Source organism: Condylostylus longicornis, unplaced genomic scaffold, assembly GCF_029603195.1.
Source record: "Condylostylus longicornis isolate FDR11 unplaced genomic scaffold, ASM2960319v2 ptg000001l, whole genome shotgun sequence".
NCBI classification, from domain to species: Eukaryota; Metazoa; Arthropoda; class Insecta; order Diptera; family Dolichopodidae; genus Condylostylus; species Condylostylus longicornis.
This window is the reverse complement of record NW_026577970.1, coordinates 913,129-1,052,494: the sequence shown is the minus strand read 5'-3', so window position 1 is coordinate 1,052,494 and position 139,366 is coordinate 913,129. Positions and strand designations below refer to the sequence as shown.

The following is a 139,366-nucleotide window of genomic DNA, read 5'->3' as shown; positions in this document are numbered from 1 at the left end:
GCATTATATAGTAGGATCTAAACTATGTAATATTTAGTAGCATCATGGAGATGGTTTTAAATGACGCAACGCAACAGCTATATGTTCTTAAATATTGGGCGTATCTAAAAATTAGCAATTATTATAATTATTTTATCTTACTTAAACAAAGTTTCTTTGTAGCTCTTCTCTTTGCCGAGTTACATCTTAAAAAATTTGCAAAAGATATAATTTTTAGCTGGTTAGTTCGTTAGAAGTAAGAATTTTTTTCCACCTCCAACCCCTCTCAAGTTATCGCCTCATGAAATTGGAAAATTTGGATTTTTGCCATCTTTTACTACAAGTTTTTCCAAATTTGCATAAATGCAGAGCTAACGGTACCGGTAACTACCATGCTCTTAAACAAAGTATAACTGTTTTCCTGAACTCGCGCAATTAACCTTTAGATTCGAGCATTATGTTAATACCTCTTTCAATTTTTTTTCATTTTACTTCAATTATTGCATACAGTACTCATCCTGAACGTATGCAATTTTTGCACAATATTCGTATATGAATGAAAATAATTTTAATAATGCATGATATAGCTTGATTATTTTCACTTGTTGAAGGGAAAAGTGCTACATTACAAATCAATGACCCAACTTTATCCTGTATGATATTCTTTAAAAGTTTATATTTCTATTATATAATTAACGGAATAAGATTTTTTGTTTCAGGACAAACACATAAATGTTTGTCATCATTGATCATTTTGAATTCCGGTACAAAAGAAAATTTTGCCTAAATGTATGTGCAAATTATTTGGTTTTAAATTCTCATAAATTTTTCTTTCGATTCTCTAAATTTCATTTCTTTTTTCCAAAAAATAAAAAATAAGTGGCAATGATCTAATTACATTTTTATGTGATAGATTCATTAAGTATTTTGTTGATATACATATAATAGAACAAGTAAAAACGCCTCAGGCGGTATAAACCAATCGAATTATACCCTGCACCTTGAAAACCTGATTTTAAAAATTTGTTTATGAAACATCTAGATTTAGCTCTCATTAGAGGGATTTATCAGACCTGTTACTAGACAGCCGAGTTTCATGAACCTAATTTAATTATTTTTTCAAATATTTGAAATTAGTTTTTGTAGTTGAATGGGAGTTATCCAAACCTTTCAAACCATTCCGTCAAAACTTCAGGGAATTATGTAACCTATAATTAGACGCACGACTGTCAATGCTCATGAACCTAACTTTATTACTTTTTCGACTATTTTATATTTGCTTTTGGAGTTGTGTGGCAGCTACCTAAATCTGTTGAGCCTTTCCGTCAAAACTTTAGGAATATATGTGACCAACAATTGGACACATCACTGCCAAGTTTCATGAATCTAGTTTTATTATTTTTTCGGATATATAGAATTAGCATTTGGCGTTATATGGCAGCTATCATTGAAATTGAGCTAGATTGTTGTAACAGTGCAGGCACTTCATTTAAATTTTTAAAACGTATGAAAAATATAATTCGACACACTTATGCAAAATTTAATATTAATATCTTTATTAGTTTTGAAAAATTTAAGATGTATGGCAGCTCGAACCCGTTGTCCGAATTGGTTCAGTTACATCCTTAAAGTGGCCCATCCTTGACACATAAGAAACATTTTGTGAAAGTTTGATGTCGATTACATTATTAATTTTTAAATTATCGCGCGATCGGGTAGACGGACGGGCGAATAGATATGCCTAAATCAACACAAAATATATACATACGTATACATGCATGTATATATTTTGCGCTGAGCAAGTATATACATAAATGTGCATACCGGAGTGGTTATAAACTCCATGCCAAAGTGAATATACCTTTCACGAAAGTGCGGGATGTGTTGTAGGGTGTTGCAGGATAATATTTTGAGTAAGAAAATCACATTTGCGTTGTTTTTTTATAAGTTCTTTGATTCGCCATGTAAAAAATAGGTTGTTAGTTTACTTTCCTCACAAACACGACATATTTTCTAAACTCTATTTCGTTATTTCCTGTCTCTAATGGCTTTACTTTTTCAATAATATTTTCATTAATGGACTGGTTAAATTACTACCGTTTGATTTACATTTATGTATGTGAGGAATGTATTTAATTATTATTATTATTAAGGAATGTATTATTATTCAAAAACTGCAAACATGAAATAGTTTTATATTACTCAAGCTACATTTTATTTGCAAAAATTTAAATTGAACATTTTATTTTGGTGAAATACTTTTCTATTTAAATGCGATTTTTTTACTTCAAATTCGCCATTTTTCAGTTCAATTGAGCTTTCTAAATATGAATTTTCGAATAGAGTTCAATTTTCCTTTTTTATATTATTTATAGTAATTTGTAAGTTTCATCAACTATTAATTTAATTTATAATGACGTATTATATTAGAGATTTTCATAAACACAATACTGCAAAACAATAATGTGATACATGCGCAATATGTTTTTGACAGTTGTATAAAAACTTGAATTTGCAGTATTGTGTTCATGAACAAAAATTATCTTTAACAAAAAAAAAATTTACTTTTTTTGGGCCAAGTAGTGGAAAATTCTTTTTTAGGAAAGATAAAAATTAAGAAAAATAAAACAAGACAGCTGAAACAAAAAAAAAAATGTTATTTTCAAGTACAATAATTAACAATTAAAAATGTAAAACCAAACTGTAAAAACTAGTAAAAAAAAGTATAGCTGATTTAACTGCGCTAGCCATGAAAATTTAGATATTTTTGTGACAGATTAGTAATGTTTATAAACAAAATTGATTAGCAACATTTGTTTATAAACGCAAATATATAAATAAAATATTTTAATTAGTTTTTATAAGATTCAAATGGTGCATGTTTAAATATTATAAAAAGAGTAACTCCTAAACAAGAATTGCGAAATGTCCATGTCGACCTTGAATAACGACCGAAATCGGATGAGAAAATTCGAATATTAATAGAGAAATTTAACAAGCTTTATTTGACCACTTTATTTGACAAGACCAATATGAAATTGATATTTTTGTATTCCGAAATTTATTTTAAATTGTTGTCTTATTTTGTATGTACCATTTTGTATTATACAGAAATTAATATCATATAGCTTAAAATCTCCTTTTCAAAAAATTTTTAATTGATTTTATTATGTTATCACATTTACTATATTTTTTTTCTCAGAAAATTTCAGAAATGATGAATGTAAAAATATTTAATTTTATACTATTAAAAAATATACTTTAAGATTAAAACAAAAAAAAACGTAAGGCATTTTTAAAATTCAGAAATTAGAACTATTCTACGATTTTTATGTAAATGCATTTTTATGATTTTTCATATATAACTGATAATTTGTATGAGCCATTGAAGCTCACTAATTAATATAGTAATTAGGAAAATTTTATATTGGGAAAAGAAAAGAATTTGTTTGAGCTTTTGTCTATAGGGAATTTGTTGCCAATTTATTTTCCATTTCGAAACGCATTACTGGAAAATATATGTAAAAATACGGACAGTGTATACGTGTACCAGGGTCCTCACTCCAATTTATCCCTTATTCGGAACTGAAATATTTTACCGTATTTTGTCTTATGTTATATTCCTTTAAAGAAATAAGTTCCAAGTTGAATTAGAAATCATCTATTCGCTATAAGAAGCTATCGAATGGGTTAAAAGTGTAAGTAAAATCTTTTGGCTTTCCATTTTCTCCCAAACATAAAGTGAATACATTTTCTATTTAATATTATGGCAATGACTTTAAATTCGCATAACTATGAGGTATATTATCACAAAAACAGCCCTTTTTTTTTAGTTTGCTCCTAAGCCATAGAATATATGGATTATTATTTTCCTTTTTCACTCCTAGGAGGAGCATATAGCGCTAGGCCGTGATATCATAGATAGTCATGCCCCCGTTTCATTGCGTGATAGAGTTTTAACTAGGTAGGTGACTAGTCTGTCATAGTTTTTTTCTTTATATTAAATATTTAAGTTTCTTAATATTTATTATTTATTTTCTTTAGTTTAATATCGAATATTATGAATATATATGAAAATTACTTGTATACCGATTTTTTATTTTATAAATAATGTATATTAAGTTATAATATGACCAAAAAAGTCGTTTACCAATCACCGTCGTGAAGGGTATGTTCACTTTGTAATGGAGTTTTTAAAATTCGGCGTTGACTTCCATCCGTCCGAATGCACAATAACTGAAAAAAAAACGATGATGCAATCAACTCCAAACTTTCACAAGTTTTTTTCTTGTACCAACGACGGCTGCTGTTGCAATTGGACCGATTCGAATACTCCAAGAGGGTTTTTCCAAATATTTCAAAATAAAAGCTAAAAGAGATATTAAATCAAATTTGGTAAAGGTGTTTCCCATTACTTTTTACATGTAATTTGAAAATTTTAATGAAATGGCTGCAATACATGGGCCATTTATGAATTTATATTAAATAGAATATCAATTTAATAGAATATACATTTAACGAAATTCATGAAACTTGAAAGTCTAATTACAAGTCCGATATATCCCTGAAGTTCTGATGGAATGGCTTGACAAGTTCGAGTAGCTGCCACAGAACTCCAAAAACTAATTTAAAATATTCAAAAAATAATAGAAGTAAATTCATGAAGCTTGGCAGTTGTGTAGAGGTCAGGCATAATATTTGTGAAGTTTCTATTGAGTGGTTTGACAGGTTCGAGTAATTGCCATATTTAACAATGAAAGCTAAATCTAGATATTCCGAAAACAAATTTTTAAACTCAGATTGTCAAAGTGCAGGGTGTTATTCCGTCGGTTTGTGCATTTTAAAAATTTAAATTCAGTATTTTATCTTTTATCTATGATATTGATGTAAAGCATTGAATTGTTAAAATTTGTCGAAATATTATCACAGAAAACCACCTGTTGTGGTTTAAGAAACTGACACTGTAAGTCAGTTTATTAAATCGCTGTACTTAAGGATGTAGTTCATATTCAATATAGGTTTAAGTCTCAGATGAATTTGGTTATTATTTAATCTCATAATAAAGTTTACTGTATCCAATAAATTTTTTGCATATATGTTTGATTATATTGCATTATAATATAATAACCATGTGTGCAGAATGTACATATTTATATATGTATATTTATACGGATTATGGTTATAATATACACATTTTATTATCACCTACATCGATTTTCTTAAATGTTAAATGACTATTGATAATTTCTTCTTTAAACTTCTTTTATTTGGATGCATTACTATGCATGCAACCTCAAATTGATTATGGAAATCATAATTTTGGCAGAACTTCCTAAAAATGATCATGTGCTCATGATTAACATTTTTATGATATTAAACTGAAATTTACATACTTCTTCTCTCTCCCTTTTTTAAGTTTCTGTTAAAAGTTTTTAAATATCGCAGATTATTTGAAAACTTTATTCTTGCACCATTTAAAAAATTAAGAAATGTAGGAGTTTGTGTAGATTGATCTATTCGAGAAATAATTTTCGATGGTGAATTATATACTACAAAAATGGACATGTTGATTAACTATAGAAAAAAAAACTTTTTTTTTGACTATATTTTGTCCGATCTTGTAAGTAGTTGACATACCTTTTTTCTTTAAACTCGAACACATTTTTTGTAGACAAACGAAAGAATGCTGACGTCCAAATAAAATCAAATAGTTTGTTTTTTAAATTTTTATTTGTTTAATTTCTTTGTTACAGTTTATATTTAATTTTGTTTAATTATGAAATTATTTTAATAATTTTATTTTAATTATGAAGTAACACAAATATTATATTACGTTATTAAAAGATTTTTAAAAACAATCACAAATACAAATATCATATGTATTGCAAATAAACTAAAACAAGTAAATTTTGTGCCTTTAAATATAGAGTAATACATTAATTATTCATTCAGTTTCTTCTAAGATGTTTCTTGTATCAATTAGCGTTTTTACCCTTTTCTTGTCATTAATTACTGATGCTCAAACACAATCTTCTAATTTGACATCCATCCCAATCGGAGATGATCGAATAGTTGGTGGCGCAGCGATAAAAGTTATTAATCGTAATTTTCAAGTAGCTGTTTTACTAGGACCATATTTATGTGGTGGTTCATTACTTACGATGGTATATTAAAAAATATTATTTATTTTATATTATGCAAGTAGTATACTTTTCTTCAATACTTTAACTTATTTTAATTTTAGGAATGGGTTTTAAGCGCCGGTCATTGTGTTAATGGACAGACGGCGGCCAAAACATACGTACGTGCTGGATCAAATAATTATAATTATGGTGGTGTTGTAAGATATGCAAAACAACTTTTCCTTCACCCCAATTTTGATATAAATACGTTAAATAATGATATTTCTATGATCCTTTTACAAAGTCCATTCGTTGAATCTCCTTATATAGGTACAGTTTCAATAGCATCTGCTTTGCCACCAGTCGGTGCACAATTACAGGTATCAGGTTTTGGTACGACTTCATCTGGTGGTAATTTAGCCCCATATTTGGAAACTGTTTATGTAAACATGATTGCATTATCGCAATGTCAATCAGATTATAATAATGAATTAACTAGCACAATGTTTTGTGCTGGAGTTCCCAATGGTGGAAAAGATTCATGTCAAGGTGATTCCGGTGGTCCACTCACATATAATGGCAAATTAGTTGGAGTTGTTTCATGGGGTGATGGATGTGGTAAGTATTAACATAAATATGCATATAGATTCCAAATGCCGGTAATATATTTTTTTTTTACATATAGCCACAGCGGCACATCCTGGTATTTATACTAATGCACCATTATTCATTTCTTGGATTAACAGCACGATGAGTAGTAATTGAAAAAATTCAATTGAAAATACAAAAAAGTACTAATTTGTGCATAAAATATAGCAAAAAATTTTGAAGATTTACTTTTACGGGTGCATAATTGACTTTTTTAAGGGATACGTTTAAATTGTTTTTGAATTTAATAAAAAATTACAAGATTTTTTTAATTAAGTACAATGTCATGAATAATTTTAAAAATTAAATAAAGTAAATTCACTACTTAATCTTTGTTGAAATATAATTTACGAAGAATAAGGGCAAGAGATATTCAAGAATATGTGGCGCTAATAATAAGAATAGTATTACGAGTACTGCGTATTATTAATGAAACCACACAACAGGCTTAAAGTAAGCACATATAAAGTTAATAAAAAAATCAAACGTCTATTTAGTTGATATGCTAAGGATCATTTTATTTCCTGGAGTAAAAGCTTATAAAAAATTATGTAACTTAAAAATTATGAACAGCTTGACATTTTACTTAAACTTGAAATTTTCGTAACTCATATATTAAATTTAAGAAAATTACAAGATATTTTTTATTAAAACTTATTGTGATTTTTTAACTTCCATTTGACTGTGATTAACTTCCATTTAATTGAGTCAAAAAATTACTTTACTTACCATTTTTACTTACTACAAACGGTTTCAGAAATACAAAAAACTATAAAAAAATTAAGTAACAGCATTGCATATGCAGTTTTTAGTGCTAAACGGAAGACAATTTTTGTATTCACACAATAAGTTACTTTTTTGACTAAATACTAGTAAGTATACGCATTGACTGAATAATGTTAAAAATTAAGGTAAGAAAAACATGTGTATATGTTCTGTACTTATTGAACTATGCGATTAAAAACGATTTACCATGAAAACGGACAAATTTTAAAAAAATATGTACAGGAAGTTAATAAAGTATCTTTTTTACTTTCTTCTAAAAAATTTGGAAATGCCAGCAAATAACATTTATTTCATGATTTAGCAACTTCGCGATTTAGTATTAGCAGCATTTTAACTGTTTTGTAATATTTATTTAGTGTTTGAAGAAAAAATGTATCCATATTTCAGAAAAATTTTAATATGTAGCCAATTTTGGCATTTTAGCAGACATTTGAGTATCTTTGTATCCAAGATCAAATTTAAAGCAAAAATGTATCCAAATGGATAGAATTGTATCCTGGCAGTGTGTATTAAGTTTTTTCAATTTGAAACAACGCTACTCAAAAAAAGTAATTCTATTGTGTAATTACAAAAATTGTCTTCCGTATATCACAATAAATTATTTACACGTAATTGTAATAGCAACATGTAGAATAATGAATATAACAACTCCACCCTTTGTGAGTATTCCACCCTTCGGAATTGAAAACACTGTATACATAATTTTTGTATATGTAAGTCTATAGGTAGAGCGTTAAATTATGTTTTTCTTACCTTTTGATGTTTACTCAAATTCAAACAAAGTTCAAACAATGTTCAACAACCGTTCAAATAATGAAATTTTTTTTCCATATTTACAAAAAATTATTCAAATTGAAATGATTTAGTTATCACTTACATAGTGTAATAAACATAAACGATCAGCCAATTCAAATATACCTAATAAGTTATAAGTCTTTCACTCAAAAATGATTTAACATAAAAATAAGGCAGCTCTTAATAAAAGTTTTGCACATTTTTCTTGCGAAGTCTGTATTAAAACTGTATTTAATTTTTCTAATATTTTATTTTTCAAAAAAAAAATTTTTTTACTAATTTTCAAAATTTTTATGCTGTTTAAATATATTAATTATATAGAAACCTAGCCACAATTTGTTTTATATAATGAAAACTAGATTTTTTTTATTTTATTAACAGGTTTATTGCAAAAAAAAATCTCAAAAAGAGCTGCGATATGTGCTAGCTCTTACGAAGTTTACTTTTGGTTTACATAAGTAAACAATATTTATTGTTTACGTAAGTAAGTCACATTTATTGTTTACATATTATGTAAACCAGGGATGGCAAATAGGGTTTGATCAAAGTGCCAAAATTTGGGGAAATTTATTGTCACACTTTTTCCCGTGCCAGCACAGTACCAAGTACAGGTATGGTTAGGTAAATACAATATTATGACAAGTTGTAATAATATTTATTTATACATATTATAGTTCAAGGTATAAAAATTAATAAATACAGATAGAAAAAATATTAATTTAATTTTTTATCAGAAACTTTTTGTTTCATATTACTTGCAAGAGTTTTTATGTCGGGCTGGTACATTGTTGACTGCAGAGTAATACATGCTGCCGAATCTTCCTCTGTTAATCTGTTTCTAGTCTTTGAATGTACATGATTCAAAACGGAAAAAAGACTTTCGCAAGAGTAAGTGGAAGAGAAAATCGTTAACAACGAGATTGCTAATTTTTTGACAGAATAAAAGGTATCTGGCATACTATTCCAAGCTTCTAAAATTTTACTTTCCATGAAACATTCTGATTCCACATTTTGGGATCGATGGCTTTCTAAATCTTCAACAAGCTTCCGCATATTCACAAAATTATTTACCCAAATTGGATTGGATTGCAGATCAATAATTTGCATTTCTAAATTATCTAATCGCATCCAATTAAGGAGGTTATTGTCACAATCTTGCATATCAAATAAATCTGGGTAATTAATAATTTTTAAAATATTTTCGATCCTTTTAAAATCGAGAAATCTTTGTGCAAACTGTTGCTTAATAGAAACAAGAATATTTGTAAATTCATAGGTGAAATTCCAATTAGTTTTTTCAAAAATGTGTATTTCATCAAAAAAAACTTTTAGTTTTCGGAAATATTCAAATTTTCCAGATTCGATATCTCTAATGAAAATATCTAGTTTAACTTCAAACCCCTTTATAAGTCCAAACATAACTTCAATCGTCTTCCCACGCCCTTGCAATTTTTTATTTAGAGAGTTTAAATGTAATGTTAAATCAGTGAAAAACATTAATTTTGTTAGCCATTCTATGTCATCAAGTTCTTTAAAATCGACCCTATTGTTTTCACGCAAAAACAGACGTATTTCATCCAAGCAGCTCACAAATCTTTCTAACGATATGGCCCGGCTCAGCCAACGCACGTTATTGCACATTAAAAGAGTGTCATATCCACAATCGACATCATTTAAAAGTTTTTTAAATTGTCTTTTGTGCATATCACGTGCAACAATAAAGTTTATAATTTTATTAACTTTTTCTGAAACTTCTTTTAAATCGCTAGTACCTACTTTTGCACAAAGCATTTGCTGGTGAATGATGCAATGAAATCTTATAATCGGATGTCCGACATGTTCTTGAAATAAATTAACAAACCCTGTTGCCGGACCAGTCATATTAGGTGCTCCATCCGTTGTAATAGAAACAATTTTTTTTAAATTGAGATTAAGGCTTTTTAATTCATTAACAACAACTTCACAAATATCTGCACCTCTTGTTCTTTCCGGTATATTTGCTAATTTCAACAGCTCCTCGCGTATTTCATTCCCTTTTGAATAACGTGCAAAAATTGCTAATCGGGCAGACGAGTTTATGTCAGTTGTTTCATCCAAACAAATTGAGAAGAAATCGCAACTATTAATATCGGTTTGAAGTTGTTCGGAAATATTAATGCTCATTTTTAAAATTCTTTGTTTAATAGTATTTCTACTCATCTGTAATTCTTGTATTCTTTGGAGAATTTTTTCCTTATTATTGAAATCTTGGAACAAACTGGAAGCAGCTTTTAACATAAGTGTTTTTATAAACGTTCCGTCAGAAAATGGTTTCGAGTGTTTAGCAATCAAATAAGAAATTTCAAAACTCGCTTCTGTTATATTATTAGGAGTTTTTACAAATCTTGAAAACAAATTTGATTGTTTTTCAACATCTTTTAATCGTTGTGATATTAATTCTCTTCTTTCGGCAATATTTTTTTCAGAAATTTCCCTGTGATTAGTTTCAAAATGTCGTTTAATAGAAGATGTTCGACATACAATAACTTCGGAACACAGACCACAACGACTCTTATCTCCATGTTTAAAAAAGCCGTAATCAATTGTCCAAGATGGTAAAAAACTGCGAACATCCTGTAGTTTTTGTTTTTTTATTGGTGACATGTTAATGGGGTAAATAATTAAATCTAAAATTACACGATAAAAATTATATATATTTAAATAATGTTTATTTGTTAAATTAGTTCATTACCGAAATCAAGTTTAGAGCTGTAAAAATATTTAGCATTAGAAATTGGTCGATGTTTTTCATTCACTTTCTATTAGAAGTATTTTCAATTAAAAATAACGGTAAAAAACTAAACACGACACGTGTTGTGTAAACTCAGAAAAACAATTATGACATTCACTCTTGCTAACTTCGCTCCAAATGAAATATGGATAATTTTTCATACCCTAAAAACCACAACTTTTTTGTTTTAAAAAGAAAACTTCAAAGTTTACTATGTTTTTTCTTTTTTGAAATTTTTGAATACTCAATGCATTTTCAAAGCGGTTTGAATTGTTTTTTCGTTTTCAATTTTTTTTCAATACTTTACTTAGTGAAGTGAAAAAAAAAAACAAAAATAAAAAGAATATAACATTTGAATACATATGTTTGGTTTTGAATATTTGTCATTTCGCTATTAGGAAATTATCATTTTTAGGAAATTTTTCATTCAATCAATTTTTCAACGAGTTTTTAGATTTTTTATTAGAAAAAAAATCTATATAAAAATTTGTCGAGGCACAACTATAACGTGCCATCAAATTTTTTTTCCGTGCCAAGTTTGGCACGCGTGCCCTTTAATTGCCATCCATGATGTAAACTTTATTTGTGCTACCATATGTGCTATATGGACTGCAAGCTGAATTCTTATAAGAAGCTATTTTATAATTTTTTTGTAGCGTTGTTTTGTAATGTCTGCTCTATATATTTTACTTTTATTCTGTTCCGTAAATTAAAAGATCTTATGTTGTGTTAGAACGGAAAAGTCTATAGATGCTTTTCTAAAAATTTCAACTATTCTACAGTATTTTTTGGAAATTTGGTTAAAATGTGGATTCCAAGTTAAGTTGTGATCAATTGCCCAAAATAGTTGTAATAGGCTACTTTTATAAAATTTTCATTAAATTTAATATTTAGTTTGTAATTTAAATTCTAAATATGTAATTTAGTAAATGTACTGTTGCTAATAAGATTATAGTTAGATATTTAATCTGTCACTTGCTTATTCATTATAGTTTTGCTATGGCATACCGTACTTGAACTTTAAAAAAACATAATGGCTGTTAAAATTTACCTTTATCTATAACCCGTTTTTTCCAAATTTTTGATATCCTTTTTCTTCTGGACCGAAAGGTTTAGAAGTTTGAAATTTTAGCAGCTTTTAGACACTAATAACTAGTTAATTTCGTTAGATGAAGATTTTTTTCCACCTCAAACCCCTGTTAGAAATTTGTAAAATTCGAATTTTTGGAACCTTATATTTTTGAAACTGTAAGGTTTTCCAAATTTCTATAAATGCAGAATAGTGCTAAATTACAAACAAGTGGTTTGACCCAACTTTATTTTATCGTGATTGTCGAACTTTGTAGACTATCGTATACAGCATTAATATAGAAATTTTTCTTTTCTTCCGTAGTCGTTACATCATTTATGTCAAATATTTCTCCCTCAACTAAATTCTCTCTGAGTTTACTATAGATTATTAATCTTGTATTCAAAACCCGAGTGTTATCCTTCATACTCGATTCCATAAATAATACCAGATTGCCAAAATATAATAATTTAAAGGAGTTATACTTATCTTTTGTTCAATATTGCAAGTGTTGGATATCATTCTCATCGGTTTATCATTAGATATATAAAATCTATTTGAATTAACTATATTTTTGTACTATTTTACTAGTCTATTTCTTTTGTTTATATTATATGTATAGTTAAAGAAAGATAATTTAGCACTATTGTACAAGAACTACTCAATAACCAGTAAAAACGTTTCAATCGGTAGAAACCGACCACAGTATACCCTGCACTTTGAAAATTTGAGTTTAAAAATTTGTTTTTGAATTATCTAGATTTAGCTTTCATTGTTGTGAGTACTCGAAACTGTTGACCCACTCTATAGAAACTGCATATGTATGTCTGACCTATAATTTTATATACAACTGCCAAGTTTCATGAATCTAAGTTTATTACTTTGCTGAATAATTAAAATTTGTTTTTGGAGCTTTATGGTAGCTACCCAAACCTGTCCACCCATACAATTCAAGCTTCAGGGATATATGTGACCCGAAAATGCACACACGACTGCCATATTTCATGAGTATGATTATATTATTTTCCAAATAATAAAAATTCGCAAAATTTAGCCGAATCCGTTGTCAGCTAGCCGAACCCGTTGTCCCAATTGGTCCAATTACAATAGCAGCCGTCCTTCGCAAAAAGAAACAACTTGTGAAGGTTTGGTATCGATTGCCTTATTCGTTTTTGAGTTATCGTGCGATCGGATGGACGGGCGGACATTTTTAAATCAATGCAGAATTTTACGTTGAGCAAGAACATATATATACATGTCCACACCGTAGACGATCCTTTCAAGTGGTTACAAACTCCATAGTAAAGTGATAATACCCTTCACGAAGGTGCAGGGTATAAAAACAATTTAAATATAACAATCATAAACACTATTTAGTAAATATAAAAATAAAAAGAAAAAATAAATGTTTATTTGCCAAATATAAATATGTATTTAAACAAAGTTTATTTAATTTTAAAAATAGAAAATATTTTAATTAAGTAAAAGCTTTGCAATTTATTTAACATTTATTGATTTAATACATATGTTATTAATATACAAGATAAATAAGCAGATATGCTTTATCCAAAAAATCGGATGTGTTCAGGTTCTAATCGCATTGTGTATTTATGAATTATGTACAAATTGTAATAAATTCGTTGTTATTGGACTAGCGAAATTTTGCCATAACATTATAAAAATGTTTCTTGAAGAAGTATTAAAAATTTTAAAAATCTAGAAATTTTAGAAACCTTTTAGTTGAAAAGTGTGAAAAATTATGAAAATTCAGTTTCCGGAAATCGATATTCCCAAAAAATTTATTAATACATTTATTTAACAACCATAATTGAATAAATTCATTAAAAATTTCTTTAGTTATGGTGGAAAATTAAATTTGGCATACATCTAAATACACTGAAAACTAGTGTGCCTGTCTTATGGCCATTTATGTATAAAATTTTAACAAAATAATAATAATATGCTTCTTAACAATTATAAAAAGATGTTTGTAAAATTGGTCTATTATACAAATATAATCGCTAAGACACTAACATACTCCAAAAATTAATCAATTCGTCACATTTAAAAAAGTTCTTTTAAAAATTGAATTGAGATATAGAAAATATTCTGAAAATAGTTTGTTTACGTTTCCCTAGCACGGAAAAATGCATTTACATTTATATTGAAACTTCGACATAAGAAATTTGATGCCATCGCAATACCTCCTTTTTAAATAATTCAAAAAATTGAAAATCATAAATGATGAAAGTCGTCATTAATTTACGCGATCACTAAATTATTACGTCTTTATTCGAACCAAATGTTCTTCGTTAAATTTTTGTTCAGGAAGGTAAATAAATTTTCGGAAAATAATTTCACAAATAATTGTTAAATTATTCACGATAACAAATTGTGCGGAACCTGTATTCTGTAATAACAAGATAAAGTTGGGTCAAACTAATGGTTAGTATTGTAGCACTTTTCCCTTGTGCACAACAAGTGAAAATTCTGCTTTTAAATACAGTCTATGTATACCTATCACACTATTAAAATTATTTTCATTCATATACAAAGCTATTTCTAGGATTGCATATATTTAGAATGATGCATACATGCAGTCTTTGAAATAAAGCAAAAATTAATATAAAAAGGGGTTAACATAATGCTCGATTTTAAGGGTTAATTGTGTGAGTCAAAAAAAATAATTATATTTTTTAATGTCATGGAATTTACCGTTAGCTTTTTTTGTTTATAGAAATTTGAAAAAGCTTTCGGTTTCGGAAATATAAGGTGTCAAAAATTCAAATTTTACAAATTCCAAGAGGCGATAACTTGAGAAGGGGTAGAGATGGAAAAAAATTTTCTTCTAACGAAATGAACTATTTGTTAATGTGTAAGAGTCCCTAAAATTTCAAGCTTCTACAGGCTGGGGTGTAGAAGAAAAACGATTTCAAAAATATGGAAAAAAAAGACTTTACATAACGGCAAATTTGAACGGTCATTTTGTTTTTCTAAAGTTTAACTATAGTATACCGCGCTAGGGGAAGCAAGCCGATGTCTTCATGCGTTTGCAAAATTTCAAAAATGCTTATGGTAAACAAATAGTTAAAAAAGGCCATTTTTAGGGTTTTGGGGGGATATAACTTCTAGAAGGAAGGAGATTTGTTCTACGGAAATAAGTTTCTAGTAAAGATCTATGTACATACAAAATTTCAGCTTTCTATCTTTAAAGGTGTAGAAGTTTTGTAAACAGACACACGGACAGATGGACGGACGGGCGGACGGACGGACGGACGGACAGAGTGAAACTAATAAGCACTTTTTTTCAAAAATATTTTTTCAAAAAAACCTTGTTCAAATATTAACTCAAGAGAAATTTTGATAAATTGTAAGCTAAGATATAGAGCTCAGTTTAAAAATGTTAAAATGTCTCTATAATTTTTGTAAGCTTTATTTTAATCATAGAATTATTTGATTACACAAAATCCCTATGAGCTTTTTTAAAATCTGCTTCCTATCTGAAATGTTGTTTAATAAAATAAATCATCAAACTAAATACGTACATAAAAACAAAATTTGATATACGAGAAAAGAACATTTTGAAAACACATTAGACACCTTTGAAAATTTTTTGCACCTATCGTTTTTTTGTTTTATAAGTCATCTACAGTTTAACGCATGACAAAATTTCAATTATTGGTACTCAAGTTTTGCCGTACAATAAAAAAAACTTTAATTTTTATATAAAAGATATCAGTTTGGCGACTGCATAGCATACAATAAAAACGTTTACGTTATGGTACTAAACTTCTTGTGTCCAGTTTTTGGTGGAAAATGCACTTCTCCACGGTGAAGAAACGTAAATAAAGTATTTTAGCGCGATGTTGGTGGTTCTATGCATGTATTCCCCTATCTCAATTTCGACTTAATCGATTTTGATGGAAATATATATCTTCAGTTTACTTAGGCTTATTAATTTTTAAAATATTTCAGGCCTGGGGACCACATCTTTGCTGTGAGCCATTGTTACATTTATATAACTTCCTCTTGATAATATTTTTGATTCTAGTTTTTGGAGGATTAGGTGACAGCAGCTGAACTTTTGTTATACATGCCAAATATATATCTTTGTGCTATATAGAAAAATAGCGAATTTCAATTTTCATGAAATTTAATATTTTCACTCATGGTGTTAAAAGTAAATTTTTGGAAAAATCCGGGCTCGGAAATCAAACTTCCGTTAGGGGCCGATTTAACATGTTTTATCATACCTATAAGAAACCAATTGACAGAATTTCTACAGATTTAATATTTGAGCTCTGGTTATTAGGGATGTGGAATTTAGCTATACTTGTGGTATTCATGAATATTGGCTTCTTCGCTGATCAATATCCGTTAGTTTTTACACGTAACTGGGTTCTCTTAACATTTTTTTAAGGCTATATAGTGACGCTTTTGTATCCAGAAGAATAACGGGAACCTGAAGTTGGACAAACATGATTTAAAAAACGTATTCCTGGATTTTGATAAAGAACATCAATTTGCGCAAAAAAACCTTAAAAAGTAAAGCTCAAAAAATAGGGTCCAAAAAAATGTGCCACTTTTTGAGCCTTTTTTAATTTTTACAGGTTTTTTAAGTTCTATTACAGGATTTTTAGGACATTAGTAAGCTTATAGTTAACATACCTAGAAAAATGTAAATTTGGCTCTTAGTAGAGTTACGCTTTGTGCTACCCAAATTCCCAGAAATGCTGAAGAATCGGTTAAATACATTCTTCAAAATGGTCAAAAATGTAAAACAGGTCAGTTAAAAAGTTCTGTTACCGAGGTCGGATACATCCCATTGATCATACCATGCTATAGTCGAAATAAACTTACATATAAACCGACCGTGATAAAGGGATAAAGAAAACGGATTTAACTTTTTTTGTTTTAATAATAAACTCTAGCTAAATAAAAAATGTTTTGATGAACACAAGTCTATCAGTATTCAAATAAAAACATTAGCAAATGAGAAAGAATTTATTTGCAATATGCCATGAAACTGATGTTAAACTTGTGCAATATACCAATACGTACATATATGTAAATATTAGCAATAAAATAGGTCTCACAGATTACTCTAAATAGTAATTATGTATATGTATATGTACGTATATGTCATAAATTTATAATATATAAAAATGTACCAAGTAAATTTTAGTAATAAGTAATATTAATTTTATTTTGTACAATGTTATATACAAGCTACCAAGTAAATATTAATTACCTAGAAAATTGCAAAGAGCTACTCATATATTATACCTTTTATACTAAAATATAATATATCACATTAATATTATAAAGTAATATTGAAATATGAAATAAAATGTACACTTTTGAGACACACTTTTATGTTTAAAAACGACATTATTGTAGCCCATTCAGAAATATTTTTTATTCAAACTAGATAACTTATTTTCATAAACGGCTAAAGATATAACTAATTTGTAAACATTATATTTCTAAAACTGCATTGAATTATACTCAAAATCAAAATAAAGTGGTAGGAAATACACTTATTTCAAAATTAGCTATAAAGTGTGGTATAGTCGTGATTTCGGATATTGTTTGTGTCTGTTCTGATAATAAAATATATCTAATAAATTAGATAAGATAAAATTTTTCTCATTATAATGAATAATTTTTTTAATCAGAACAATTTTTTTCCGCCTTCAAACCCACTTACGTTATCACTTGTCGAAATTCATAAAATTTGAATTTTCGGCGTCTTGCATTTCCGAAATTGTAAACGTTATTCCAAATTTCTATAAAAGCGAAAAGATAACGAAAATCATAACGGTTAAGTCATGAAAAAGTATGTTTATTTACCTTAACTCTTTTACTTTAAATATATGCAGTTAATCGATATATTTTGGTTTATGAATTAAAATAATTTTTATAATGTCATAGATTTTGATTAAAAGCAGAATTTTCACTTGGCTAAGAAAAAAAGTGTTTCTTTGCAAACCGTTGGATTGATCCAACTTTATTTTATTTTTATTTTATGTCCGCTATAAATGGAGTAACTTAATTAGTAGAGTTATACATAGGACTTTTGAAGATAAAAATTTAATAACATATGCAAGGATTCAAAAAATTTTACTCATTTCTTTGAATCATCATTAAAATTAAGACAAGTCATATTAAGTTTTTAATTAATGCTTCTACAAAGAAACAATTTTAATATTAAAACTCTATAGATAAAAACAAACTTCAGTACCTTCAACTTCAGTACCTTCGATTTTAATCCGAGATGGAAGTCTGAATTAAAACACTGATTACTAGGTAGATTACTAGGTATCTAACACATGAATCTAAAAATTAAATTTTTCTTTAACATGTGTTTGATGAATATTAATTCAAAATATAATGTTCACAAATCGATATTAATTTTATACTAAATATTCACACAAAATACTTAAAGAAAGTTTTAAAACTAAATTGACGTTTAAAAAAATAAAAATCAAAAAATAATGTTAGTTTTCATAATTTTAATAAAATTCATCGAAATTGAACGGCATAAATTTTTTATTTTGATAAAACAAAATTTTATATCAAAAATTATTAACACAATGTCTATGACATCAAATTATTAACTTTGCGGGAGGTTTGTGGATAAAATGTATGAAGAATATTTAACATAATATACAAATGTACAAACTCCATCTTACTAATTTTCTTATTTCCGATTTCAAATTTCACTATAAAATATTATCAGAATTACTTTTAACAAAGTCAAATTTAAACTTTGAATAATAGCATTCGGAATTTTGAACTAAAATTCGTTGCATTTTTCCATTTTTTGGCTCAAAATTAGTGTATTTCAAATTTCTTCCACAGTGAATTTGTACGAACCTTTATAAATGTATGCAAATAATGACCCAACTTGAAAAGCTCCGTACATTCATATATGTATGTAGGTAACATTTCCATTTTTCTACTTTCATTATCATTCCGCTACTTCTGGTTTTATACAAAAATAAAACGTTCAATGATATTATTTTTTTTTGTTCTTGGGCAGAAAATATATTTTTGTGTGGTATTGTATATATAAGCACATAAGAAATACAGTAATGTCAATTTGAAAAAATAATAAAGTGTGGTTGAACTAGCACTTTTCCCTTCAACAAGTGCAAATACTGCTTTGAAAAACAATCTAGTGATGTACTACATTACTAAAATATCTTTCATTCATATGGGAATATATTTCAAAAATTGCATACATTTGGGTTGAACAATTTATGCAGTCTTCGAAATAAAGCAAAAAAAAAAACTTAAGAGGTGCTAACATAATGCTCGATTTTAAGGGTTAATTGCGAGAGTTAAGAAAAATAATTATATTTTTTAATGTCATGCAATTTACCGTTAGTTTTCTGCGTTTATAGAAATTTAAAAAAGCTTGCGGTTTCGGAAATATAAAATTATAATATATGTAAAATTCAAATATTACAAATTTTGAGAGGTGATAACTTGAGAGTTGGTGGAGATGAATGACGGATAACGACAATAACGATTTAGGTAACGACAAATTTTAACGGCCATTTTGTTTTTTTTAAGTTCAAATATTGTATGCCGCGGCACAAGAAGCCAGCCAATATATTTCTGCATTCACAAAATTTGAAAAATGCTTATGGTTTCACTGCAATGAATAGTTGAAAAATGGTATTTTTAGAGTTCCAGGAGGGAATAACTTTTGAAGGGGGAAGATAGGTAAAAATTTTCTTCTACGGAAGTTTTTAGTAAAGTAAAATTATGTACACATAATTTCAGCTTTCTATCTTCAAGGGTGTAGAAGTTTTGTAAACATGTTCATGGACGGACAGGCTGACAGAATGAAACTAATAAAAACTTTTTTCAAAAGAGTAATAAGTTTTTTTGAAAAAGAGTAAGAAATTCAGAAAATATCAGAAGTTTTTTACCAAATCAAAAGTTTATTATCACAAAAAGACAAAAATATTATGAAGTATAGAATAGAAAAAAAATAACATAATAACAATCAGACAAAATGGCTCACTTACTTTTTTTTTGTACTCGTTGCAATTTTTAAAAGGACTTATTATATAAATAAGTAAAATTTGCTTTTTGTATTCAAAAGAATAATTCACTAAAGTAAGCTTTGGTGAAGAAAGTTAATTTATATATCCTTTGCTGTATATGAAGTATCTTAAGTAAGAAAAAAAATAACGGACGCATTTAAGCAAAATAAGAAAAAAGAAAAAAAAAGCAACACACATCAGTTTACATTGAAAAATATATGAGAGTGAACAGACTCATAAAGTATGACTGCTTTCTGTTTTTTTGGAATGACAGGTATATGTGATAATTTTAATTGTCTCAATGATTATGATTAAAAAAATAAAAGTAAACAAAATGGAATTATCTAATTTTTTCAAAACAAGCAGGCAACAAATTCTAAAAGAACAATTTTTTTTAAAAATACAAATTAAGAAATTAATTAACTTTAGAAATTATTTAATGGCAAATATTATAATTAATATTTAATAAATTAAAAGAAAGCTCGTATCCAAAAAAACAAAATTTTTTGTACAACCTCGTTTAAGCTTTAACGAGCTATCACTTTCTTAACACAAAATTTTAATTTTTATATTCTGAATCTTTATTGTTCAGTGAAACCTGGTAAGCCACATAAATTAAAACCATACGGAACAGAATTTTTATATTTAAAATTCTATACTGCGAATATTATATTAATGTAAAGGTGATAGAATAAAGTCCGAGTGGCATTAAAGTTAAAATGGCTTTTACTAGATCGAGCTACCACTAAGACACTCAAACATTAAAATGATGAAGTCAGAAAATTTAAAAAATTTCACCACCCTACATAGTGAACCGTTGAAAATATTACACAGTGGCTTCAGTTACAAGAATTGAAAGTAGTAGTTCCAAAGGACTATTACTCCTTTTACGATAACCTTCGTTACAAATAATTAAATAAAATCTTTCATAAACAAAGAGAATAATTTGTTAATAATAAATTTTATATTAAAATATTGCAAATAATCACACATTTTCCAGTAGGAAATCAACAGTTTATGCTTTCTGCTGCGGAACCACCTATAAACAGTTCATATAACAGAACAGTAGATAGTGATACCTCGTAAGAACATTTTCTCCCCTGACAATAATTTTTGGAAGTTTAATGTATTACTATTTTATTTCTTTAAACTTTAAAAAAAATGTTTTTCACACCCCAGACCTATTATTTGAAACAGAAAAGCTATTCGGTGCTTTTATCGCTCTGTAAAATTTAGTTTTTGTGGGTTACGAGGCACAATTGTTGCAACAGTAATATATTTCACTATGGTTTTTGAAATTTGTTGTTTTTTGTCTCAATAAATAAATTAATATTTGATAGCATAATTAGACATAAAATTTTATTACAATAGTAAAATCAAACAAATGGATAATTAATATCGATTATTAAAGGCATTTATAACTTAAAAATAAAATTATTTTGTCTGAAAGGTAATTTTATGCCATTCAAGTTTGGAAAATAATATCATATGAGGTATGACCATCATAAGTTAGAAGGCCAAAGTTAAAACTTAGATTTTAAAATTTTTTTCATTTATTTCACACCCAATTTGAACAATATTGTTTTTCAAAACCGCAATACAATCTGATTTTTTTATCTAAAAATAAAATATCATATATTTTTAAAAAAAAGATATGTTAAAGTGTTAAATTACGCGATTTGGACATAGTTTCAGTATAATAATTCTCTTTTCTAAAATAAGTTAATATCTTTGAAGTTTTTCGGGAAGTACGTACCTACATATTTAAATTTTATCACACTTTAACTTTAATCATTAAAAAAAATTTACCAATATAATCAGTCTCATAGTTTTAATATGTATGATTATAAAATTTTCTAATCATAATATTGTGTAAGTTCTTTCAATGTTTTTAAATTATGCTTTTTAGCACTTTTCCAAAAAATTTTTTGAAAAAAGTGCTTATTAGTTTCACTCTGTCCGTCCGTCCGTCCGTCCGTCCGTCCGTCCGTGGACACTTTTTTTGTTTACAAAACTTCTACACCCTTGAAGATAGAAAGCTGAAATTTTATATGTACATAGATCTTTACTAGAAACTTACTTCCGTAGAACAAAATTGTTACCTATCTCCCCCCCTCTAGAAGTTATACCCCCCCAAAACCTTAAAAATGGCCTTTTTTAACTATTTGTTGCAATGAAACCATAAGCATTTTTGAAATTTTGCAAACGCAGAAAGGCAGCGACTTGCTTTCCCTAGCGCGGTATACTACAGTTAAACTTTATAAAGACAAAATGGCCGTTCAAATTTACCGTTATCTAAAGTCCTTTTTTTCCAAATTTTTGATGTCGTTTTTCTTCTAGACCCCAGCTTGTAGAAGCTTGAAATTTTGGGGACTTTTAGACATTAACAAATAGTTCATTTCGTTAGAAAAAAATTTTTTTCCATCTCCACCCCCTCTCAAGTTATCGCCCCTTGAAATTTGTAAAATTTGAATTTTTGACACCTTATATTTCCGAAATCGCACGTTTTTTCAAATTTCTATAAACGCAAAAAGCTAACGGTAAATTCCATGAAATTAAAAAATATAATTATTTTCCTTAACTCATACAATTAACCCTTAAAATCGAGCATTATGTTAACCCCTTTTTATATTAATTTTTGCTTTATTTCAAAGACTGCATATATGCATCATTCTAAATATATGCAATCCTTGGAATAGTTTTGTATATGAATGAAAATAATTTTAATAGTGTGACAGGTATACATAGACTGTATTAAAAAGCAGAATTTTCACTTGTTGAAGGGAAAATTGCTACAATACAAACCATTGGTTTGACCCAACTTTATTTATAATTTTGTTAACACTTCTTTATTTCTTTTTCATATAATTATTCTAGTCTTACTGACACATCCCTGTCAATTTTAAACTTTACGCGACACAGAAACAAATCCGAGATATAAAACGGCCGGAGACTATTGGACTTTTAAAATGCTATCAACTTTAACAAATTTTTAAGGAGAAAATAAATATCACTAAAGCATGGAAAAAATTTTCGAGATTAAAACCCAAATACCCAAAATAATAACACCAAACAAAAAAAATTTGATGTGATCAGCACATAACCGACCGCAATGTATATTGTCTAGATTAGTAAAAGTATTCCAGAAGATTATGAAAAAGAGTTTTAAACACTTCTTTACAATTTGAAGAATGCTAATAAGCTTTTAATTAACATACCTAGAAAAATTTGAATTTGGTTCTTAGTAGAGTTTCTTAGCAGAGTGCCGTCCGAATTATACGAAAAGCTTGGCAGTAACTTTTGGTAACAACCAGAGCTCAAATATTAAATTTCAAGAAATTCTATCAATCCGTTCCGTGGGTATAGTAAAAAATGTAATGTCGGCCCCCAGATCAGTTTCCGAGTCCTGATCTTACCAAAAAATTTATAGATTCATTGCTTTAACACCTCTAATTTAAATATTAAATTTCAATAAAACCTGTTGATTATTTCCCTTTATACACGCAAAAATGTATATTTGGCCCGTGGTAAATGTCCTATTGCTTACGGCTGATTTCTCCCAAAAGTTTATAGGTTTTACGTTCGGTCGAATGAAACTTATGTGTAAAATTTCAAGTAAATCTGTGGAATACTTTCTTCAAAATCATCAAAAATGTAGAACAGGCTCGAAAAAAATTCCAGTTCCCAAGACTTGATATAATCCAAAAGTTGACCACTCGGTGTCACAGTCGAAGTGAACTCACATATAAAATTTCATCAAAATCGGTTCAACCGAACTTGAGATACATGCTTTGATTTTTTTTGTTGTTTTAAAAAAAAATAACATATTACACTAAAAAAAAGGCATATCTAAAGTGGTCATAAATCATTTCGAAGGTCATATTTCTGCTTTGAAAATAAAATATTTTATAACTTGTAATTTTTTTATTCAAAGTACAAATAATTTTTGTCTTTATACATACATATAGCATAAGCATATTTTAATAATTCTCATAGTCAAACGCGCTGTAATTTCGAACGCTTGTATGGATAAAATAGACTTAAAAGGGATCTAATGCATAGCAATTTCGAAAATACATAATTCAATTTTGATAATATATGAATGTTGTAATAAAGATAACATATATAAATAGTAAATATATGATACGTACATACATACATATGTCATAAACATATAATAATGTAATAATATATAATAATAATGTCATAATATAAAATAATAATGTGATAATATATAATATATTAAATTTTAAAATGAAGTACGGCTATCCAGTAAATAATAATTATCTCAAAAAGGTAATTATAAATATTGCAAAGAGCTACTCAAATATTACTTTTTATACTTTTTATACTAAAATATATATGTATATAGGAAATATAAATATAGAGTAAAAAAATGTATAGTATTAAAATGTGAAATAAAGTGTACATTTTTGAGATGCACTTTTACATTATTGTGAGGCATTCAGAAATATTTTTTTTTCTAAATAGATAATTTATTTTCATAAACGGCTCAAAATTATAACTAATTTGAAAACATTACATTTCTCAAACAGTTTTAAATTTTATTCAAAATAAAAATAAAGGGGCAGGATTTCAGTTTGTGCCTGTTTTGACCATAAAAAATATCTAATTTAGATAAAATTTTTCTCAGTGTAGTAATATATAAGCTTAAATATATTTTTTCATATATTCTATCAAAAATTATATTATATATACCCAAAATAAGAAAAATTTTAGAATACATTTTGAATGAACCCGCATTATACAGTCAAGCATTCGTATATAAATAACTTAACAACTATGGAAAATAATTTTTGAGGTATATTTGTAGGCAAAATTTTGAATTAAATTAAATGTACTAATTTTGATTTGAAAATCCACAGCAATGATAATTGTACGAATCACGTTTAAAAATTCCAGAGAATCTTTAGTTATAGGTTCCAGGTTTAGCGAAAGCTTGCATTATATTTTGGGAATATTTTTTGTATACACTTTTTTTCAAATTCCAAGAATTTGAGTAGATATGGGCAAAAGAACTTCTCCCTTCCGGCCACCGCAGCCAGCCATGACTTATTATGACGGTAGCTTTTATATACCGCTTATAATACCCCGACTCCCATCAAATATCCGGAGATCTCCCTCAGGGAGTCCATAATAACAGTTAAATTTTTTAGAATAGAGTTCCTTTTAATAACATTTTTTTATTCTTTTCTTTACTTAATTTCTAGTGTATGAATTGAAATTAATATTGAAGGGAAATGAAAACGTACCATTTTTAGCTGCGCTATACAAAAATTTCGCTATATTATTTATAATTTAGCACTTTCGGTATATATCGCTATATACTGTAGTTGAATTTGTGGAAATATACATTAAAATTTTTTTAATGAAAATGTTGCATACGTATAAACGGGTGAATATGTAAGCACTTAAAAATCCAATAAAAAAGGAAATATTGTAATTTTTTTTATATTTTATTTTTTAGGTGCAAGTTATGTGTTATCTGGGAGTGTTAATATCAATTTTCTTAAAATTTTATTAATTAACAACCATAAATAAATATCTATGCAGATCTTTATGTTTTGGCTTTTTATACCCATATGAACGTATGTTCGAAGGGTATACTAAATTTGCCTTACCGTTTGTTACGGTAAGAAATAATGGTCTGAGATATAGACTCAAGTGCATATTTTTGATCAGTGTCGAATTCTGAGTCGATTTAGCTTTGTTTGTCCGTCCGCCCGTCCCAACCATAACTCAAAAACTAATTGAGCTTTAAGTTCACCAAGTTTTTACAAATGATTTATTGTAGTAAGTGCCAGAACCCTATTTAAATTGGGCATAATCGGGGTACTGATTCGGGTAGCTTACAACTTCAAAATTTATTTGGCTATATCTCAGAAATTATAAAAGCTGTGGTATTGAAATTTCACACAGAAAAATATATTAATAGGGCCGAAGTGTCTGATAAAAGTTGTTGAAATTACTTGGCTCTTTCTGGTAGCAGCCATACAACTCCTGAAGTTAATTTGCATTATCTCAGGAACTTTAAAAGTTGTAATATTGAAATTACTCACAAGCGAATATATTAGTTTGGCCAAAGTGTTTAACAAAATTCGTTGTAATTGCGTGGCTCTTTCAGTACACAGTACTGAAATTTTGCATAAATTAATATGGTAATACGACAACTTAAAGCCATAGTCTGTCCTATAGTCAGCTATGACATATTTACTTGGACATAGGATAATAAATTCGTACGGGTTTCACAGAGTTGACACGGTCAACTCTATTTTTTCTAGTTTTGTTTAAAAATTTATAATTCGAAATTCGATATATGTATGTGTTGCGGTTAGCGATCTTTTACTTAGTAGTACTTCTTCTAGATGATTCTGTTCCTTTTGCAATTTCTGGTATAAGCTGTTGTGCAACGGTGAAGTTGTTCTTGGTCAGTTCCTTTTACGGTTGTTAACGTTTTTCATCTGTTCCATTAAAATTCTGTTCATTGTAAAATTCTACGTTTCTTCTTTTCTATTTTATGCTATTTTCCCTTTCCATTCCCCAATTCATTCCCCTTCGATCTTTTTTCTTACTCTATTACATTTTGTTCAATGACTATCACTCTACATAAACTTGTCTATGACTATAAGTGACATTTGGCAGCATTTATATACAGGGCTGTCGTTTGGACTCGATTTGAAAATTTTTTTCCTCGGTTCATCCTTTTGCATTTTGGCTCCGATTTTGTTTTTTCCTCAGTCAGACTCAAAAGCAATTTGATAATTATTCTTAAAAGAATTTTTTAATTGAAAAATATAATTTGTAAATAAAAAAAAAAACTTTTTTGCATTATTTAAAAATTCATTGACATTACCTTGACTTACGAAATTATGTACATATACGTTTTTCTGCTTATTATAAAGCCGCCACTTATCTTTTTGTAATGAAGTTGATCAATTAGTCATTTATAGTGTTAAATAACCAAACTTAGAAAATTCGTCGACTTCAGCCGGTGAAATATGTTTGTACAGAATTTTTTCAATAAACGATAATTTTGTAAATTTGATATTTTAATTGAAGCTGATCGACCATATTGTTGAAAACCTGAAAAATTTATTCAAAGCTATCTCAGGTTAGCGCACTGTAGTGCGTTAGCTCAAAAGGTATTTTCTTCTGTTAATTTGATTAAAACTAAATTGAGAAACTCCTTTTATGTTAAAATGGGAAGCAACATTTTAAACTCAAAAGAATTATTTAAAAATATTTATGATCAGCTAGGAACCAAGTTGTAATCTTATTAACTTATAGTAAGAAAATTTGAAGGACATATATTTTCATACCCTACACCACACAATCGACACCACACTTTTACAAGTTGTTTCTTTTGTGCCAGAGAGGAACCCTATTGTAATTGGACCGAATCGGGCAAAAGGTTCGGGTAGCTATCGTACAAATCCAAAAGGTAATTTTAAATATTTGGAAAAATAATAAAGTCAGATTCCTGAAATTTGGCAGTTATGTGTCCAATTATAGGTTATATGCGTGAAGTTTCTATAGAATAGGTTTTCTATAGGTTTCACAGTTTCGATTAATTGCTATATAATAATGAAAGGTGCAAGGCATAATTCGGTTTATGCCAATTAAAACGTTTTTACTGGGTTTTATTAAAAGTACGCTTTCTCAACAGCATTTTAATATACGTGTAAGGAACTAACATATGATCAGAAAAAAATGTCACAATCATTTTTATGAGTTTCTTTTATATTTTAAGGTATTTTTTGATCATCATAACCTAGAGCCTAAACTTTAAAAAGAGTATAAACTTATATGAAGTTGATATACAGGGTGTCCGAGACTCAGTGGCCTTTCCGAAGCAAGGTGATAGAATGCATGAAAATTTAGAAACGTGGAATTATGAGTAAATTACGGTTAAAGGAAAATTTAGAAAACAAAATTTTAACAAATTTTGATTTTGCATTTGCTAAAAACTAAAAAAGAATATCTCTGCTAAAAACTAAAAACATATTTGCAACCGCTGATAAACCGTTAGAATGAGGATTTCTCGAGTACAAGGGCCCAAAAAGAAAAATGTCACTAGAAGAAAATCCGCTTTGATAAAGTGCGTATGTAGCGCACGAAATATATTAGCAAAAAATAAAAAAGTATTTTATTCCGAATAAAAGGAAGTTTTCTTGTCATCCAATAAAAAAAAAAAAAAGAATTATATTTCGGAAAAATTATCAATCATTGAAAAAAATTTTTGAATGTAACTAGGTGTTTTTTGTTCGTTTTCATGCATTCTATCACCCTGCTTCGAAAATACCATTGAGTCGCGGACACCCTGTATATGGTAATATAATGGTGACTTTTTTTAATTGGAATTTATTAATAATTTTTGTTTTAAATTTTTGATTTGTTTTTCTGATTTTTTTTTTATTCGTACGATAAAAAATTCTTTTGTTTTTTATGAAATATAGGAATTGGCTCCACTTTTTTCGAAAATGGCTCCCTTTTTTGAATATTTCTGCTCCTCATCCAAAAAATCAAACGACAGCCCTGTTGATATATAATGTTTGTGCAGAAATGATCGCTGCAAACTGTCAGCCACCAGTTTTATTTACATTGTGAAAGTGAACATAATAATCAGATCAGTGCTTAATAAACTAAAAAAAAACAATTTTTACAAAAATTAGAAATTTATTGGACCTGAAGTCCAAAAAAAATGCAGAAATGGAAGGAGAAAATGGTTGAGAATGAAGTGCAACCAAAAAGTGCTGGATCGGCACTAGAAGACCCTTTATGGGACTGGTGGATGCATGACTGGAAGATATTGCAAATTCTTGTATGTAAGTTTTTTTATTGTAACTAAAATTATAAGATTCAATTTTTAGGTGAATATCTAAGTAATAGATTCAATTTTTAGGTGAAGAAACAAAACCGGTTGTGGATTACTCTGGATTGCAAAATTAGATAAGTAGCAAAAAATGTGTTTTTATATCAAGTTATGTTTCTTTGTGGTTTTTTGTTGTTTCTTTTTAGGAAAAAATGCATTGTGACGTCATGAAGGAATATTAAATTTATATATATGTAAATACATAAATTTATAATAATACATATATAAAAATGTACCAAGTAAATTTTAGTTATAAGTAATATTAATTTTATTTTGTACAATGTTATATACAAGCTACCAAGTATTTATTAATTATCTCAAAAAGGCAATTATAAATATTGCAAAGATCTACTCGTAATATTACTTTTCATACTGAAATATATATCACATTAATATTATAAAGTGATATTAATGTGAAAATATATATAAAGTAATATTGAAATATGAAATAAAGTGTCCACTTTTGAGATACACTTTTATATTTAAAAACGACATTATTATAGCTCATTCAGAAATAATTTTTATTCTAACTAGATAATTTAAAAGTATATAAGTGTACTTTTGAGTATAAGTGTACTCAAAAGTATAACTAGTGTGGAAACGTTCTATTTCCAAAACTGCTTTGAATTATATTCAAAATAAAAATAAAAGGGTTAGAAGTGCATTTATTTCAAAATTTGCTATAAAGTGTGATTGTCGTAATTTCGGATATAGCTCTGATTTTAGAAAATATCTAATTTAGATATTATTTTCTCAGCATTCGTTGTTTAAATAACAGAATTTTAAGAATAAAATTTCAAAGAAGTTGGTTGATTATTTTCAGATATTTGTTAGATGAATTGTTCTATTGTCAGACAGAACTTATATATATATAAATCTCTATAAATAATCTGTCGATTATTTTCTTAAAATTTGTCAGAAACAATATTGACCTCTAGTAAAGTTGTTGAGTAAAATTTGTTTCTTTTCAAATAGATATGTAATTTATTTTTATAAACAGCTCAAAAGTATAACTAATTTTAATACATTTTTGTGGCAGGAAATACATTTATTTCAAAATTAGCTATAAAGTGTGGTTGTGATTTCGGACACAGTTTGTGTCTGTTCTGAATATAAAAAATATCTAATTAAAGATAAAATTTTTCTCAGTGTATGGATGCGGAGAAAGTTTGGTTCTGCTCGATGCAAATCTCTTACTATGTTGAAGCTTCTGCCTGTAAGTTCGAACATAGTAAAAGGAAATTGATGTGTGCCACTTTGGAAGTTTTTACATCTAGGCAAACAAAAATAATGGGTACGTCAATTGATACGGAACCAATTAATAACAAATTAGAAAAGATAACTAAATTCCTAAAACCACAGTCAGGGGATTAGGTGATCCTGGTAAGATTCTCGTAACATTTCATTATTTGGATACAAAAATGTAAATATATAAGGGCTTGTAAAAATAAGAAGATTACAATGCAGCTGTTTAAAACGAATGAATCTGCTAAAAACAATTTGATTTTTGTCAATTAGAAAATGTCTTCGTATATCAGTATGGCCAACAAAAAAGCAAGAGATCAAAAAAAAAAAAAAAAGATTGTAGAGATTACCTGGGTAAAAAATGAAAGGATATTTATTAGGAAGGACTCACAGTAAAATTATAAGATCGTTGAAGAATCTATTTTGACAGCCTGATTGTGTATCTCTCTTTTTTACTCACTTTTTATTCACTTTGAAATCAAAATTATAAGTATTTTCTAATGGATGTTTTTCTTTTCCAATAAGATTACTAGCTTTTTGAATTGGATTTTTTTATTTTTTCTGAAATTATCGACTGAACGTCTTACTTTCAAAAACAAAGTAAATAAATTTTGTACGCACTTTAGAAAAAAACGAGATACGCAATACCAAATAATTCGATGTTAGTACACATAGGTTCACGGCTACCTTATAACGTGAAAGATCAACTATATTCATAGCTCTGTAACATACGTTGTTCAAATATGGGCCAATGCTTACGGTCAGCATTTAGATCTGTTGCGAGTAGTGCCAAACAAGGCTTTAAAAACTCCTACTAGAGAAAGAAATACATGTAAAACATGGAATTTTGCCTTTAAATTTACTAGTTAAGAATAAACATGCCTGCAAACCTACTTGCTGGTTAATGACGGCATTAGAACAAACGGTAAAATGAGAATTAATAAAGAAATAGACAGGTATGATACCAGGTCTGCTCATGACATTAGTGTTACCTCATCAAACATTGAATTTAATCGTCGTTATGCAGTTTAGGATACAAGTGTTATAAATTACCAAACGAGTTCAAACTAATAACTAACACAATCACCTTTAAATAAAAATCAAAAATTTTTTCTGTCTCAGATTTAATTCATTCTTAATATCATTAACTTTTGAATGTAAATATTCAAAATTTCAATAAATTTAAATTGTTAAATCAAATTAATTTTTTAATGTTTTATTTGATAATATTAATTTTACATTTCAATTACTTATTTTGTTGTTTCTTTATTTGATATTAGTTTAATTGCACTTCTTTTGTTATTACATACATATTATAAATAACGTATTGTTAGTTTTATACATATATATGTAGTTTACAAGAGCCAAATCGCTCGAAATCTTATCTGAGATGAAATAAATGTAACAAAAATAAGATAAAAAATTAAAAATTTGTCTTTTGGCAAATTTCATATCTACATAATATGTCACTAAGGCCCTAATTTTTTACTTTTAACGTTGAGTTTAGTGTAGAAATCTAGCTTTATTTAAAAAAAAATTGCTACTGAAAATTTACAATTGAAATATCCCCGACGGGTCGGGGAGTAGAAATAGCAAGCATGCTTGTGGTATGAGTCGTCTAAAATCCGAACAAAATTCAGGCACTTTTGATCCAGAATAGACGGCTTCCTGGTCTACTTCTGATCGCAGAGGGGCGGCATTACAAAGGAAAACCTGGCTGGGTTAATATCATTGAATATAGCTTGTAACTAAATATGAAATATCTAATATTAAGAATATTGGTAAATTCTTAAACGTCAAATTTTACAAAATCTGAGTTGTCTGAGTTTACGAATACTCTATTGCGTTTTTACTTTGAGTCAAAGTTTAAATTCTTAAACGTTTAAAAAAAGTCAATTAAGCGTCAAAATTGTAGATTTTTTTTTTTACATGCAGACAGTCTGACGTAGTAATTCAGTAAATAAATTTGATGTGTTGAGTGACTATCATTACGTTAAAAATAATATAAAAAATATTTTTATTGTTAATTTTTAATATGTAAGTATAAAATTATTTTAAGTCTAAAAAAAAATTTTTTTTTGTTTTGACGTTTACGGATGATCAAAATTCAAAGCCAATTACGGGTAAAAAGTTTACTAGATTTCTGTCCGTAAAAGTTTTAGTTTCAGACAGTTTGCAGACTAAAATCAAAATTTTGACGTTAAAGAATTTGCGGTATAAATGCGGTAGGGATATCTACCAATATGCCGGCAGAGACCACGACTGTCGGCAAGGACTTGGCTGAATGTTTAAGACATTCAGAGAAGCCGACAGTAAAAAAAATCACTTAGAAAAATTAATCACTTAGAAAAATTAATGAACCTGTTTGCAAGAGCTCAAGAGTTGTAAGGTCTCCACCTATAGATGAAGCTTTTAGTTAACATACCTAGAGAAATGTGAATTTGGCTCTTAGTAGAGTTTCATTTTGCGCCGTCCGAATTGTATGAAAAGTTCCTAAGTAAGTTCTGGTCACAACCAGAACTCAAATATTGCAATTATTGGAGCTACTTAAATTATATTTATGTGACAGACAGATAAATATAATTCAAGTAATATAATTCAATAAACAGGACGTGGAGCACTCCACGCTTGGTGTGCCTCCAAATTTTCGATTCTATCTTATATGTACCTGCTTTATACCACTGATTTTCCTGATTTAGTGGGTGTTACTGTGGTTACATTTGCCGACGATACGGCGGTATTGGCAGTAAAATCTAATGAAAGGTAAAAAAAGGAAGTAAGGAACTGTGCAATGAAACATAGGGGTAGTTTAGAATAACATGTGAATGTCGAGGCCTCTCGAATTAAAGGGAGAGAGTTTGACAAAAAGTTTGAAACGAATGAGATCTCTCGAGTTAGCATAAGGTGCTGCGACAGCACTTCTGTGCATTTAAGAAATGTAAACACAAAAACACGATACTTAGAGCAAAAGTAATGATTAATCAGTTTGATTAATTTTGAAATTTATGACAGTTTGGTGTCGCCTACATTTGTTTTTCAATGATTTTTAATACTTGTACATATTTGTATTACAAAAGAAAAACGTCAAAAAATCAAATTTTAGTGTATGAAAAAACTTTGTTTTTCTTGACAATGCATTATTTAGTTTTAGATTTAAACATAGTTTTGAGGCGGTTTCAAAACTTTTAACAATACAGAATACAGCTTATGCAGCTATTTAAGTTCATTAAGAAATTTCATTTATTACTCATTTTGAATAAATAAATTAATATACTAACAATGCATTTTCGGTTTTACAGTTTCTAATGTCCAAACATTAGAAACTGTAAAACCGAAATAAATTAGCAAAAAAGAGAAACGGAAATATAAGATATATAGCATAAGATGTAAATAATTAAAAGCGATGGTGGAGATATTGGTGGCAAAAGTATGTATGTATATTGATATAGACAGCTAAAGTCAAATAACAATTTATATCTAATTCTTATAATTAAATATAACAATTAAAATTAATTATAATTAATTATTATTAATTATGTTATTCTTATTAATTATTTCTATCTAATTATTTTTATATTTATACAGATATGTACATATAAATACAAAAAGAATTACATGTGATCCGAACATAACCGACAGCAAGATATCTTGCTTAGCTTAGCGAAAAATCTGGATAAGATTATGAAAAGCAAAATACATCTATTTTATAAGTAGTTCGAGTTATTCCAAGCCGTTAGTTTACGTTATGCCACTTCAACTATTCTCAAAATCTTCTATTTGGATTAAGAAATAGATCACTGCCAGCGATACATTTTTTTTTAAATTAAGCGTGACTAATAAATCTGCTAAAATGACGAAATTGGCTACATTTGAAAATTTTGCTGAAATATGGATACATTTATTTCTTAAACACTAAGTAAATATTAACAAACTGTTAAAATGCAAAAAACGTTATTTGGTGACTTTACTGAGTAGATTTAAAAATTTGTTAGGAGAAAGTAAGAATGATAGATACTTTATTAAACAAGTACCTCCCCTTCATGTATTTAAATCTAGTACATTGAGGCAAGAACGTACCAGAAATATTTTGGTGTAAACTAAGTGTAATAGAAAATGCATTGGCTGTACATATTTTTTAAAATTTGTTCATTTTAATGATGAATCGTCTATACCGCATAGTTTAGCAGCTGCAGAATATGTATATATTTTCCGACCTTAACTTTTCGATTGAAAATGGAATAGAACTGTGTAATTTTTTAAGAATTTACTATATATAATAAAACTCACTTTATTGGAAAAGGCAAATTAAAATTAATTATGGGTTTACTTGTACAAAATAAGACGACTTAATATATGATTCTACTTTAAGAGGCTGGATATATTTTGGATACATTTAACGAGTGGTAACACTGGATGTAGTACATTTTTATTATACCATTGCATTAGTAAAAAACAAGAACAAAAAAAAAAACAAAAATGTAGAATGAGAATAAATAGAATATAGTAAAAGAGAATGAAAACAGTATTCTTAAATAATGGAATACATAGTTTCTCAACTTATTTTTGTGTTTACGAAGTGCAGGGTATATTAACTTTGGTATGAAGTTTGTAACTACTTGAAGGAGTCATTTGCGATATGGACATATATACATATTCTATAATGTAATATTCTATAATTCTTCTATATAGAATAATACATATTCTATAATTCTGCGTCGATTTAGACATGACCGTCCGTCCGTCCGTCCGATCGCACGATAACTCAAAACCGAATAATGCAATCGACACCAAACATTCACAAGTTTTTTCTTTTGTGTTTTCACAAGTTCAAGGACGAACCCAATTGGACTAATTCGGACAACGGGTTCGGGTAGCTACCATACAACTCAAAGAGTTTATTTTAAATATTTGAAAAACTAATAAAGCTATAAATATAAAATTTTGTGTACATGTGTCCAATTATATTCTACATATGCTCTAAAAATTATAATGGGATAGCTGCACCGGTTCGGTTGGCTGCCATACAACTCCAACAGCAAATTTTTTATATTCGGCAAAATAATAAAGTCAGATTGATGAATTTTGGCAGTCATGTGTCCAATTATAGGTAAAATATATTTTTGAAGTTTTAGAGGAATTGTCTGACAGGTTCGAGTACCTGCCATACAACTCCAGAAGCTAATTTTAAATATTTAAAAAAAAAAAATAAAGTCAGTTGTGTGTCGAGTTATAGGTCAGATATATTTCTGAAGTTTTGGTGGAATTGCTTGACAGGTTCGGGTACTTGCCAAACAACTACAAAAGCTTATTTTAAATATTTGTAAAAATAATAAAGTCAGATTCATGAGACTTGGCAGTCGTGTGCCCAATTATAGGTCAGACATATTTCTAAAGTTTTGGTGGGATTGCTTGACAGGTTCGAGTAGCTCCCACACAAGTGTAAAAGCTTATTCTTAATATTTGGAAAAATAATAAGTTCAGATTCATGAAACTTGGCAGTTGTGTGTCCGATTATAGATTAGATATTTTTGTGAAATTTTGATGGAATTTCCTGACGGGTTCAGGTAATTGCCATACAACTCCAAAAGCTAATTTTAAATATTTGGAAAAATTATAAAGTCAGATTCATGAAACTTGGCTGTTGGATGTCCAATTATAGGTCAGACATATCCGTGAAGTTTCTGTAGAATGATTTCACAGGTTCGAGTTACTGCTACACAATAACGAAAGGTGCAGGGTATAATTCAATCGGTTTATACCGACTGAAACGTTTTTACCTGTTCAGTAACATTTTGTCTCAAAAAAAGTGCCGAGCGTAGTAATCAGGACTGTCGTTTGAGTTTTTGGATTGGCAGCAGATATATTCAAAAATGGGAGCCATTTCCGAAAAACTGGAGCCAATTCCTATATTGCATAAAAACAAAACAATTTATTATCGTATGAATACAAAAACAAATCGGAGAAACAAAACAAAAAATTTGAACAAAAATTATAAACAAATTAATAAATACATTCGAATTAAAAAATAGCGCAATAAAAAATTAAACTTAAATTAATATTTTTTACATGAAACTTTGTATACGTTTATATATTTTTTAAAGTTTAGAGCCTTAGGCTCTAGTTATGATGATCAGAAAATACCTTAAAATATTAAAAAAATCTCTTACGGCGCTTTTTCTGATCATATGTTTACTGCCTAATCATATTCAACTCCATTTTAAAAGGCGTACTTCAAATGAAAAAATGAGTATTTCAAATTTTTTTACTGTAAGTTTAAATAAGATCACAGCTTGGTTCCTAGCTTTTCACATCAATATTTTTAAATAATTTTTTTGATTTTAAATGTTACCATTTCAAAATAAAAGTAGTTTTATTCAAATTTAGTTTTAATCAAATTATTAGAAGAAAATACCCTTTTAGATGCCGCACTACAATGTGCTAAACTGAGGGACCTTTGAATAAATTTTTCAAAATTTCAACAATTTACTCGATCAATTAAAATGTCAAAATCGCAATATTATCGTCTATGGCAAAAATTCTATGCAAGCATATTTCATCTGCTGACGTCGACGAATTTTCCTGTTTCGTTATTTGACACTTGAACTGACTAATGGATTAACTTGACTATAAAAAGATAGGTGGCGGCTTTTGAATTACCAGAAAAAGGTATATGTATGTATGTACATAATTTCTTAAGCCATGGTTTTGTCAAAAAATTTTTAAATATTGCAAAAAGTTTTTTTTTATTTAGAAATTATATTTTTCAACTAAAAAAATTTTTCAGAAATAATAATCAATATTGTTTTTCGGTCTGACTGGAGCAAAAACAAAATCGGAGCCGGGGACACAGCTAACTACAGCCCTTGTAGTAACTTGTGGTTACCTAACACTAAACAAAATGTAAGACATCTGAATAAATAGATTATTTGTTTAAAATTGATTACAAATCAAATTTCGTTTATAAAAACTATTATATTTTTCCGCAATTTATTTAATTTTAGGAACAGAATTTTGTTGAAAAAAAAAGAATTGCAAAGGGGTATATATAATGGAAAATATACAAGCTTAAATATACAAAGCTTAGTTTTTAAGCCACAAAATTTAGATCGAACTTTAATTTTTCCTAAATTTTTAAATGCAAGTAGTAACTTTTTTCAAAATTTCAAAAATGCTTATGGTTTCGCTGTAATAAATATTTGAAAAATGGCCTTTTTAGAGGTTTGGGAAATTATAAATTTTAGAGGAAGGGAGATAGGCAAAAATTTTGTTTAACAGAAATAAGTTTCCAGTAAAGATCTACAAATATCTAATTCAGCTTTCTATCTCCAAGGGTGTAAAAGTTTTGTAAATATGTCCACGGACGGACGGACGGACAGAGTGAAACTAATAAGCACTTTTTCTCAAAATTTTTTTGGAAAAGTGCTAACAAGCTGAAAGTTTAGTGCTAGGCTTTAATTCAATAATTAATGCTGTATTCAGCATGATAAGGCTACAAGTGATTTATGATGCACAATGTATCATAAATCACTTTTATCAATTATTACATTTTTAAACCGATTTTTTGCATACATTTGATTCAATGTAGAAAAATATATATAATTATTACTTCAGTTCGTTGGATAAATATATTTGTGCATCAATAATAAATACATAATGTTTTAACATTGAGAATTACTAGTTGCGACAGAGTACTCAAAATCAATAAATTAATAAAAATGTACCATTTTTGTCTGTGGTACAATGATTTTTGGATTCTCTGTTCCAGTTTTTGAAATTCAATTTATGGCAACCCTGCATGATCCAACAAATTAGAATTATTACACATATTTTAAGGTAGAGGCCAGACAAAAAAATAAAATAAATACGCTTCTCTTACGACTTTGAAAACGAAGGAAAGAAAGAGACAAATAGAAAAAATTTGGCTTCATTATTTTTTCAAGATGCTCAAATCGAAATATACTTCATAAAAACATTGAGCATTGGCACCCGTTACTTATTTTGTTAGATATAAAGACATTATACATACATAAATATTTTAGTTAGTGCTTTTTTTAAGGTAGGTACTCTACTCGGGTTAACATTTAATTATAATTCATCATAAATATTTTTACACTACCTAAATACCTCTGTGCTTACTTTTTATTGTTAACTTCTACTTTCAGGTGTCCAACACAATATTTTTAAAAAGAATTCCAAATCTTCTATATAGCCTTTCAAAATGACATTAGATGGATAAATGATTCCTGTCTTAACTTTTACAATGTCGTTTTTTTGAATGTTATGGCATAATTTGAAGACGGGAAGAAATGTGGGGAAAAATACTTTGTATAATTCATGAATTGCGTTAAAATATAAGTTTCAATTTGATGTTATAATCGAAATCCATTTTTACGGCTAATATTTCTTTTATCGTTACTTAACATTTTTCTTAACCTTTTGTAACATTGAAATCAATGTTTAATTAATATTGAATGGCAATAAATAATTTCTTTAATCATTATCTTTTTAGTTGATTATGTTTACTTAAGCTTCATTTGAAAAAGCTTTACTAATTAAATACTGAACAAATTATTTAAATATAACTTAGACATCTGTATTTGAATATAATTTTTAAATATGATTAAACAATTTTCATGTTTTTAGTATAAATTTGACTGTTTTATAACTATCTCAATTAATATAAAAAAATTAAAATGAAATTGCTTTTTATTTTATTTGGCTTGGTTCGCTTACATTTGATTTTAGTTCCAGTATTTTCAAAAATGAATTGTATGTAAACCGTAGCGAATAAATATACAATCTTAATTTGAAATTACACTGCTTATGTGAATTATGTAAAGTATAAATATTAAAAAAAGAATAAAGCAAAGTTTATGTTTTACAAGTAAATTTATTTATTACGAATAGTACACTTTAAACAATTTTCATAAATATTTATAAGGAACTATGTATGTACATATATTACAAAATTGCTTGGAATCGAATAACTAGTTATGATTTAATGAATAGCTCTAAAGTATTTAGAGAAATGTTTAAAAAAATATGAACATTTTCTTTTTACCTTTAAAATGTTTGAATAAATAATTCGAATTTTGCTGTGTTAAAAATGTTACGCTCCGTTGTAAATTAAAACGAATGCGTAGCCTCTATCTTAAGAGGCTTTTATGCACTGACAATAATTTAACGCTTTCAAATGGTAGAAATAAATTAATTTTCGATTTTTTCTTATATTTTATTCATTGTGATATTTAAATCACAACTAAAGATAATAGCAAGGATATTTTGTATTAATTATATATTTTTTTTAGAGATTCATTTTGATAAAACAATACGCGCTCGGAAATTTGTATACGTTATGTATGTACATAGTTTGCGCTTTTAATAATTTTAATATTTTCTGAATCAGTTAATGTACATAAATAATGTTCATTATTTTCTTTAACTAAAATGTTTAAGTTAAAAAATTTTTCAGATTTATTAACAACAAATGCAAGTTTATATCAAAATTGGATTGATCCAGAAAAGGATCAATATATTGGAAATTTTTGTTTTAATGTACGTGCTAACCGTGACGCATTTATAATGTTAGCTTCTGAGCCACTGCGTGATATTCCTGATGGGTCAAATATAGAAATTAATTTGGGATGTTGCTTACAATCACAAATTATTTTGCGTTTTAATGGTTTACCAGTTTTACAAACGTCAGTTATAACACCAGATGTTCTAAACGATAAAAAATTTATAAATTATTGTATAAATTGGTCAAACGGAATTTATAATTTATATCGAGATGGAAAATCCTTATTGGTCTATCAACGCAATGATTTGGTTTTTCCAGTCAAAGTAATTGGTTTTCGCAAATGGTTTGAAGGTGATGCAATTTGGAGTTATAGTTCAAATTAATTTTTTTTTATAGACATTTTTATGCAAAGCAGCCGCCATTTAAGAATTTATTTAACTGTCAATTATGAATGTCCGCTGACTTTTTTCTGTAATAGAAAAAAGTTCACTAATTTTGTATTATGAAAACTAACTACTGTGTTTTTGATTTCAGTCTTGTATTGAAGATTTTTCTGATAGAAGTAACAGGTTTCTGTAGCAAGGCAAGAACAAGAAAAATTTTAAGTAAAATATTTAATTCTGCTTTGAAAAAGCACGCTCTTACTAAGAACTTAATACATAAGTATTTTAATAAAAGTTTTAGAAATAATTCAAATACATACATAGTTTGAAAATTTATAATTTTTAAAATAAAAAAAATTATCAGTAGTATATAAATTTTTATACAAAATGAATTATGCATTTAAACAATAGCGATGCTTTTAAAAGGAGATCCAGACTTTCATAATTATATGACTTTTTTTGTAAAACGAAAAAATTCAAGTTAAGGAGACATTCATAGTTTGAATTTTAGATCTTTAATGAAAATTAATAGCAAAAATAAAGTGTGTATCATAATTATAACAATTATACGATAATTTTTTTAAAAAATATAATCTTGTGTTGGTTCCTATTAGCTGCTACATGAATTTATAAGAATATTCAAGTTATAAAATTTAATTGAATATTTTTTTAGATGTCCAAGTTCTGAAAATAAACAATTAATCATCTGTAAATTAAATTTTTTAAAATTTGTTAAACATTAATAGCTGGAAAAGTGAATTCGATTATTACTTATTTTATTTCAAATTTGAGATTTCAAGGAACGTAATCTATAATTTTGCAATACATATTTTATTTTAGTAACAATTTTTTTTTAAATTAAAACTCAATTCGTCAAAGGTAAACTAAACTAGCTTATAGAAACTTTTAAAATTCTAAATTATTGTTCTTTTACCTAAATTTAGGAAAAATTTAAATTTTAGAATTCTTGCTTTTAGTGATACTTACTGTGTTTTACTGTGTTAAAAATTTATATAAACGACTTTTCAAACACATACATACATAGATATTATATATACTTACTTTACAGCATATTTCAGAATTTCATCTTACAATCTGAGTTTTAAGTATCCACTAAAAATATAAAAATTTAATTGCTCAAACTGCCAAAAAATTGTTTTCTGTTAACAAAATTTTGTAGCTATAGGAATGACCTCAAAGTTCAACAACGTTTCTTTAATTTTTTTGAAAATTTTTAAAAAATATTCTCTAGCTTTTATATAGGTACGTGTAACATCGACAGTTCCCGGTATCATTATTATTGAATCACTTCAATATTTTAAAAGCTTAACTATTTTTTGATTAATTGAATTTGATAATGTGCTATTAATTAATCTTATAAAAAATTCTAATCTACTACTACATATACACCATGTACTTTTCACGTGCAGGTTTGATTGCATTGAATGTGGTATTTCATGAAATTGTCGTCACACTTGTATAATATGATAATGATGAATGTGGTGCAAATTTTTTAACACAGCATCCACTTTACTATATTATTAATATATAATGTCGCATGCAAATAATTATGATTTCGAATTACAAAAGAAAAAAAAAACAATCTAATTAATTCCTTTTAAAATAAAAAAATTAATAATAAAATTTCAACGAGAATTAGAAAAAAAAAGAGTTTTCCCAAAATTGTTCTATTAATTTTGTTAAAACTTAAAAATAATTTTCTTTATGAAACTCTCAAATTTTATAATATTCAAATTTCATAACATTAATTAATAATAATTGCTGTAGTTAAAAAACATAATTAATAATAAATAAATTATTTTATAAATAAATAGTTTTTATAGTTTAACAATTTATAATATTTTTAAAGTCAAATATTTAAGAATATATGTAAATATGTTAAATTTGAAAACGCAACAACGTTTTGGAAGTTTAAAAAATTTTTATATCAACTTTGAATTTTTTTTAAATATACCTTGAAGTTGTTTTTTTATATTTACTACTTATGTTATGTTCCGAACTTATGTTACTTAAAATTTCCTTAAAGAAATATTATAAAATTTGGATTTCCTATTTAACATTCAAAATAAAATGATGCTGTGATTAAAAAATTTAGCTGCAGATAGAATGATTTTACTCTTTTATTTATTATACTATATGGAAATTCTTTAAAAAAAGATTTTTTTTAACATTTGGATTTTAACAATTGAACTAGATTTTTATTATAAATATTTGGAATAATTTTTAGCGAAAATATATTTTTTTTAATTTATTCCAATTGAATTATTAAAAAGAAAGTGAGAATTAATAAAATTATTTATCTATATATTAATAAAGTTATAATTTATAGAAATTCAAAAATATTTCTGATATATGTAGTAGTAACATTAGTAGAAAAAGCTTGTTTAATTACTTAGCAAATTAAACTTGCTTTAGGAATTCATATATTTTGATATTTTTGTTACTTAAAATTTTGGAAACTAATGTAGTGTTCGCTGGAAAATAATATAGATACCATCCTATCTACAGCCTAAGAGCTATTAGAAGAAATAAAGAAATAAATTAACAAGTTTAAAATAATAAAATCAAAACACTCAAATTTTTTTGTTGTAGTTTGCGTTTCATGTTTTTAATGTTTTTATTCAGCGTCGTTTCCAATCAAATTTTTTATTTTTTTTTGGCTTACTTAAATATTTTTTAATTTTTAGACTCATTTTTATGTTTTATCTTTTTTTGAAAAAAATATTTAATAAAAAGGTTTTTTCATAGTTTTTCTTAATTCTTAATTTAGGTATGTCCTGTCAGGTATTTTTTTTATTTTTCGATCAATTAAATTTATAATATTAAGTTATATTTGTTTTATTATAGCTATTGCATAAAAAAATTTCATATTATTTGTTTCCTCTTTTTCTTTGCTTTTTTTATTCCTACAATTAATTTAAAAATTTATATAAAAAAAATAGATATTTTTTATCAAAATGTTGGTGTTATCATGAATGTTTGGTTATCTTGGATAAAATCATGTATAAAAAATATATGAACATTACATATTCACATAATAGAATAGTTAATTTAATCTTAATTTCAAAGCACAAAGCAAAAAGAAATTCGAATAAACAATAATAAAAATATTTAATTGGAAAGCTCCCTTGTTAAGATAAATTTATCTTTTATTGATCAATTTTTCTATAATATTTGTTTAATTACATTAATGGATATTTATGTACGAATTATATATGCAAAATGTGATGTCACAAAATTATTTTAAAAAATATTATTTTAAATTGTAGGATGTTAATTTATGCAGGTTTTGTAATTTAAAACAATATCTGTTAAAATAAAATTATAACATCAAAAATATGAATATACGCAAAAACGAAAATTAGCAAAAGAATTAAATTTATATTACTGAAAGTAATAAATTTAATTTATTTGAAAACGTTGATCACCTATTCAACTTAAATATTTGTCTTGGTCTTTTTTCCAAATATGATTTTAGTGGAATTTAAAAATCTTTAAATCTTACGATTATAAAAAATTATTACATCATGGGCGGTAATTGTGATTAGAATGTGGTTGCTTTCATAAAGAAATTTCACTCAACATAAATATTTTTATTATTTTCTTAACTTTTTATATATTGTTTATTTTTTGTTATGTACGTTATTATTTACTTGCGCTTTATAAATTTTGTAAAATTTTTCTATTCATTTATAATATCAAACTCTTTCTCTAGAATATTGTTGTTATATAAGTATTTTTGAATTTATGTTGTAATAATAGTCATTAATATTTTTATATAAATAAATTAATTGTATGTAGAATAAATTATAACATTAAAAAAGAAAAAATTGAAAATATAGTTGTTCTTATTAAAATGTTGCTGCATGTAGATATAATTATACATATGTATATAATTGTTATTAAAATTAATATATTTATGTATATGTATATGAGTTATATATTCATACGTTATTCAAATTTTTCTTTTTGTTATAAAAAAACCTTAAAAAATTTAAACTTTTCTTATGAATTAATTTTACGAAAAATTTATGCAAACATATTTATACATACATATACAATATGTATAAATTATTTTTTTTTTGTAAAAAAGATGATATTTAGTATATGATGTTTTTTTAAAAATATGTTTAAAATACACTCACATATGTGGTGTTTTTGTTTTATAAAACAGCTTCTGTAATATCCTTAAATCTAAATATATAAATATGTATGTTAAAAATTTTAACTCAATGCTACTAAAATAAAATATACAATAAAAAAAAAACTAAATCGATTAAAAACTATATAAATAGTATATATGTATATAGATATATATATATATATATATATAATTATTTTGTTTTAATTTTTTTTGCGATAAATATTAAAATTATATATAAGAATTTTCAGAAATTAAAAAAACACGAGAATAGATTATAAATTCTAATATTTATTTTTAAGTTGAGAACAAATTTTACTTTCAAAATCAAAATGATGTTAAGCGATGGTGACTGAATAATGAAGGTAAAATTTGCTCTCAAAATAAAAATAAAATTAGAAAAATTATTTTAACAAGTATTAAGAGTTATTTTCATATTGCTTTTACATCCTATATATAACTTTGAAAAAAAAAAATTTTATAATAAAATAAATTTAAACTAAATAAATAAAAGAAAAACAATATTCGTGAATCAGAAATATATATATATATATATATATATATATATATTTAAATTTCCTTTTTTTTTGTAATTTTCAATTTTTTTTTTCATTTTTTTTCTTAATTTTTCTTTTTTTGTATAATTATTTGGATATTCCATTCGAATTTCAGGAAAACTTCTTTCTTTTCTATTACCAGATATGATATTATTAATTATTAACTTTAAAATTATTTCCTATCCCATTTCTATGTTATTAATATATTAATATAAATGTGTTATTTTAAATAAACCCTTGCAGTCCCAAAAAAAAATTTTTTCTCCTAATATATTTAATATTAACTTTGATATTTCTGAACTATGCGATTTCAGTGTAATTATATAATATCATTTCGTTTTAGGAGATAGTTTTCCCGAAAACAAAAAAATAACTTAAAATCCATTCAGTGTATGTTAAAAAAATAAATTTGTTTACAATCTCGTTCATTAATAAAAATTAATTAATTCAAGTATTCGTTAGTTTTTAAAAGTTATTTTTAAATTAATAAGTGAGGTCCATAAAATTTATTCATATTTAGATGAGCTTCTTTCCATATCGACGGAACTATTCGTTAATTGTTAATTATATGTATTAAGTTCATTATATTAAAGTTTAAATATAGGATTCTCTTTACACGTATCGTGTTAAAATAAAAATAAAAAAGGAGTTAATAAATAAATATAGAATTAATTTACTAATAAAACTTTTAACTTGAATTACACTTAAATACAAAAAATATTAAAAATGAGGAATCGATTGGATTAAAACATTTTTAAAAAATTCAATAAAAAATTGTATTTTATACTCCTAATCAATTAATTCTTTAATAAATTAAAGAACAATATGAGTTCATTTATAGGGATTTTTTTTATGTGTTCAACTTTCAAGGATTTTTTTCTAAGAAACTGTATTATAGAGGGTTATAGTTTTAAATAGTCTAGCTTATTCTATATTTTATTTATGTGCAATGATTATAGACATCAAAGCTTAAAAAAGTGACAAAAAAAAATTTAAAACTTTTGGGACTGGCAAGGATTAAAGAAAATTCATATTAATTCGATTTTTTTTCATTTTATTTTCTATTGTTTTGTTGTTTTTTTTTAATTAATTTTTATTTATTATTATATATCTTTTTAATTATTATGGTTTTTAATTTATTAATGTTAAATAATAAAAATAAAATTAATGAAAAAAAAATTTAAAGAGTGGCGAACTAAAAATATAATGTAAATGTTATTTAAAAAAAAATCTTTTCATAAATAAATTAATTAATATATTCATTTTCATACTATTTTAAAAGTGATTTATAAAAAAACTGCTTTTACTTAAATTTTCATAATATGTTTTGTTTCCTCTGCTTTAGTTTAGTTTTGTAGTTAAAAAAAGATAAACTGTTAATCCAAAAAATAATTTAAATAATTCGTGTTTTAAATGTGTTTTGTTTTTTAACTACATTTTCAATTTTCCAATTGTATTTCAATTTTTTCTAAAAATTAAAAAAAAAATTAATTACAATTCTTCAAATAATTATTGTAAGTTGTATTTTTAATTTATTTTATATAAATAATTTTTTTAATATTATTACTTTATAGGATTATTATTCTTATTTTTTATTATATAACATTTGTTTACAAATCACTTTCACCATAAAGGGCTGTACTAAAAGACATATAATCAAGAGCACCAGGTACACCATTGGGACCTTTGTATGGTGGCATTCTTTGGATGCAATATTCAGCTTGATCTGGTGGCAATTCACGTCTAAGTTCATCGGGTAAAATGTATGGCTATAAAAGACGTAAAAACATGTTAAATATAAGCATCTATAATGCATTAGGTATTAAACCTTGTTTGTTTTATAAATTGAATCGTTAGTCAGAAAATAAAAAGTTTTTGCAAAGATAAGAATAGAATTTTAGTAAAATTAAATAAAAAAAAAACAACTTCTTCATCAAAATAAACTAACCTTATCAGAGGCCAAAATTCTAAATGAATCAATTACTTGCTCAGCCGTATCAGTATCGGTGCTTTCTCTTGTCATAAAATCTAAGAAAGCATCAAAGTGTACATAACCAGTATTATTTGGGTCAACAACAGCTAAAATTCTTTGGAAGTCCATTTCACCTTGACGATCTTTTCCAATTGAATAACCCAATGATACTAAACATGATTTAAATTCTTCTGGTGTCAAGCGACCCAAACGATTCTTATCAAAGTGATTGAAACTTGAACGGAATTCATTTAATTGATCTTGTGTTATTCCCTTTGAATCACGCGTCAAAATTTGATTTTCAACTTCATTAATATTACGATTGATTGATGTTAATAACTGCTCCCATCCAACACGTAATGTTTCCATTGTATAATTTGTGTAACGATTTTCGAATATCATTGATTCTTGCACAGCTTGATGGATCTTTTCTAATTCTTCAATATGTGGTTTATAAGCATACACAGCTTGTTCATATTCTCTTAGACGATGTAATTGATCTTCTAATGAACCTTGTAATCCCATACCAATGGCAGTAACAGCATCCATTTGTCTTTCAATCCATGGACCAACTGAATTTGCTTTATCAGCAAATTGACGTCTTAACATTTCATTATTTTGTTGTTTACGTAATTCAGCTGCTAATGTTTGATCACGTTGTGGTACCAATTGACGTACTTCAGTCCATTTATGTGATAATTGATGTGCATTTAATGTTGTGTAAGGATTTTCAAGACCACCAGGTATTTGATGTTGATTAACAATTGATTCAACTTCACGTACTAAGCCAACAATTAAATTATATTCCTTATCGGCTTCACCTAACGTTGCTTTAAATTGATCATGTGCTTGAATCAAGCCTTGAATTTCTTCCATTGTATGTACAATGAACATATCAACTAAATCTTCACGTGTACCATCCAACCAATTATTGAATGGAGCTGCACGTTTAGCAAATTCAAGATGAAGAATATCAATTTTCTCAAGAATACGTTCAGCTTCGTCTAATGCTTGACGACGACGTTGTGTTAAAGCGCCTAAACGATCCCATTGATCACATATACGTTGGCAACGGGCGTTAACCGAAATACAATCGTGGTATTCAAGAGTACTACGATTATAATTTCAAAAAAATATTTTCAATTAATTTTCATAAACAATTTTACTTAAAAACAAATTATAATTTACTTCAACTCTTGAGCTATGGCAGCAATTTGTTCAACACGATCTTGATGTGCAGCTAAATCTGATTCAAAAGCTTCGTGCTTCTTCTTCAATGCTTTCAAGTCATTTAACTTACATTGGCGGAAGTCTTGAGATTGAAGCATTTCTTCTTTACCACGCGTCCAATCTTCATGAGTATCGCACTAAAATTGAAAAATAAACAGTTATTTATAAATATAAAGAAATTATTTAATATTTTATTTACCTTGTGCTTGAATTTCTGTGCCAAATGATCTAAACGTTCTAAACGCATTGTTTCAGCTAATAGCCATTCTTCAAATGCTTTTTCAGCTAATTCCAAACCTTTCCAAGCATTTGAAATATCAGCTACAGTTTTACCTTCAGTTGGTAAATATGCTGGACGATTTGACAAACGTAATTTTGTTTGTAATGTGTTGAAATTTGTTTCGAGTTTTGCTTTTTGTTCAACACGTGGTGGTTTATGCTTACGACGATAAGTACGATATTCTTCTAATTTCTTTTGCACACCAGCTAGTGAATTATCAGCTTGACGGGAATTTAACCATGGCATTGTGCGACGAATCCAATCAAGTAACTATAAGTAAATACCTATATTTAAGATTGTAAATTTTTAAAATGCAAGCTAATTTTATTAAATATTTGTGTACCTTAACACTGCACAAAATATAGATATGACATGGAATTGATGAAAAGTATATAATTTGTAGAGAAATGTAAATTACATAGCTATACAAATAAAATATTTCAAATAGATTTATTTATATAAAGAGAATACCATTAATTAATTATTAACTAACCAAATTGAATTTATTTGAACAAATTAAAAATTAATCAAAATTTATTGAAATTAATTATGGTTATCTATAAGATTGGAATAGATAAAACTTTTCAGTAAATTCTGTATTGCTATGAATTGCAAGATTCAATTTTGATATCTTCAAATTTTTGATGTTAAAGCAATGTTATATCATTTTAACTTGCAATCTAATAAAGAATTAGGGTGCAAGGTTCTAAGAATTTCTGATAAGAAATTATTAGAAAGTTTACAATAAGTTGCAACTGTATTGACAGTATTACATCTCCTTATCTATACCTACTGCGATATATAGTAATGTCGAAGAGTAATGAGCTTACTAGGACGGTATGAAAAATTTCATCTCAATTAAAATATAAATCACAATTAAAATATAACATGAAATTAGGAAACTGTTAATATAGGAAAAATTTTAACTTTATTTGAAATTTGTCTATAATAATTGTAAATAAAAATATTAATTCAATTCACAGTTGTTTCAATAAAAAATTATAATTATATACATATGTACATATGTATGTATTTTTGAATATAGTATGTATTTAAAAAATTAATTGAGTATAAATATATACTTAAAATATAAATGTATTTTAGAATTACTTACATCGCTTGCTAGACGTTCATACTCTTCCATAAGGCGTTCATTTTCTTGATTAACTTTAAGAACTTTGCAAATACGATTAGCAGCTGTCTCAGCCTATATTATTCGTTATTTATATATATATATATATACCAGTTTTTTTGAAATATAAATAAAAAATGAATATACACAAAAGAAAAAGAGAAGGAGAAAAAAAATACAAAGTAAAAAAAATTTATTTATTAATAATCGAGAATTTAATTGACAAAAAAAGAAGAAAAATACAAATGTATGGAAAATTCGACATAATAATCAATAGCTACAAATATTTTCCTATAAATATGCAATTTTTTATATTTTGTTTTTTTTAACACCATTTTCATGGTCAAAATTTTTATTGTCGAATTTTAATAGCAAATTTTATTTTTCTTCTTTATGATAAAATGTAAAAATCATTTTGCTTTTTACTACAAAACGAAAGAAAAATAAAAGAAAAAAATAAATAATAAAAATAAAAATATAAAAAGGATGTGGCGAGATAAGAAGCGTTTGAGCGGAGCAGGAATACATCAATAAGGACGGAATTTTTGATATTATGTGTGATTCTTTTTATGTCTCCCTGTGTTCTTATATTGTTCTTTTACAATTTGAATTTTCTAAATATACACGTTTGTATTTGTTGGTTGACGATATGAAAAAATAACAAAGAAAAAATAAATTACAAATTACAAATTAAATTCAAAAACTCGGTACAATAAACAAAAACATTCAAACGACATTAAATCTGCAATTGTAAGTGTTTTGAAGTTATTTGTGTATAATAAAAAAAAGTTGAAATTAATTTTGTTGGATTTTTTTGCTTTATGTCGTCATATTCGCTTTTTCTCGGTTTTTTATTATTTTGTTTTATTTTTTATATTTAGTTTTTCTTTGTAAAACAAACGGACTGTATAGCAAAAGTTAAAGTTTTTTTTTTTGTTTTAATTTCAGTTAAATTTTTTTAATTAAAGCATTTATTTCATTGTTCAGAAATGAAATTAAAATTTGCAGCCAAAAATAAGTAAAGCGAAATTTACATTATGCTAAAAAATCATAGCACTTATGTACATAAACTGTTAAAATTTCTATGGATTAGAATGAATAGAATAACCTTGCTTGTTGACAAATTCAATCAAAAAATTTGCTGTGAAACCCGCTATTTTACATAGTTGTTTCTAGATACTAATTCTCCAGATGTGAATTTATTATTTATACATTTGTATTGACTTCTTCACACAATATTTGTAACACTGTATATGGATTTTTTTTAACATGTATTTTATGTCGATTTTATTTCTTTGTTACAATTTAAAAAAAAAGTTATTCCAATTACTATACAAAAAAATGTTCATACTTTTAAAATTAAATAAGAAATTGCACATATTTTTTTACATTGGATGCTTTCAGCGTACTTTAATTATTAAAAAGCTGAATCACTTTAGCATTGAAGTGCATAAATTACTACTGATACAATCCTTCCACTGAACGGGTTACATTCATCTAATTTTTTAATTATGAACATGACAAATTTTTAAATGATGAAAAAATATTAAAATATATATACATAAATATTTGAAAGCCACTTATGTTTTAAACATTGTAAAAGTCCCTTTCTTCTGAAATGTTTTCAATGCTAATTGGTTATAGAAATTAAATTGAAGTCAACGGCTTTAGTCAACTGAACATACCCATCATTACAATATTTATGAGTCTATTTTTACTTTTATTTAATAAAATCTTAAAAATTCTAATATTTTTTATTTCAAATCTTTGAGCATAATGTAAATTACACTGAAATTTTAATAAATCTTCAATATTTTTAGAAAATGGAAGAATAGTTAAAATCAAGATTTAAAAAAAAATAATATTATATCTTACATTTTTTGAATAATAAAGAAGAAAATTTATATAGCTCATAGTTTAGCAATAAAAATGATGCAGAATCATCATTTTTAGAATTACAATACATTGCTTCGTTGATATTGTAGCTTTCAAGCACATGTGCATTTAATCTTTTTTCTCATATTTATTTCATATAGTGACATAATATAATTGACCACTAATCATATTTCAGCTTGCTCTTCAATTGATGAAGATATGAAGAAAATATGAAGATTCAATTAATGTCAGTACATTTTATATGAGTAAAAAGTTAAGAATTAAATTGGTTGAAAATTGTACATATATTAAGGAAAAAATGTTAGAAATATCGTATAGAAATCGTGAAACGTAAATGTAATGAATTTTTGTAACAATATTGAAAATAAGAATCGATTGTTGAATTATTACTTTTAATTTATAACGTAAAAGCGGCTCCCACATTTTATAATGCAGATTTAGCTCAGTTTAATGTAGATCTAGTCCACATTTTCAGATTTAGTTTAAAGCAAACAGATTTAGGTTTTTACGTCAGAAAAAATAAATAATTTAATATAAGTATATGTATGTATGTACGTATATATGGTCTAAGGTACGCGGAAAATTTTTTATACAGAAATCCAAAAAAAAAAAAAATAATTTAATGTTTTCCTTAATCCGAAAATTTTTCAAATTTTCCAAGCTTCAAATCTTCTATTTATTTTTTTTTTGTTTTGATGTGTTATCTATGCTTTATTTTTGCTGTTTATATTTTTTTTTGTTGATTTATAAACCGACCTTTTGTGCGCCACTAAAGCAATGATAATATGATGATACATATGTCATAACAGCTCTTTCATCTGGCATTGCTGTATTCTGCAAATCTTTTAGCGATGCGCAAATGAAAACAAAAAAAACAAAAAGAGCAAAAAAATAATAATACAAACATTAGTTAGTTGTTAGTTAATAATACAGTAAAATTTTACTAGAATTATAAAAAAAAATCACAAACAACAACAGTAGTGGGGGGGGGGTTAAAATGGAATTGTTTTTCTATTTGTTGGTTTCTGATTATAGAGAAATATACAAAACTCTAATTTATTAAATATTTCGCTATGTTTATTTGGTAAGTTCTATTACTGTAAATGACAAAAATAGCTTTGTTGAAATGTAAAAATGTTAAAAGTATTCCAACATGTTTAACTGCTTTGCATTAGAATACTTTTTGCTACAAAGCAATTGCCTTCTCAGTTGCATTTTAACGTAATTATGAAAGCAATCAATAAAAGATGAGTTAATTTTTTATAGTTCTTAATGTGGTGTATTTCTGTACATAATTAATAGTATTTATATATCTTTTAATATAAAGTATTATACGATATTAAACACTAAGCTTTGTAATAAAAAATCTTAAATTCCAAATTGGACTTGCTTTATTGAAATTCTATTGTTATAATTACCTATAACATTTTTTAAAAATTATGACACTTAAAACAAATTTTTATTATGGGTGTTTAACATCAATTTTATCAATTTGATTAAAACGACTCTTTGAGGTTAGGAATCATTAAAACGTAATTTGTTTTAATTTTGTTTTTTAAATAAAATTTTTTAGCTTACATAATCAACATAGCGAATTCTTGGGATTTTATTGTATTAAGGTTTTGTTTTAATATGCATTTAAAAAAATGTTGCAAATATTTTGTTAAAAATAATCGGCCCTATTATGAATTTCATTTTGTCAATTCCGAATTACTAAAAGTCTGCTCCTAATATTCGTAATAGAGTAACCATAAATTACGTTCGTAGTAAAAATAATCCTCAAAAGTCTATAAAAAAAATTTCACACGTACAAAGCATATAAAAGAGACAAAAGTTCTCCAAGTGCGTATGTAGCGCACGAAATATATCAGCAAAAATAAAAAGTATTTTATTCCAAATAAAAGGAAATGAATTAATATACATATGCTAAAAAACTTTTTTCCACTTTCCAAAAATATTCAAAAACTAAAAAAACTGTAAAAATCCGCTACTAAAAAATATCCATTTGTATTAGTGTTGTTTACTCAAATAGCAACAAAAAAATATAAATAAACATTTAACAGTTGAAATAATATAAGGATGTTGAAACTTTGAAAAATGCTGATCCACAACCTCAACGAAAGGAATTTGTGATCACTGCAAAAGTCTATGTCGTAGCTAACATATGTTCGTAGGATTCTATGAGTGGAATTCATAATAGGACTGAATGAGTTTTTTATTTGTTAAATAAATTTTAGCTTAAAAATTATTCAGAATTTCATATTTTAATAATATTTACACAATATAAAAATAATTTGCAACATTCCTTTTTAATTGTTAAATGTTAATTATTTTTCTTTAATTTAGGTATTTTGTTAATATTTTTAGTGAATATAAAATATAAATGCAAAAGCTAAGACATTTAAAATTTATAAGATATTTCCTATAGGTTTATCAAAGCCATGCTTCGATTTTGTTAATTATATATTCATTTCAAAAATGATGCAAGCTAATAAATAATTATTGTCAACATTCACGCAATCTATAGCAGAGTTAACATTGTTTTAAAAAGCAATCTAAAGTCATTAGTCCACAGTAAAAAATCAACAAAATTGGTACGAGTATTGTTAATTTTCTACACGCTACTTTTATCATAAATTTGGTTTGATTTTTTGGAATATGATGATCAAGAAAAGTTGTTACATTTGTTTTTTAAATTCATTTTGGTTGATAAACACTTTTTTCAGTATAATTCGCGTTAAAGCTAACTATTATGAATTAGTTATTAAATATTCAAAAATTTAAAAAAAATACATATATGTGTTTCGATTTCAATTTTTGAATATTGTATAATTGCTTTAAAGCGATTACGATTTGAATAATAATTACCACTCTGAATAAGCTCTCTTGTAAAAATTGTTTCTTATTATTTTTTTTAGTAATCAATTTTAGAATCAGATGTCATTTGAAATCTCCAAGTTATTTCAAAAATGTAATTTTAATTTTAAATGTAAACTTTAAAAAGCTAAAAACATGCAAGCGCATATTTAAAACCATATTTTAAAAGAAAAAATTGTCATTTACGTAAAAATTTTAATGTAAATGTCAAACAATGACAATGTAAAAGTAGTTATCATTTTGACATTTTCTTAAAAAATGTGAAAATTTTTAGTATGATATTTACTTTTAGTTTTTTTTTTCTTTTTTTTTATCAATATTAAGCTTTGAAATTTTTTGTTTATGTAGTGTTTTATTAATTTTGATAAAATTGAAGTTTTTGAAAATATTCTTTTATCACATGTTGTAATAAAACAATAGAAAATTAAAGATAAATGAGAGCGTAAGAAAAAGAGAAGAATAAAAAAACACGTCATTCCAAAAACAAACAGCAAACAAGTTTTTCTTTTTTCGTGTATATTTTTTTTTGTAAAGGTAGGGATATATCTATTTTTAGTCACATTATATCTATAATTCGGATGGTATTCGTATTCTCTTGTAGGTTCAGGTACGTATGTTGTATTTCCAACCTGTTGTGCCCCTTGTAGAGCATGATAATAACAGGATACATATGTCATAACAGCCCTTTCGTCTGGTTTTGGTGTGTTGATCATATCTATTATAATAATATATGATATATGTATTTGTATTTTATCTAGGTATCGAAAATTTTTGTGTTATAATTATTTTTCTATTTTGAAAATTATATTTTAAAGAAGGCTATTGTAATTAAATATTATTTCAACAAATTGATAGAGTGACTAGAAACTTTATTAACTAAATTAAATATAATCCATGAGGTTTCTGATTTAAAATGCAAAATAATTATTGATGTTTCGCATATGTACATATGTCAAACTAAGTCGATTATATTGAACGGTCTTTTATGTTTTTAAAGTTATAACATAAAAGCAAGCTAGTGGTCAGACAATAATGTACAAATTAATCAATTCTGTGATTTTGTGGAATTGCAGTTTCATTAAATCTTGTTTATTTGAAACTATGTTATATTTATTTTTAATAACATTATTTAAAGTTAATACTCTTTAAAAAGGAAATTTGTAATATCAAAATTAAAATTTTTTATTAACTAAAATTTATTATGTGTTTTCTGAGCCATTTTTGACGAAATATCTTTAAATTTCAATTTAAAGTTGAATTTCTACTTTGGAGCTTATTTTTATTAACCTAAGGTTATTAAAAATTTGATAGGGGCTCTTAATTTCCAACTTTGTTAACATTTGAGATTTGTAAAACAAATCAAATTCAAATTTTTATACAAATTATTCGTAAAACTGAAAATGCATTTACTAATCAATTTGTGAAACAAACAATAGCCTTGCATTTTTTACTTTTGATTAATACGATTAAACTTTTTTTTAAACAAAAGCATTAATTGTGCGTTAATATGTGCAGCATTCACTTATAATATTAGAAAAAAAGGAATTGAAATATAATTTTCATATAAAAATAAAGGACTGAATTTTTCTCATTTAATTGCTTTATAAAGGCTGTTTTTTTATTCAAAAATACTATATTCTTAGGAGTTTCTTACTTCACTTTTAAATTTTTTTTTTTAAATTATAATATGTATTAAAATTTCGTTTTTTTTTGCATTTTTCGTTATTATTTTTAGGCTTTAACACCTAAACACATAATATTAGAAATACTTAGTTAAAAAATTTTTACAAAACTGTTGCATATCTATGGCTGCCTATTTACAGAATAATTTTTATATTTATTTCATATGTGAAGCGGGAGAAAATACGTTATTATCAATATGTAAAGGCTTTTATGAAATTTGAAAAACTCAACAACATCTAAATATCATAAAAATTTTATTAAAAATAATTCGTTTTAAGGATAAAAATATGTAAAAACAACATCAACAAAATGGGCAAAATGGTAGAAAAAAAACAATTGTTTTTAAATTTTAACTTAAGATATTTTTAAACACCAATAATAAATCAATTGGTTGGAAAATACTCTGGATATAATAAATAAGGTATGAATATGAGATACAAAAATAATAATCATAATACTTATAATAATTAACCAAAAAACATAGAAAGGACACTGATTTACATATATATGCATATATATATAAAATGTGTGAATTTAGCGTATTAATGTAAATAAATTTTGTTTAATTAAATATTATTTAAAAAGAGTATATATAAAGGTTTTATACATATACAAGGTATATTTAGTTTTGTTTTGTATTATGAACAAACATGTTTTTTGAAATACTGTAAATGATAATTGTCGTATAATTGTTTAGACACATTCTGGGCATGTAAATTTTTATAATTATCAGAAGAAATTCTTTGGGGAACGGGGACACGCATTGGTTTTCCAACCTGTTGCGCTCCTTGAAAAGCATGGTAATAACATGATACATATGTCATAATAGCCCTTTCATCCGGTTTTGGTGTGTTGATCAAATCTAAATTTTAATTGGAATTTTATCTTAATTTTTTTTTGTTTTCTCTCAACGTTTATTATTAAATAAAATTTAAAAATATTACGTTTTTGATAAATAACTGTAGTTTAATTTATATTTTTATTAATATGAATTATTTTGACAGAAATTATTTTTGAATAAATTTTGTACTTCAAAATTATGTGGTAGGAATCGATTTTCGCAACAATAAGTTAAAATAAAAAGTGTTTATTGTTTGGAATTTGTGACACTCGTACGAAAGTTTTGTAGAGTTAAATAACAATTATCAAAAAGATTTATGAAAACCAGAAGAAAATTTTTGAAATGGTGACAGTTTTCTAAATTGAGTACGGTTATTTGTACTATGAGATGTGCTAAAATTACTGAAGAAGTGGTGTGGAACTTAGCATAAGAGTTCGCGAAATTTAGAAATTTTTTAGAATCCTCACCCCATTAATATGATTATATGTATGTATATTGTATACGTTTTATAATTGTAAAATAATTGTAAAATTGTTTAATTATAAAATTTATGCATTACAGCCTTCATATCTACAATTTAAAGTAATTAGATTATTAATAAATATAAGAATTATAGGACGATTAAATAATTTCAGCAAAATAATTCATATATGTTATTTAATACTACATTTTTATTCCTTTAAATATCTTATACTCATATTATTAAATTTTTCATTTCTAAAATTAGTATTTATTTAAAATACAATTGTTAAAGTTAAAAAAAATAAAAAAAATAATATGTAAAACATACCATCTGGATCTAACATTCTTGGAATATCCAAATATTTTTCAGCTACATCAAAGGCAGTATTCAAGTTCTCTAACGGATTATCTTTGGAGAGTTTGGCATAATCGATCAAATCTGGTCTATGACGATGGATAAGAGCGCAGAATGCAAGACCATCCTTTTGTTATAAAAAAAAAGAAAAATAAATATATACAAAATTTCATAACTTTTTAAATAGGTATATTTAATTTTAAGTTAAAATTAATTACTTCAAAAAAAAATAAAATATAATAATTACCTTGAAAGATAAGTGGAAGTTTTGCACATTAACATTTTTATATGGCGCTGTTTTACGTTGACACCATAATAGCAAACCTTCTTTAGCGGTCATCTCTTCGACTGATATATCTTGAATAGCGAAACGTAAGATAATTGTCCAGATCATACCTAATGTCATTTTTAAATTGCCATCAACAATTTCTTCAGCACCAATTGATACTAAACGTACGCCCTTTGATGCAATGAAATCTAATGCTTTATTTACATTAGCAATTTTATGGAAACGCATTTTGCCGCGATCTGGTTTTGGTAATGTTTCACCAGAAATAACTTCTAATAATAACATAAGTTTAAGGCCATTACGAAAATCTTCTTCAATATTATCAATAGCGGTGCCAGCTTTACGTAAATGGCTGTTGCACCAGGCAGTAAATGTCTAAAAATAGAAAATTATAGAAAAAAGTTAGCTAAAAAATAATAGCAAGTTTTTTATTTTATATTATTTTAAAAATGTTTAAATCAAGAAAATCAAAAGTACATGCATATTATGTACATTATTTTTTAATTATTTTCAAATTTTGATTAATAAACATTTTTATTAATAAAATTTATTAATATTTTAAGTTTATTTTCATTAATAAACAGTCGAATTTATTAACTAAGTTAAGCATATGTGGTATGTATGCTTAAACTGGTTTATGTAAAAATGCATATTAACAATTTAAGGTTACAACATGATATGTATACCTTAGAAAATAATAAAAACATACAAAAGTATGTGCAAATTATAGTGATAATTCCAGCGACTCTCAACCTTTTTCTAAAATGTGACTGTGAGTAGTTTGTTTTTTAAAGATCTTTAATAAAGTTTATTTTTAAGTTAAAATATTTAAATACAGACTCAATTCAAAAGAATAGGTAAATTCAATAGTGCGGCGATGCGCATGCCGCAAACATCTAACATCAAAAAATGTAACAAGCATCGTTTGTTGAAGTTTAAATTTTTTAAAGAATATCATCGAATGTGTCAAATTTAAGGAAGCTAAATATGTATATAGTTATAAATTATGGTGGTTCCACTTGGTTTTCAGTTTAATAAACGGTGACGGTTTTTTATGCGCCACACACTTTTTGGAATAGATGAGAAACATGTCTCTATCCTGTCGATACCCATAATGTACGCACATATTATATTAATAATATAGCAATATTTTTTAGTGTTATATCTACATCTTTTGGGGAAAAATTTTTTTACTTATTTATAATTTTTTTATCATAAAATCAAAAACCTGCACTTAAATGCATATTATGCTGGTTTTTATGTACTCTTTATATTTTTATCGACAGAGGTTATGTGATGACAACAAATTTTGCATATCAAGTTTTCGGTGGGAACGCACTTCTCCATAGTAGAAGTATATATTTAAACACATACGTATAACTAACATCAAATTAAGTAGTTATCCGTTAAATTATTCTTGTTCACGCGAATTAGGTACTATTTAACCTTAAATTTGATAAATGTTCAAATTGTTTCATAAAATTTTGATAAACGAAACCTAAAAAAAGTTTTATAGATTGTTGTATCTATTACAATAAAAGCCGAATGATGTGTGCTTGTCTGTAGATCACACTTTCTCTATGCTTGTAACGGTTAAATGCAGAAAGTGGGGATTAGGACTTTTGGATAACGCTGTTTGCGACATGACCTAACGAAGAGGGAATGTGGAAGCATCACAACGGGACATTGTGATGGCTAGTAATAATAAAATAAAAGTCTTAAGTATTTTTTTGTTCATGTATAAAATCGCCAAACGCATTTTTAAAATTCTTTACAAAATATATGATTACATAATAAACATATATGTTTGCATATACATACATAACAATTCAGTAGAAAGCCATGTGCCAGCAATTTAAACAGATTCTTCTGCCTACAACTCATATATTTGAATATGCATATACATATTTATGCAGACGTTAATATGCGCGTAAATACTTACATATGTTAAATGTATTAAAGAAACTTAAATTCCAAGTTCAAGGTAACAAGATAATATATAATATGTAACAAGATAATACTTAATACTAACTACTAAGTTAGTATTAAGTATAAAAAATAAGATACATAATTTGTTTTATTTTGGTTTATTTTTGTTTTTATGTTCATCTTTGAAACTTTATTAAACGACTATAACAAGCATCTGAGGGGCCCAATTTGAAGTAACATATATCCATGAAGTTAAGGTTTATTGCCATTTAGCAATCAAACTTATTTCTAAATATATCAAAAACAAATTTTTAAAATCAGATTGCCAGAGTGCAGGGTATTATTCAGCCGGTTTATTCCGATTGAAACGTTTTTACTTATTTTTTTTCTTCTTTACTCCTAGAACGGGTATAGGGCCAGTGCGTGATATCATAAATAGTTATGCCCTAGTTTCATTGAGTCACAGCTTATTAAATACAAAAGTGTTAAATACAAAGTATATTCTTGTAATACAATACGTAAATAAGTATGGATTCTTACATACTGCATATATGCATACATATTGTCTTCAGTAGGTACATACATATGCCAAAACATTTATAATTTAAATTCGTTTCCCGTTTTAAGCTATTTTTTCTTTTTGATTACATTATCATTATTATATTTGGTTTATAAAAACTACTGGCGCTAACACATTTACGATATTAAGATACAGTGCAATGCAGACATTTCATAATTTCGATTGTTCTTACATACATATGTATGTAAAATATAAATCATAATAAAGACATTCCAAGGTTAGAGTAATGGAATAAAATTGTGGCCGAGTCTAAAAATTGTTGTAAACCGAGTTATAGACTGTGTTCAGAAAATGAAAATGCGAAAGTAAAATCTAAATACATTTATTACGATTTAAAAGGTCTGTAATCTATACCATTTATTAGAGGATCGAATGTGACTAAAACTTTTAATCCCGGAAGCCAAATTATAAAGATATATTGTATTTAGAAGATACAGTTTAAAAAACTTTGTTAGAATTTTTACTTCTTCTTGTTGTAGCGCACAAAGAAGCCATGTTTTTAGAACAAAATCGTTTCGAAAAAGCTGATTGAAGGCTTTAAGGTAAGGTAAGATTTAATATCGTACAATTTCTATGACAAGCACTGAAAGTTTAAAAATATTCTTCTTTGTCTGCAAGTTGCCGTTCTGCCAAAATAATTTTCTCCAAAAGCGTCCTCTTTATATTTCTTCTTATAACTTAGAAAAAATTAATAAATAGATGCATTAAGTTAAAGAGAATTCATACAAAGTACAAAAAATTTTCCTTTTATCAAATGATCGAAACATTAAAACTTTTTTATTTTATAAATTATTGAAATCAAAGCTCATAATTTTTTTATAATTTTTCTCAATAAATATCCATTCAGTTGTTTTTTAATCTTGTTAAACCAGTTTTAATCTAATTTGTTACAGAGAATAATGAGTAATTAAAGTGAGGATTCCTGTAAATCAAATCAGTATTTTTTGCATGCCTGATTTCATTCGATTGCCCTACTTCATCTCAAACATCGTCTAATTGGAAATATACATATATGAACATACACTTTCATAAATACATAGGTGCATACATAAGTGTGATACCATAAGCATGCATGTATAACAATCATAATTAAAAACTTGATATGATTACCTTTCCTACGCACACATAAAATTTTATACACACAACACTTGTAGGTATTTCATTCAAAACGGTAAAAATGGAAAACCGGATCATAATATTAGGAAAATTAGAAGTAATCATCGGCCTAAAAGAAACTGTTGATTATACAATATACACTAAGAATAGCTAAGAATTTATTTACCATCAATATATAAAGAGTAATTTAATCATCGTTAGCATACTCAGTATTACCATTATAAAGCTGTTTCTAAACAACTTTATTTATAACACAGTTTCACACAAAGTCAGATTTGTTTTGGTGTTTGTATTTGAATAAAAAATGAGGGAACAAAAACATTTTAGATTCGAATGAAACTCCATAATATCGTTTGTATTAATTTACTGTATTTGTACATAAACTATGGAATTGATAATGATAATGATGATGATGGTAATAACATTATGAATTTGTTGTTGAAAAGGTTGATGCTCGATTTAAGACAATGTTATTGTTGTAATTTTATATTATACATTTTCATGTGTATAAATATACATTTATACTATTGGAAGAAAAAGATTTCGTAATGCGAGAACGAGAGAATGAAGATTAATAAGCTGAGATGAAAGCCGTAGGAACGTATCTTCGAAGGGTATTATCAAATTACCACTCCGCTTGTAACGCTTAGAAATTACCAAATATTGGCAAATATTTTATGTAGTATATACCAAAATCCTATTTGAATTGGATGTGATCGAGGCAATGAATCGAGAGTAGCCACGCAGTTTCGAAGGTTATTAAGTTATATCTCAGAAATTATAAGAGCTGAAGAATATTGGAATTTTGAAAAAGCAAGTATATTATAATGTTAAACTCTTATTTTGTCCCCATAATAGTATATTTTATTATGTCGACTGTTATGCTTGACAAAATATAATAAGGTCGACTTATGTTATTATGTTGGCTCTTATATGTTTGACAAAACTCGTTGAAATTTCTTGACTTATTATGATTTAACTTTGAAAGTTGTTTTGTGATGCGTTATGGAAATTATTGAAGCTATTGTGCTGAAATTTTGTATTAACAAATATTGTAATTATTTTATTTAGTAAAAGTATTTGAGATATTTGAAATTGTATGGAAACTGAGATATATCATTTATCCGTGCGGGCATCATAGAGTTGACATGATCAACTCTACTGATTCTCGTTTTACTGATTTCTTTTTCTAATAATGAAAACTTGTTTAAATGAGTTTTTGTGAAGACAAAAGTAGAATGTGGAATAAAAAAATTAAAAACCGTAAACGATTGTACATGTAAATTATACTTGTTACATACATTCAAATATTTTTACAAATTGTTTGAAATAAATATTGTGTTTATAATAAGCCGAAAAAAGCAACCTTTACCAATTAAAAATCAGATAAAAGCGAATAAACGTGTCAAAATTGTTGGAAATTATTGAATTTCAACTTTAAGTTGAAACTGGAAATTCCTCGTTGAAAATTTGCATTTGAGGAAAGCATAATTGGGAAAACAATAGTAAAACTAAGTAGTAATAATGTAGTAAAATTTTTGCAATCTCATTGAACTCAAAAAACGTTGAGTCATTGGTTCGGAGTAACATCATAAGGAGTTCCCTCTTAAAATAATAATGTGAATTCGTAAATTAAAAGCCTAAATGTGTAAAATGCATTAGAAAACCTTCTTATAGCTAAATATTAAGAAGTGTTGTATGAACCTATTTAAGCATCAGAAGCTCAATCCTAAATAAGCCTTAAAGTTTATTATAATTCAAATGAATGATTTAATTTTTTTTTTGTTTTTTGAGTTTAAGGATTCCTTGTTAAAAAATATTAAGTTCATATTAAAAAATTCCCGACTCGTTAAACTAAAATATAAACGATGCCAGGTTATTTAACCTTTTGTACATATGAATGTATTTAAACGTGCAAATATCTCCTTAATTGATTTTAACTTTCTTATGTTTATTTAAGTAAAAATAAAACATTTTTCTAATAACTCGTTCATAATATTAAAAATAAATTATTTTCATTTCAATATCCAAAACTTTCGCTGTATAATGTGCAATGTGTTACTATGTATGAATATTTAATAGCCAACAATATTGATTTTATTTTTATATTTTTATTTTTGGGAAACCCAAGTATTTCCAACTTATTAAATGTAAATGCTTTCTTTTACTTATTGTTAACTGTTACTTATTATTTGCTGTTAAATTCATAATCCAATCAGTTAAAATGTTAATGAAAAAAATTAAAACGCAAGTGGATGCACTTTTACCTTTTCATAATATAACAATTTTCACAATTTCTAAAACTGAACTTTACTAGTCAGTAAATAAATAGTGAGATAAGATGTAATACTAAACTAGGCACTTATTATGGAAAAGATGTTTTACTTGTCACAATATTTCTTTTTAGCACTTTCCCAAAAAAATTTTGAAAAAAAGTGCTTATTAGTTTCACTCTGTCCGTCCGTCTGTCCGTGTGTCTGTTTACAAAACTTCTTATATTTTCGAAACTGCAAGCTTTTTAAAATTTCTATAAACGCAAAAAGCTAACGGTAAACTCCATTACATTAAAAAATAAAAATTATTTTTCTTAACTCACACAATTAACCCTTAAAATCGAGCATTATGTGAACCCCTCTTTAAATTTATTTTTGCTTTATTTCAAAGACTGCATAAATCGCTCATCCTGTATATATGCAATCCTAGAAATAGCTTCGTATATGAATGAAAATAATTTTAATAGTGTGGTAAGTATACATAGATTGTATTTAAAAGCAGTACTCTCAGTTGTTGAAGAGAAAAGTGCTACAATACAAACCATTGGTTTGACCCAACTTTATTAATTTACCTTGTTTAATACTGGCATTAAAAACAAAAGTAATAGAAAATTTAGCGTTTCATTTGAAAATTCGTAGTAAATTTTTTTATGAAAATTTTGCAATAACTAAAAAACAAAATTTTCTTTAACTAATAGGTTACAACTATTGTTGTCATATTGACAGAAAACTTGAAAAATCGGTAATTTTTTTTGAGGGAAATTTCGGGAATTTTTTTGAGAGAATTATATGTAACGTACGATATGGATATATATGCATTTAATATATTAATTATATTTTCCGTTATAGAAAATAGACAAGCTGTAGGAGAAAAAACAACAAACCTTGAATAAAAAGCTTATTGAGATTTTCACAGTTAACATACCAGAACTTTCCCATCATTCAAAAAGTAAATAGGAAAAATTGTTTAAATATAATTTATATAAGCTATAAATTATCATATTTAACTTGCTTTCCTTTAACAATGTTTTTGCATAAATAGTTGTTAAATTTTATAAAAATTCTACATAATTTTTCTACATGATTTTATTCTACATAATGTATATACATGCAAATGTATAATGGCATATGGGTTGAGTTGTGTAAAGTTTTGTTATTTTGATTTAGAAGAGTGATGTTGTATTCTAAATTTTTGCTATTCATACATAATTTATAAATTTCAAATATTCAGATACGCAACGAAATTTTTGTTAGATTTAATAAGGTGTATTCTGATTAACCCATTTTTTGTTAATTCAATTATAATAGCGATGAGAATTACAACGCAACCGGAAACTTCTTGCTGTATAATTTACTATTGATTTCTAAATTTAACGCTGCAAAAAACTAAATTTCAAATCTCAAACTACAGCGTGGGAAATTCAGCACAGTTCTGGAGCATTAATTTTGTAATTGCAGTTCATTTTGTTTTTGTTCTTGTGACTGCAACAAACTGTGTTACATTATAATAAAAGTTTTACATACTCCCAAAATTTTATATAAAAATTAAAACCATTTACGTTGAAAAACTGAAAATATTAGGAAGAAAATTATTTTGGTATCTTCCTAAATTGATTTACTGCAAACCATGAAATGCAACCCCCAATAGATCAAAATGATAGAATTTGCAGTTCAATACCGTAAAAAATTTTCATGTACGTAATGGATTTTGGTGAAATATAGAAGTTTACTTGGTCTTATTGACTGATTAACTTTTCGGATAAATCAAGCCTCGGAAAGTTGACCTCTTAACATGCCAATTTTACATTTTTACTCATTTTTAAAAAAAAATTTCAACATGTTACCTTGAAATTTCATACATAAGCTTCTTTTAACAGTACGAGAAACCACAATAATTTATTACGGGTCAAGTTGAAATTTAATGTTGAAATTTAGGGTGTCCTTTATAATTTTTTGAGGAATTTAGACCTCAGAAATTGAACATCCAATAGGAGGCGATTTTATATTTTTTATCTTATACTCGTATAAGGAATTAATTTTTGCTTAAGAAGACAGTTATGGGTTATCTTTGTGGTCAGTTATGGGTTGATTAGATCAGATTTTTTTTTGTTATGTATTCGCGTTTATTGAAAAATGATTGAAAATCTCCAAAGCATCCAACCAAATACATTTACACATATCACATGTTCAATGTAACATACATTTAAAAAATTTCAGATAGGGAAAAAAGTTGTGATGAATGTTAAAATCTCTTAACCTATGACAGGAATCAATTAGTTAATAAAAATATTCAAAATAAAAAGTCTTAAAACATTTTTAGCTCAATTTAAAGAAAATATCGCTACTACTCGTAGAATAAGACTTGAAAGAAATGTAAATAGAAATTGTAAAAAAAATTACACAAAAACAAAAATGAAAAAAAATTAATAAACAGGTTGTAATTTTACGGTTTTGTAAATCTTCATCTTCCATATTTTCGAAAATTAACACTCGTTTTTTAGAACAACTTTTAATATTTAAAACCAAAAATTATTTTTTTAATTATAAAAAATTATTTTCCTGATAAATTTTAATATATGAAAACAGTATAAGTAATTACTTGTTGCCTATTGCAAAATTTTATGTTTGATTTCATACCACTAAAAGATTGAGTTACTTATATCACATACTTATTTATTCATTTACTTATAGCTTAATCTTCTTTAAAGAAGACATTTAAAAGAGCAAATAAAAATAAAAATAACAAACGTTATAAAAAGAGAATGCAGAATTAATGATGTCAGCATACTGTAATATGATGGCCGGTGTAACATAAATTTTAATTTAAAGGTTATTGAAATTTAATCAAAGTAAATTGCTTGTGAAAATACTGCTTTTAATGACAATCTAACTATTTGCTACATTACTTTCATTCATATATGAAATCATTTTAAGAATTGCATACATTAAGGATGAACGATTTATGCTGTCTCAAAAACTGTGACTCAAATCAAATTAATTGTTAGACCAAAAATATAGAACAGTCAATCGCCTACTAAACAAGCTTCTAATGAGTATAAGTATTTATTTATACTCGTATGCAAGAAAAATCTGGTACATTTTTTTACAACAAACTGTAGCTCGAAAATTAGTATATCTGTAAATCAAAAAATATTTCTTTGCAATGCTTATGTTACCTTCCTCTAGGTTTCTATTTTGAAACTTTTCGAAGAAATGCTCTGTCAGCAAATCAATAATCAAAACTATAAAGTAAGCAAAATAAAACAGAAAATAAAGAACCTCAAATTTATTTTGTCACAAATTACAATTGATATGCTTCGAAAAACTTATGGAAATAATACGTGTTTTGTTGTTCAAAATGTGCCACTTGGTCTATACTTCTCAAAAATTATTGGCATATTTTCGAAATTTATATGGAACTATGCATATTTTTAATGCTTGACTATCTATAGTGATTGTGCACCTCGTCAATTTGCCTATAAAAACTTGTTTTTGAAATATTTAAAAATAGATTATATTGATGTTTAGCAGTTACTTCAACTTGTCAATAAAAAAATTTCGCGGATTAATGTGGCCTTCAGTTAGATCCAGGGTATAAAAATTGCTTTCTTCAATACTAATTTTTTCACTTCTATATTCATAACAACAATATCTACCTATGCATACAAAAAAATAATTACTATAAGCGCATACATCAACATGCAATCATACATATAAGGAAAAGTAGGTCCATGGAAACAAAGAAAATAGTTGAAGAATTGTTAAAATAACAAAATAATAAAAATAAAAATACTGAACAGTACAATTTTTTGTTTTGAGACAGAAAGCCAAACCTGTTCATTATCAACCGCATTGTGTATACAATAGGTAGGAGATGTGATGGCGACAAATTTTGCATATCGAGTTTTCGATGGAAACGCACTTCCCCATGGTAGGGAAGGGTAAATAAACTATTTTTTGCACCTGTCGGTCTGTCTGTCGGTATTCTGTAAAACTTTCACTTAACTAATCAATAGACACTGCTGTCGGTTATGTGTATTTTAGGCTCTTGAATTTTTATGCGAAAAAATATGTAATAGTATTATAAATATATTATAATTATATGTGAGTATGTATATAACAAGTTTTTAACCCTCGAATTAGAGCAAATATCTTCATTGTTACTAAATTTCATTTAAGTTTACATGTAAAATATATAAAGTTCAAATTATTCAGGAACAGTATTTAAAATATTATGAATTTTTCATTATTATTAATTAAAAAAGTGGATTATATAGCACAATTGTACGCATTAAATAATAATTCTTATTCTACTATAGAACTGCTAATTCAAAGGACACATTAACTTTAGAAATAACGCTGGTTTAATTGCGTTATAAAATTATTCACTTCTACAAGGCTCAGACTAGAAATTAAAACTAAAATTTGGTTGCTATATTTAATACAATTTGCAATTCCAATTGCTGACTATTTTTAACGTTTATGCATGCATATTTTAAATTATTAAATGGAACGCATATAGCTAATTGATTTGTTTGCATTTTTAAGAAATTTTACAAGTTATTAATCTATATACATATATATTGGATGCAAAAATGCTGCTGACAATTTTAATGTGAATACGTATAATTGTACATTTAATTGATTTTTTTTTAAATTTTTCGATTTAGTTTAACGTTTGATAAGCGAAAGCAAATATAATGTTCAAGAAATAAAAACGGTTTATACCCTGCATCTTGACAATCTGAGTTTAAAATTTTTTTTTGGAGTTGTATGGCAGCTAATCAAATCTGTCAAGCCATCCCCTCAAAACTTCAGGAATATATTTGACATATGAATAGCATACACGACTGCCGATTTTAATGAATCTAACTTTATTTTTTCGAACATTTTAAATGATGTTCTGTGGCAGCTACCCGAATATGTCAATCTGTTCCACAAAAACTTCAGGGGTATATTTGACTTATAATTGGATACACAACTGCTAAGTCTCATGAATCTGGATTTATTATTTTTCCAAATAATTAAAATTAACTTTTGGAGTTGTAAGGCGGCTACCCGAACTAGTTTAGCTTTCGTTAAAATTTCCAGAACAACTTTACAAAATTTGATATTGATATCTATATATTAGTTTTTATCTAAATATTAAGAAACCTATTAGTTGTACGGCTAGGACAACTACCAGACACCGTTGTCTGAATTGAATAAAAAACAACTTGTGAAAATTTGGTGTCGTTTGCGCTATTTGTTGTGGTTTTTGGGGGGTATAACTTTTAGAAAGGTGAGATAAGTAAAAATTTTGTTCTATGGAAATAAGTTTCTAGTAAAGATCTATGTACATGTAAAATTTTAGCTTTCTATCTTCACAAGGGTCTAGAAGTTTTGTAAACGTGTCCACGGACGAACGGACAGAATGAAATTAATAAGCACTTTTTTTTTTAATTTTTTGAAAAAGTGCTAGAAATAAGTCTGAAAATCCTTTGAAATTTTAGTTTTGAAATTCATTAAATAAAACTACTAGACCTTTTACGAATTTTTAAGTCACTATAAAAGAAACGATCTTAACTAAATTATTTTACATGCCTGTTAATCAGACTGCCAGAATAGCACAAAGAAAATTGTTTTTGAGAGTGGAAATTGCAAGCGTAACAAGGCTGGTATAATACAATTTTTTCAAGATCATTTTTTCATCAATACCAAAGTACTTTTTAATCTTAACAATGCTTAATTTTTGAAAATTTTTTAATTGTTTTTTTTTTTTAAATAGTTCAATTTATTAATAAATATTAGTTCATACAAATTTACTGCTCCATTTAATTTTTTTTCATTCAAATAGCTTACATAATACCGATTCTACTAAAATAACAAAACAATACCATTAATTTTCTATTACAAAACTTATTAAACTTAGCTTTTTGTTGAGCAAAAATGTTTAATTCATCAACAATTTCCCACTTTTGGACCAAAAAAAATTGTTCAAATTCCGATTACCATTAGTACCATATAAATTTTATAACAAAATTTCAAAACAAAAATGTCACAGTTGATTGATTCGTATTATTTATGAGGTTACGTAGAAAGGTAATAAAGTTTTAAAGTTGCATACGCCTAAAAAATTTTAAACTTAAAATTTAAAAACATTTACTTTTAGGATAACAGAATATATGATTTTTTTTTTAATATTAAGTTATGCTAACCATTCCAATCCTAACAAAGTTTTTACAATTATAACATATTTTCATTAAAGTACAATTGCACATTGTATATACTCTGTTAATCTACATAGTGCAATTAATGCTACTTCAGTTTTCATAACTTAAAAGGGTAAATTTATCTAGTTACAAGTACATACTAAAAATTATTAATTAATCAATTTTAGCTAAGATAAATAACAATTACACATAATTGCGAGATCATGTTCATAAATTTTTTGAGAAATTAACAAAGTCTTTATGCGGGTATTAAATTTTAGTATCATAGAATTGAAATTTATAATATTATCTTAATTAAAAAATTAAATCAAATTTCGATAATCGTTTTGTTTAAACCTTATTAAAATAATATGCAACTATACTGTAAGACTTTTTAAATATCCTGCATACTTTTGAATTTTATTTGGATTCAGTTAAAAATTTTTTAACCCTTTTGTGACCTTGTCGAATAAAAAAGGTTAATTAATATTTTATCTTTTTTATACTTATACATACTTAAATATTATAATCAAATTAGATTTGTTTTTGTCTAAAGAAAAACTATTCAAATCAAGAAAATAAACAAATAAACAAAGAAAAACCTGACCTAATTCAGGTTATTATAATATACAAAAAAAAAATTGTTATATTAATAGATTTCACGGTCTAGGGCTTTAAGAATAAATTACATAAACAATACAAAAGAAAATCAATTTTCACAAAATAAAAATCTCAAGGTCATGAGGAATATTCACTCATTCTATTCATTCACATTAAGATATATGTAAGTATTAAATTTACCAGATATCACGACTCGTGAGAAAGTAAAATAGTTCATATTTAAATTTCATGGTAGGAAAAGAATTACAAAATTAATAGCAATAAAAACAAAGAGTCAAAAAAAAAACACAAAATGTAAAAATATTAAGAAAAATATATTAATTGATAATTTTTTAACCAACTTAAAAACAACAACTGGAACTCAGAATACTTCCAGACTTTTGGAATAAATACATATTGTATGGTACATGATAGTTCGGTAATTATTTCAATCATAAAATCCTTATTTCAAATTTTAAATGTAAAGTTAACTCTAAACCAAGTTAATACTTGCAATCATTTTGTTTTTCATGATGCTTTCCGATGAATTAAATATTAAATTACATGTATACAATTATTCTGATTTATTTTCAATTATATACAAAATCTTGTAAGTTTTTATTTAATTTTTTTAACAATCTCTCAGGTAAAATACTAAAATAATAAAGTTAAGACCGTAACATAGAAAGAAATATCCGATGCCATTATGCATAAATTTTGTTTTTCTAATAGACGATAACAAGGCAAATAATAAATACATAGATATCAAAATTTCTGTGAAGAAAGAAGCACTAAATGCCCATATGCTTCTTAAAGTAATTAAATTCAAATTACAAACTGCACAAAATTTTCAAATTAAAATTTTTCTAATTAATTAGAAAGATTCGAATTATTATTTAAATAAAAATGTTACCGTATGAACGTTTATTCTTCATAATTTAAGAAAATAAAAATAATTTTATTTATTATCTTTACAAGCATGACTTCAAAGATGGATTTAAATTAAAACAAGTCCATTAGCTTAGTGGAAAACATTTATAAGTATGTATATAGATATATACATACTTATAAAGTTTAAAATAGAAAATTTATTTACGTAAAAATTACAGATTTTAATTAAGTATATAAATTTAAAAATTCATAATGACCATTTTTAATGAAAAAAAAGTCATTGGAAATTTTTTCGTTACATTTTATATAGTTAAACTTGTTCTATTAAATATGTATTTATAAAATTGTTGTTTTTTTTCTGATTTTAAGGTGCGTTTAATTTACAAGTGCTCAATAATAAAATTAAAACAAATTTATTGATAGTTTATTATAACCCTTTTTAGTTTTGACCAGAATAAATTTGAATTTCAATTGCAAATCGACCTTGATCTTTCTGAATTAATTGAAATTTAAATTATTGCAAAACATTTCATCTTATGACGTTAATGAGCTGAATGTTGTGATGTTTAAGATAATATTTTTATTTATAATTTATAAATATGAATGTGTACATTAACATGCTTACATATACATACATATAACAATAAAATTATATTTACTACTTAATTAAAAAACAAAAACCTTATATATTTGAATTTCAGTGTAGGGATCAAAATGTTTAAATAGTAAAATAAAACTACGATCATGTTCATTATGAATATAAGACCAACAACGGTATTAAATTTTTATCATATGGATTAAATGGTATTTAGCTAAGTAGCTTATAATATGTAAATATTAGTATTTATTTACTGCAGAGAACTAATTTCTTTATTTACCAAATCGTTAATTGCAAAAATATAAAGATACGTATATATATGTTTATATATACGTTATTTAACGTATAAGGGTGTAAGTAAATTAATCACAAAATATTTATTTCTAGGATCTCTTAAAATTCTTCAAATACGGTGAAAAAATATAGCCAATTTTCAACAATGAATAAACTTTTACTTAAAATCGTAATTCCAATTCAATTAAATTTTATTTTCATTAAAAAACTTATTTTTTATATGGATGTATATATTCATATATGTACATATGTATACGTTTGCGATTGAGCTGGTTTATAAACTTAGCGCTTTCCTAAGAATATTGTTAGAAAAAATTTGCGTGTTAGTTTCACTTTGTCAGCCAGTCTGTTTACATAAAACTTCTTAGAATAGAAATAGAAATTCTAAATATTCTAAGAAAATATTCGCTAGAATAGAACACTAGAAAGTTAGAATAGAAAGTTTTATATATAAATCTTTAATAGAAACTTACTATTTTAGAAGAAAATTTTTATTTACCTCAAAGCTCTCAAACACTAATAATCATAATGACAAAATGGCAGTTGAAATTAATTGTGATTCCAATCAGTTTTTTTTAAATCTAAACAATATAAAATTTATGACATCGTTTTTCCCTCAGACTTTCCTCTTTTTCTTATTTTGAAAACCAACTATCAATTTACATTTTACAATACATGCTTACAATTTCTATAACTAATAGACTTTTTCTAAAAAATTGATGAAAATTTTCCAGACGCAGTTTTATATCGCCTTTTTTATACGGATTAAGAAAGATTGAATTATTTTTTACATAAAATTGAAGCAAAGATCGTGAAACAATAAATATCACGATTTCAATACAAATACCGTTTGATCCAATTTAATTCGTGTCCAATACCATACAAAATAAATTTTTTTCTTGCAATACGAATTTGAAAAATTTTCGTTTTATTTCTGCAAAAACAATGTTAAATATGTAATTAATAGTTTCATATTTTTTTTACCGACCGCATTGTGTATACAATAGGTTATGTGATGGCAACAAATTTTTCAAATCGAGTTTTCGGTGAGAATGCACTTCTCCATAGTAGGAAAGAGTAAATAAACTATTTTTAGCAACCTGTCGGTCTGTAGGTCTGTGTTAGGCTCAACCGTTTTTGATGAAATTGTAAATGTAAGTTTATTTCGACTATGGCGCAGGTTGATCAACTTTTGGGATATATCAGGCTTGTTAGCACTTTTGCACTTTTTAGCGGGTCTGTTTTACATTTTTGACCATTTTGAAGAAAATATTCAACCGATTTACTTGAAATTTCATATATACGCTTTGCTTGATCGTTCGCGAAACCTCCTAATTTTTGTAAGAAACTAGGCGTCAACCACTGGACGTTTACTACGAAAAAGTGCATTCCCACCGAAAACTCGATATGCAAAATTTGTTGCCATCATATAACCTACCTATTGTGTACACAATACGATCGGTAATAACAAATATTAATTTTAAAATAAATTTAAAAAGAAAAAAATTTATTAGCTGCATATATAAGAAAATAAAGAATATGTGATAATTTAAAATGTAGCTTTGAATTTTGGTATTTTCTCATTAACTTTAAGTTTTTTATTAGCTCATTTATATACATATATGAATTTCATTATTAAAACGGCATAAAGAAATGAAATAAGTAAATATGTTTTTTTTTTTTGGTATATATGCATATGCAGCTCAAAATGGTATGAACTTAAAAATAGTCAACTTTAATCCAAATAATTGTTGATAATAATGTAAAGTGTAACAATGTACGTATGCTATTTTGATCCTTTCCTAATAGTTATTTAAGCTGTTGCATTAAAATCCTTTCCTAATAGTTATGTAAGCTGTTGCTATTGACATCACTGTTTCACCAAAATCTATCGAATCAAATGTATAAAAAATATTGTGACTGGGACAAAAAGAATATTGAAAATGCGTTGCCATCTAATATTGGCTCCATTTTTAACACTTGTACGTCCTTTTCCAAAAAAAAAAAAAATTTAAAATTCTTATTGTCCGTCTGTCAGTACATGCGCCTGTTTACAAAACTTATACACTCTTTGAGATGGAAAATGAAATTTTACAAACAAGGAGATCTTTACTAAAAACATGTTTCTTTAGCAAATTTTTACCTACACACATCTTCTCCCCTAAAATTTCCCACAAAGTCTTAAAAATGCCTTCTTTTGACGACATATTTGTGGTATCGAAACCACAAACACTTTTTAAATTTCATAAACCCAGAAAAGTAATTTGCGTAATTTACAATAGCTTGGTACATGCTTTTTCTATTGTGGCGCGACATAGTTAACAATTGAGATGATCGCTAAAATTAACAGTTATCTAAATTCTGTTCTTTTTTTAAACCGTTTTTAATATCGTTTTTCTTCTAGACGGCAACTTGATTCTGAAATCTTAGCAGCTTTTAGACACTAATAAATAATATTACGTTAGGAAAGAATTTTCACCTCTGTCCCTTTTTAAGTATCGTCTGTCGAAATTTATGACATTCGAAATTTCGGCGCCTTATATTCCGAAATATCAAGCTTTGACAAATTTTTATAAAAGCAAAGAACTGACGGTAAATGCCATCTTTCCAATACATTTAACTATTTATCTTAGCTCATGTAATTAGTCTTTGATGATAACATTTCCATTGATGATAGTCCCATTATGATAACATTTCTTTCAATTTTGTTTTTCTTTAGTATATACATATGTATTTGTTTAATATATACTGAAGTTTGAGACTTTATGTATGTATTTTGGTACTTGGTCAAGCGAAAAGCGCTGCTTTACAAACCATTAGTTTGATCCAAGTTTCTTGCATTTGAATTCCTATTTGTTTTTTGTGGCTACATAATTATACATTAAAAAGAGAAAATCACTTGAATTGATTGGGATTTTTAAAGCTACATACATTCATACACACACACACATATATATATATATATATATATATATATATATATATATATATATATATTACAGGTATTTCTAACCAGATCGTATTTTATTTAAGTGAATAAGATTAGGTATATTGCAATTAAACTTGTCTCTTCATTTATTATAATACTATTCATACCAAATGCACATTCCTATACATATATGTATATATATACATATATATATGTATATACATTTATTTATTTTTTTTTAATTTTGTTTATTCTAAATCTAAAAATAATTCGTGTGAGGTCAATGATCTATAATTGTATAGGGATCACTAAGTTCTCATTAGTTTTATTTTTATAATATACCTAATTCTTCTATATAATATAAGTATATATAAGTAGATTTACAGATGAATATGTATATGTCATTGTGTAAATATAAAACATATGCAAATAGTATTACTATATTTTATAAATAAAACGTAGGTTTTTTTATTTTGTATAAGTAATCTGAGTAACTTAAAAATTCTACTTTAAAATAACTTCTAATATAATTCTAATATAAATTGTTTCTAATATAAATTCTTTTTTAATCTTTTATTGATTTGAAAGTTCGATGACGTTGGCTTTTACGGTTTAAATTACAGATGCATATTGTTGCTCCCGTCGATTTAGCGAAAGTTTATCGATATATTTAAATTAGTTTAAATAAATTAAAAGATGCAACACGTATTATTAAGTTTTCTATTAGCTTGAACCTCATAATATAAGTAGTAGATTTGTAAATATTTAATAATACCTTTTTTTCACTTGGCTTAGTGGAATGTAGCAATTTAACTTATTTAGTATAATATACTATTAATGATAACTTTTATAAAATATGCTTTATAATTTTATTTTATATATGGTAACTTTTAAAGTAAGATTCTGAATAATAACAACTGTTAGCAATATTCTCTAGAGGAAAGGAACCGACAATGACTACACGTATTAATTAAAGAATCTTTGCAGAAAAATGCGTATTGATATATAATTACTCTCTAAATAAGTTATAAAATTGAAAAATAAATTTTAAAGGCTTAAAGGTTCTATAACACATGTTAATAGATATTACTATTCTGCCTTACATAATCTATTACTCTTAAGATTTTCGAAAATTTATCTTTAACATTCATGTATGTATCAAAAATCAAAATGGCATATTAATTTGTACAAGAAAGTATTAAGAGAAAATTTAAAATCTTGTAAAATGCAGTTTCAAGTCAACATAAAACAATAAATAATAACATAAATTTTTAGCTTTGACTTTTTCTAAATAGAAAATAAAATTAAAAACAAAACAACTAACAATGATTCAGTAGTACCCTCCACTTTAACAATCTTAGTTTAAAAATTTTAAATACCTGGAATTAGCTTTCATTGTTAAATGGCAATGGCTCGAACCTGTCAGACCAATAAAATGTTTTCAATAGAAACTTCACGGATATTATGTTTGACCTATAATTGTGCACACGACTGCTAAATTTCATGAATTTAATTTCATTATTTTTTTTTTTGAATATTTTAAGTTAGCTGTTGTTAATGGAGCTCCATGGCTGCTACCCGAACCGGTGAAACTATTCCAAAAAACCTTCAGGGTCATATTTTACCCGAAATTGGACACACAGCTGCCGAGTTTCATGAATCTAACTTTAACATTTTTCCAAATATTTAAAATTAATTTTCGGAGTTGTAAGGCAGCTACTCGAAGCAGTGCAGCCATTCTATTAAAATTCAAAATGTATGTAGAACGTAATTAGGCAATCCTTTACAAAATTTGAAATTAATATCTCTAATAAGTTTTTGAAATATTTAAACAAACCTTTTTGAGTTGTATGGCAGCTATCCAAACCGTTCTCCGAATTCGTCCAATTACAATAGCAGCCGTCGTTAGCACAAAAGAAACAAAAGTTTGGTGTCAATTGCATTTTTCGTTTTTGGGTTATAATAGTGCGATCGAACGGACGGACGAGCAAGTCTAAATCAGCGCAGAGTTTTACGTTGAACAAGAATGTATATACATGTCCATACTAGAGACGAGTCCTTCAAGTGGTTACAAACTCCATACCAAAGTGAATCAAGTTTCACGAAGGTGCATGGTATAAAAATGGTAACTATTATTTTTATTTACATTTTTGGTTTTTTGATATGTATACCTAGATAATACATATGTACGCTGTACATATTATAAATACTACATAATACATACATATATATACTTCAAAAGTGCATCAGTCATAGTTGACGTGGTTATTTTTCTTTTATGTATATATCAATGTATAGGTATATAACAATGAGAACACGATGAAAAAACACTAAATGCTTTTTCTTTTTTAATCATTTTTTGTTTTATTTAATTACAATTTGTCATTCATGACCATGCTACTGTTGAAATTGTTGTGTTTGTGTTGTGATATTTTCTTAATATTTTTTACACTTATGCCCAAATTTATTATGCTTGACATTATGGTGACGTTGCTGACAATAATTGTCAGCTGATATCATTTTTTTAAAGGAGCATTTGATTTAAAAAAATAAGAACTAATATTCAATAGAATATTTATTATTATGTTAAAATATAATTTTTTAGACGAAATTGAAACTTGAGGTAAAATTAAGAAAATTAAGGGATAGTTACATAAGATACTTAGTTTAATACTTCTGACTTTTGACTTTGACTTTACCCAACATTGATAAAAAACATATATACATACATATATATTTCAGGGCGAAAATATTGAACTCGGAATTGCCAATTTTTTTTTTACAAAAGCTTCTACCGAAATTATAAATAGACAAAAAGTAAGATAAATATCTTAATTCATATTAAGTCGCCTGTCCAACCTTACACTTCTCATTAAAATAAAGTAGGTAAAAGCAGTATTATACAGAGAAAAATGTTGGTGTATCGACAGTTGTAACGAAACACAAAGATAAAAAATAAGAAAAGTTCTTAAGCAATCATAAGAGAATAATTTAAGTTTCAAATAAAAAATTTTTATTCTATTATAATAAGTTATTTCCTTTTTTAAGATAAAATGAGAAAAAATAGAGTTGACCGCGTCAATTGTGCGAAATTTCAATACCACTTGTGCAAAATTTCAATACCTTTTACAACCTTTTAAGATATAGCAAAGACATTAAAATTAGTTATTATTTTTAACGTCTTTGGATATAGTCAAAAAAATTTTAAGTTGTATGGCAGCTTCCTGAACCAGCACCCTGATCATATTCAATTTAAATAGGGCTCTGGCATTTATAATAATAAATCATTTGTGAAAATTTTTTTAACTTAGCTCGATTAGTTTTTGAGTTATCGTTGGGATGGACATACAAGGCTAGATCGTCTCAGAATTCGACGCTGATCAAAAACATACACTTGAGTCTATATATCAGACCTTTATTTTTTTAGCGTTAGAAACGGTAAGACAAATTTAGTATATGAACATATACATACACGGGTGTAAAAACTTGATTTGACTGGACAATACACGGTTACCACATCAGATTTTTTTTTGCAAGCAGAATGATAGGCCGCATTTTGAAGTTGAATGGACCACACGCTGCCCATGGGATGCAAAACTTTGCGGCCAACTGATGTACTTGATAGTTACCCAAAATTTTCGTAGTTTTAAAAACTATGAATTTTATATTTCGGTTTGATTAAGTTTTTGTGTCTTTTATAGAAAAGAATTATACATTTATTATTATGTATTATGTAAGTATATGAATATTTGTTTAAAAATGGACACAAATTAAAATTTCATAAAACATTAACCTTATTCTTAATTTAATTCGGAAAATTTCAATATTCCTTTTGATTGTAATTTTAAACCATAAATAATGACAAGCATTGCAAAAATACTTTTAAAAATATGTTTGTGACGAAGTATCATTTGAGTATTTCTTTTTAGCTCTATTTTTTCTCTTTCTTAAAATAAATTTCATATTAAAATAAATCACTACTGAAATGCGGTTTTCTATTTAAATAATAAGTAAATATAATTTATATATTATGTAGTAGATATTCGTTTAAACACTGTCTATATAATAAAGTATAAAAAATAATTTATAATAATAAGTGACCACAAAGTTATATAAATAGTATTGCATAATAAGTAAAATTATTACAATGCACAATTATACATGCTTATGTATATATACATATATACTTATATTTATGTATATCTGTACTAAATGTGTATTGTGAAATAAATTATAAGACTCAAATAAAATAAGTAGTGTAAAAAAAAGTAATAAATAAAATTTGATCTAAAAATGTAATTGAAAACCAGAAAAAAACAAAAGTAATAATTTTGAAAAAAAAAAATTAAATGAATTTAGATTAAATAGGTAAAATTACATGTTATAGTGCTATTTTGTAATACAAGGGCGGTTAATAAAAATAAAAAACAAAACTAATTTTTCAAATTACAATTAAAGATTTTGTTATCAAAATGAAAATTTGAAAGATTTAATTTTGATTCTCTAATAAAGTTAAAAACAAAATCAAGCGTGTTCATAAACATTGCTAACCTATCACAAAGATATTTAACGTACATTATCATCTTAAGCGCAGTTAAATCAACTGTCCTTTTTTTACTAGTTTTTGCATTTTTTTAGGAATTCATCTGTTGATTGTTGTACTTAAAAATAACAAAACTTCTTTTAATTTTTCCTGAAATAGAATTTTCCACTCTTTGGCTCATAAGCAAAACAAATAAATTTTCTTTGTTAACTTATGTATATAAGCAAAGATTAACCTAATGGTATTTATGGTATAATATAAGCATTTAAATTTTAAAATAGTTAACTATGGCGTAAATTGTTAACTGTGAGTCTGTGAGTATTGTATGGTGATCGGCTTAAATTTTAAAGTAGACAATGTACATATTGCATACTCCACTTTGTTATTCTTCTATTTACAACTACATATAAGCATATATGTATGGATATGTGTGTGTATATTTATGGTTAAATGTTCTATTTTAATTTCTAATTACGTATAATAAATTTATAACAATTATTTTAAAATATTTATACATCGTATTTTTTTATTATAGGGTATTATATTTTATATATTATTTTATATATATATTTATTATTTACATACATATTTGTATTTTTATAAGTATGTAATGCTAATGTTTTATATTACTAGCTATGGTTCGCCAATTTTATGATAATGGTCTATAAAAATGAAGAAAATCATCAATTACTAGAGCTAAAGGTTAGGGGCTCGTGAATAGATCTTCTTATTTTGTTCTATATTTGAAAATTAATTGGAAATCTGAATTAACAATCGAATTAAATCTCTCTTGAATTAAATCTCGAGTTTTGTCATATACCTATTATAGCGGAATTTGTTTATTACTATTGAAAACACTATTTTATTAAATTTTTTAACAATTGAATTAAGAACACTAATATAAAAATAATGAATTGTGGCAATAATGAAGGTAGAACAATTTTTGTATTTTGTCAAGATGAGCAATCGATTCAAAGTTTGAAAGCAAACTTTGAATCGATTTCACTGAAATTGAATTAATCAAGAGAATTAAAGCGCAAAATAATATTGTTCATAAAAATGATATACAATTTTGTTAAGATGTATAAAGCTAAATATGAGAAATTTAGTTCTATGATCCAGTTAAGCGTTGAAAAATATAACAATTTATTAAAGATAGGAAAAATTAAAGTTGGTTTGGATGTTTGCGCGGAAAAAAATTTGTATACTATATGTGGTCAATGACACAAGTAAATAGAATATCAAAAGAGCCATTGAGGCATTTAGTTTACAACAGATTATACATTTTCCTAAGAGAATAACCAGTTTTTTTTCTATACTTATAGATTAATATGTTAATTGCTCTTTACCTGAAATTTATCAAATTTGTGTTGAATGTAGAGTTGACTGTTCGTTTTCTGACAATCGGGCTATTGAAATAAAAGTCGATTGAAATGAAAAACATTGTTTCAAAAAAATAGAAATCAACTCAATTAAAATAGATAAAGAAATATTACATCAGTTTTTGACAGCTGAATGCTTTCAAAATATTTGTTAAATTGACGATGTTAGTTTGTGTGGAAATTTATTTAAAATTACAAATTACAAGGCAGCAGAATTATTAAAAAAGAAATTCTTTATTGGACCAAGTGAACAGGCATGATTCAATAACGAATTAAAGGAATAAAACGAAAATAAAATTAAAGCCAATAATAGTGCAGCAACATCTAATGACGAAACTTTGTTGACAATTTATAAATATGTATATTAAAAAACTTATGAAAATAAATTAGAAAATATGAGTATATGAAAATAAATTAGAAAACTTAATAGCCATAAATAATCGTAGATTTAAGTTTCACCAGATAGATAAAAAATCAAATTGTATGTGATTCGTGAAATAAATACCAAAAAAGACTTTCTGGGTTTCGATACTAAAATAATTCTCAATTTAAATGATATTTAGTGATGTCCTGGTACGTGTTATCTACCAGTCGATGAGAAACGGTACTTCCTCATTAACATAGAAGGAATCGGTCGTCAGGCCAATTCCAAAAAAGCAGCGTCCGAAACCAACTAACTTGAGGCCAATTAATATAATGTCATTATATATGAAAAAATATTAAGAAAAGTTATTAGTACACAACTTGAGAAATACCTTGAAGAAAACAATATTACATGTAATGAACGCAGATAGAGAATAGGTATAGTTTCCTATTTCCACTGTCTTTTCATTATATTGCCATACCTGGCTGTTTTCAAAGTATTTTATTAAATTTGTAAAATTAAAAATTATCGTTTTCATTGATTTCTTAATTAAATTTAACTTTTATTATTTTTGACAGAAAAAAAGGAAGTATTATTTTACGTAATTTTATGTTATGTGTGTCATTTTATGATTATAATTCCTCAACTCACTTGATTTGTATTCTAAAAGCAAGTAAAATATACCAGAAAAATCGTAATATATTTTTACTTATAACATATGTATTGGAAAAATATTATTTTCTCTTTTATTTACTTAAAAATAAAAACAAGAGACATTGTGGGCATATTTTTTTCATCTTACACTTTTTGTACTTACTATCTTTTATTTACAAGATATTGAAAGATTTTTAACAATTGTTTTAACAAAGTTTTGTGTGCTCATATTGATTCAACATTATGTTTTGAAAGCATGCAGTGAATTTAAATTTTTTAACGAAATTAGTATTATGTCGTTTTATAAATTCGAATAGGTAAAAAGGACATAGAAAACAAAAAAAATTGAGTTTATCTATTCATGAATAATTGGGAAAACAATACAACTAAAGTATGAAAAAAGTAACAATTAACATGTCAAATGCAAAGTTATTAACTAATTTAAACGGAAAAGATGGTTATTTTTGACACTCTATCAACGAAAATTATAAAAATTGAGTACTTTTTAAAACAAGTACTCTATATTTTATCTGTAGTAAAAACTTGCTTCTGTAGAAGAAATTTTTTACAAATCTCCCCCCTCTAACAGTTATTGCCCGTAAAAGCACAAAAATGCCAATATTGGCTGTTTTGTCATTTTTTTAACAGTATGTTGTATAGAAGTCTGAAATATTAGCAGCATTTAGACAATATTGAATTTTTTCCACCTAAAGTTATCCGGGCTCAAAGATTTTGAAAATTTGAATTTTTATTTCTTTTTAAATAAAACAGTAATATTATATAAAAATTAGTAACCATCAATAAATAATAGAAGTAATTATAATATCATATAAAATGACTTTTTTCATTTTCTTATAACACTCACTGATTTTAAGACCGATTTTTTTGAGTTGCAAAAAGTGCTTTAATTTAGAATTAATTCAAAATATTTTTATAAAACTTCATTAAGTTTGTATTTTTAAGTAAAATTATCTTATTAAGAAAAAATCTAGTACGTATCGCTTTACTTAAAATTCTGTAAAACTTGTCATTTGCACGATAAATATAATTTTCTTCAGTTCTGCATAATGAAAATCATTATCAAGAACAGTTATTAAACATCATCTCTCAATTTAAAAAAATCTGATGTGGTCAGCACATAACCGACCGAAATGTATATTGTCTAGATAAGTAAAAGTATTCCAGAAGATTATGAAAATGCGTTTTAAACACTTCTTTACAATTTTAAGGACACAAATAAGTTTTTAGTTAACATATGTACCTAGAAAAATGTGGTATAAAATGTAAAATCGGCCCTCAGATCAGTTTCCGGGCCCTGGTCTTTCCAAAAAATGTATTATGGATTCACAGTCTTTTTAAATAGAATTTAAATACTAAATACTAATACGCAAAAATGTATATTTGTCCAGAAGTAAAAGTCACGTTGTCGACACCTGATTTTTTTCAAGAGTTACGAGGTTTCGCCTACGGTCGAATGAAGCTTATATATGAAATTTCAAGTTTTTAGTTAACATATGTACCTAGAAAAATGTGGTATAAAATGTAAAATCGGCCCTCAGATCAGTTTCCGGGCCCTGGTCTTTCCAAAAAATGTATTATGGATTCACAGTCTTTTTAAATAGAATTTAAATACTAAATACTAATACGCAAAAATGTATATTTGTCCAGAAGTAAAAGTCACGTTGTCGACACCTGATTTTTTCCAAGAGTTACGAGGTTTCGCCTACGGTCGAATGAAGCTTATATATGAAATTTCAAGAAAATCTGTTAAACGGGTTTGAAAGGCGCGTTTAAAGGCCCAGTTCCTGAGGCCTGATATATCGCACAAGTTGATCAATCCGTGACACAGTCGAAGTAAAATTACATATGAAATTTCATCAAAATCTGCGAGTACACACACACAAACAGACAGACAGACTGACAGGCCGACGCCCCTTTAAAAATAGCTGTTTATTTACGCTTCCGTACTATGGAGAAGTGTGTTCCCGTCGAAAATTCAATATGCAAAATTTGTTGCCATCACATAACCTCCTTTATTGTATACAATGCGGTCGGTAAATATTATACCGTTTATAACATACTTACTTATATACAACAAAATGATACGTACTACATAACCATATTTCTATTTTACAATATAAACTTGATCTGATTCTTGTTTAATCAACCTCTAACATTTAGTATAGTGAAAAACTAACTTGTGTAAAAACTATTATGAATGTACATTGTATCTTATGTATTACCGACCGCATTGCATACAATAAGGGAGGTTATGTGATGGCAACAAATTTTACATATCGAGTTTTCGATGGAAATGTACTTCTCCATAGTAGGGAAGCGTAAATAAATTATTTTTTAGAGAGGTACCGGTCTGTCTCAAGTTCGGCTGAACCGATTTTAATAAAATTTCATATGTGAATCTGTTTTGGCTATGTCGAGGATTGATCAACTTTTGGGATATATCAGACCTCGGGAACTGGTCGTTTTTGCGGACCAATTTTTTAGAGAAATAATCAACCAATTTCCTTTAAATTTAATGTTTTCATTCGGAGTGTTAAAATAACGAATCTAAAAATTTTTAGGAAAGATCAGGACTCGGAAATCGAACTGAGGGCCGATTTTACATTTTTTACCATATCTACGGAATTAATTCATGAAATTTCTTTAGATCTGATAATTGAGCTATGCTTGTTGCCGAAACTAACTGGCGAGCTTTTCAAGGAATTCAGATGGCACAAGGGGACACTCTACTAAGGGCCAAATTTACATTTTTCTAGGCATGTAAAAGCTTACTAATGCCCTAAAAATTGGAAAGAAGTGTTTCAAAGCCGTTTTTAAAATCTTCTGTAACATTTGCACTGCGGTCGGTTATGCGCTGATCACATCAGATTTCTTTTGCATTTTTAATCTTCTTCTTAATCATTTTGCATTTATTTATATAAATAAATGTATGAAAATCGATAAAACTAGTACATTGGTTTCAATGTACCAATGTAAAATACTTAAGACTGGAAAACACAAATTATTTAAAAAAACATTTTTTTTTTTTAATAAAATACTTAGTTGTAAAAATAAAACTGTAAAGAAAATTTAAAGAAAGTTGAACTGCGAATGCATAATTATGCAGCACATACATACATGTACTTATATGTATATTAAATGCTAAGATAATGATAGGTGATTTGTCTTTAAATATGGCAGCATACAACATTGATTGCAAGCAGTGTATAGATTAATGACCGTTATAAATGATAATTGTATAAAAAAGAAAAAAGAATAAAAATAATAAAATAAAATCAATTAAAGTCATTGACATTAGAAATTTAATTGGGACTTAATTCATTTTGCAATTTTACTATATACATATGAATGTACATCTCCTATGTTTGATTTAATATTAAATTTATTTTATATATTTATTATAAAAAGATCAAATCTTTTCGTAGACGATAGACATTTTTGTTTCAAAAAAAATTAACCAAAAATGTGCAAATACACATACATACATATGTACATTACGCGTAATATGATATACGCTAAATGAAATTAGAAGCTAACCAAAATTTTTATTATGAAAAGTGATTTATTTGAAAAACTTGTTATAAAAATATAATTTACATGAAAATAATTTTCATTTAAATATATATTCATAGGGAAAGATGAAAAATAATTCAACTGATTTTCATGAAAATTTATTTCTAAATTAATTTTTACTATGCCACGAATTGATAAAATTTTCGAATATAATTGTTTTCGGAAAGCTGATCTTTACTACGATCTGATTTTACATTTTTGATTATTTTTGAGGAAATATTCAACAGATATTGTTGAAATCTTATACATAAGTCTGAAGTTGAAAGAGTTGAAATTTTGTGGAAGTCAGATATCAAAAAGTGGATTTCTGTTACACACCAAATTTATACATTCTTTAAATTTAATATTTAAACTAAGGTTTTTAAAACAATGAAACCGAATTTTAATTAGGGACCAATTTACATTTATACAATATCGAAAGGATTTTTAATTTTTCTCATTAAGCAGGTATTAATTTTAAAATTTGAAAACAAATGTATTTATGCTAAGATAATATTTACATATGTACATATGTACATACATTGCAGTTTATTAAATTACGGAATTTGAAATTTAACATATAAGTTCCATATAAGAAGTTATGAAATTTTTCAGAGATTTGGGAGACCTTATATACCATATAAGGCGAACTTCTATTAAGAGCAAAAGAGTGAAGGATATTTTCATAATACTTGCAATACTTCGCTAAACTAGGCATCGCTAAACTACATCTTGCGGTGGGTAATGTGCTGCCAACATCAAAATTTTTTTTTCTTTTTTGAACACGCAAAATATTTTTACCTTGAATTCTTATTACAAAAATAAATAAAAATTTATATTAAATACTTAAAAAAAAAATTTAAGAAAAGTTAATACAAAAATTAATAAACATTAAATTTAGAGCAAATTCTTGTAAATTTTAAATTATTACGAGGAATAACTCATAAATTTAGAAAAAAATTCAAATTTTTTTAAAACATTTTTTTTTTTTTTCAAATATATACGGGTAGGTTTATTATAAATATTTGTAAAGATTTTGAAGTAAAATTAAGCAAAACTATTTTCGAGGTAGTGGAAAAGTCTATTAAAATTTTAGAACACTAGGAAAAAAGCCTTAAATTTTAGCTTATAATTGTAACTTCTAAATAGTTTTAAATTGAATTTGCCTTTAATTAAAATGCTACAACACACATGAGGCCTTTACATTTTTATTTCGTACTTACAGAATAAGAATTTTTTTTTGAAGATGGCAAATTTCGTTAATACGTATCTATTGATAAAATAATCATTTTTTACGTATCATATTGAATGAAAACTTAAACTGGTTTTTAACTAAATCTTTATTTCAAGGGCTTCTTTATAGATTTCGCTTTTTCAACCATTTTTTAGTCACTTATTATAAGGACTTAATCTCTTTTTCAATAAGATTTCATATTTTTGCTTAAGATATCATGTAATATTAAATTACTAACTAAACATGTCTCTTGCCAAGATGACTGAATTTTACATAGACCTCAATGAATGAAAGTTTATTCATTACCTTTCCTCTTAGTTTTGAAATAGATTCTTCAGAAATATGTATTTCGTGGACTATTCGTTAAATTGCTGTACATACATTGAGACATTCTTCATTATTATAGTGAAATTAAAGGTACTTAAAAGTTATTCTTTAAGTCTTAAATAACATATGTGTATGTATATGTATATAGAAAAATGCAATGTGCTTTATGTATTTAAATTAGAGAAATTGTATGTTTGTATTTAGAATAGATAGCATACAGAATATGCATAACCTTAAAGGAATTTCTGATTCCAATCATTTTTTCTTAATATTTACTTTAGTAACATGATCATTTACCCAAGAATTTAAAATTCAAGTAAATTTTTATTTTAACATACGAATGTTTGTGTATGCGCACACACATTATACGTACTATTTATTTACGCACACTTATATTTTTCAGAAATTTTTAACTTTTTTTTCGTTTACTTTTTATTTTTATCCAAAAATGTTGCGATGACCAAATTCCTATCTCAAAAACCAAAATGAAATGAAATTTTCATATTAGTTTTTCCTATTTTCCTACAATGTATATTTAGAAAGAAAATAAATAAATTTATTACACGGTAAAGCAATGAAATACTAACAACCACCCGGCGATATTTATAACAAAATTCTATTCTGTATCTAAAGCAAAAAATACAAAAATATAAAGACTACCAAATTATAAAAAAAATAAATAAAAAAAAGAAGGAAAAGAGCGCATGCGCGATATATATTTGCTTTAAACAAATTTTCTATGCGCATTCGCACACATACTACAAAACAAGAAAATAATAAAAAAGATGGTGGAGGCACGGTATTATACACAGAAAAGAAAACCCCGAAACCATTTTTGGATGCATGAAATTTGACGCTTTTTTTTAGTTTGCACCATATGTTATTGCTCATCATCTTTATCATCATCATCATCATCAACATCATCATCATTACTACTATTCGCCACATAGTGATTATCATTGATTAAAATTATCATTGGCTTTCATAGCTGATAATCAATAATCAAAAATAAGTTTTGTTGGAGAATAGGTACACGCAAAATTTTTTGTTTTAATGGTCATAATAATATTGTTTATAATGTTGGCATTGATCTAATTATTATTGTCATATTTTTAAATATTTGTAAAACATTACGCATTACCTGTCGGCACGATATAGCAAAAAATTAGTTCATTTTTAATTAACAAAGAAAAAGTAAATCTATTAGTTTGCAATTACAGTTATTGAGAAGCTGGATTCTTCACGGTTTTATTCTGATACGCATACATACATACAATATCAAAATAAACGTATGTTTGCATCATATTATTATGCTTCTGTATAATAATGAATAACTATATATGTATGTTTGTATAACAGAGAGCCATTACACAAAACATATTTATTATGTTTGTAGAGTTATTCTCTTAAAAATAATATAAAAATCAAACTTTTAATTGTTTTTGTTTTTGAAAATTTTTTATACATGCTTCAAATAGTTCTACGTATTGTTTCATTTTGTATTATATTTTGCAAGTTTTGGGTACCTACTATATTTCTCAGTTAATTTTGTTCAAAAATGAAATGTTCAAAAGGTGAAAAAAAATCTTTTAAAAAATGATGATGACTAAAAGACGATCACTTTGCATACTTCGTGTTCGTAAGACAAAACAACAGCATGTACATATTATGTATATATGTACATGATGTTAAGATAAATACATTTGTTTTTAAAATATTAAAATATTAATTTAAATACTTAATGAGAAAAATTGAAAATATAAAACAAATAGGAAGAAGAGATTTATTTAATACAACACATGTGAAGAAAATTGGGGCCAAAATCATTTATATTTTGATTGAATATAATCAACACGACATACTTAAATTTTTATTTTATTGAGAATTTAAGAGAATATTGAGCGTAGTATGTCTGTGCGTTGTACATTTAACATTTTAGGTTTGCTTATATTGAAAAATTAAAAGGGTGACAATATATTAAAAACATTATAAAATATGAAAATTTTAAAATTTTTTCAAAATAATTTGTCACATTTTTGATTTTGCGTTGCGATGTGATGAAAATAGAAATTGTAAGACGATACAAAGAATGACGATGACAATGTCAAACAATAAATTTTTTCTCTATTTCTGTTTTTGAATATTTTCTTGTCCTTTGCTAATATATTATTTCATGATAAAATATGTACATATGTATGTACAAATAAATGTTTGACATAGTTATAAAAAAAAAAGAAATACTACAAAAATTTAATAGAAAATCTTTCACTTTTTAGTTTTTACAATTTTATCTCTAAATGATAAAATTACAAAAACAAAATTGTTGTAAACAAAAAACAAATTTTTTATTTTTCATACACTTATTTTATTTTATATAATTATAAAATTTTAGAAAAATATTTTATATGTTTGAAAACTATTTTTGCCTGCAAATACCTGTTATTTAACGAGAAAAATTATAACTTTGTGATCATCAACGTTTTTAATTGTTTTTATATTAAAAATAATAATGGAAAAAAAAATATAAATGAGTGAAATGCAGCTTTAATGCATACATAACGTATCTACGTCGAAAAACAAATTTTTTTGTACTTTAAAGATCTTATATTTCTCAGTTTGAAAAGCTTAAGAATAATTTTTTATTAAGAAATTCTTATCAAAAGATTTTCTTAATTTTTTTTTCTTCAAAAAAGAAAAAAAACTTTTTTGGAAAAGTTTTTTGATTCAGAGTGACTGTAATGCAAATGTGTAACGTAACGTAAAATACCTTTCGAAAAACCTACAATTTCGTGGTTGAACCTATGTAGACACATATATATATAGCATATCTAGAATACATATAGTAGTAGATACATATTATATAGAGTGCATATATGCATGTTGACAGAGATATATATGTGTATATCGGAAAATCAAAGATTTTCTGCCAATCATTTTTTTCTTGTTATATTTAAAACATCTGAAATATTTTTCTACAATTTTGTTATTAAATAAAGTAAAATTAGAATATAAAAAAGCAATAAATTTTAGTATTTAGCTATATAAACACTTAAAGCCCATAATTTATTTTAAATTTAGTTCATATTTTATTTAATAATTTTCAATTACCTACATTTTCATTTCTTTTATACACTAAAAAGATTAATAAGCTTCTATCTTTTTAATTCGCTTCAATATTTATGCAGGAATAATTAATATTCAATATATACTTTTTTATAAGTATGTAAATACCTGTAAATCGAAGAAAAATAAAAAACGCATTAGAATTTTCGACACTAGTTTATGTAGTTATATATTATTGTACTATGTATGTAATAAAAATTGTAAACAAACATTCAAATTCTATTTTTAACAAATTATAAATTTATTTTGTATAAACAACTTTGCTTCGGAATTTTAAAATTTTTCTTATTCGAAACAAAAATTGAATTTAATATTAAAATACATATTGATTGGAAAGAAATTTCAAAAAATCTGGGAAAATAACGGAGGTAATGTCATTGTTTTACTTGTTTGGCGAAAATCACAAAAATTTACAAAGTTGTAGTCAGAACGAGAAAAAATTTGCAAGAGTTTATTGTCAAAAGTTTTATTAGTTCGGCCATAAATTTGTCGAATCAGTTTTTTTTATAAAACATAGGTTTTAAGATTCCATAAAATAAAAATTTTGGAATTATAATTCACAAATGTCTTAGTATAACAATTTTTTAGTATGATCTACAAACTTCATTTAATATTTAGAAATCTCAATCTTTCATAAGATATTCTAACTCAATTATTTTAACAAATTTATTTTAACAAATTATTTCTCGTTTGTTTTGACAGTTTTTGCTTTTGAAATTTATAAGCATTTTTCTTTTTGAGCGACACTTACGCCATTAAAAAAATATTGAATTGTTCTGACCTGACGTAATATCAATCAACTTTTTACATTATCAATAGCTGCTGTTACAACAATAATTGTAATTGACATTGATTGCTTGTGGTTGATTAGCTGGTTGGCCTTAATTGGAAGAAATTTTTGAATGAACTTCAATTAGATTTCAAAAGAAATCATTAAAAATCATTAAAATTCACTTGTATCTTCTTTATTTTATTAGTTGGTAAAAAATTATGCACTCTACTTCTTTGCAGAATCGCAAATTTCAATAGGTAAAATCGTTTCAGTCGGTCTAAACCGGTTAAATTATACCCTGCTCTGAAAATTTACAACCTGAGTACAACCTGTTTTTGAAATATTTAATATTAGTTTTTATGGTGTATGGCAGTTATTCGAACCTGTGAAACTACTCGATTAAAACTTTACGGATATGCCTTATCTGACCTATAATTAGGCTGTCAAGGGAAATTTCATGAATCTAACTTTATTGTTTTTCCGAACATTCAAAATTTAGAGTTATATATGGCAATTACCCGAACCTGTCAAGTAATTCCACAAACACTTTTAGAATGTATTTGGTTTATAATTAAACACACAACTGATAAATTTCGTGCATTATTATTTTTTCAAATATTTTATATTAGCTTTTAAAGTTGTATGGTCAAAGCAATACTATGAAAAATTGAAGGATATATGTGTCGTATATAATTGGAAACAAGACTGTCTACTCTTGTGGATCTCACTTTATTATTTTTCCGAATATTTAACATTAACTTTTGGAGTTGTATAGCAGCATTCTTTAAAAGTTTCCATAATACAACCTGGACTACAATTGGACACATGACTACTAAATTTCACACAGCAGATTTATTATTTTCAATATCAGCTTTTTAGGATTATATGGCTACCAGAACCAATGTAGCCATTTTATTAAAATTTTGCAGAAAATATGTAAAATATAATTGGATATACTCGTACATTTAAAAAATGTCATATTTGTATCTTTACTACTTCTATAATTATTTTTTTAAATATATAAAATCGTGTTTTTGATTGTATCGCAGCTACTCAAACCCGCTGCCGGAAATGGTCGAATTACAACAACAACCGTATTTGGCAGAAAATAAGCAACATATATATATATATATCCAGACAGGTGACATATAATTTAGGTATTTACATATATAGGTTAGTTTTTTATTAAAATATATAACGGAATTTCTATACTAAAAAACTCTGTCTTAAAGACTACAACTACCTCTCTTTTTTTAACGCAAAAAGAAGGTAGGTAAAGTGAATTAATAATGTTATTAAGGAAAAAGATAATTAGATTTATTTTTCTAAATTAATAATTATTAATCTGGTAAGAATTATTATTAATATATCGTATAGAATGATTAAAAAATCGAAAAAAAACGTTTAAGGAACAGTTTAAGTTTGAAGACATAAATACTAAAATATTCGTTTTTCAAACTATTGTCTGGATTTTGAAGTATAATATCTTACAATACGAAATTTCATTAATAAAACTTCCACGTTAGTTCATTTTTAATTTTTTAATTTTTTTATTAATTTAACAAAAAAAAGGAATCCAAAAATATCTAAGTTTACAATAATTTTTCACGTGACTAAATACATGTCACTTTTTTTCTTCATTTAATAATCTTATTCAATTTCTTATAGATAAAATTAATGTTTTAGGTTTGCAGCTCATGAATTTTCACTCAACAAAAAAAAAATATTTTTACAAATTTTGAAAGTGTTTTTACTTTATTGGCAAACTTATAGATATTATTTTTCAAAAATGTGATTATATACATATAGCTTTTTTTATAATTAATCTTCTCAAAAATAAGCAAATTATACAATATTAAAAAAAAATATTTTTGTGTCGTTGTAAAAATTTAAAAATAAACTTTTCTTAATTTTATTTCTTGGATTAAAATGAAAATTTTAAGCGAAATTTTTAAAAAGAAAAGAAAACTGAAATGTGAATCATAAATGATTCGTCATAAATTAAATGACGTTTAGGCACATACAAACTTTTATGGTATTTCTTTTTGCATACATAGATTCATCCTTATGTAGAGGTACGCGAATGTTTTTGTATATATGTATGTATGTACGTACATATTATACGTATGCTCTTATTAATAAATTTTAAAAATTGTCAAGATTTTTGAAATTAATTTTAAATTTTTGTAATTTCTATATTTTAAGGATAATTATAGATTTTTAATTATTTTAATTAAATTTTTAAATGATGATAGAGAAATATTGCATAACTTTCAACATAGCATCATCGGCGTTCATTGTAGGCAAGTGAAATATAAGTAAATAATATTTAAGTAAGCACACGTACAATGTACAAATCAATATGCGAGTTGTTAGTAAAATGTGGATGTTGCACGTATATTTAATGATGGTGAATTCTAGCTAGGACTTACAAGATAAAATTGAGATGAATTTAAAATTAAATTTTCAAACAAAAATATTTTTGTTTAAAAAACCCTTTTGGATTTCAGTCCGTATTGCATGCCATAGTAGAGAAACGTAAATAAAAGAAATAATAAATATAAATAAAAGAAACCCAATTCTCCATAGTAGGGAATCGTTATGTGTGCACGTTTACATCGCAATATCGGTTGTATCGAGTTTACTTTAGCTATGTCATAGAATGAAAGGACTTTTACTATGAGGCATTTCACATTGTTACATATAAATAGAAATAATAAATCGATTTTCTTCAAATTTTATACACTTATAAGCTTCATTTGATAGTACGAGAGCCACATAACTTTTAACGGAAATTAGTTGTCATAAACTGTACTTTTATCACGAGCCAAATTTACATTTTTACCCATATACAGAAAAATAATTAACAAATACACGATCGCGAAGTGAGTGAGGAAGAACTAGAAAATATCAGTAATTGTACGTATCAACAAATTACATAAAAACATCGAATATACCTACGAAATTGAGAAGAATGGAGCTTTACCTTTTTTGATACTTGTAAAAAGGGAATCACACAAATTTGGATCCAAGATATGCAGAAAAAAAACAACGAGAAACAAAATTCCGGAAGGGGAGTTTTCTTTTCATACTCTTAAAAATAAAATATTTTTATATGTATTTCGAAAAATATCAACATTTTCAATTCAGAAATTTAATATTTAAATTTTTCAAAAATGAATTTATTTATATTAATAATATGAATTATTTAAATTAATAATACGATTATTAATATGAATTTATAATCGGGAGTGTTAGGGTTTAGAAACAGTTCATTGTTGTTTAAAAAATTTGTATATGCTTGAAGATGGAAAGCTTCAATTTAACAAAACGTCCATTCTGTCATTGCAATGTCTTGATTTTTCATTCTAGTCTGCGTTTGCAGAATTTAAAAAATTATTAGGGCTTCGATATAATAAACAGCCAAAACATGGCATTTTGAGACTTAGATGTTATAATTTTTAAAGGCGGGGGGAGAGATAACATTTTTTTTCCAATTTTTTTTTTAACAGTTTGTAATTAAATTTAATAATTAATTAAGGTCAACTTTTCGTGTCGACGCAATTAAAAGATTTTGTGTATTAATATCTATAGATTTCATGAAATTTGTAACTTTTATTGAGACTTCCAGTTTGAGGTCCAAGAACTTATAATTGCTCATATTTTAGAATTTTTCAAGAATTATGTGCTTATTGGCCTTGCTTCCTTTTTTATCAATAAATTTTCATTACTCATATTTCTACGAATAACATGTGTACTATGCACGAACATTTATGTAACTACAAAGAAACTATAAACTTTTGTAGTACAGGTAACAAAAACTATGAAATTGAAGTAAAATACTTTTGTGTTACGATAAAAACAAAACGAGAAAATAGAGTTGACCGTGTCAACTCTGTGATACCCGTACGAATTTGTTATCCTATGTTGCGAGTAAATATGCCATAGCTTACTATGGGACAGAAAGTTGCCGTTTTACCTAATTAATTTATGCAAAATTCCAGTACCATGTTTTCAATCATTTCTAATACATCGCCAAACTGCTTTTGAAGTTGTATGGCAACTACCACAAACAGTCAAGCAATTTTAACGAATTTTATCAAACACATCGGCCCTACCAATGTATTCACTTGTGTGAAATTGCTATATCACATCTTTTACAGTTTCTGAGATATCACCAAATAACTTTTTGAAGTTGTATGGCAGCAACCAGAAGAAGCCAAGCAATTTCAACGACTTTCATCAAAAACTTGGCCCTACTAATATATTCGCTTGTGTGAAATTTCAATATCACAGTTTCTATAGTTTCTGAGATATAGCCAAATAACTTTTGAAATTGTATGGTAGCTATCAGAAGGAGCCAAGAAATTTCAACGACTTTTATCAAACACATTGCAGCTACTAATATAATTATATGTGCGAAATTTCAATATCAAAGCTTTTATAGTTTCTAAGATATAGTCAAATAAATTTTGAACTTGTATGGCAGCTACCCGAATCAGTACCCTGATAACTATAATAAATCATTTGTGAAAATTTAACACCAAAAACATTCACTTAAGTCTATATCTCAGAGCATTATTTCTTAGCGTTACAAATGTTAAGGCAAATTTAATATACCCTCGAACATACAGTAAAATTTGTATCAGTACATATTTACAATTTTTTTTTGCGAAAAACTCATTTGTTGTCAATTTTTCCATAACTTTAGTCTTTGTTACAAAGTTTTGTAGTTGTAGTAAAATGCGAACATATTTTCGTATAGGATGTTATAAATTTACTATTCTATTTGCAACAATGAGAAATAATGGTATGAAATATAGATATACGCTTGTGTATATGTATATAAAATTCTTGTTCAGTGTCAAATGTTCAGTTCATTTTAGGTCACGACTGCTTTCCATCCGTTTGAACAATAAATAGATCAAAATATAATTAACCTTAGTTCATCGAATTTTTCCAAGTGGTTGAAAATTGCAACAGTCAGAACCCTATTAAATTTGATTTTAGTCGAGACAATGTTTCCGCGTCAGCTATACCCCTTAATAGAAAAGTTTTCTGGTTATACTACAATAATATGGCCATTATTTTTTTAAACAAAGTTTTGCAATATTTTGAAAACTATTAAGAGTATAGTATAGTAGCTGTCATAATATTTCAAGGATTATAATATTTGAATAATATCTTTGAAAATACGTATTTATAATTATAATTGAATATTATCTTTGAAAATACGTAAGCTAGTATTCAATAACAAGAATGCTATTTAAAACAGCAAGTCCTAAGATTTTATGTGTTTATCATTTAACTCCAAAATCACTCGTTCAATTACACATCACAGAGTTGGCACGAGCAACCCTACCAATTTTCTTCTTTTAATGATATTTTAAATGTCTTCATACCTACACAATACAGAAGTTACTGTATTACGTACTATTTTTATAATTCATTGAAATGTAGACAATTACCTACGTATGTATATTTATGTATGAAAGTACATACAAAATTTGAACATGAAAATTTGCCTATTCAATTTGTCTGTCTTTATGATTAACTTTTGGGATTTGTCAGATCTTGGGAAGTGAATGTTTACTACTTGCCGATTGTATATTTTTGAATTTTGAAAAAAATATTCAAGGGATTAACTTGAAATTTTATATATAAATTAATTCTGATAGTACTCGTACGAGAAAAAACTTAACTTTTGGCATAAATCAAGTTTACATTTATAGTAATAAAATAAATATATATGTTAGTAAGAGGAATAATCATTTGATTTTTTTAAAATTTAATATTTGAACTCAGGGAGCTAAAATAATGAATTTTTTTGAATATTAGAACTAGAAAATCGAACATTTTTTATCATATCTAAGAAATTAGTAGTAATAATAATAATTTGTAATCCGATTTTACATTTTCTATCATATCTAAGAAACTAATTGAAGGAATTTCTTGAAACTTAATATTGGAGTTTGCAACTAGGATTAACTGATAATTTTTTCAGACAATTCATATTCACATTTTTCTAGATATATTAACTGAAAGCTTAACTAGCTGCTTTGAAATTTGAAAAAGCATATAAAGGCTATTTTCATAGTTTTATGCAATATTTTCGCTAATCTGGAAAATACATTTGCTAAATTTAATAAAATTACATTTGCAAATCACTAAATTTACTGAATTATATTTTTCACTAAATTTACTGAATTATATTACTAAATTATATTTCTGATTGAAATTTTTTTCCGAAAATTGAAAAAATTTTTTATTCATAAGAATTTCTAAAAATACTAGTTATGTAAACAGTATTGAAATGTCTTATGAAATTAAAACGGAAAATAAAAGTAATTATACGAGACATACTATTTTTAATTACATTACTTTTGAAATGTTTGGGAGGAGTTTAAAATGAACATACTGAAAGTACAAAAACTAGCATTATAAACTAGGATTGAAAAACGTTATCACAAAATTCTTTCGAAAGTTAAAACAAAATTAGTGCTTATAATATTATGCTAAAAAAATGGAATGGATTGAGATATTGGAAAATGTTACCCGAAGTGTTTCTGCTTCTTCATACGCTCGACATAAAAAATTTTAAGTAGACAAATAAATGTATTTGTAAATCAATTTATTTAACATGAACGATATTAGATCTAGCATTCTGTGTATAGAATGTATGGCGGATCGCTTTCAGTGGCAAACTACCTATACAATTTAGTCTTACTGGTAATTGTTTTTATAGAAAATAGCAATGGAATGCCTCATTAACGAGAAACAATTTTACAAGCAATTTAATTATGTCTCTCTCTTCGTTTTTGTTTCAAAGGAGAATAGTCCCCAAAGTAGTTCATTCAAAGTGGAATAATAAACTTTAAAATGAGAACAGTAAATTTCAACTAGAAGAGTACATTTCAATATATAAAAGTAAAAAAAATCAATATGAGAACAATTAAAATTACTAAAGTAATAAATTTGGGTCAAACCAATGGTTCGTAATGAAGCACTTTTCCCTTCAAAAAGTTAAAATACTGCTCTTAAAAACAATCGAGCTTTGTATGAACTACATTATTAAAATTACTTTCACTCATATACGAATATATTTAAAAAATTGCACAATTTTATGCAATTTTTTACTACCGGTTTAGAAGAAAAATGATGCCAAAAATTGGGAAAAACAGATTTTAGATAACGGTTAATTTTAGCAGCCATCTTGCTTTAATATTTAATTGTGCTGTGACACGGTAGAAAAAGCCCAACACTACTTTCCTGCGTTAACAAAATTTAAAAAATGTTTATGGTTTAATTAAAATAAGTAGTCAAAAAATGGCATTTTTAGGTCTTTGAGGAGCTATATCTTTTAGAGGAGGGAAAGGTAAAAATTTTCTTTTACAGAGATAAGTTTCTAGTAAATATCCATATATGTATGAAATTTCAGCTTTCTATCTGCAAGGGTGTAGACAGGCTATGACTTTAAGTTGCCATATTAACATATTAATTTATGCAAAATTTCAGTACTGTATTTTCAATGTTTTCTAAGATAAAACTACTATTGAAAATATACGGTAGTTACCACAAGGAGTCAAGAAATTTCAACGATTTTTATCACACATAACAGCCTTAATAACTTTTTCTCACAAGGTTTCTATATTATATTTCCAATAATTTCTCAGATATAGCCAAATAACTTTTGGAGTTGTATGACAGCTACCAGCAAGATCCAAAAAATTTTAACGATTTTTTCCGTTCCCGTCGAAAACTCGATATCCAAAATTTAGTGCCATCACGCAACCTACCTAATTGTATACAATATGGTTGGTAAAAAAGAATGTAAGAAGACGCAATTACTTGCTGCTTCAAAGGAAAATGTAGGCTGCCAACAATCTGCACTTAAAATTACGATAAAGCGTTGCGTTTAAAAAGAGCTTTTAAAAAACTTGTCAGGCTGCTTAACAACCGAAACTATTCTTTCATAAGAGAGCAAAAAATAAGAGTTTTAGAAACTCTAGTAGAAGAAGGTTTGCAGATAATCGACCAAAAACATGAACCAACTGCATCGCTTATTTTAAAAAATAATGCTATCTTGATAGATTTGGTGGAACTCTGCTTTTTTTTTCAATTGTCAAATAATGTTGCGTTGCTTAATATGTAACGTTAAAGCTAAAATCCCACATTAAATTTTACTTTTGTCATATTAAAATTTATCATTTTCATTGAAATGTAATATTTTTATTTTGGAACTAAAATGGTATCGATCAATTACTGGTGAAATCATATGTAGATCCCAACCTACAAATTTATTATGTCTTTCTCAAGAAACAGTTAATTGTGGAGAGATTCATTATAGAAACTTCTCTAATTGCGGGCCCTCTGCTTACGTACTAAACATCTATCAGGCAGACAAGTCCAGTGACATGGATCTGCTGAACCTTACCTCTAAAATCGGGAGGTCCTTGGAGCAAAAAGAGGTTGTCCTGGCCACTTTTATAGATATAGAGTGTGTTTTCAATAATACCTCATATTGCTCAATTATGGCCGCCCTGAGAAGGAAAGGTATTAACGAGCTGGTATGTGGATGGATCTTGCGCATGCTTGAGATCAGGGCTGTACAAGTATGATAAATTTGCCTCGGCGATACGCGTGTTTTGGACAAGACCTCCAGGAACTGTGCTCAGGGCGGAGTCCCTTCGCCACTAATCTGGTCCTTAGTAGTTGATGGATGATCAAGCCTTTGTTTGTCAGGAATATGCGGACGCCTTGGTCATTAAAATTAGGGAAAAATATGTAGGAGTGCTCTTGGATCCCCTACAGACGGCTTGCAATGTAGTCCAAAGATGGTGGGTGGAGATGGGATTGATAGTCAACCTTTCCAAAACTAGGGCTGTTCCCTTCAGTAGGAGAAGGAAATTGGATGGACTGTGGTCTCGCTTTTTGGACAGGAGATTCGCTTCTTTGACAGTGTCAAGTTTCTGGGAGTCACGTTGTATAAGGCACTAACGTGCAATTCACATCTTGACGCTGTGATAGGGAAGGTCCGCTTGTGCCTTTGGACGTGTAGACGTCTCTGTGGAAGGACTTGGGGTTTAAATACTAGGACCACGCACTGGATGTATCTGTCGATTGTTCGTTCAGTTTTTACATATGCTGCTGTGGTTTAGCGGAAGGAGACATTCTAAAAGACGGCCCAAGACATGCTCTAAAGACTACAGAGAATCACTTGTTTGGGTATCATTGGTAAAATAACAATGACGTCGACGACTGCAATGGGGGTTCTGTTAAATTTGCCTCCAATTCATCTTAAGGTTAGGGCCCACGCTTGTATGATGGCGTAAAGAATTGCCGGCCTTGGCAATAGGACATGTGGCGAGCTGGCGGATCATCCTGGTATGGCCTTGGACGAGTGTGAACTAAGATTTAATTCCGATAAGCCCTTCAAGGTATTGCAGAAAGAGTTGCATCAACTGTCTTTGGGTTAAGGCCACGCCTGAGGCTGTCCAGAACTTGGGCGCGTTTCCGACGGTTTTGCAGGCAGAGCTCTTTGTTTTGGATCTTTGTTTATGGTGAAGAGGCGGATGCACTTGCGAGGTCAGGCACGATGATAACATTTGTTGGTGCCGAGCCTTTTTGTGGACTGTCAAGTTGTCATGTGAGGCCGTCCTCAACAATGTGAGTGTTCGGATCGCGCGACGGGGATGAGGCAGGCGAAGCTCTTTGTTCTCGGTCCGTCTCCCAGGAGGAAAAGGGAGCTGTTGCCATATAGAAGTGGGGAGGCCAGGATGGTAATTGGCCTCATCTGTGGACACTGCTGACTGGGTTATCCCTTGTACATTTTGGGACAATCTGTAGAGCGTTTGTGTAGATTTGAGATCATGAGACGACTGAGCATGTTTTTTGCTTCTGTGAGGTACTGGCCAGGTGTCGATTGGTTTACTTATGAGGATATGTGGCGGTACCTTCGGACTAATGGGAGGTGACGCTTGAGCGGATCTGTAGTTATAGAGAATCGTAGGCCTGGCTGGCACTTTATAGTATCGGTGGTGGGGTACCCCCACAAGTGGTGGGGTATTGCAATAAGTCTTTTTGGGGCTGCAGTGACTTGGGCTAAGGTTGACCCTCGTCAATATATGAATCTATCTACGAATCTATCAATTAATTAAATTTTTCGTTGTAAGTTCAACTTCGTATACTATTACACCCTCTTAAAACTACAAGTACTTACTATGTATATGTTTTCTAAACAATAACGCAAAGAATTTTTAGTTCGTCTGAATCGATTTTTCATAATGGATAAAATGAAATATCGGCCTAAATTGGCTGCATTGAGAGATCTTGTTTACTAAACTATTTAAGTTCAAATTTTAAGGGATAAATATTGTCTGTCATGTTTTTTTTTCCGATGCTCTCAAAAATGTTAAATAAGATATAAAGTTAAGTTTACTTTAAAGAGATACAAGTAGTAGAATAACGTATGGTTTTTTTTATTTAGAGGAGTAGGAAAATATGTTTTCACTTTCAATTTTTCATTTTTTGCACTTCTTAATTTGCAAAAAATATATAAGAGTTGCAAAAATAAATTCTGTTGTGTAAGTTTACTAATTAAAAATAAAAAATCGTTTTGAGTATAAAATCATCATAACTTTATGATCAGTCACAAATTAGGCGAAAGTAAAACGAGATGGAAATAAATATTTCAAGCTGTATAAACAAAACAAGTCTGCTGCTTGGCATTTTTAACATAGTACGTAAGTACATCTATTGCTTTTTTATGATATTATATCCTATCTGGATTAACATTTTATTTTACACCTATAGAATAGTACTGCTGCAAATTGAATATTTACTTACTGCATAAGAATTTTTGAGCTACAAATTTAATTCAAATTATTCAGTATACTTTTCGAATACTCAAATTATTCGATAGCTTTTATTTAAATGTAGTACATTCCTTGTAAAAATCCACAAAATATCATCGTAAAATCAGCCCCAATATTTCAAAGTAAAACAAACGAAGGCATGCATTTCGTATTAACATTATCTTTTTTTCCAAACTTTAAGTTACGCATATGTTATTCTAAGTCTACATCATATCACATCCGACCAGTTTTTAGTCCAGTTAATATAGAAATTGTAAGCAGTTATAGAAAATATATTTTGATTTAAATAAAATCCGATCCTCTAAAACGTTTTTAATTATGGTTAATCAACTTGAATAATTGAGTTAATATTGTTTCAGAGTACATAATTTTTTAATGTTTATTTCTGTTTAAATGATTTCTGGAACGAAATAACTGTTATTATTTTTAATTTGGAATATTATTTATATAAGTAGCTAAACATAGTTAATTTGGAGTTAAGAAATTGTTCTGATTCTAACCATTGGAGGCTGAGAGCACTACCTGATAAATTACTTAAATATTTGCTGTAATAACTTTCTGTTCCTGTTATTTTCTAATAAATTCTTAATAAATTTGTTTCTTTTTAATGAAATTGGATGTTATAATATATATTACCTCAAGTATATCATTAATTACTTTTTTAGTTTTATATATTGCGGCCTTTTTGTTTTTTAAGATTAAAATATATTACAAATATACTGCAGAATAATTTATTACTTTTAAAAGTATAGTTAAAGTTACAGTTTATGATTTCCTAAACTTGAACTTTTACTAAATCACATTAATTTCAATTCGATTGAAAAAGTTTCATTCAATTCGATTGTAAATTCAGTTTTTTGTTTTAATCTAATCCAATACTAGTTTCTTGTTTTAATCTAAATCAAATTCTATTAATTTAAAAAGCAGTAAAATATCTTCAATTTAGAAGCAGTAGAATATGTTTTTTTATTATTCTTTTACCATATGAAATAATGAATTTTTGCAAGAGCACAGTATGCGATATAAACAAAAAATAGTATATTTACTGTTACTTATTGAAATTGTGAACATTGTTATTAAGATATTTTTTTGCTGTACTTATTTTATATATATTTGCTATTACAATAGTTATTTAAAATTTGCAGCTTGTTATAAAAAAATATCAGTTGTACCAGTCATAAATATGGTCATTTATATTATTTGGAGTATGTTTTCGTAGCGAAGCACAGAAAAAAACTTGATATAAAATAGAGAGTTCTCGATACTTTTAGAAATCAAAAATCTGATGTGGCCAGCACATAATCGACCGCAATGTGTATTGTCTAGTTCAGTGAAAGTGTTACAGAATATTATAAAAATGCCTGTTAAATACATAAGCAGAAAAATGTAAATTTGGCTCTTAGTAGAGTTTCGCTTTATACTACCCGAATTCCCTGACATGCTCGCCAGTTAATTTCGGTAACAACCACAACTAAAATATAAAATTTTAAGAAATTCCATCAATCCGTTCCGTAGATATGATAAAAAAATGTAAAATCGGCTAGCAGATCAGTTTCCGAGCTCTGATCTTTCCCAAAAAGTTATATGTTCATTGTTTTAATACGAAGAATGTAAATATTAAATTTCAATGAAATCGGTTGATTATTTCTCGTTATCTACGCAAAAATGTATATTTGGCCAATTGCTGAGACCAGATTTCTTCCAAAAGTTAGGACATTACACGGACGGACTGATAAAGCTTATATATGAAATTTCAAGTAAATCTGTTGAATATTTTCTTCAAAATTACCTAAAATGTAAAACAGGCCCCTAAATAATGCAGTTCCTGAGGTCTGATATATTCCAAAAGTTGATCAATCCGTCACATAGTCAAAATAAACTAACATTTAAAATTTCATGAAAATCGGTTCAGCCGAACTTGGGATACGCGCATGCACACAGACGTACAACATACCGACAAACCAACACCTCTCTAAAAATAGTTTATTTATGCTTCCCACTTACTATGGAGAAGTGCGTTCCTATTTAAAACTCGACATCCAAAATTTGTTGTATATCCTGTCTTGTTGTACACACAATGCGGTCAGTAAAAAGCATTAAAACATTTGGTAGATATCTACGGCGTAAATTTTCTCTCTCAAAACAATTGCTATACATACATGACAAATTTAGAGAAAAGGAATGATGTTTCTGATTCTTTTAACTAAAAAAAAATTTCTATCATGGGGTGCTTAAAAAGGTAGGTAATAGGTTTCTTTAAGCGGGGATTGGAATGACTTAAATATTCCAGCGAAAGCTAACTCATATGTACTTAAGTACTACAAATGTTGTTATTATTATTTGCGAAATTTTTTGTCCCATTTCTTATCGATGAATACTATTTGTCGACTTCATTACTAGTTTTTTTTTAATTGATAAAATATTTAATATCACTTATATCTATTTCGCATACAGTTTTTACTTATCAGTTCTTAATTGTATCTAATAACATACCTTATTGACAATGAAAAAAATCTGATGTGGTCAGCATATAACCAACCGCAATGCGTATTGTTTAGTTAAGTGAAAGTATCACAGAGTTTTATAAAAATGCCTGTTAAATACTTCTTTTTAAATTTTAGGGCAGTAGTAAGGTTATAGTCAACATATCCAGAAAAATGTAAATTTGGCTCTTAGTAGAGTTTCGCTTTGTGCTACCGGAATTCCCTGAAATACTCGCCAGTTAGTTTCGGTAACAACCAGAACTCAAATACCAAATTTCAAGAAATTCCTTCAATTCATTCCTATTCGGCCTTCAGATCAGTTTCCGAGCTCTGATCTTTCCAAAAAATTTATATGTTCATTGTTTTAATACGAAAAATTTAAATATTAAATTTCAAAGAAGTCGGTTGATTATTTCCCTTTATATACGCAAACGGCAAAAATGTATATTTGGCCGTAGTAAACGCCTAGTTTCTTCTAAGAGTTAGGGATTTCGCGGACGGACGGATGAAACTTATGTATGAAATTTCAAGTAAATCTGTTGAATATTCAGCAGTTCCCGAGGCCTGATATATACCAAAAGTTGATCAACCCGTCCCATTGTCGAAATAAACTTACATATAAAATTTCATCATATAAAATCGGTTCAGCCGAACTTGAGATGCACGTGGCACACACAGACAGACCGACATGCAAAATATGTTGCCATATTTTGATTGATGTGCAAAATTTGTTGCGATCACATAACCTACCTATTGTATACACAATACGGTCGGTAAAAATCCATGGTAATAAACTTGTACTAGATTAGAAACTCTTGTATCTATTAATATTTAATATCATGTTTTTAATATCAAAAAAAAAAAATAATTAAAATGTTCGAGCTAATTAAGTTGGAAAAAAAGAGATAATGAAAAAGAGCACTTATACTTTAAAAATTTTGTATATATCTAATTGGTTACATTTTACTATCATGTCAAAATTTTTAATTAACGTGTACATTTCTGTTTATTTTGAATTGATTTGACTACATCAGCAAAAAGCTTAAATTCTCATAGCTTTCAAGATTTGGTATCAAATTTATTTATTAAGCGATATATGAAATAAATAAAATTAGGTCAAACCAATGGTTTGTATTGTAGCACTTTTCCCTTCAAGTGCTGATATTAAGTACAGACTATGTATATCTACCACACTATTAAAAATATTTTCATTCATATACGAAACTATTTCTAGCATTGCATATATTTAGGATGAACGATTTATGCAGTCTTTGAAATAAAACAAAAATTAATTTAAAGAGGGCTTAATATAATGCTCGATTTTAAGGGTTAATTGTGTGAGTAAAAAAAAACAATTATATTTTTTAATGTCATGAAATTTCCCGTTAGCTTTCTGCGTTTATAGAAATTTGAAAAAGCTTGCAGTTTCGGAAATACAAGTCGCCAAAAATTCAAATTTTGCAAATTTCAAGAACCCATAACTTGAGAGGGGATGAAGATGAAAATAAATTTTCTTTTAACAAAATGAACAATTTATTAGTGTCTAAAAGCTGGTCAAGTTTCAGGCTCCTATAACCTGGGGTCTAGAAGAAAAACGACAGAAAAAATTTGGAAAAAACGGATTTTAGATAACGGTAAAGTTGAACGTCAATTTTGTTTTTTTAAAGTTTAACTATAGTACGCCGCGATAGGAGAAGCAAGCCACTGTCTTTCTGCGTTTCCCAAAAGATCTTTCCTAAAAAGTTATATGTTCATTGTTTTAATACGAAGAATGTAAATATTAAATTTCAATGAAATTGGTTGATTATTTCTCGTTATCTACGCAAAAATGTATATTTGGCCAATTGCTGAGACCTGATTTCTTCCAAAAGTTAGGACGTTTCACGGACGGACTGATAAAGCTTATATATGAAATTTCAAGTAAATCTGTTGAATATTTTCTTCAAAATTACCTAAAATGTAAAACAGGCCCCCTAAATAATGCAGTTCCCGAGGTCTGATATATTCCAAAAGTTGATCAATCCGTCACATAGTCAAAATAAACTAACATATAAAATTTCATGAAAATCGGTTCAGACGAACTTGGGATACACGCATGCACACAGACGTACAACATACCGACAGACCAACACCTCTCTAAAAATAGTTTATTTATGCTTCCCACTTTCTATGGAGAAGTGCGTTCCTATTTAAAACTCGACATCCAAAATTTGTTGTATATCCTGTCTTGTTGTACACACAATGCTACTGACCGCATTGTGTGTACAACATATTTAATATCTGTCTTTCTGCGTTTCCAAAATTTGAAAAGTGTTTATGGTTTCTTTGCAATAAATAGTTAAAAAAGGCCATTTTTAGGGTTTTAGAGGGGTATAACTTTTAAAGGGGGAGAGATAGGTAAAAAGATTTCTTCTACAGAAATAAGTTTCTAGTAAAGATCTATGTACATATAGAATTTCAGTTTTCTATCTTCAAGGGTGTAGAAGTTTTATAAACATGTCCATAGTCGGACGATCGGACGGACGGACAGAGTGAAGCTAAATAAGCACTTTTTTTTAATTTTTTGAAAAAGTGCTAAAAATGCCTATTTTAGGGTTTTGGGGGGGGTATAGCTTTTAGAGGGGGGGGGGGAGAGAGGTAAAAATTTTCTACAGAAATAATTTTCTAGTAAAGATCTATGTACATATAAAATTTTAGCTTTCTATCTTCAAGAGTGTAAAAAGTTTGTAAACATGTCCACGGACGGACGGACGGACAGACGGACAGAGTGAAATTAATAAGCACTTTTTTTTTAAATTTTTTGAAAAAGTGCTAAAAAGGTTGAAATTACTAGTACTCTAAAGCCTTAAGAAGAAGCTTAAATAATATTCAGACTTTATTTAAGTACAAAAATTACTTTAATCTGCTTACATTCTCGAAAATGAAATCTATGTACACATTCTTGAAAAAAAAAGCTCATCATCTTAAGTTGGTGGTAAGTTGTATGACATTTAAAATTTAACAGTGAATTACTAAATATTTAGTGAATAAAAAAAATTAATTATAAATTTAACAACGAAATAGGAAACTAAATGCTTCCGCTATGTATATCGGCCTGTTAAATCAATTATGAATCAATTCTTTTTTTATAATACGGTTTTAATCGTCAACTTTAATTTAGTTCAATTTCATAATAAAAATATTAAAATGAGAATTATTAATCACAAAAGAACAACGAGAAAAAACAGAGTTGGCCGTATCAACTCTGAACTCTGTAATACCCGTACGAATTTGTTATCCTATGTGCTAGTTATGAATATCCCATAGCTGACTATGATTTTAAGTTGCCATATTACCATGTTGATTTATGCAAAACTTCAGCACTGTATACTTTTTGTGTACAAAATTTCAGCACTTTTCAATATTTTCTAAGATATGACCAAGCTTCTATTGAAGTTCTGCGGCAGCTACCACAAGGGGTCAAGAATTTTCAAATACTTTTATCACACATTACAGCCCTAATAATATACTAGTTTTGATGAGATTTCTATATTATAATCTAATAATTTCTGAGACTTGTGTTGTATGGCAGCTACCAAAAGGAGACAAGCAATTTCAACGACTTTTGTCAAACACATTGGCCCTACCAATACATTTGCTTGTGCAAAATATCAATACCACAGCTTTTATAGTTTCTGAGATATAGCATTATAAATTTGGAAGTTGTATGGCAGGTACCCGAATCAGTACCACGATCATAACTGATTTAAATAGGGTTCTGGTGTTTGGTATAATAAATCATTTGTAAACTTAGATCAATTAGTTTTTGAGTTATCGTTGGGACTTAGAATTCGACACTGATCAAAAACATATACTTGAGTCTATATCTCAGACCAGTACTTCTTAGCGTTACAAATGGTAAGACAGATTTAGTATACTCTTCGAACATATGTTCGTACGCGTATAATTAATAAAATAAATGTGCAAAAATTAATTCAATGTAAAATAACGAAAAATTTTAATGTAGATATTTACAAAAAAAAGGTGCGTGCTTTGATAATAAAAACGAAAAAGAAAACATAATTTATTTCTTTTTTACTTTTGCTTCTAATATTAAAGAAATGGCACCCCTTTTTAACTTTTGCTTTGAGTACTGGTTTTTCTCTCTATTGTATCGTTCTTGAAATAAAGTAAGTGAGCATCTAATCTGAGATAAGTTTATTTGAAAAATTGATATAATTTAAGTAATGGCGAATGGTTTCAAGGACATGTTCGTTTTATGAAAAGAGTTCAGAATAAATTACCTAACCATTGTTTTAGCCGAATAAGCAAATGAGTTAAGAAAAATAATTATACTTTTTGATATTTGCTTCTATTGAAATATTGAAAAGCTTGCATTTTCGCAAATATAAGAAATTTGGAAATCAAATTGCCTTCGATAGTGTTTACTTTTGAACGCAAAATTATAAATCAAACACTGTATTTTTGGTTGTTTCAACTAAATCAAAATGCAAAAATTTACAGCCCTGATATATCCCAAAAGTTGATCGATTCGTGCCATAGTCGAAATAAACTTGCATATAAAATTTCATGAAAATCATTACATATTGGAGAATACATTTACAAGCACCAATATTTTTTCAATTTCTTAAAAAAAAAATAATTTAAAAAAAATTGATCTTGTGTCTGAATAAATACAAATTTTTTTATTCTAGGGTCTTCTGTGCAAAGAAAACTCGCATGTTTCATCAGACATGTGTGTATGAAAAATTAAAAGAAAATGTTTTTAATGTTTTCTGTAATGTTTTTTATACCTCTATATTTTTTTTAAATGCGATACATATATGAAAATTTGAATTTAGAGCATAGCAAAGAATTTTTACTAAATCATAAATTTTTACTATTTAAAAAGATGGGCAGAAGGAAAGAAAATAGAAATCATTTTTAGAAACGAGTTCACAGCGAAATACAGGAAAACTATCAGGAAAATTGAAAAAAATATTTTACACTTAAAATTTTATAAATTTATGTTTGTTTTCTTTTTTGGTTGTTTCCCACACAAGAAAATACAATCCGGTTCTTTCATTGTTTAAATAGTTGTTCAACAGATATTTAGAAAATTTTAATTGATTCGATTTTTTATTGAAATTAATTATTAAAGATCTAATTGTATAAAGACATATACATATCGTCAACTTAGATCAGAAGTATCCTAAGTCCAACTTTTTGAAATGGGGGTTAGGATACTTCTGATCTAAGGTGACGAATGTATGCATGCATGTATTATTATATGCTATTCTTCGAGGACATGTGATTAATAATACGCTTAAAATGTTAAAATAAGTAAAATTTTTTGGAAACAATACGATAATTTGATTTATTTCAATTTTATTTAGCGCAAAATAACTAAGGTGGATCATATTTTAGATATATTTCTTAACTAAGGTGGATCATATTTCTTATATATTTCTCCATATTAATTAAAAGTTATTGATTTTATTATCTTAAGCGGGAAATTTCTAAATCATTCTGCGCTTATTATTAGAAAAATGAGTTTTACCGGTTGCCGTCTCTTTCTTGTTATTATTACGCCTTATCTATTGCTAAATGTAGCACTGATGTATTCTAATTTTTATGTAAATTTTAATTTTTTAAGATTGCCTTTGATTATTTCAGTTATAGGATAACAGTTAATTAGTTAAAATATTTCCCTCGTAGTTTACGTGTTAGATATATGTAATTAGCAAATTTATTTATATCAAATATACATAGATCATTTTTTAGGATATTTTTGATATTTTTTCACGGTTTAAATGGAATACAAAAATTTCATTAGTCTAAAATTTAATTAGATCCATACTAGAGTTTTTTTTTTAAGTTTGTTAAGAAGGTATAGTTTATACTTATGGGAATTTACAAATTCATGCTATGTTGAAATCATAAATATACGAAACATTCATTAACCAATGAATTCAATTTAAACATTCAATGAAAATCAGCACCGTTTCGTAATATTAAGTAAATACTTGCAAAATTCAGAAATAATAGAATTATCAAATTTTATATAATTTTCAAAATAACTCACCTTCTTTTGTTGTTTCTCCCATGCTGGATCCAATAATCCTTCACGCTCCCATTCTTCTTCTTGCTCCATATATCCGTCCCCATAGCCCATGGAGCCGTTTTCCATACCGTACTCCATCATTTTGAATAATAATTTTTATTCAAATGAATATATGTTTTTTTTATTTGTTTAAAATTTTTTTTTTAATAATTTTTTGAATTAATCCGTTTTTTTATTGTTTTTTTTTGTAATAAAAATATGCTTATCGTTTCTTAAACTAAAAAAAAAATCCCTTAAACAACTATCTTGTGAGTTTCGAAACTACAAAAACAAGAAAAGAAAATTAACCGTTATTTTAATTTTTTAGTGTACTTTTATTTTAAATATACTTAAAAAAATTTTTTTATAAAATTTTATCAACTCAATTTGATTTTTAATGTGTAAAAAATATTGCTATATTAAAAGTAAAAAGAAATGATAAGTAAGATAATGATTGTAAGCAATTTTTAAGTTTGTTCAATGGTTAGGGGTTAACTTGTTGAGTAAATTTTTCTGTTACCATTATGGTTTTTTGTTTATGAAATTTTTTTATACTCTTATTTTTTTTATTTGCAAATATCAACGATTATTAAAATAACTACTTTTTGGCCTTCTATTTTTTTAATGACAGTGTTATTTCCTTTTGATTTTTTCTTTTATCTTTAAGTTCGTTCGAATGTTGTTAAATCCTTAAAATATAAGAGATTTCCTTTTTTTGGTTTTTTTTTGAATATGTGTAAATTAAATGAAAATTGTCAAAGATAAAATTGAATAACATACAATTATTAATTATGAATTTAAATATTTATTTAATTTAATTAGTATATAGCTAATAACAAAATAAACTTACAAAAAAGAAAGCGATATTCAATTTAAATAAGTTGGGTCAAACCAATGGTTTGTATTGTAGCACTTTTCCCATCAACAAGTGAAAACACTTTTCCAAAAAGAATCTAGGTATACCTACTATACTACTAAAATACTTTTATCATATACGAAACTATTTCATTAAGGATTGCATATATTTAGGATGAGCGATTTACTCAACTTTGAAATAAAGCAAAGAAAATTCAAAGATGTGTTAACATAATGCTCGACTAATTGTGTGAATTAAGAAAAATAATTATATTTTTTAATGGCATAGAACTTACCGTTAGTTTTCTCCGTTTATAGAAATGTGATAAAGCTTGCGGTTTCGGAAATATGAGGCGCTAAAGCTTTAAATTTTACAAATTTCGAAAGGCGATAACATGAGAGGGGGTAAAGTAGGAAAAAATTTTCTTCTAACGAAGTAAGCTATTTATTAACGTCCAAAAGCCGTTAAAATTTCAGACCACTGCACAGTACGGTATAAAAGAAAAACTGTATCAAAAATTTGGAGAAAACGAACTTTGATTACGGTAAATTTTAGCGGCCATTTTGTTTTTTTAAAGTTCAAGTATGGTATGCCGCGGTAGAAGAAGCCCGTTAATTTTGGAAAATTTGATAAATGTGTATGGTTTCATTACAATAAATAGTTAAAAATAGAATCTTTAGGGTTTTGGGGGGTATAACTTTTAGAGGGGGGAAAAGGTAAAAAAAAATTTTTTCTACGGAAATAAGTTTCTAGATCTATGAATTTCAGCTTCGCATTTTATTCCGGCGGACGAACGGACAGACGAACAGACGGCCGGACGGACGGACAGAGTGAAACTAAGAAACACTTTTTTTCAAAATTTTTTTGGAAAAGTTCTAAAAACTATATGTAATTTTGAAAAAGCTGTACAAAGTAGTTTATAAATATTTCATAAAAATAAGAAAAACAAACTTAAATAATATGTAATTGACTTTAAATTTAATTTTTTTTGAACACTTATTAATTAATTTATTATATTTTTCTTTATTTTTTAAAAAAGTACTATTGAAAAATATTTAAAGAAAGGTGCAATCTCAGTTATTGTATTTATTATATACATATGTTTTGTTGAATGAACATAATTTTTTTAAATAAATTTTAATATTAAACCGGATATAAGTTAATTAATTAACATAATTATAAACAGGAAAACAATTTAAATAGCAACTTTAAAAAATTAGCGATTTCGTAAACGATCAATATGATTTTTATCATAATTTATAAAACCTAACATATAACTTGTATTATCATTGAAAAATTTTCGTCGGTGTGTGCTTACTTAATATCCTCGGTAAATAAGGTAAAACCGTCTATGTAAAAATAAAATAATTCCGACTATATTATGTTCAAAAATATATACTAATTTTCATTTTGAAGACCTTATTTAAAATCGAATTGGTAAAACAAAGTGCTTATACGAGTAATCGAACGTTAATATTTTTTGCATAAAAATTTAATATGTTTTTTTTTAATACTTTTTTATACTTGACTCGAGTTTCAAAAGAAGAGTATGCTTTAAAAAAAAATAAACTGGTTAAATGTTTTGAAACGTTAATTGATCATTTTAATTTAAAATTTCAGCGTTAAAAGAAAAGTTTCTGGAGAATTTAAGTGCTGTAATATTGCGACTTTTTGCTAAAACGATTAAGGAAATTTTATCTAATTGACACAAATATGTTTATATAATATGATAAATATCCTTTGTTACAAAAAAATTCCACTAACAAAATATTTATGTGCACAAAGTATCGGCATTCAAATAGGCAAATATTTATTATTATTTAAATATAAAAATGTCGAATAATTTAATTATACGAGTATATTAGGAAATTATACTTTAAAAAATTCAAAATTAAAAAGTAGCTAAATTATATTGAAAATTATTTAAAAATATTAATGAAAATATTTATTTATTTAACTTTTATATTTTATATTATATAAATTTATTAATAAACAAAAGCAGAACTTTAACAAAAAATGTTCAAATCACATTTATTATTTTAGTTGGCTGAATGTTTCTATAAAACAATAATGGAGCAATCCAAAATTTTACGTTTTTCTAAAAGGAAATTAAATAAACTTTACATAATGATATATTCTAATTTAAAATGATTAAAGAATATAAAGAAATTAAGAAATTATTTTTAAAGCATTATTATATAAAAATAACTTCAATCTCTTTATTATTTTTAATCAACATTTTAATTGAATTATGTAATATTTCTGATATTTTTTTAATCATTTATTTATTTTTAGAGTAAAAAACAAAATTATTCTATTAAATTTGATATTATCCAAAAATCTACTCAAAAATTTGTTTTTAAGTAATAAAATGTGTAAATGTATAACGAGGAAACTTTATACTACGTATCATAAGGAAACATAGATAAAAGGATTAATCGACGTTTTTTTAAGTATTATTATTTGATTTAGCTTCGAAATCATATATACAACATTAGTAATTTTAGGTATTTGATTTTAATGAAAAACAGTTGTTGACATTCGTCAATTCGGCCCACGCAATAAGTTATATTATTCACTCGGTTTTACAATCAATGAATAAAAATGCATGAAAAAGAAACAAATTTTACTTAAAAATAAATTTTCTATTTTAAAATTATTATTTATAAAATAAATTGTTCTATTTAAAATCAAATGAATTCAAGAAATTTTTGATGGTGTTGTTGATAATATTGCTACGTCAGTTGAAATTTACCATAAATAAACGACCATTTAGCGTCATTAAAAAAAATTTTGATTTAGTATAACCAGATGTGAAGGATGAGAAATTAAAAATATTTTTGCAATAAGTGTATTGAATGAAAAGGAAATTAGATAAATTACTTTCTCATTATCATTTAATGAAATAAGAATTCAGTAAATAATAAGTACACTTAAGGTGTAACAATTTTCTACGATGTGACAGAATATTATTTATTAAATTAATTTAGTTAAATTTAATTGACTACTTATTCATCTTGAATTTTAATTATAAAAGAAATGCATAATTATGTAAAGTATACAAATTCTTTTTTATAAAAATAATTATAAATATGCAAATTTTATGAAAGTACTTCGAAAATCGAAAATTAAGTTTTGTTGTTGAAATAAATTCCAAGATGTATTCAATTTTTGCATGATAAGAAGAAACTTAGTAAATTTTGAATTTTGCAAGGAAGCAACAAATAGTTGAAATTTGTAATTTTGCTCATCAAGTTATCATACATAATTCGCATAAGCACGTTCAGCATAATACTTCGATAATCGGACTTTTCAATATTTCAGTTTCTACTGTGATGATTTTTTCTTTCAGAAATCTCCTAAATTTAAAGTAAACACTAAATTTCTTTCTCAAATAAATTTTGATTCTAACTAATATTTATTCGTATCCAATTAACATTCGCAATAAATAAAATTTCAAAAATAAATAATTTTGAGAGTATTTCTCTAAGAGAATAATTATAAGCCTTCGAAATGTCGTAAAAAATATTTTATGATTAAACGAAGTATTAAAAGCAGAATGAGAAACACGATTTTTACTTTCAATATTTTAAAAAGCTTTTTTATTATTATATATTAAAGTATATATATACTTATGTATTTACATAAATTTTTGTTTAGCTATAGTGAAAGTTAACGTTTATAATAATATTCTATTTAGTCATAGATGAGTTACACACATAATTACTAAAAATATTTATAACATTTCTATTCATTCTTGAACATCTGCAATATTTTATAAATATGAAGATATGTCGAACGTTTAAATAAAAGTTGTTATGAACGAAATATAAACTGAAGTATTAAATATATATTGCATATTAATTTTTTTTAAGATGGTTAATATTTATGGGAGTTATAGCCATTCAAATTGATACACCTTTTTGTCGAAACCAAAAAATTTTCAAAAGGGATTTTTGGGATTAAATATTCATTTGACACACCTTTCTGCTCCCAAGAAATTATACCACGTTACAGGTTCACCCTGTATAGTATATGTGTTTGTTCATATTTGTGCAAGTAAGTACCTGTATATATATGTATGTTTTCCTATTCTAAAAATATTCTCAAAATCAAAGTGAAATTTATAAACTTTTACAGCAAACATTAACAGATTTAAAAAATAAGATAATTTTATTTTTGATGTTTTTATAACTTTTTAAAAGTTTTAAGATATTAGTCAGACACCATAACTGAAGAAATATTAATGTGTAAGTTTAAAATTCAAATAAAATAATTGAAATAACAATAAAACTGACAATAACAAAAGTAGTTAACCGGAAAACTTTCAATGATAAACATTACATAATTATTATTCTCAGTTTTCCGGTTAAGTTCTTGTCTTTTTTGAGGCATGGGTTCCATAGTTATTTAAGGATTACATATGTAACTCAAAATTTCAAATATTGAAATTACATTTTCAATTTTCAAATTCATCATTTAATTGGGACAACAATTGTTTGATAATAAGTAATTAAGTATCTAATATTTATTAACAAAATATTTTTTTTTCAAATTGGTAACAAATGGTTAATAAGGTATACTTATAGGCAGAAATATAAATACATACATTCATCGTTACATCATATAAGTACATACATTTAAATTTATGTATACAAAAATATAGATATAAGTAAATATTTTAATGATCACTTGCAAAATGCGCATAGGGAAGCGAACGATACAAATTTACATATTATATATATATACATGTGTATAAATTTCTAACCAAAAACTTCTTTGTAACGAATATTATGTGTGTGTCCAATATTATATTAATTATTAAAAATATTGGCATACGTTATTTACACATACATAAAATTTCGCAAAAAAACTTAAATCTTATAAAAATGATATGTTTCATACATCATTAGTAGAAACTTAATTTACCCATTTTTATTACAATGTGTGTCCTTTTTTATTACAATCATTAAAATAATCATGACTAGTTTCGTTATCTTTCATTAAAAAAATCAATTCGTTATAAATAAGTCCTAAAAATAGGAGATTTTGCAAGTTTCACCCACCGATATGTCATGCATCCTGCTTTTGGTGCGATTTATTGTGAATTCGTCATCCTACTGTTTAATAAAAAAATTTGAGCACCAATTAAAAAACAAAAAGAAAAAACAGAAAAAAAAGAAAAAATATGAAGATTTTAATCTTCAAAAAGAAAATTTGTACAAAAATTGAATTTTTGTATATATATTGTACAATATATATACAACATACATGTTCATATCACACACATATTATTATATTCATCTACCATAATTCCGCCTCCACTATGTCCTTGCAAAAATTAAGAAATTCTTGAATTTTTTTTTTGCGCTTATTTTAAACACATATTGAAATGTATGTTTATACATATGAACGAGGGTTAACCTCAAAATACATCCAAATAAATACTATGAAACAAAAAAAGTTAAAAATAATTCGTATCATGTGAATTTTTTTGCTTATTTTTTGCTTAGCTCTTTCATTTACATATGTACATATTTCATTGAAAATATCTTAAATGTTCTGTTTTTAAATTAAAATGAGTTTCTGTTTAATTTTAATGATGACTATATATTAGTGTTCATTACAATTTTTAAAATATTTTTCTCATTTTAGTTTTCAATATTTTTATATTAATAAAAACACGATTTTAAAATAATTATAATTATAAATTTTAATAATTTTTATATAAAAAATGTGATTTTCTTTTTTGAATTTCAGATGTAATAATATATACATATATGAATATTTTAGATTTTTTAATGTAATAAGTATTTTAAATTTTTTTCATTAAAAAAGTATAAGAAATTGCTTTAACTTTATTTATATAACATTGATTGCACCTTTTTTAAAAATAAATTTTTTTTCCATCAAATTTTGTATATTTATAAAGTATGTGTAATGAAAATTTTAAAATATTCACAATAGATTTTATTCAATGTGATATTTCAATATTAAACTTATTTTATTTAAATTTTTTTATTTGTTTTAATCTTGAGTAATTTAGAAGAATAAAATGATTTGCTCATTATTTTTAATATTGTAAATTATAAAAATTTTACAAACACATTTTTTAATCTTTTGCAATTACATATGTATTTTAAAATGTTTGTTTTTCTCAATTGTTTTACATTTTTGAACACACAAGTGCTTTAATAAACTTTATTCTGAAACGGTTTTTTTTGTTTTCCTATGTATTGTAAATTTTGATTTTGTAAGCATTTTTTTTTGAATTTTTTTTGTATGACATTTACTTTGTTAATACGAGTATTAATATTATTTTTTTTGAGTTTTAAATACTGTATGTACATATATATGTATAAAAGCAAATTTTATTGATAGATTTAAAAATTGTACTACTTTTGAGAGGAAAAATAAGTATTTTTACAAAAAAATAGCTACATAAATATAACAGATCATATTATTTACAAAAAGAATATTTTTATTTATAATTTTGGTTGTGTAACAATTTTTTCATTTATTTAAAAAATATATATGCATACATGAGTATATATGTATGTAAATTATACATACAGAAATTATATATATAATTTTTGTTTTACTTTTTATTTGCTGAAATTTAAAAATAGCAAAATTTTTAAAATAGAAAAAATTATATGGATGTATGAACGTATAAATGACTACATTTTTGTATATGATATTTTTTGGTATATATATATTATAATTTAAAATTAAAAAATTAAAAAAAAAGCTAGGGATCATATTATAAAAATATAATATTTAAGGTTTTTTGTGTACATATATATGCACATATATATATTTATATTTATTTAGAAGAATTTTACAGTTACTTTATTTTATAAATGGAATTTTGTGTATGAGAATTTAAAATTTTTTTTTCAAATTAGATCAAATATTTAGCATTTTTTTTCCAATTAAAAAACCATAAAAATATATAAAAATTATTGAAAAAAAAAAATACATATAGCATATAAAAACTAAGTAAAATAAAAAAACTTTTTAATTTTATGAAAAATAAAAATTAATAATAAACAATAATAATAGTGAAACCGTACGTTTATTGTCGATATGAGAGAATGACCCGCTCGCGTTGGTAGCCAACTCAAAACTGAAAATAAATTCATTAAATTAAACGACATTTTTTTTCCATTTTCCTGATCTTTTTTTTTTTTTTATTTTTGTGTGTGTTTATTTTCTATTTATTTTCAATTCTCATACATACTATTCTTTAAATTCTTTGTCTCTGTTGCGCGAGTATATTTTATTCAAAATCTATAGAACTATAGAAGCAATAACTCAAGCACTAATATACAGGGTGTTTAAAACAGTGCTGCCAAACGTAAAATTTCCATTATACTTGTACTATTTTCGAGACTCTTGTTCATGTACAATTTTTTTAATCAGTTTTAATTAAAATGTACCATTGGTGTATTATGTTTAAAACACATTTAACATGTTTTACTGGTAAAATTACAAGAGATAGAGGAAAATATTATATGGGTCGCTACAAGGATATAATATGAGGAAAATATTATATTCTTGTAGCACATCGAAATGACCCAAAAAAAATTAATAATAAAGCAAATTTTCGAGAAATTTCGAGATATTTAAATAATCAAAAACAAATATTCTGGTTTTGACGGGTTTTACCTCAAAAACTATGGCTCAAATCAAATTTATTGTAAGACAGAAAATAAAGAGCAGCCAAAATAAAACTGCATTTATTTGTAGGAAAAATCTGATAACTTTTTTTCAACAGACTGTAGGTCGAAAACGAGTATATCTGAAAGATCTCCCCCTCAACCAATAAAATGTTTTTGCTGAAAATTTATCAAATATTCTTCCTCGAAACTATTTGTCACCTTATGCGAAACACCCTGTATATTTATGTCTGTATGTTTATATACAATCATGTAAAAACTTATCTAAAATGTTGTACAAATTTAAAGATATGTATGTATTATTGAAAAATAAAACTTCAGTTTACTTCATATATATCACGGAAGATTTTTCAGTACCATTGTTGAGCTTTTTGGCTTTTTAGCTAGTATGTATTAAGGTATTTAAAAACCTTTTTAGTACTTTCGAAAATAATTCAGTTTTTATAGTTTAAATTCCACAACACTAATTTTTAGAAATAAGTTAAAAAAAAAACTTTCAAATATACTTGAGAAGGTGAGGTCAATCTGAGTCAATAAAAATAAATTCGATTTCGGAGCTTAAAAAATGCTTTGACATTTTTACATTACATTTCCATATAACTACCACGCGAAAAAATCTTTAAAATGTGATTTTTTTTTCTGAATGATTAATATAATAATACCTGTCTATCTGAGTAATTCTACAAAGTAAACCCTGTAACAAATATATAAAAACAAGCAGCTGAAATGTCCAAGCTAATTTTATAGTACACATATGCATATTTACGTAGGTGAACACATGAATATCGACCAAAAACGGATCCTTGAACAGATCGGCATTTAAAACGGAACGAAAATCTTAAAAAATTTAAAAAAATTTAAATATTCAATTCGAACTAATAAATAAAGTTAAAAAAAATTGCTTTTAAAATAATTATCATAAGCAAAAGTAATGAAATAGCGTTACCTTTTGAGGCCACGGTCCGTTATGAATTCTTATGAAGTCACTTGTTTATAGAAGTTGAAGGAACACGATTTTAGCACTGTAAAAATCTTCGAAACAACTTGGAAAGGACGGAAATCTTGTAAAAACAGGAAACTACGATAAGATTTTTATATTTATTAATTTAACTCAAAATGAACATATTGGCTCGTACAGAGCGTTACAAATCAAATATACTTTTATACGTAGAAAGTTTTTTTTGGGGGAAAAAGATACTTTTATGCGCAAAATAAGAAAAACACATCGGAGTTATATACCTATACTCACTTCACGCATCATTCACCAATTGTACCATTTACAGTTTTTCGAAAGTTTTAATTAATATACCACCACTGTATGTTGATACAGGTATATATAAAGGTGTGCTACATTCAATATGTCAACGTTATTCCCGTACTACACATTCTTGTACAAATGTTAACAGTTTATAGAATAGTGCAGAAATAAGTACCAAGATAAAACAACACCTTAATATAAGAAAAAATACTCAGAGCAGAAAAAGAAACAAAATATTATTTTTATATTTGAAAGGTAGTTGGTAATATCATGGGCAGCTTTTTAGATATTTAGACAGGGGGCAGCCGTCATCAAATTGTTGTGTTGATTGTGTTTGTTTTTGTACTTATTCTCTTTTAGACAATTGAAAGTGGGTGCTTCAATCAACGATTTTATAAATATTTATATTTCAATAAATATTTATTGATTAGAATTCTACAATATTTGCTACACATAATGTTAGTGACAATATACACTTACAATATTTTAAATTAGCATGTCAAAATCGAATGTATTTTTTGGTTTTTCAAATTTAAAAAAAAGCAAATAAATTTATATACTTATGTATGTACATTTGAGCCATATTATGATCCATAGCACAATTTTAAATGAACAAAATTAAATCTCTCTTATACACAATACCGTATCTCATATTCATATAAAAAACTCAATTTCCAGTTGAAATTTTATGTAGAACATGTGTATTGCACATTAGTACACGTTTGCATATTATACAAATTATTAGGCATATGCATAATGAACAGTTAATAGCTGCGTTAATACAACATTTGCTCCACTTAAAAGCTTTTTTTTTCTTAATTTGATCCGATTTGACTAGAACAATGAATTTGTTCATTAAATATTTTGTAATAAAATAAAAATAATTGAAGAATTGAAATGGAAAATACAAGAGAGTAGAGAGTATATTGAAAATACTTTCTCTCCCTGAAGAATTTACTAAAAATAGGAAAAAAAAACCAATTTAAACTGGAAAAAGCTCTATTTCAAGATCAAACCGATATAATTACACCTACATACATACGCCTAAAACGCTTGTAGAGGGAAAATTTTGAGAAATTTAAAAATAACAAGAAGAAAAAGAAAAGAAGCTTTTTTCAATTCAGTCAACTGTTATCAGAGCTGTCGTTTGATTTTTTCGATGGGGAGCCAAAATATTCAGAAGATAGAGCCATATTTAAAAAGGGGGAGCCCAATTCTATATTTCATACAAAAACATATAAATTGTTCAAAAAAATATTTCATACAAAAAAAAAATCAGAAAAACAAAAATTTTAAACAGAAATTATAAACAAAAAAATAAAAAAAATTCACATTAAAAAAATATCACAATTAAAACTTAAACTTAAAATATGTAATATTTTTAAAAATGAAATTTCATAAACTACTTATATGCAGACATTATTTATGTGTTTTTACATTTCAAAGTTTAGACTCTGTTTATAGTGATTGTACAAATTGCAATATTGTCGTCTATTTTAAAAATTCTACCGACGCGTTTCCACAAATTTTACTAAAAAATATGACGTGTCTTTTAAATTAGCAGAAATTAGTACTTACATACGTACATAGCCGTGGTTTGGCAAGTTTTGTACTTGACAAATTTATATTTGTTTATTTGTACAAGTTTTGCTTATTTAGAAATTATATTTTTAAACTGAAAAAAATTTTTAAGAAAAATTATCAAATCTTTTTTTTTGGATTTTGACTGAGGAAAAAGGAAAATCGGAGCCAAAATGCAAAAGGAGAAGCCGGGGACATAAATTTTCAATTCGGAGCACTGACTGTTATACATTATCATATATATATATATAAGCTTTCTTTCATTTATAACTTCGTTCTATAATAAAAGTAATATAACGTGTATGTAGATATATACATACGTACGTATGTGTATTTAATTTAAGACATGCGTTGAAAAAAAATCTTAAGTTAATTAAGAAGAAATTAAACTAGTTAGTAAGTTAATTAATTTTATTTTATAATAATATAAAAGCTATTTCATTAAGGATTGCATATATTTAGGATGAACGATTTATGCAGCTTTGAAATAAAGCAAAAAATATTTAAAGAGGTTGCTCGATTTTAATGGTTAATTGCCTGAGTTAAAATAACTAATTATACTTTTAATGCCATAGAATTTGCCTTTAGTTTTCTGCGTTTATAGAAATTAGAAAAAACTTGCTGTTCGGAAATATAAGGCGCCAAAACTTCAACGAAATGAACTATTTATTAACGTCTAAAAGCCGTTGAAATTTCAAGCTCCTGCAAAGTACGGTATAAAAGAAAAGCTGTATCGAAAATTTGGAAAAAACGAACTTTAGATAATGGTAAATTTTAGCAGCCATTTTGTTTTTTTAAAATTCAAATATGGTATGCCGCAGTAGAAGAAGCTAGCTACTATTTTTCTTAGTTTGCAGAATTTGAAAAATGCAAAGTCAGAAAAAATGGTTTCATTGCAATAAATAGTTGAAAAATGGCATTTTTAGGATTTTGGGGGGGTGGAGTATAACTTTTAGAGGAGGAGAGACAGGTAAACATTTTTTTTCTACGGAAATAAGTTTCTAGTAAAGATCTGTGTATATATGAAATTTCAGCTTTCTACCTTTAAGGCTGAAACAAATCGGCTTCTATTCAAGTTTAATTTTCGAGTCCTGGCTTTTAAAAAATTAACTAGAGCTTGTTTAAGTGATATGATCTGAGTATACACAAAACTTTGAATTGTATATTTGTTGCCTATTAATTGCAGTTCGCGAACTTATTTTTCTGAATCGTGAAATAAAATAAGCTTGAGCAGCTCTTGTTGAAAACAAGCTAATTTTATGCATACTAAAAACACAAAACTGCATGACTTTAACCCTGGATGATTCATAATAAATGCTTTCTCTTAGTCAAGTTTTGTACATACAAATTGCATTCATTACAAATCAGCAAGAAATGAAATAAATAACTGTTGAAAATTAAATCATATAGTAAGTACCAAAAGCCAATGATAAATGATAATAACTTACAGTGTTTACTTTAGAAAGATGCTGAGATGCCTCTCCAGATACAGATATACTTTTATTACAACCACAAAACTATATGTTCTGTAATCTTTATACCTAAGATTTTCTGTTAGAACATGATACTCGCATCTACATCTTTGCTACTACGACTAAAACACGATTGATTTTTTGTTTGTTGTTATTTTTGGTTTACTAAAACATTAACTCCTGAAAATTTAAAATTTCACATATTTTTCAAACAAGATATACACTTTTTGCAATTGCAATTAGTTTTGAATATCTAGTTTTGAACATTTTGAAATGTCCGCTTCATTTATATGAAAAATACCAATATGAAATTGAATATGGAATATTGATAAGTATTACTCGTAATGAATATGTGCAGATGTTTAATTTCCAACTTGAAACGAAACGGTGAAGAAATAGAATATATTTTCATTTTAAAAATGTGTAACATTGAAATATATCTGTATTTCAATGCTTTCTCAAATAACTTTATGATATTGAAAAGAAACGTATCAATAAAAGAAAAACTGATGTGATCAGCATATAAGCGACCAAAATGAATATTGTCTAGATTAGTAAGAGTATTCCCGAAGATTATGAAAATGCGTTTTAAACACTTTTTGCAATTTTAAACAAACTAATAAGTTTTAGTTAACATACCTAGAAAAATGTGAATTTAGCTCTTAGTAGAGTTTCATTTTGCGCCGTCTGAACTATACGAAAAGTTCATCAGTAACTTCTGGAAACAACCAGAAATCAAATATTAAATTTCAAGAAATAGGCCACCAGATCAGTTTCCGAGCCCTGATCTTTCAAAAAAAATATATTCTTCAAAATTATCAAAATATTAAAACAGGCCCGCTAAAAAGTGGGTCCCGAGGCCTGATTTATCCCAAAGGTTGATCAATCCTTGTTGTAGTCGAAATAAACTTACATATAAAATTACATCAAAATCGGTTCAACCGAACTTAAGATACATGCGTGCTCACACAGACCGACAGGTTGCTAAAAATAGTTTATTTACGCGACCATCCAATTTGGTGCCATCACATAACCTACCTTATTGTATACACAATGCGGTCGGTAAAAATGTATTTTTTGGATGACATTGAATTAAGATTTTACGATCAAAACGACAACTAACTGTTGGTATAAAATACTATCAGTAAAATTTTTGGAGCAATTGGTTCGGTATAAATTTTCTCAAAAAATTTTTTTTAAACTACTGAAAAACTTAAATTCATTTTTCTCGTATCAGAAAGCGCTTAAAATTTTAAATAATACTACATTCATAACTTTTTTTGTCAAAAATTCATAATTTTGTTCTGATAAAAAACCCTACACATATTCCAATTTTATTACTATTCTTGTAATACTTTATAAAAATGTGAGTTCTTATTCTATGAGTTCAATTTTTATAAGAGCAAGGAAAAATTCATAAAAATTAGTTATTTTATTGAAAATATAGAAGAAATTTGTGAAAGAATGTGATTTGAAAAGTTCTTTGCAATAATTTAATAAAATTTTTACAATTTTTTTTGTTTATATTTTAAGCTAATGAACCAAAATATATAAATTTAAAAAGTTTTTTCCGTCCTGCACTATTTTTTTTTTATTTCCCAGGATGCGATACAGCAAATTTTCAAAATTTTCACTATTTTTTACCATTCTTATTGTCTGTACAATAGGTAGGTTATGTGATGGCAACAAATTTTGCATATCAAGTTTTCGGTGGGAATGTACTTCTCCATGGTAGGGAAGTGTAATTAAACTATTTTTAGCAACCTTTTGTGGTTTTGTGTTGTAACGCAAGGCAAATTTAAAATATTTTTTATGATTTTATTCTGAGTTACCTGAAGTTTATTTATATCACTACCTGAGGCCCATATCACTTTATGATAAATGTGAGTGAGCAAGAGCATAATACATCAAAAATTTGATATTTAGAGAAATTTTATTTTTAAATTTAAACATCATACCATTAAATACACTTAATTAAAAATCAACGGAATCTATATGAGAACTCCATCTCCAATAACTCCATCAAAAATAACATTACTTCTTTGTAAGCTAAAATTAACAATTTTTCTTTTTAGAGCATTCATAGAAAGTCCATTAATTGAAAAAAATTGCTCCAAAAATATTAAGTTACGCTCAATGTCAGACGAATGACATCATCAAATTAACCCTAATGACATCATCACCCAGATAAAAGGAATAATGTATCGAACAATGGGAACTTATGAATGTCATTTATGAAAATTAAAAATAGGAGAGGTCCCAAAGTAAAACCACGGATCACTCCCAGATTGACGCATTTGGGAGAACTGGCCCGCTGTTTTACAACAACATATTGTTTTCTCCTATATAAATAGTTTTTCATAAGTTGAATCGCTCTTACGGAAAGCCCGTAATATTTAATTTCAATTTGAAAAAATGAAGATGAAATAATATAAAATTTAATAACTACTTTTTTGCTTTCAATAAATGTGTAGAAACTATATAACGTATTATAATGTAAATATTTATACATATGTATGTATATGAATAAGTTTTAATATAGATATGAGTTTTTCTAATATCTAAGAGGAAATTTATTATTCAAATTCCTATAGGCAAATGATTTTTCAACTCAATTAGATTAAAAGCAAAAATTTTATAGTTCATATGTAAGACATTGATATTAAAATTTATTCATAATTAAAAATTTTCGCATATACTTCATCTAAGTTAAACCAATTCCGCCTACGACTTTTGAAAATATTATGAAATATTTTTGTTTATTCTTATTTTATAACCTGGAATAAAGTTTTTATGTTTAACTTGTTGAACATTTATATAGTTTATGGAGCAAAATCTATTTAAACCAATATTCTTTCATTTTCTTTTAATAATATTATAAGGTTAATAATAATAAATACATAACTGACAAGTTTAAATTGACATAATTTCAATATATTTTTTTGCATTAGGTTTATAGAGGTATATACCTTTTGATTTTAATAGTATATATGTATATTCAAATTAAATTAATCACTAACATTTACCGACTATTTATTTTTTAGTGACTGCATTCTGTATAGAATAAGGCTGCTCATGTGATGGCAACAAATTTTACATGCCAAGGTGTGTTTGCGTGTTTACATGCCATCTGTGTTTGCACGTGTGTATCTCAAGTTCGGCTGAACCGACTTTGGCAAAATTTTATATGTAAGTTTATTTCGACTATGGCACGGATTGATCAACTTTTGGGATATATCAGGCCTCGGAAATTGGAGTTTTTAGTGGACCTGTTTTACCTTTTTGATAATTTTGGAGAAAAAATTCAACAAATTTTCTTGAAATTTCATATATAAGCTTCATTCGACTGCACGCGAACCCTCCTAACTTTTGGAAGAAATCAAGGGTCAGCAACTGTTTTAGGGATGCTTAATACGTTCATTTTTTACCATATCGGTTCAACAATTTGGTGGAATTTTTTTAAAATTTAATATTTGAGCTCTAGTTGTTACCAGAAGTTATTGACGAACTTTTCTTATAATTGGGACGGTACAAAATCAAACTCTGCAAAAAGCCAAATTTACGTTTTTGTAGTAATGTTAACTAAAAGTTTATTAGTGTCCTAAAAATTTTAAAGAAGTGTTTAAAACGCATTTTCGTAATCTTCGGGAATACTTTTACTAATCTAGGCAATATACATTGCGGTCGGTTATCTGCTGATCACATCAAAATTTTTTTGTTCTTTTTTCAATAAAAAAATTATAAACATTTTATGAGAATTTCAAATTTAATAGCTCTTACCTAATAAACTTAGATTCTGTTAAAAAAATTTATTAAAAAATGTTGTTGTTGAGAACAAAAATATTAATATTAGGTGAAGATTAAAAAATTATGTTATAAATTAATTATCAAGTTCAACAGAGCGTCAAATATATAGATCCACAGAAGTTTTCCACAAATCATTTCTCTTAAGGTAAAAAGAAAAATATGACGTTTATGAAAGTTTCTTTTCATTCTCAAAAGAATTATTTAGAAAAACTCAATCAGAAATTCTTATTAAATAGAATTCCCGAAAAATATATTTTGAGAAAAACAAAAAATACAGTTGTGAGACCCTATAATTTCTAAAAGTTTTCATCTTTTAAATAAAAACTTCAAATTTTGTTTACGAAATGGACCTTGTTTCATAAGTGTATAAAATTATACCTTTTTATCTTGAATTGTGAAACAGTTTTACAATAATGTCAGGTGTTTACGATGATGTACTTGACTATTAACACGTACATTTATCTGAATAAAATATTTTGCACCTAGCAACAATTGCTTGAACAATTGACTTTTGTCAATTCAAAAGTTATCTTCGACATAATATTTCTGTAAATTTGTTTATTGCTTAGGTTGGCGCTGCCGTTCGAAGATACACTTAAACCAATTAGGCCCCCTTGATCTCCGAGTTTGAAGCCTCCGTCACGCCGAGAGAGAGACATCAGATTTGCCGTGCGATGCAGATTAAGCTTACATTATTCCATTTTCCCAACTGTTATTGCCTTGCGCCACTGTCGCATTGCGATGCAATTTTCTTGAATTCCGCCGTGAAGGTTGATTCGAACGTTTGCGTCATCTTAGTAAGAAACGATCTGCAATCGTGGACGATCATTCTAGAAGTGGACGTCTTTGCTTCCAATACACTTATCGCTGCTTGACTGTCCGTGAAAATGCTGATACATCTACATGATATCACATTGCCCACCAGCCATTCTAAAAGCTAGTTTATTGCAACCGCCTCCATTTGAAAGACGTTGCAGTGGTCCGGAAGATGAAAGGAGATCTCCACATCAAGTTCTTGGAAGTAGACTCCACCTTCGTGAAAGAAAAACCTTTGTGAATGAAAGCACAGGAGAGAAATATTTAACCCTCTGCACCGTTTGTCCTTATGTTTTGTCCACAGTCCGCGAAGCAATGTGATGCAGGCCTCAGGCGCACAGCCAATTGCGCCGCAATTTGTGACCTCAGAATATGAGCTGGAAGAAGGTGAAAAAGCATCTCAAGAGCCTGTGTAGGAGTTGTTCGCAGTGCTCCTCCAACGCACATCAATAACATTCTTTACACCTAGCTTGTCTGTTTCGTATTGATGGACGAGCCCAGCGCAGGTTACCACACTAGAACTCCTTACATCAGTACAGTTCTCTCTACTGCGGTATAAAGGCCAGGTTGTTATAAACTTAAAATTGCCGGTCAATCTACTTTTTTAGCAATTAAAGCCGGCATTTAAATAAAAAAAAAAAATGTACTTATGGAATGACATTGAATTTAGATTTTATAATCAAAACGACATTCTTAGAAATTAATTTAAAAATTAAAATATGTTACATAATTATGTTGAAAAAATAATTGCGAATGCTCTTTTAATTATTGACATAACAACACAATTAGGAAAAATATTCAAATAAAAAAAATTAATAAAAAAAGAAATTGAATTAAAAAGTGTTACGTAAAAAAATAATTAAATAATATGTGTACCGCTTAAATAAAGAACAAAACAAAATTTCAAAATTTGAATATAGATTTCCACCAAATCCTGTCTATATTCACTTGTATATGTATGCAAATATCAAAATTTTTGTGAGTATACTTCTGAAGTTTTTTTAGAGCAAAAAAAAGAAAACTTTGCAATACTTAAATTGATACACATGAATTTATTCAAAAAGCTAAAAAAAATCTATATTCGCGCAATTTAGTAAAATTACTCAAAGTTTGAGGAAACTTCAAAAAATTAAAACAAAAATGTTAGCTATACTCGTACATAAGAAAGAGGTTAAGTAAATTTATAAATGATTACAAATGTGCATTTAAAAATTTGTTTCTATAGTTATTTAATTTGAAATAACTTGTAAAATACCAATGTCTTATACTTATCTCGCGTGACAAGATAAAAACAGTTATGGTTATAGAATGAAATTGTTAAAATGGATCAAAATTGATTTTAATCTTTAACTTTATGTTTTTAAATTTTAATTTAATTTTTAACTTTAAAAAATTTAGCTTTTGAAGAGTAACTATTTACAAATTTATTTATTTATTATTTATTTTATAAAAATACAAAAAAAAAATTTACTGGAAATTATAGCTGAAATACCGGAAAAATAGCTACCTATTTTTTAAAATATTATACAGATAAATACCTTTGTATATTTATCAATAATTTTTTGTTTTAAATACTTAGTTTATTTTCCAAAGGTAAAAACTATTTTCATTTGTCATAATTTCAATTAGCCTAACTTGTGTTTATAAAAATAAGTAACGACAAATTTCTTTCAATTCGCTAACAACCTGTCATATTTTCAGCACTTTTCTAAAAAGTTGTTGAAAAAAATTGCTTATTAGTCCGTTCGTCTGCTCAATCGTGGACATGTTTACAACTTCCACACTCTTAAAGATAGTTTAAATAAAGTTGAAATTTTATATGCACATAGATCTTTACTAGAAATTTAATTTTGTTTTAGAAATTTTATATGTAAGTTTATTTCGACTATGGCACGGATTGATCAACTTTTGGGAAATATCCGGCCTCGGGAACTGCACCTTTTAGCGGGTCTGTTTTACTTTTTTGGTCATTATGAAGAAAATATTCAGCAGATTTCTTGAAATTTCATGTGTAAGCTTCTCTTATCCGACCGTAAAACCTCCCAACTTTTGGAAGAAATCAGGCGTCAGCAACTCGACGTTTACTACGGGCCAAAACTACATTTTTGCGTATATCAGAAATAATCAACCGATTTCATTGAAATTTAACATTTTGTAATATGTATATACAGTGCGGCCGGTAAAAAAATGATGTACAAATATATACAAAAACTTATTTCTTCCAAAATATTTCGTGTGCAAAATTGTAGTGCTCTATCTTAAATGGTGTAGAAGTGTTGTGAACAGACATACGGTTAAGTGGATGAACAGAGTGAAACTAATAAACACTTTTTTCCAATTTCTTTCGGGAAAATGCTAAAATGTTCCAATTTTGTTAAAAAATTTCAGCTTGCTTAATACCCGCTTATATCACAATTAATTAAAAAAATTTGAAAAGAATTTTTAAATATTGTTTTTTTCAAAATAATTGGCATTTTATTTATTTTAAATGAATTTATTCTCAAAAGTTTGTAATTTTCGATAATAAAAAATTAAAAAAAAAAAAATAAAAAAAATTAGTGTTTTTTTTATTTATTCCAATTCTTTAGCTTTTAAATTATTTTTAGAATCGACATTATTACCACACAATTTTTCAAAAATAGAATTAAAAGAATATATACAATAAAAACACAACCAAGAATTTTTCAGTTTTTAATATTTGAAGTTTGAAATTTTTATAAAGAAAAAAAGTTAAATGCAAAATATAAATTTTAGTTGTGAATATTCTTAATATTGAAAATTTAATATACTTAATATAATAATATTAAATAATATATAGTATAAGTAACAATAGTATAAGCAGTAATATTAAATAGTTAAATATAAATATATAATATAATAATTTAACATAATATATTAAATTAATACATATAAAAGAAATGCTACCTAGCATCTTTGGAAAACAAAATATTATAATCTAAAAAAATATGTATCAATAAAATTTTTTTTCTTAATTGAAACTTATACTTATTAGAAATCAAAAATATTGAAAATTTGTTGCAGAATTGAATTGTTTTAATTTAGTCAACTTTTTAAAACAGTATTAATCCTTCAATGGCATTAAGATTTTTAGTAAATGTTTATCTATTCGTAGATATTTACAGCTTATACGAGCACCGGTTCTAATTTATTTGACGCATAATCCGAAAAAAATATATATAGGTATGCAATAAGCCGTGATTTCCAAAATATACAGTATAAAAAGTTTTAATATAGTTGAAATATCGTCTAAATACAGTTTTACAACAACGAAAAGCTTTTGAAACCACCGCATTGTATGAAAAAAGCAATCCTAATTTTTTCACCGTACGGTTGTTCTAATTTTGTGCAATGTCAAGAGCATTTAATATACATTTTGAAATAAGGTACAAATTTTGTAAGTTGCGCAGAACGAATCACTTTCTTATAACGTAATATATTTATGACTAGATCACTTGAATTCAAATAGTTATTTAAACTTAATTGACTATAGTAAATAAAACTAAATTTCATTATTATAAAAAAATTAGAATGAACGAAGTTTTTCAATGCTTATTTGAAATAATAAAATGGGAAGAAATTTTAAAGGCGCATTAACTGTATATTGATATATTTCACTTATTATATTAGAGGGAATTTAATAATAATAATAATAATAATAATAAAAAAACTTGTTAGAGTTTTCTTTATATTAATTTTCTTAATATTATTATTATTAAATTGTGGATTTCTATTTGTACTTAATTGAAATATTTCTATTGTAAACTACGACGACAAGATACAAATTCCGAAAGTACTTAGACGATTATATATTGAGAAGTATTACTTTTTAAAAAAACACCAGATAGAATTTTGTTTGTAATTTGCAAAGGAAATTTTTCGGTTTAGTACAAAACGTCTGCTAAGAAACGAAACAGTATACAAAAAACGTAGATAAAAATACATAGCATATCGTGAATGCGTAAATTACCTTCAATGTTTTTAAAAAAATTAAAATCACATTCATATCATCATGAAAATTATTATGATATGAATGTATTAAAATTACATTCATATCATCATGAAAAAACTTATAAAAGACAAAACCATATTATTTAAGATTTGGAAAAAATATTTGCATTTATTGAAATTTATAGACTCGCGTATAAGTGTGTTATAAGCTGAGGTTTATTCATTGCTTTAATATGAGGAATTTAAATATATATTAAATTTCAATGAAATCGGTTGATTATTTCTCTTTATATACACAAAAGTGTATGTATGGCCCGTAGTAAACGTCTAGTTGCCGATGCCTGATTTCTTCCAAAACAAAGGAATTTTCGCGGACGGTCGAGCTGAGCTTATATATAAAATTTCAACTAAATCGGTTGAATATTTTCTTTAAAATGTTCAAAAATGCAAAACAGGCCCGCTAAAAACTGCAGTTCCCGAGGCCTGATATATACCAAAAGTTGATCAATCCGTGCCATGGAAGAAATAAACTTACATATAAAATTTCATCAAAATCGGTTCAGACGGTCTTGAGATACACGCCGGCACACGCGACCGACAGACCGACAGGTTGCTGAAAATAGTTTATTTACACTTCCCTACTAAGGAAGAAGTACGGTCCCACCGAAAACTCGATATGCAAAATTTGTTGCCATCACATAACCGTATGTTTACACAATACGGTCGGTAAAAAAGTAGTAAAAGTTACAATACCGTTACAGAATGAACAGTATATATTTTTTTCGTTTTCTAACGTATTTTTTCGAACGTATGTCCGAAGGGTATACTAAATTTGCCGTAGGGTATGTAACGCTAAAAAATAATGGCCTGAGATACAGCCTCAAGCACATTTTTTTGATCAGCGTCGGATTCTGAGTCGATTTAGCTGTGCCTGTCCGTTGGTCCGTCTGTCCGTCCATCCGTCCGTCCCAACGATAACTCAAAAATCAGTTGAACTAAGTTCACCAAATTTTTACAAATGATTTATTATAGTAAATTCAAGAATCCTATTTAAATGGCTTAGTGCTTATGATGGTGGTACTGCCTGTCATACAACTTCCAAATTTATTTGACTATACCTCAAAAACTATAAAAACTGCGGAATTAAAATATCAAGCAAATATATTAGAAGTAAATATATTAAAAGGGTCAACGCGTTTGAGAAAAGAGGTTGATATTGCTTGGCTCTTTCTGGTAGCTTGTTATATTTCAGAAACTATAAAAGCTGTGGTAGTGAAATTTCGCACAAGCAAATGTATTAGTAGGGTCAATGTGTTTGAAAAAAGTCGTTGAAATTGCTTAGCTCCTTCTGGTAGCTGCCATACAACTCCAAAAGTTATTTGGCATTATCTCAAAGATTATTGGAACTATAATATAGGAATATAATGAAAACAAGTGTATTATTAGGGCTATTACGTCCGATAAAAATCGTAAAAAGTTTCTTGACTCCTTTTGATAGCTGCCGTACAACGTCAATAGTAGTTTGGTAATATCTTAGAAAATATTGAAAACTAAAATTTTGCATAAATTAATGTGGTAATACGGCAATTTGAAGTCAAAATTTTCAAATTTTGAAGTCAAATTATATGGAACAATTTGAAATAAACTATGTCCCAAAATTCACGTATGAAGTAATTTCGATAGAAAACACTGGCTTATAATTAAAAATTGCAAATTTTTTATTGATTTATATAGTATACAATATAAGGTTACTCGTATGTATGGAATAGACAATTACTCGATGTCTTCCACGATTTTGCTGGCATATACGCACTTTTTTGTTGAAATTTTCCATGATGTTTTTTCAGGAACTACAGTGATTTGCTTTTTCTTTGACACGGTAGTCAGTAATCAAACGCTGTGATGGCTTGACTAGTTCTTTGTACAGTTCTCTGTAGCCAGACATAAAAAATTTTAGATTACATTGGCGTGTTCTACATCATTATCATTTTGAATAAAAAAATTTTCCAATTTACCGGAAAGTTGAAAAAGTAAATCACCAAAAAAATTAAATTTTCGAAATTCGAATAAATTTTGTTTTTTCTGCACCGCATAAAAAAAAAACCGTACAAAAAGAGAACGAAGTGTATGTGCATATTTCACACTGCTACGAATCAGTTTCGCAATAGAAAGAAGAAGAGACAAAATTGAAAAACACCCTTTCAAGTGTGCAGATATATCGCAATATACTACAAAGTCCAAGGTTTAACATTTAATGTAGCTTGTTCTGCGTAAAAAATGTGCAGATAATAAGTATAAATAAAGTTGGGTCAAACCAATGGTTTGCATTGTAGCACTTTTCCCTTCAACAAGTGAAAATTCTGCTTTTAAATACAGTCTATGTATACCTATCAAACTATTAAAATTATTTTCATTCATATACAAAACTATTTCTAGAATTGCATATATTTAGGATGACGCATATATGCAGTGTTTGAAATAAAGCAAAAATTAATATAAAAAGGAGTTAACATAATGCTCGATTTTAAGGGTTAATTGTGCGAGTTAAGAAAAATAATTATATTTTTTAATTTCATGGAATTTACCGTTAGCTTTTTGCGTTTATAAAAATTTGGAAAAGCTTGCGGTTTCGGAAATATAAGGTGTCAAAAATTCAAATTTTACGAATTTCAAGAGGTGATAACTTGAGAGGGGGTGGAGATGGAAAAAAATTTTCTTCTAACAAAATAAACTATTTGTTAATGTCTAAAAGCTCCTAAAATTTCAAGCTTCTACAGGCTGGGGTCTAGAAGAAAAATGACATCAAAAATTTGGAAAAAAAGGACTTTAGATAACGGTAAATTTGAACGGCCATTTTGTTTTTCTAAAGTTTAACTATAGTATACCGCGCTAGGGGAAGCAAGCCACTGCCTTTCTGCGTTTGCAAAATTTCAAAAATGCTTATGGTTTCATTGAAACAAATATTTAAAAAAGGCCATTTTCAGGGTTTTGGGGGGGTATAACTTCTAGAGGGGGGGGAGATAGGTAAAAATTTTGTTCTACGGAACTAAGTTTCTAGTGAAGATCTATGTACGTATGAAATTTCAGCTTTCTATCTTAAAGGGTGTAGAAGTTTTGTAAACAAAAAAGTGTCCACGGACGGACGGACGGACGGACGGACAGAGTGAAACTAATAAGCACTTTTTTCAAAAATTTTTTTGGAAAAGTGCTAAAAATGTATATACATTCTTAATTTTTGCTTTGTCAAAGTGATAGTAATGGAAATGTACAAAAAAAAGCTAGTACAAAGCAGAAATTTAAAAATGAATTGCACTTAACTAACTCGGAACGTGCCGGTACCCGACTTGTAAAAATATAATAAAAAAAGCTCACAAAACTATCAGATGAAGCCAAAGAAAATGTCTACTTTTGCTAGACAAAAAAAAGAGATCAAAATGAAAACTGATAACTAAGTTTTCGTTTTTCCACACGTTTGAAAAATATGCAGAAGATACTCTTTTTAATCATTTAACAATGAGAAGGAAACTTTTAGGGTAATAAGTATAGGCAGGTTGATCTAATAAAAGCTAAATGCTTATTTTCCAAACATTCTCATCTATTACCATTCACTATAGCACGTTTGAGTAACAAAATCTCGAAATCGTCAACAAATTTTATGAGCTCTTATAATAGAAATGGATGGAATCTGTCATTGTTTTTCTGATTACTATGTGCTTGGAGGTAGTTTTTTTGATTACCATGTGATTGGAGATAATAATCAGAAGCATTTTGTATTTAGTGGCGCCATTTAAGGAACAATAATTTTTTAACGGAAATACAAAGTAGATATAACTTTTTTTTTTCTAGTCCGGCGGACGATAAACAAGCTTTTCACGATCTAAAAACAAGTTTCTAATTTTATATATTTAGAATTAGCTTATAGAAATTTATATATAACTGTTTTGCATAACATTATTATAAACCAAGCAGATTCCGCTTCCAATTATTCACCAGAGTGTGTGGAAGAGGAACTAGAATAACAATATGAACTTGGGTACTTCCCAGTATTCTTCTAGACCAAGCAAAAAATAAAAGAAATGCGCTTGCAAATTTAATTTCATCGTAAAACAAAAAGTGAAATAAAAATAAAATAAAAATGTAGTAAAAGTGAAATAAAAAACGTAAGAAAATTTGTTTTTAAATAAAAATAATTTTACTTTATATCAATTTTTAAATATCGTAGCAAAAATAGTAGGTAGGTACTTATTTTATAAAATCCATTTTGTTGCAAAGTGGGCTCTTAAAAACTCAATGTGAAGTCAATTTAAAATGCAACTTTATTGCTAATTAAATAAAAACAAAGTTGTTATTACAAATTGAAATAAATGCAAGTGGCCCTTTGCAAGTTGTGTTATTCCTTTTCTTAATTCTCTTTCAAGTACCGAAAAGCTTAATAAATTTGATGTATGTGTCATCCCTTCTTTTCCAAATGGAAAACCAGAATCAATACTCTTGACTTTTGTCAATACCATTTTTCATGGAGCACTTTTTTAATTTTTTGTGTCCAACAGCGCAGTTTTCTTATACTTTCCTTCATATTAAATATTATCTGGAGTGAATTATATTATATGCATTTGGTCTGCAGCCCACTTATTATCATGAAATAATGTAGGGCAAAATTTTAACTTCGTATTTAGTGTTCGTTGTTTTTAAGTATATGAAATGTTATGATAATGCTCATATAATTTTTTAATGAAAATTTAAGTATATATGTTAACCTTAACTATGTCACGGATAGATCCACCTTTGGGAAATTTTTTATCTCAAGAAATGCACCACTACATTTTTCTAGGTATACTTTACTATACTTATTATACTGTACTTACTACAGTTTTCTAGGTAAAGTTTACTGCGTCCTTAAGATTTCAAAGTAGTGTTTAAAGGACATTTTTGTAAATTTGAGCAAGATTTTCGTTAAATTAGATGATACACTTTGCGGAAGGTTATGTGTTTACCACATCCATTTTTTTTTTTATTTTTTCAGCAAGTTTTTCAAATGAAAAAAATTCTATTAGAACTCATTTTTGTCATAACAATGTTTTTATCATAAGTCTCTTAAAATTAAGAAAATTTTTTTAAAATATTTTAGGAGAAAGAAAAACGAAAGTACTTGAAAAGCACGTGAATTGTTGTTTTTCATTGTTGTTTTTCAGTTCAACATAAAAAAATTCAAAACAAAAGAAATTATAATAAAAAGAACAAAAAAAAAACACAAGAGATAAATAATTTTGCCAAAAGCAATTTCTTTTTATTAGTAAAAATTAAATCAAAAAATAAATTACATTCAATATTATTAAATATCTAACACAAAAATATAAAAATTTTTTCTTCTTTTATAAAAATTTAAATGGGGCGACTCTAAAAAAAAAATAATAAAATTAAAAATGTTGATTTGTGCCAAGTAGTAAAATTTCATAAAGAATTCGAAATAATGAGGATTTTAAAATGATATTTACGTACTAATTCAGTTTTGGTCAATTTTCAGGTGCATTTGTTATGTTTATGAATAAGTTTTCAATGAACACGGACAAAATAATTTAAAAGATGTTAAAAAAATGTTCTCCTTTATTATTTGTGAGTTATAAAATATGTTGAACATTTAATTTTTCTTTCATTAACTAATACCTAATTGTTGATGAATTTTAATCAATTTTATTTTGCAACGTTCTTCAAGGATAACATTATTATTATATAGATATGTATTTATGTATTGTATAAGAAAACTTTACGCAATTATAAAATATGCTGAAATTCTAACAATTTCAATTAAATGACGCGTGTCTATGAGAAACAAAACAAGAAAAATCGTATGATATTTAAATAATTATAAAAATACTATATATATATGTATATATACAGAAAATGTATACAGATATATGTATCTACAGCAAAATATTAGAATATAACTAACTATGTATTTGTACATAGTGTTTCGCATAAGGTGGATAATAATTTTAGGGATGATTCTTTGTTCAATTTCCAGCAAAAAATTGAATGAACGGGAGCTACAGATACACTTGTTTTCGAGGTACAGCCTATTGAACAAAATTACCAGATTGTCCCTGCACATAATGCTTTTAACTTAAGAATACACTTAATTGATTGCTCTTTATTTTCGGTTTTACAATGAGTTTGAGTTGAGCCATACAGTTTCTGAAATAAAGCTCGTCAAAATCGGAGTTTTTACTTTGAAATTTTTTTAAAAATTCGAAATTTCTCGAAAATTCGTGTTTGAAACTTTGCATTTTTCACATGTTTATTAAACACATTTAGCTGGTTTAATTGGCAAAACTATGAAAAATAGGGAAAAATGGTTGCTTTAACATAGGTTACCTTTAGCTCCCATTGCAGTGCATCGAGAACTTTCGAATTTTTAAAGAAAATTACAAAACAAAAACTTTTACTTTGACTTTGGTAAAATTATTATAACGAACACTTACAAATTCATTATAAAACTATTATAATGAACAGTACAAATTTAATTTTTTTAATGAAAGTGTAAGCAAGTGTAAGAAATCATATTTTAGGCTTTTTCTCTTTTTGTCTGAAGATTATAATTTCTTGGAGAACATTTTTTAACTGTTCATTTTAATTTCAGCAAAGATATTTTTGAGTCCATCATACTTAATTAACGCTCATAATATAGCCGAACAATTCATTTCCCTTATAAATTTAATTTATATTCATGTATGTATGTATTTATTTACTAAGGACGTTTCTTTACTCAAAAGCATTGATATGTGACGTATACATATAAATAAACAACGAAAGATCCGATATATTTCTATATAAACAAAAGTAAAACTTTTGAAAACTTTCGGCTCTAAAACATACGTTCTAGGTGGAATTATTATATTCAATTCATAAGAAGAAAGCGCATAATTTTTGTGGTTATTCATATCAACTCATATTCCACATTTTGTTGATATAATTTACTTTTCGGTAATACATTATAATAAAAGTATGTTTTTGCTTATCACATGTAACTAGAAAATAGTCCTGCCAGAGAATAATCGTGTACTCGTACAAAGTATATTATTTTTTCTCTATTTCCTCTACACGCAAGAA

At 26.5% G+C, this 139,366-nt stretch overlaps 3 protein-coding genes across 8 annotated transcripts; 1 reads left to right on the top strand and 2 right to left on the bottom strand.

The window, feature by feature from the left end:
• The first annotated feature begins 3,745 nt into the window (after window positions 1-3,745).
• LOC129618759 (trypsin alpha-3-like) lies at window positions 3,746-6,866 on the top strand. The gene is made up of 5 exons (XM_055533728.1): window positions 3,746-3,778; window positions 3,867-3,943; window positions 5,963-6,143; window positions 6,224-6,719; window positions 6,787-6,866. The coding sequence occupies exons 1-5, from the start codon at window positions 3,746-3,748 to the stop codon at window positions 6,864-6,866; spliced, it is 867 nt and encodes a 288-aa protein (XP_055389703.1).
• Window positions 6,867-8,487: 1,621 nt separating this feature from the next.
• LOC129618750 (zinc finger BED domain-containing protein 5-like) lies at window positions 8,488-10,973 on the bottom strand. The gene is made up of 4 exons (XM_055533716.1): window positions 10,295-10,973; window positions 9,960-10,219; window positions 9,086-9,572; window positions 8,488-8,570 (listed from the first exon to the last, which is right to left on the bottom strand). The coding sequence occupies exons 1-4, from the start codon at window positions 10,971-10,973 to the stop codon at window positions 8,488-8,490; spliced, it is 1,509 nt and encodes a 502-aa protein (XP_055389691.1).
• A 35,053-nt stretch (window positions 10,974-46,026) lies between these two features.
• LOC129618638 (alpha-actinin, sarcomeric) lies at window positions 46,027-118,804 on the bottom strand. Of its 6 annotated transcripts, none has more exons than XM_055533504.1 (10): window positions 118,751-118,804; window positions 110,801-111,100; window positions 57,965-58,381; window positions 57,691-57,844; window positions 56,710-56,921; window positions 49,586-49,678; window positions 48,391-48,741; window positions 48,150-48,328; window positions 46,938-48,072; window positions 46,027-46,758 (listed from the first exon to the last, which is right to left on the bottom strand). In XM_055533504.1, exons 2-10 carry the CDS (start codon window positions 110,918-110,920, stop codon window positions 46,600-46,602), a joined length of 2,820 nt encoding a protein of 939 aa, XP_055389479.1. In that variant the 5' UTR covers window positions 110,921-111,100; window positions 118,751-118,804; the 3' UTR covers window positions 46,027-46,599. The 6 variants fall into 6 exon arrangements, with proteins under 6 accessions (XP_055389479.1, XP_055389488.1, XP_055389508.1 ...); XM_055533513.1 differs by having other exon boundaries at window positions 110,801-111,056; window positions 118,751-118,768; XM_055533533.1 differs by lacking the exon at window positions 118,751-118,804 and having other exon boundaries at window positions 56,836-56,921.
• Window positions 118,805-139,366: the final 20,562 nt, after the last annotated feature.

Excerpts from the sequence above, each read along its gene's own strand:
- LOC129618759 (XM_055533728.1), top strand. The coding sequence starts at position 3,746 with ATGGCAATGACTTTAAATTCGCATAACTATGAG. Across the intron at positions 6,144-6,223 it reads GTGGTTCATTACTTACGATG|GAATGGGTTTTAAGCGCCGG; the intron begins GTATATTAAAAA and ends TTTTAATTTTAG. Across the intron at positions 6,720-6,786 it reads TTCATGGGGTGATGGATGTG|CCACAGCGGCACATCCTGGT; the intron begins GTAAGTATTAAC and ends TTTTACATATAG.
- LOC129618750 (XM_055533716.1), bottom strand. The coding sequence starts at position 10,973 with ATGTCACCAATAAAAAAACAAAAACTACAGGATGTTCGCAGTTTTTTA. Across the intron at positions 10,220-10,294 it reads AACAAGAGGTGCAGATATTT|CACCTAATATGACTGGTCCG; the intron begins GTGAAGTTGTTG and ends CAACGGATGGAG. Across the intron at positions 9,573-9,959 it reads CTCTTTTAATGTGCAATAAC|CAACAGTTTGCACAAAGATT; the intron begins GTGCGTTGGCTG and ends GTTTCTATTAAG.
- LOC129618638 (XM_055533504.1), bottom strand. The coding sequence starts at position 110,920 with ATGATGGAGTACGGTATGGAAAACGGCTCCATGGGCTATGGGGACGGA. Across the intron at positions 49,679-56,709 it reads TACAGTATTTCAAAAAACAT|GCTGAGACAGCTGCTAATCG; the intron begins GTTTGTTCATAA and ends CGAATAATATAG. Across the intron at positions 46,759-46,937 it reads GAATTTTGGCCTCTGATAAG|CCATACATTTTACCCGATGA; the intron begins GTTAGTTTATTT and ends CGTCTTTTATAG.